Consider the following 139,037-nt stretch of genomic DNA (forward strand, 5'->3'; position numbering starts at 1 on the left):
CACAGTCTTGTCACAAAAGATGCTATGGGTTCCCAGCTACTATCCTATCATAATTTGTCATATATGATGAGGGTAAAGGCTTCTTTTTTTTTTTTTTTTTGTCTGGAGACAACTTATATTTCTCATCACATTTACGAAATACTCATAAACTTGTTATTGCACTATAAATTCTTACGTTGAGATGGAATTACTTTACTGAAGTCAGTTGCCTCCTGCAGCTTAGTAAGAACCTCCACACATCTATAGTCGAAGGGCGATTTCCAGAGTATGTGATCTTCTCCTAGTATTGTATATCTTGCCACTAGTTTTCTTTCCTAATTATGATTATAAATCTTAACTACCAAAAATTGTCAGGATAATTTATTAGTCTCTTGTTCTATTCGACAGGTTTGTGCAAGGTTTTCTACAAACCCAGGTTGGTTCTCACTGCAACCAGTGTGAAAACTAGTATCTTTTTTCGATAATATATTATTGTGTTTGAGTTCTTTCTTTTTCTTTTTATTTCCTTTTCCTTAATGCATTTATTTGTTATTTCTGTGTAAATTACTTACAGTTCCCCAAGGGTGATGTACCAGAGTGGGTTTGCAATGCGATGGAGGTTGCTGGTATCGACATCTCCTCCTGCCTTTAACATCATGACATGATTAGCCAAGTTACGATACATAGCATCCACAAGCAGGTGTAGTTTCTGAGACATTTATCAATTTAGATTATTGTTTAGATTGCAGCATAAGTTTTGAATTAATGTGCTGCTTGACTTGAAAAATAGCATAGCTAGCAATTCAAATTATAGAGGCAATATCTTGGGCATGTAATTCATAGGATAAAGGTTGAAGGGAAACTTTAAACTATAGCATCGAATACACTACAGTAGTTGTATGTGTAAAACAGTGCTGAGGAACTAGAGAATGAGATCGAAGCAAATACTGGAAAGACAGACACCATATTAGCATCATTGAGAGATGCCTTGACAATTGTTTGTATCCTCTACCTGTGCAATTGTTTCCTATGAATCAACAGGAAATCCTAGTAGTTCCTCGTCGATTTCCACACTGTCACACCGAACATCCTGCAAGTTGGGAGCTCCAAGCTTGTGACCAAGTCCAATGGCCCTTCTCTTCTTTGACTTTGACAATGTATCTGATATTCTGGCATCATCACAATAATCTTTCAGACAAGTAATTAATGATTTGTTTACGCTAACAATTAATTGCTACATACGTACCATTATGTTTAAAGATTAGATCACCTAACAAAGCCAAAATTTTTGAGAGAAGCTTATTTGGCATCATGTGGATGGTCTGCGGGATGCTCTATCATCAGCCAAATGGTGTAGCTGCCAATTTGTCCACATTAAATCCCTCTCAGCATTAATTACATGTTAATTAAATTAATTGTTTCTTGACAGAGCTGTCAATTACACTTCTTTTACAGCATTTAATTAATCTACTTTGCTGGGAGCAGCTTTTGATTAATTATTATATAAATTTATTCTTTTTTTTTATTGCTCGTCCCTTTTGCATACTCTTCTATAACAAAATGTGAAATTTGTTACTACATTATTGGCACTTTTAAATTAAGAATACATACTCACTTGTAATTGTCTGCTCGATGACATCCAGAATTACATCTCATGGCTGCCGTGGTTGCAGAGCTAAGCAGTAGCTGCAGCACAACTTATTAATTAATTTCTAAGCATTTAACAAAGGCAAAGAGAAAAGGATTAAGACTGTCCATATCAATATCATGCACCTCGATGAAGCAGTGAATAAAGCCTCCATTGAATGAATGCTTCATGAATCATGCATGCACTTGCTCCTTTCTGCAGACTGCAGTGCTGCTCTTTCAGCGTCAAAGTAGAAACTTGGAATCATAATTTATCACGATGAAGGAATGTGTTCCCAAAAGCAGCAACCAGTTCAACCAAGGAAATTAAAAATCGTTGAATGAGTCGTCTTTAGTAGTACTGGAAACTGAGAAGAAATGGGTCAAAAGATTTATTAAAAATTAATAATATAAGATTATTAACTAACGTGTTTTAACCAGTGTTCTAAACTAGTTAGGTAGAAGACACTTTTATTTGCATTTATATATATATCTTATCATAATCTCCATGATTTTCCTTCTTTGAGTTGATAAATGGGTGGGGTACTAGAGAATAGAGATAGTGCAAAGAGGATCTACCTAGCAAAAACAGTGTTAATGGAGCCCAATTGTTGTTGTTGGCTAGCTTAAAGTGCTTTTTGTAACCTTTGAAGTGCCCTTGTAAATGACATATTAAAGTTAATTGTTATGATCAATCACACAGATTAAAGTTCAACCACAATATATATCCATATACCGCAACTGAAATTCAAACTTTAAATACTTAATTATCCGTTAGAAAACCTAAACCTAACCATTGTTACACAGTTCATCTGACTTGGTCCATACACAAATACAAAATCAATGTAAAATTACATTGGAACTCTTTATCGGCGCAAATAGCTATTGCCTTGGTTCTGCAACTCCCAAGTCTCTTCTTAACCCGTGTCAGTCCAAACTCCCAAAGGTTATCCATAAAGGCACGCAAATATCAGCTCCAACCTCTTATTTGCCTGATCTATGAGCAAGCCTCCTAACACAGAGAGATCATTCTGCATTTATGGGCTCTTAAGGAGAGGATATGGACCAGAAGGAGAAAGAAGAGGGGACATGGAAGAGACCACCCTCCTCTCCTCTTCCTCGGTTCCCTACAAAGCTGCTCTCTCAGCGGTTGGATTTCAACCCAACTCCCTTCGTTAAGAGTGCACCAAACCAAGCCCTTACAGCTAAAGAAACTCTCTTTGCTTCTTGAGAACTACCAAAATCTCTTCGGGACTAAGCTGTGACGGCATGAAGAGGTCATTTAGTTACTCGGATCATTTGATCCCCGCTGGTAAAATTCAATTATGAATAGCTAAAGTGCGATAAGAAATGATGAAAAAATTGAATCTTTTGAGTGTAATTGCTCTCTAACCTTGAATTGCTGGGTGTAGGAGAAGAGAGGAGCGTGTTCCGGTCGTCCATAGACGGGCAGGAGGAGGAAGATAGTATGGAGGAGTTATACGACGGCGGCGGCGTAGAGTGCGGGGCGAAGAAGCGGCGGTTGAGCTCGCAGCAGGTGAGAGACTACTGGAGAACAGCTTTGAGATGGATAACAAGTTGGAACCGGAGCGGAAGGTGAGGCTGGCGCAGGAGCTCGGCCTTCAGCCACGGCAGGTGGCCGTCTGGTTCCAAAATCGCCGGGCGCGGTAGACCATGCATCTGGAGCACGACTATGCCGCCCTCAAGATCAGCCACGACGCTCTCCGCCTCGACTGCGACGCCCTCCTCCGCGACAAGGAGTCCTTGCTTGCCGAGGTAACCCGAAACCCCTAATTTTGCACTCTCCGAATTGTGGGAAATTCTCCAAAGGGGGATTTTGACTCCTTGGTCCAATCGATAAAAAAGCAGATCAAGGAACTGAAGCACAAGTTAGCGAAGGAGGATCCATTGGCATCGGAGGCCGAGAAAAAGGCGACTTTGGCAGCGAAGGAACTTTCTCCTCCGGGGCTGGCGTGCAAGGACTGGTCGTGGGACAGCGACTCGAGCGCTGTCCTCAATGACGCCCTGCTCAACGACAAGGACAGCCCGCGAGGGATATCGTCGTCGGCGTCGGCCACCCACATGGTGTCAACGACAGCCGGCATCATCTCTTCCTTCTCCGGTTCCCCGGAACCGCCTTTGCTGAACCTGGACATGAGCACGACCAGATATGTGGGCGTAGGAGGAGGGATTCACTATTACCAGAATCACGCAATGAAGATGGAAGAGTTCGTCGAGGGAGAGGAGCGCACGGGTTTCTTTGCCGATGAGCAAACGCCATGTCACATGGAATTAATATTTTAAAAAAACGAAAATGGATGTAATAATGGAATTTTGGTGCTGCAACTAATTTGCTTGAAAAGAGTAGAGAATTTTGAAGGTCGAGGGGATAAAAGAGACACGTGTCGCCTTCGAGCTCTCAATATTCATGATTTATTTTTGTGCATGTTACAATTATACATATAGATTATATATTTTATATCTATTAAGAATAATTGACATATGAAGATTTTATATCTATTAAAAAAATAATTTATTCTGTCGGTTGGATCCAACCGCATGCTCCATTCGTTTGCTTTAATTGAGTGTCTGACTTGCTTAATCTACTTAATTAAATCGTCATGATACTTGATCATTTGCTCAATTCAGCTGAATCAATAAGCTCATTCTTAATCTATTCAATTTCACTCATTTGGCCTTTATAGCTCGACTTTATATTTTCATCCGGTCCACTAATTTTTTTTGTTACAATAGCCTTCCTTTTCTTGTAATCGATGTCTTCTTTCAAACCGTCGAACTCTTGATAAATATAGTCAAGCTCTAGATAGGTATTGCCGAGCTACTGATGGATATTATAGAGTCCAATTTAACCAAGACGTGATTTGAGATTCTAACTTTTAGTATTGACCGAGTCAAAAAGAATTAAGTAAAATCTATTTTGATCGAGTCAAGATCGTACCGAATAAGAGATTCACCTCCCTTTCAATTAATAATTCCATAAAAATTGACATTAGAAAATAACAAATAGAACAACTCTTCTTGACAAATAAATAGCTCCCTTTTTTTTCTTTTCCTTTTCTTCTGCTAGAAAACAAAACCTCCCGCACCGACCTTGCTTTCAAACGCGCGTTCGTCAACTCCACGACACATCCACGTGACCAGTTCGTCACGAAAGCCACAAACGTTGACTTTTAAAAAGGAATATTCCGACCCACCGACGATATTTAATTCCACCACCAACCATGGATTAGATTTTTTCTTTCCCTTTTTGGTTCTTACTTACCATTTAGATTTTAAATGACGAAAACCACCGACCTGGAATTCTTATCGTCGGTTACGCGTCGGCAGAAGGCAAAGTCTACCCTCCTCCCCATCAGCGAGCTTCCAAGAAACTTAGTTCAACTGATCGGCTCGCAGATATCTGTATATATATACATACACACGCGCACCTCCCAGATCTTCCCATGCAATCCGAGGAAGAATATAATCCATCTATTTAGATTCCTATAGGTCACAACGACGGTAGCTAATCGATTAGAAACAATGGGAAAGGCGGCGGACGGAGGCCTGTGCAGGCGCCACCCGGAGCACCGGCAGTCGGTCGGAGTCTGCCCCTTTTGCCTCACGGAGAAGCTGCAGCGCCACCTCTCTCATCGCTCGTCCACCGCCATCTCCTCTTGCGCAGTCGCCGGCGATCTTTCTTTCTATTCGTCCGCGTATTCCTCCGAAGATGACTCCGACGACGCGTCTTCCTCTGTTTCATACGAGGACGCCGGGAAGCGGCCGCAGGGATCCGGTGGCCGGCAGCTGATGAAGACTTGGTCGTCGGTCTTCGCGGCCAGAGGCCATCGGAAGGAGCGGGAGAAGAAAGAAGAGAAGGGGAAGAAGGAGAGGTTTTGGTGGAAGCTGTTTAGTGGCTCGATGAGGAGGAAGAAGAAACAGGAGGGCTTCGATGTGCTGCATTCTCAGACCTTCAAGGAGAAGGAGAAGCCTTCTGCAAAGTGGATCTTCCATTAGTTACTTCTCCTACCCAATATATTGTCAATTGTTATTCAATTTATTCTTGCATATGTATATATAGGGAAAGTAATAGTAGCGGAAAGTAATAGTAGCTCTAAGACTGATTGAATTAATTTTTATGAGATAGATTTATTACAGTAGATAAAGGTCGAATCTCGATGAAGCCAAACTAATACCTTTCCTTGTAGTGGTCAATTGTAGATTCTCGATTTACATCCTCATATATGATCGTGAAGTCGATCGTGTGAAATTGCTGGAATAGCGGATTCCACCTTTTGATGCAGGGAAAGTAATAATAATTTTACTGTATTTTTGTTACAAGATTAATTCAATAAAGTTGCATAAAATCTTATTCAAAAACGTCAGCTAGCATAGATTTTGATCATTTTCTTTACCAAAATCTCACAAACTAAGAACCGAAGGACACTTGCATGTGTTAGAGTTTCAAATCATCATAGGTTACCAAAAGGCATCAAGATGATGAATATGTTTTCTGAATCAAAATTTATTTGTGGGGCAACTGATTGAAAATGGCTATCACATTCATTTTGAGGATGACAGTTGCACTATTTTTGATAAATAAGAAAGAGATTTGATGATGATTATGTGAAAATGAAGAAAATAACTTAGTAGAGAATTGAGTTGCTATAGCAGAGCTAGATATTTTCTCCTATGTGAAATGAGAGTTACAATTTAGATATATAAATACTTTCATGACTCCATTACATTCATTAAATCATAAAAATTATTAATATTGATTTTGAAAACAACATAATCATTGAATTGTCATTCTTTTTAAATTCTCAATGATTGCATTAATTTCAATATTATGTTCTTGAGAATTGTCATTTTTTTAAGATTTTCAATGATTGTATTAATTCCAACGTTATGTTATTAAGAATTGTCATTCTCTTTATATTCTCAATTAGTGCATTAATTTCAACACTCCTCCTTAATGCACTTTCTTCATGACTCCAATTTGTTGTTGGAGAAAATAAATTTTTTCTTTGGGAAAAGTCTTTGTCAAAATATTTGCAAATTATTCTTGAGTTTTGCAATACTCCAATAGAATTTCTCCATTCTGAATTGATTCTCTAATAAAATAATACTTGATTGTCATATGTTTTGTATGCTCATGACTGACTGGATTTTTGTTAATAACAATAGTTGACTTGTTATCACAATACAAGATGGTGCTTCTTTGTTTTTCTCCCATGTCACAAAGAATTCTTTAAAGCCATATAGCTTGAGATGTTACTTTTGCAGCAGCAATATATTTTGTTTTAGCAGTGGACTGAGCTACAACTTTTTGTTTCTTTGAAGCCCATGAACATATTCCAAAACCAAGAAAAAAAATATAAACTGAAGTGCTTTTTATATCAGCAAGACAACCAACCTAATCCCTATCAAAATAACCATTTAATCTTGAGTCTTTAACAGTTTTATATAAAATTTCATAGTCAACAGTACCTTGCAAATATCTCAAAACTCTTTTTGCTACTTCATATTGAATCTGACTTGGCTCTTGCATGAATCTGGATAGTAAACTTGCAACAAACATTATATTAGGTCTAATAGCTATTAAATACAAAAGACTTCTAATAAGACTTCTATATTTTGCAACATCAACCTTTTGGGCTTCATCTTCTTTCTTTAACTTCTCATTCACCATTAATGGAGTATCGACAACTTTACATCCCAATAAATTAAACTTCTTGAGAACATCTTTGTATACTTTCTTTGAGAAATGAAAATCTCAATTTTCATTTGAGATACTTCAATTCCCAAAAAATAATACAGTAGCCCTAAATCAGTCATCTTATAAGTGCTCATCATATCCTTTTTGAAATAATGAATCATGTTTTCATCATTGCCTGTGAAGATTAAATCATTAACATATATTGAAATGATAAGAAAAATATCTCCCCTTCTTAAGACATAGAGTATGCTCATTTTGACTTCTTTGAAAACCTCTCATTGTAAAATATTTATCAATCTTAGCATATCAAAGTTCAAGGAGCTTGCTTCAACCCATAGAGAGCTTTTCTCAACTTGTAGACTTTATTTTCTTCCCCTTTCACAAAGAAACCTTGTGGCTGCTCCACATATACTTCCTCTTCTAAGAACACCATTCAAAAAAAAGCTAACTTGACATGAAGTTGATAAATCTTCCATTTCTTTTGTGCAGCAAGAGCAATCAATGTTCGAATAGTCTCCAATCTTGCCACAAGAGCAAATGTTTCATAAAAGTCAATCCTGATTTTTGAGACAATCCTCTAGTCACAAGTCTCACTTTGTATATTTTGATGCTTCCATCTTGATTAACTTTTGTTTTGAAAATCCATTTGACTCCAATTATTTCTCGATCTTTTGGATGATCAACAAGCTGCCATATTTGATTTTTCTCAATCATAGCGATTTCATCATGCATGGCTTTTCTCCAAACTTCATGTTTATTGGTTTCTTCAAAGCATTCTGGTTCAACTTTAGAAATATTGCATGATTCATATATTTTACTTAATTGTTATGTTCGTCTTGGGAGACTTTCTTAAGAAAAAGAACTTGGGCTAGAAGTTAAACTTGATGGAGTTTGGAAAATACCTTCAGAACTTATTGTTTCAAAATTATCTTGAAAAGAAAAATCTACACTTCCACTTGAACTTGCTAGGGTTGATGAAGATAATATAACATCTTGTACCTGTGGTTGTTCAAGCTCTTCTTTCTCCTTCCAATTCCAGGCTGCATTTTCATCAAAAATAACATCTTTGCTCACAATTAGTTATTTAACTTCCACATCATATAATCGATAGTGTTGGAACTGTATCCAATAAATACATATTTCTTACTTTTCTTATTGAACTTAGTTCTTTTTTTAGAAGGAATGTGAGCATAACATATGCAACTGAAAACTTTTAAATGTCTTACCGAGGGTTTGATTCCACTTCAAACTTCAAACAGAGTTTTATACCTAATTGCCTTGGTTGGAATTCTATTGAGAATATACATGACTGAATGTACAACTTCTGCTCAAAGACTCTTTGGCAAGAATTTCTCATTTTGTATGGATGTTGTCATCTCTACAATGGTTCTATCTTCTTTTCAACGATGCCATTTGTTGTGGGTTATATTCGATTGTCTATTGCTTCCAAATTTCTTCATCTTTGTAAAATTTTTCAAATGTTTGAGAGGTATATTCTCCCCCTCTATCATTTTGTATGATTTTAATATATAGCCACTTTGTTTTTCAACAAAGGCCTTAAATCTCTTGAAGATAAAGAAAGGTTTATGACTTTTCTTTTAGAAAATAAACCTAAGCCATTCTTGAAAAATCATTAATAAATAAAAGAAAGTACTTTTCTTTCATAATGCTTGTAACACTTCAGTCTCTCTAAATAATGTCAAGTTCTTATAACTCCTAGTGGTTTTCATATATTTATTTTCTCCATAAAGTTGATTCATTATTCACCCTCATTATTGAGTTAGATATTCTATTATACTCTCTCTAAATCATCAGGATATCTTCTTTAACTCTATTTATCTTATAATGTAGTTATCAGGTCATTAATCCTTACAGTATTGTTTCATAAATTAATATTTTTCTTCTTGAAGTGCCTCAAAACTCTCAGATACTTCCAAAAACTCCTTTGGTCCTCTTTTGATAAGATAGAATCGTGGACATAGCCTTACGACAAGCCTGAAGCACTGAGCCATGATCTTGCGATATAGTTTTACGATAGGCCTAGAGCACTGAGTCTCGAACTCGCGACATAGCCTTATGACATGTCTAGAGCACCGAGCCCCGAGCTCGTGACTTAGCTTTATGACAGGCTTGAAGCACTTAGCCCGAGCTCGTGACATAGCTTATGACAGGCATGGAGCATCGAACCCTGAACTCACGACATAGTCTTACGACAGGCATGGAGCATCGTGCCCCGAGCTCGCGACTTAATCTTACGACATACCTGAAGTATCGAGCCCCGAGCTCGCGACTTAGCCTTACAATAGGCTTAGAACACCAAACCCCGAGATCGCGATATAGCCTTACAATAGTCCTAGAGCATCGAGCCCCAAGCTTGCGACTTAGCCTTACGACAGGTCTGGAGCACCGAGCTCAGAGCTCGTGACATAGTCTTATGACAGGCATAGAGTATCGACCCTCGAGCTTGCGATATAGTCTTACGACAGGCATGAAGCACTAAGCTCGCGACTTAGTCTTAAGACAGGCTTGGAGTATCGAGCTCCGAGCTCGTGACTTATCCTTACGATAGGCCTGGAGCACTGAGCCCCGAGCTCGCGACATAACTTTACGACAGACCTGGAGCATTGAGTCCCGAGCTTGTGGCTTAGCCTTACAACAGGCCTAGAGCACCGAGCCTCGAGTCTCAAGCTTGAGACTTAGCCTTATGATAGGCCTAGAGTATCGAGTCATGAGCTCGTGACTTAGCCTTGTAACAGGTTTGGAGCATCGAAGCCTTATGATAGGCCTAGAGCCTCAAGCTCGTAACTTAGCTTTACAACAGGCCTGGAGTCTCGAACTCGTGACTTAGCCTTACAACAGGCCTGGAGCACTGAGCCCCGAGCTTGCGACATAGCCTTATGATAGGCCTAGAGCCTCAAGCTTGCAACTTAGCCTTACAACAGGCCTGGAGTCTCAAACTCGTAACTTAGCCTTATGACAGGCCTGGAGCACCGAGATCCGAGCTAGCGACATAATATTATGACAAGCCTAGAGCTCGCGACTTAGCCTTGTGACAGGTCTAGAGCTTGGAGCTCGTGACTTAGCCTTATGACAAGCCTGGAGCATTGAGCCCCGAGCTCGCGACTTAGCCTTACGACAAGCATGGAGCACCGAACCCAACGCTCGTAACATAGCCTTACAACAGACATAAAGTACCGAGCTCTGAGCTTGCAACATAGTCATACGACAGACATGGATCATCGAGCCTTGAGCTCGCAACTTAGCCTTACAACAGGCTTGGAGCATCGAGTCCTGAGCTCAAGACATAGCCTTGCGACATACCTGGAACACCGAGTCCCGAGCTTGCGACATAGTCTTACGAGGCCTAGAGCCCCAAGTTTGCGACTTATCTATATGATAGGCTTGAAACACCGAGCACCGACCTCGCGACTTAGCCTTGCAATAAGCCTAGAGCACCAATCCCCGAGCTCGCAACATAGCTTTATGACAAGCCTAGAGCCCAAGCTCGCGACTTAGCCTTGCAACAGGCCTGGAGCACCGAGCCTTGAGCTTGCGATTTATCTTTATGACAGACTAGGAGCCCCGAGCCCTGAGCTTGCAACATAGACTTACAATATGCCTGGAGCACCGAACCCCGAGCTTCCGACTTAGCTTTATGGCATGCTTGGGTACTGAGACCGAGCTCGCGACTTAGCCTTGTGACAAGCCTGGAGCACCAAGCCCCAAGCTCGCGACATAGCCTTACGACAAGCTTGGAGCACCGAGCTCCGAGCTCATGACATATCCTTACGACAAGCACGGAATCCCAAGCTCACGACATAGTCTTATGACAAGCACGGAGCACGGAGCCGTAAGCTCACGACATAGCCTTACATTGAGTCCCGAGCTTGAGATCCTATTATGGCCACTTCATCCATATGTGGCGGAGTGATGACACCTCCTCAAGGTATCAAGATGACAACTCCGCACAGTCAGGGACGGATCCAGAAATTAGAGATAGACTGTGCTGATTTTAGGTATGAAAAAGATGAGTTAAATATCAAAATACAATGAATAAAAAAAGAACCTATTAATTTTTTTATACCAAATTGTAGACTACAAATATATATCTAATTTTTTAAAAATTAAATTAGAGTCTAAAATAGCCCAATCCAATAATCTTCATCAATGAATGGGGTTAGAGAGGCTCAAACTCTCAACCTCAAGATAACCATTGAACTATAAGACCTACTGCTAGCCAACTGCACCACCAACCCCTTTAGAAATATTTATTAATGATAAATTATTATAAGACTCACAGGGCTGGGCTACAGCCCAGGATAGCTCCTACTTAAATCTGTCTCTGCGCACAGTCTAGTCAGTCGGATTACGTCTCTTTTGACTAAACTAATTAGGGATGCTTGTGATGTGATAGAAATATATTACCTTCATGTGTCATACAGGGTAAAGTCATAAAGTCGGTTCATCCTTAAGATTAGGAAACCCTAAGACTGTTTTATCCGGAGACGAAAAATATCTCGAAAGACATAGACAATTGAAACGCATATATCAGAATAGAAGCGCAAATCTCAGAATATTTTCTAAATGGACGTTGATGTTTCAAAGATCAACTCTATAAAAAGTTCCTCATACACATATGAAACTCTAATTTTCTAAGTTTTTAATCTCCTTCCTGTATAAAACTCTAACTTGAGCATCAGAATGACTTGTCGAGCCATTCCTGGTGTTCCGATTGAAACCAGCGGCTGGACAAGTCATCGGACCTTCCCCGTCGTTGGCGTGGAACAGGAAGATGGGTGGAGTGCTGTAAGACCTCCAGGACCTGCAAGCACAAGGAACGTGAGTAGGAAGGCCAGGGGTGCCCTGGTGCGACCACTCCGACGCTCAAGTCAAAGACGGCGGGAGGAAGAAGATGAATAGTAATGAACTTGAGCGTAAAAGAGAAGCAGAAGTTTCAGAAGTTGAGAGAACGAGAGAAGCTACCTGCTGAAAGGAGTGGTCGTTTAAAGGAGAGATGAGCGTGTACCTGTCACGTCATAAAAAAAACTATTAAGAGGATGTCCCATCATGAGTAATGAGGCGTCAGAAACAATCGAGCACAATAGTCAGGAGTCCCATCTCTGGTAGGTAGCCGTCATGTCATTGCCCACATGAGTGTCAGAGAGGGCGGCGATAATAAATGAAGGGCATGGGCTGGTCAGAGGACATGATGGGACATGCCAGGGCACTGTAAGGCGATTCAGCTCGAGTTGAACAAATGACCGACTGGCGGATCGGAGAGAAGGGCGGTCAAATGGTGAGTCGATCTGAGCCAGAAGTCATCTTAGAGTTGGGAGTCAGTTTAAGGACTCGGACTTGGTCTGAAGACTTGGCATGAGGATTCGGATTCGGCCTACTGAGGAGTCTGCTGAGAACTCGAATTCGGCCTACTGAGGATTCGGATTCGGCCTGGGGAGTCAGCTGAGGACTCGGATTCGGCCTGCTGAGGAGTCTGCTGAGGACTCGGATTCGGCCTACTGAGGAGTCTGTTGAGGACTCGGATTCGGCCTACTAAGGAGTCTGATGGGCACTCTCCTGAGCTGATTGATTCCTTCCTAGCCTGGCTGACTCCTTGCCGAGTCGGTAATATCCATAACACCTGGTGTCATCTAACTCTCTTTTTTTAGTACTTTTTAGGTCTATTTATCTCTCCCGACGGTTATCTTTGAAGAACGTGTATGTTAGTCTGTCATTGGTCGATGACTTGATTATTTATAATATTTGACTAAAATATTAAATATTATTATTTTTTAAAATTAGAATTAGATTTTCAATGAGTGCATTAATTCTAGCAACCAAAAGCCATCGATCGCGAGGAGGATGAACATGTTTTCCACGCGCGAACTCGTTCAAAAGCAAATGAAAAAGAGAAAAGAATAGACATAAAAATAGTGATTCTGTTTTGCTCAGTAATAGAAAAATTAAGTTACCTGCGGTAGCTTGTTAATAACAAACAACTAAAGCTTAATCCTACAACAAACTAATGATTTCTTCTTAGAATTAACTGTCAAAATAATTCAGCTATCTGCCTATATATACATGATGCACGACCTAATATAGTAATTTATTATTTCTCTTTCATGCTTTATCTGTTTTTAGTATCAATTTTTGAATAAAGGATATATTAGTGAACTAATTAAGTTTTTATTAATATGGGATCTAGAGAAACATGATCAGATCATATTGAATTGAATTATCATACAGTCTAGTCTTATTTTATATTACAAGAAATTGTTTTTTAAATTTAAATCCGTAATCATAAAGTCAGAGGGTAGCAATTTTAGCGTTGTAATTCTTGAATGCATATAATAAATAGTTACGATAAGCAAAACAGTAGTGTATCAAATTTGAATTTTGTTTTCCTCTTAGGAACTGGAACACGATACCATTTTCATGTCGCAGAAACTTTTATATACAATTCTCAAGTATCTTATCAGACAAGTTTAATTAACATAAAATTTAACTCGACTTAGCTCCTTTACAATTCTAACTTAGTTCTAACCTTGAATCACCTGTTCTTTGTTTCTCTTCCGGAAATTTGAATACTTAACCAGCAACATCACAAAATAAAATTTTCCTGATAAATTTTATCCATCTAAACCTACTTTTCCATCTCCTAATAAAAATTAATAGGAAGAGTAAACACATGGCAATTGGCAATCGTTCGATCACAATCGTTGAAAAGTCTTGACATCTACAAATGGAATTAGTTTGCAATGTCAACATATCGTATATGTTTGTTCACCAACAATTAAACCCAGTCAAACCCTCGATGGTTAGGTGAAATATATTGCATTTGCTTATTAATTTAATTTGTGGTTGGATTTTGGAGTTGGTCAATGATATAGAGGTGAATAAGGGTGGCACGTCCTTGATCCGATCAATATAGACTCTATGTAGTTCGTCCTTGACTCAATCAATATAAATTTCACGTAGTATGGAGTCATGTTAATTTGGAAAGGGTTCGACAGTGTCTATAAGGAGTTCAACAATACTTGAAATAACTTTAGTAAAATTAGAATCTTAAGACAATGAAAGATTTTACTCACTAAATTAACAAGGTTGAATTAGGATGGATCAAAGAAAGAGGGAGGATGTTAGGTTATGAGTTCCAACCATCATTCATAACTTCGTGAAACATTTATAATAACATAATCGTTAAATTTTAATAATAGTTTTCTTTTTTAGAATTTAGATATTGAGATTTCTTTTAATCTGATAAATTTTAAAGGGAGATATTTTTTCTGTAAGTCGCACAATTTATATAAGAATTGACTATTTTCCCATCCACATACAGAGGATTAGCCGTGCAAGATCAAACACGATGTGGGCTCCTTAGATGAAAATTGCCATTAAAAGACACAAATTTAGCATTGCCATCGGTGGGAAGTGTAGACTGTGGCTCCATGGGAACACTGGATCAGCAACCGCACCGCCCTTCCCTGAGCGTGACGGTACGGGTACGCACACCGAACCTACTTCTAATTAAAACGTGGCGCATCAAAGGGTCCATCGCACGTGCTGTGTGCGCGACCGCACCTAACACTGGTTGGTGCATTCTCTTTTTCACTTACCCACTACGCGACTCTGCAGGGCCATCTCGCATCTAGCGCGGGCAATCAGTGGGTTCTATGTCTCCGAGTACGCGAAGGAAGCTAATAAGGCGTGGCCAAAGTGGGGACACTTGTCTTCATACTCAGCGATAATTGACCCACAATTGCTTCAAATAATCGCGGAGGTAAGAAAGTTGGTAAATCGAAATGACTGAGAACAGATTGTTAGGAAAGATTGCAGCCGTCATTAAGCGAGAAGGTAGAATTTTGAGTTTGTGGAGAACGAGTAGAAATATGTTTTGTTGGTGTTTGGGTAATTTTCCAGAAATACCCTCACACTCCTTTCAACTACTCTCTATCTGTCATCAACCATGAGGGCTTCGTCTCCTGTCTATAAATTCAACCCTCGCCGCCTCCTCTCGGAAGGGTTTCCGGCCGCTTGGATCGGAGAACTGTTGGACGAATGGCGCTCGCCAACGGCACCTCCTTCCTCCCTCGCCAGCAGCCACTCCCCGCCTCGGCTGACGCAGTCTTCCGCGCTTCCCTCCCGTCGCTCGTCCGCGCTGCCCCGCGGAAGGTCTCTCCCCGTCCGGTCTCCGCCGTCCACGCAGCGGAACCCGCCAAGAACCAGATCAAGACCAAGGATGCTGTCCTGGAGGCCGAGGACAAGCTCGGGAAATGGTCGGTGGCGAGTTGGAGGACCAAGAAGGCGCTCCAGTTGCCGGATTACCGGGACAAGGTGGAACTTGAGTCGGTTCTGAAGACGATCGACACCTTCCCTCCGCTCGTGTTTGCTGGAGAGGCCCGCCACCTAGAGGAGCGGCTCACGGATGCTGCGCTCGGCCAAGCGTTTCTCCTGATGGGAGGCGATTGCGCGGAGAGTTTCAAGGAGTTCAACCCTAACAACATTAGGGATACCTTCCGGATTCTCCTCCAGATGGGCGCCGTTCTCATGTTCGGCGGCCAGATGCCCGTCATCAAGGTAAGATCGATCGAGGATAAGTCATGGTAATCGATTTTCTTCAGATCTTAACCGATGCAGAGAGTGGATTGTTGATCTTTGTTTTTGTGGTTGTGTTAGGTGGGGAGAATGGCCGGGCAGTTCGCCAAGCCTAGATCGGATCCGTTCGAGGAGAAGAATGGGGTGAAGCTTCCAAGTTACAGAGGGGACAACATCAATGGCGATTCATTCGACGAGAAATCAAGGAATCCAGACCCTCAAAGGATGATCCGAGCCTACTGTCAGTCTGCGGCGACGCTCAACCTTCTCCGGGCGTTTGCCACCGGTGGCTATGCTGCCATGCAACGTGTTACCCAGTGGAACCTCGATTTCACCGAGCACAGCGAGCAGGGTGACAAGTGAGCGTTCATCAAACCCCTTTTGGGATGGCTGCTTTTTTGCTTATCCTGTCTGAAAATTTTTTCTTGCCCCTTATCTGCACGAGCAATTGTTGTCAATTTCTACGTCTCTATTTTATTTACCTCTTTCCCTCTCACTGGCTTGATATTTTGATTGTGAACTTTGTGAACTTTTCTGTTTTGCGAGAATTTATTTATTTATTTATTTTTGTCAGTTTCTTTGTTGCAAAACATGGTTCCCACTGCCATCTTTCTGAACTATTTTCCAATTCCTTTTCTTGGGTAGATGTTTGACGGAAATTACTTAGCTTTATATACATCATTGCAAATTTCACCTTGCGACTCTATATACATCATTGCAAAGTTCACCTTGCGTTTTCAATCATCGTATTGATTCACGATTACTGGACGAAAGATACCCACTATTTGTTGTTTCTTTAAAAAAATTCCTCCCTTTTGTACTGAAAAAGGGTTTGAATAGTCTATTGTTAGTGTACCAACTTTTCATGCAAAGAAAAGTTGATCTGAATTAGTGATTATGTTTGTTGTTTTGCTTCGAACAGGTATCAGGAATTGGCCCACCGGGTGGACGAGGCTTTGGGGTTCATGGCTGCCGCTGGGCTCACCATGGAGCACCCCATCATGACCACAACCGAGTTCTGGACCTCCCACGAGTGCCTTCTCCTTCCCTATGAGCAGGCCCTCACTCGTGAGGACTCCACTTCAGGTCTCTTCTACGACTGCTCCGCCCACTTCCTCTGGGTGGGAGAACGTACCCGACAACTCGATGGTGCGCACGTTGAGTTCCTCCGTGGCGTTGCCAATCCCCTCGGCATCAAGGTGAGCATACTCGATGAGTTTAGATCGTGCAATCCTTTCTGTTTAGTCAATTACATGTCTTTAAATTATCATTTAATTGTAGGTGAGTGACAAAATGGACCCCAAGGAGCTAGTGAAGCTGATTGAGGTCTTGAACCCCCAGAACAAGCCCGGGAGGATCACCATTATAACAAGGATGGGAGCAGATAAAATGAGGGTGAAGCTTCCTCATCTGATCCGGGCTGTCCGAGGAGCTGATCAGATTGTCACTTGGGTCAGTGATCCCATGCACGGGAACACCATCAAGGCCCCTTGTGGACTCAAAACTCGACCTTTTGACTCGATTCTGGTATATTCGCATCGCCCTAATCTATGATTCTTTTCTTCCTTGAATGATTTTAATAGTGTTTACATTTCCAATTCCCTTCTGTTTCCTCATTGGCTGAATTGTTTCTTAGATGTTAAGCATTGGCTAGTCTACTAAGGTGGTTGGTTAGTCTAAGTCTTCATTATATATTGTGACCCACAAGGCATTATCTATTTACTGTTATATCACTTTCAGCAGCCAGCTGATAGATTCCTTCAAGTCACGGGTACACTTCCATGTTCTAAAGTTTGATTTCCCTACTCAGGCCGAGGTCCGGGCATTCTTTGACGTCCATGAGCAAGAAGGAAGCCACCCCGGAGGTGTGCACCTGGAGATGACCGGGCAAAATGTGACAGAGTGCATTGGCGGGTCGCGCACTGTCACATTCGACGACCTGTCTTCGCGCTACCATACCCACTGCGACCCCAGACTGAATGCCTCTCAGTCTCTTGAGCTGGCCTTTATTATTGCTGAGCGACTGCGAAAGAGAAGGATTGCCACCAAATCGTTCAAGCTGCGCCAGCAGTTGGACTCTTTGCCCAACCTGTGACGAGGGACGACAGTGTGTTGGAAGGACTTGAATGTATATTTTTTTCGTTGGAGATGTGGTCTCGTTAGGAGATATGAACTCGTTTATCCTAAACATTTGTGGTACTTATCTAAGCCGAAAGTTAAGCTTGTTCTTGGCATTGAATTAAATAAGAGGATAAAAGATTGATATTTGTTACTTATTGGAAATTTATTCAGGTTCAGGATGATTTCAATGTGTTACATTTGTTTGCAGAGAGAAGTTGAATGATTTGTTATAAGCTTCTATCTGTTGCCTGGACGAATAGGAGAAGATTGCTTGAGTAGGTGGGTCGGAGCACATTATATTTTAACAAAAAAAAAGAAAACGAGTTTGTTCAGCCATCAATGGAAAAAAAAATAAAAAATGTTTTGAAAATTTAACCTACTGGTCAAATTAATTAAACAAAATAATAGGAAAGTTCGGCCCAACTAAATTAATCCATAAATTTCAACTAAATTGGGTCCTAGTAGGTGTGGTAGGAAAAAGTCAGTCAGAAATTGGGTCCTAGTAGGTGCAGTAGGAAAAAGTCAGTCAGCAGCTGAGAAAAGAGGTATATGCAACTTCATCATCGTGATGATCATGAGGTAGCTGTTTCAAAATTTGTATACAAATTTCACAAAATGGACTATCTATAAATCAAGGTATCTGTTCTAGTCAAAGACTATAGATGGATGAGCCATTGATGATAGGACAAAGATCGGTGCGATGATCCCTAATATTCTGACTAAAAAAGAAGATCTAAGATAAGAACTCAAAGTAAGAGTTAGAATGAGGCCAAGATAAATTTTGACGTAGCCACTTTGACACCAAAGTTAGTGAAGGATTTTCAAAGTGAAAAAGTAATAGGAGAATTAGTGGAGATGCTTGTGCGCATATCTACGCCTGCGAAAATGGGCTCCTTTTTATTCCATCTCCTAGGAGGGATGTATGAATCCCATGTTCAGGTTGTGAGGTTGCTATGTATATCCACCTGCTTTATCCTTAACCCCCAGTCATTCTACGTTCTCCGCTTATCACAATACCCACACGTCCCATGATTAAGGAGACGGAATTGGTGATTGCCTACGGAGGTATTCAGAATGGTTAGAGCTAAAGAGGTCAAACGTACCCAAGGTGTAGAGGTCGGGTGTGGCCGAGGTGTAGAGATCAGAGGTGTGGAGATGGTGGGAGCTGAGGATGCAAGCAGTTCTGCCCTTTGCTCTTCGAATAAGGCTGGTAGGTCAACTCGGGCTGAGCTTTCCGAGTGGGCTATACCAAGCCGAAGTTAGTTCGGAGACAAGCCTAATCTTGGTTGAGGGTTGAAGGTTTGACTTCAGCCTAGGTCATAGCTTTTCTTGACTGAGCTTGGGTTCTAGCTCAAACGGGTTTAACTTGCTTGACTTTGATTTACAGTTCAGCACGATTCTTAATTCCATTGGCACAAGATGAGGTCAATAATACCCGCCACATCAATATCCTTCTTGAGAAATTTTTTAGGAAACATCATAATTGCAATTTTGCCTTCACCCTAATCCAGTAACAAAATCGAGCCTCCTAAAATAAGATGAGTCAACTTGGGAGTGGGCTATAGCTTAAACAGGTTAGGTCCTAACCTGCTTCAGGACTTTGAGCTTGGGTTTACAGTTCAGATTTACAGTTCAGCACAACTCTTAATTAATTTCATTGGCACAAGTGGAGGTCAATAATACCCGCCACATCAATATCCTTCTTGAGAAATTTTTTAGGAAACATCATAATTTGCAATTTTGCCAATAACATCACCCTAATCCAGTAACAAAATCGAGCCTCGTAAAATAAGAGTGGTGACTAAGGTACGAAGCATCCTAAAACAACTCAGATATCTTTTTATTTGAGTATAGAAAAGGATATTTTTAGTTATTATATTTGGACAAAACTTATTAAATTTAGAGTCTATTTATTTCACATAAAATTAATATTATATCAAAGGAAATTTTGATGGAGAAAATTAGTATTCTTTTCTTTCCTTCCTAGGAAGATTGCTTCCAATTCTTCCCTTCCTAGATTGCTAGACGCACGTATCCAATTCTACGCTCCATGCATCCACAACTATAAATTGAAGAAATTATTCAATACTTATTTAACTTCCCAAGGGCCTCCAAATAACTTGCACAAGGAATATTGATATCTTTCCTTAGGAGAGATTAACACTATGAAATTTCTTCTTACCTTTCATTAGGATTGTAAATGAACCAATGTCACGAGTAAGTTAATGTTCATGAATAAATAATATTTTTATTTATATTATCAAATTTAATAACCTATCAAATATATTTAAAAATATAAAAAATTGTAAACAATCAAACCAATGAAGAAATACGGATCTTTGGTTACGTAGATCCCGCCGCCGATTTGTCGCGATTGTCTTCAGAAACAAACGAATCGCTAAACCACATAAGTCTTAGTCTAAACTCTAAGCTACAAATAGATCTCTCCCTTATTACTAGATTGCATCAATCAATAATTAGGCCGCGAGTCCACAAATTTGTTTGTTTGTTCGTACTTGTCATCGATTAATATAATTAATACAAACCAAGACATTATTTGCGTGCGTGGGCGAGGCGAGTCCAGCTGCTACGTTCGATGAACAGGGCATTAAAGAACACTAAAGCGCGGCTTTCAGTATAATCAATTGCCAGTACATTGAATCTGGCGAGCTTCACTTTACCATGCCAATTAGCCATTAAACAACACTCTAACCCATTGTTAAAGATAGGAATTAACGCCTATGCTGATGCTAATTAATCACCAATACTGGATACAGATGTCACGTGTGTCACAAGGCAATGCATGCAGCTGTCGTTAGATTCTGCTCACGAGCTGTACGTGACAGAGACCACCACTCAAACCCCCCTTCCCGCTTCTCTGTATTCCGTGCAACCTACTCTACTCTGCTCTCTGTCGACCTGCTCTGCTGACAAAGAGATAAGGCTCTACTTTTACTTTTGCACTTTTCCATTTCTTTCCTTCTTATAATTTGTCGACACCAATGGCTCTTATGGCGAGATTAGCCCCAACCTCTGGTCTACTAATGCCCTCTTCTCACTTTCCTACGCCACCTAAATGCTCTTTTGGGACGGTATAAAACCACCCAAACGTTAACAGAGGCACTCACAGTGTCTTCCCTTCTTATCCTCCATGGCTTGTGCTCTCCTTTTTCGTCTTTTCTTGGCTTCTTTAGTGGTCGAATGCTGCTTCGGCGGCCGATCTCTCGCGGCCTTGGTGGAGGAGCAACCGCTCAAGATGGCCTACCATAAGGGAGCTCTGCTCACCGGGAACGTCTCCGTCCACCTCATCTTCTACGGTAAGTTCACCGCCCCGCAGCGCGCTGTCATCTCGGACTTCGTCGCGTCCCTTTCTGGCCGAAAGGGTTTGCTCGAGCCCTCCGTCGCTTCCTGGTGGGGGACGCTAGCTAAGTACTACGCCACGCCTAAGGCGCCGCTCCCGCGGCTGCTCCTCGGGAAGCAGCTCCTCGACGCCGGGTACTCCCTCGGCCGCTTTCTCACAGACGCCGACCTCGCCGAGTTGGCGGCCCGCGCCACTGCGTGGCGCAGGGGATCTTTGGGCGTCGTGCTCACGGCGTCCGACGTGGCCGTGGAGCGGTTCTGCATGAGTCGGTGCGGCTCCCACGGGCGGACGGCAGCGCCCTCCGGCGGCCGTAGTGGTGGCCGGTCCGCCTACGTCTGGGTCGGCGACTCGGCGAGTCAATGCCCCGGGCAGTGCGCGTGGCCGTTCCACCAGCCTCTGTACGGTCCGCAGGTTCCGCCGCTGGTTCCGCCGAACGGCGACGTCGGGGCGGACGGCGCGGTGATCAACCTGGCGAGCATGCTGGCCGGCGCCGCCACCAACCCGTTCGGCGACGGATTCTTCCAAGGGCCGAGGGTGGCGCCGCTGGAGGTCGCGACGGCGTGTCCCGGAGTCTTCGGCAAGGGGGCGTACCCTGGTTACCCAGGGGAACTCCTAGTGGACGCCGTCAATGGGGCCAGCTACAACGCCCAAGGGGCCCACGGGAGGAGGTTCCTGTTGCCTGCGCTGTTTGACCCAGTGACCTCTGCATGCGCCACGTTGGTCTAGTTGATTGGGTCGCGAACAGACGTGTCCTCTCTATGTATATATGAATATCACGACGGTGATGTGGTTCTGTGATATAAAACCCCCCTTTTTGTAAATACTTAATAAATCAACCTTTGTAAGCAAGCAAAAGAGTCTCTAAATTATTCTATTTGTTTTTAAAAATTGTTATTCATTTTTTTTAATAAATCAACCTTTGTAAGTAAAAAGAAAAGGAAAACAATTTTTAAAAACAAATAGAATAATAAACATCAACTAGTGACTTTAACCAGAAATTGAAGAACAATCTCTAGGCATTTCATCCAATAAATGAAAGAATTATTACAAACTAATAAGCTAGTAATAATAATTGCGTGGTTTCTAACTACCGAACGCCGAAACTACACCAAGGTGGAGCAGGATGACGTGGATGGATCAAAAAGAGCCGGGACCAAGAACTTCCTCCCGCTGGTCCCGTAGGCGTTGTAACTGGCTCCTGTGGCCTGGTCCACCAGTAGGCCCCCTGCGTACCCTGGGTACGCCCCCTTCCCGTAGACTCCTGTGCACGCCGTCGCCGCCTCCAGCGGCGCTTCCTTCGGACCCTGGAAGAATCCGTCGCCGAAGGGGTTGGTGGCGGTTCCGGCGAGCAGAGCGGCTAGATTAATTATCATCCCGTCGATCCCGACGTCTCCGTTTGGCGCCACGAGCGGCGGAGACTGCGGCCCATACTCCGGTTGATGGAACGGCCACGCGCACTGCCCGGGGCACTGCTTCTCCGAGTTCCCAATCCACACGTAGGCGAACCGCCCAGCGAGGCTCCTCCCCGACGCCGCGTGAGTGCCGCACCGGCTCACGCAGAAGCCATCCGCAGCCACATCCTCGGCGGTGAGCACCACATTCACGGCACCACGCGGCGCACCGCGAGCGGCGAGTTTGGCGAGGTCAGCATCGCCGAGGGAGCGGCCGAAGGAGTAACCCTCGTCGAGAATCTGCTCGCCGAGGTAGATCCTGGGCGGGCGGGTGCGGGAGGCGGCGTAGTACCGGGCAAGCCCGTGCCACCAGGTGGCAACTGAGGGCTCGAAGGAGCTCTTGCGGCGGGAATGCGGGGAGAGTGAGGCGACGAAGTCGGAGACGATGGCGCGTTGGGCAGCGGAGAAGCTGCCGTAGAAAATGAGATTGACGGAGATGTTGCCGGTGAGAAGGGCGCCCTTGTGGTAGGTCATGGAGAGCGGCTGCTCCTCCACCAGGGCGGAGAGAGTAGTTCTTCCGCCGCGGCAGAACTGGAAAGCGAAGGAGAGCAGAAACAACAAGAAGACAAAGGTGGAAGAGGCCGCCATTGATGGATAGAGCAAGAAGAGCTTGCTCTGGGAAAGAAATTAAAATTTGAACGGGGAAGCAGAGACAAAAGCTGACTCTGAGAGCCAATAAATAAGCAGGGATGATGAGGGAACGGTCACCCGAAGGACACTAGACTTTCTAAAAGAAGGGCGTTCCCAGCTGGCATTGCTTTCTTTGACGAAACCACCCTCGATGATTTTCGAAATATAGAACTACAAGACCGGCTAGAAGAGGGGTATTTTGGGAATAATAAGTTTTGCTTCTCGAGGCATTTAAACATGGAAAAAGGGAAGGACTAGAACGTTATGGGTATGAGCGATGGGGTTGGGATGCGGCACGTGACAGCTGTCGAGGAGGTGGACCGAGCGTGGCATAGTGCGCCGAATAATCTCGTGAGTCCACTCACAAGAGCGTCGCCGTACTATGCCACGTTGGCGTCAGCTCATTTTGCATGGGAAATGGAGATGATGTCAGTGATGATGTAATAGTTAAAAAAATATAAAAGTATTATACATATCTAAGTGTAAATTTAATTAATTATGTTACGTCAATCTCAATGCGACGCGAAGGTTGAATATTAAATTTAATTTTATGATATTGAAATAGAATAATAGATCGGGTTACTTGGATGATAAAAGGATTACGATAGTGATGACGTATATTCGATGTATTTGTTTTAACGGAGTTAGTGTCGATAAAATTATAAAGTTAATAGTTTACGTAGATTATGTTATTAATGTATAAATATATTAATTATTTATGAATGAGATAGATTGAATTTTGAAGTTTAATATTTTTTTTTATTTTTTTCACATAAGTACAATTCTTATTCTATAATTTTTTTTATTTCAATAAAGTGATATCAAAATTTCGTTGATTATGTAAGAAATGACGAATAGCAAGGTATAGTTCCCTAGGGACTCGTGGTTCGATCCCCAGCTATGACGTATTTGCAGGAATTTTCCTCCAAATGGAACGCAATCAAAGGATGCTGGGCATCTGGATTGATCGCCGTATGCACTTCCCGATTTACCCTGGTGGTCGGTGGGAAACTTCCGTGGGACTGGGCCGACCACCCCAGAGATGTGGCTACTGGGATTATCATTTTTTTTTATGTAAGAGAAATGACGTCCCCGGGGCAACGGTACAACGGTAGAACATCCGGGTTGTAACCTAGGGACCCGCGGTTCGATCCTTATGTAAGAGAAATGACGAATAAGTTTTGGTGCTCAAGATGAGTAACCATGATAATTAGAGTATCACGATGAAGACACTTCTTGAAACTCATGATGTTTGGGAGGTTGTGAAAAAATGCTACAATGAGCCAAACAATGAGTCGATATTATCTTCGATTCAAAAGGACAATTTGAAAGATTTAAAAAAGAGAGATAAAAAGACTCTTTTCCTCGTTTATCAAGCCTTGATGATGATTTTAAAAAAATCTCAAGTGTTACTTCGGCTAAGCAAGCATGAGAAAAGCTTCAAGTTTCATATCAAGGAGAAGAAAAGGTGAAAAAGATACACCTTCAAACATTAAGAAGTCAATTTGATACTCTTCATATCAAAGAAGGCAAGTTGATATCTGATAATTTTTCTAGAGTCTCTATCATTTCCAATCAATTAAAGAGAAATGGTGAAAAATTTAGACGAAGTAACAATCATTGAGAAGATTCCTTGATCGTTAGATTCAAGATTTGATAGTATTACAACTATCATCGAAGAGACCAAGGATTTACATGTCATGATGATAGAGCAACTTCTAGGTTCATTATAAGCCCATGAAAAATAATAATAATAAATGAAGAGATTATTCAACTCCTTAAGACAAGACGACTCTTCAACCATGAAAGCTTGCAATGACAATAGAAGTTAATGTGGGAAGAGGTCGTGAATATGGATGAAGTCGTGCTAGTATGCAAGGATGGGGTTCCAATAACAACAATGAAAGAGAAAAAATTTAACAAGAGGACGTGGAAGAAGATACACAAACTCAAAATATAATAAATCTCAAGTTAAGTGTTACAATTATGACAAATTTAGATATTATGCTAAAGAATGCAGATCGAATAAGAATAAGAAATGTGAAAAAGTAAACTATATAAAAAAAGAAAAGAAGTAGATGACATTGTACAACTAGCATATAAAGATAATTACAAAGGTGAAGATACAATATGGTATCTTGACACAGGTGCAAGCAATCACATGTGTGGAAAAAAAAGCATACTCTTAGAGCTTGATGAAATCAGTTGGTAGCAATACATCCTTTGGAAATGAATCAAAGATTGACGTGAAAAGCAAAAGTAACATTCTTATCCGCTTAAAAAATGGAAAATATTAATTTATTTTGAATATTTTCTTTGCACCAAGTATGAATAGCAATATCTTGAGTTTAGAATAATTTTTTTAAAAAAAAAGTGATATTCATCTAAAAGATAATAGCTTGTCTTGAAAGATGATATTGATCACTTAATTGTTAAGATGCAAATATTAATAAATAAAATATTCTTGCTTAATATTCAAAATGATATTGCTAAATATCTCAAAGCTTGTTATAAAAGACACCAGTTGACACTTCTTCAATTTGGGCATCTCAATTTTGGAGGATTAAAATTGCTCTTAAAGAAGAAGATGGTAAGAAGACTACTTGCATTAGACATCCTAACCAATTATATGAAGCTTGCTTAGTTGGGAAGCATTTCAGGATAAACTTTCCAAATGAGTCAAGTTCAAGAGCCCAAAAGCTATTTTAGCTCATACACATGGATATTTGTGACCTGATAAAGTCAAGTTCACTTGGTAAGAATAACTATTCTCTCTCTTCATAGATGATTTTTCTCGAAAAATTTAAGTGTAATTCCTAAAGCAAAAAATCGGAGGTCTTCAGCGTATTCAAAAAAATTTAAGGCTGTTGTGAAAAAAAAGAGCGATCATGAGATCAAAGTCATGCGATCCGATCGAGGAGGAAAATTTATTTCAAAAGAATTTTAAGAATTATGTAAAGCCAATGGAATATGACGATCTCTAACAATTCCAAGATCCTCTTGACAAAGTGGAGTGACGGAGAGAAAGAATAGAATCATCTTTGACATAGCAAGGAGTATGCTCAAAAGCAAGAGGCTGCCAAAGGAATTTTGTATAGAAGCAGTTGCATGTGTAGTATATTCAGCCAATTATCGATTAATTTTGTGGGGTAAGACAACACAATAAACATGGAGCAGAAGGAAGTCTGAATCTCTCATTTGAAAGTTTTTGGGAGTATAACCCATGTTCATGTGCCTAACAAAGCAAGAAACAAGTTAGATGATAAGAGCAAGAAGTTCATCTGTATTGGCTACGACACAACTCAAAATGGTACAAACTATACAATTCATATACTAGAAAGACAATCATCAGTTATGATTTCATATTTGATGAGGAAGGAGAATGGACTTGACATAGCAAAGAGCATGCTCAAAAGTAAGAGGCTGCCAAAGGAATTTTATATAGAAGCGGTTGCATGTGTAGTATATTCAGCCAATCGATTAAGTGTGTAGGGCAAGATATCACAATAAGCATGGAGCGGAAGGAAGTTTGAATCTCTCATCTGAAAGTTTTTGGGAGTATAATCCATGTTCATGTGCTAATGAAGTAAGAAGTAAGAAGCAAGTTAGATGGACAATATCATGCCATTGTGGAGATATTTTGATTCCATCGGTACTTACAAGTGGTATCAGAGCGAGGCTGCTCTTCACCGGACTAACTGTCGAAAGAGCCATGATTTAGATCTAACCATGTGGGTTGAATCTTAAACAAAGGAAGTGAGTGCGTCCGTGTCTGAATCAAGAGAACCAGACACCAGGCAGGAAGTCCTAGTAGGTCGGGTGGACCGAGGGACAAGAAGTCCTAGTAGGTCAGATGGACCGAGGGGCAGAAAGTTCTAGTTGCGGCTAGGTAAGAAGTCCTAGTTATTAGTACTGATGGAATCAAAATATCTCCACAATGGTATGATATTGTCCACTTTGGGCCTAAACCCTCATGGTTTTGACACCAAACCCATAAACACCCAATAGAAAGAGTCAAGACTATCAAAGCATGATAAAGGACACAGAGTTGACTCAACACTTTTCAAGAGCTTAATTGGAAACTTACAATACTTGACATACACAAACATGATATTCTTTATGTCGTTGAACTTGTTAGCCGCTATATGAAGGCTTCAACCACATCCACTTTAAATTGCTAAGAGAATTTTACATTATATCAAAGGTACGGTAGATTTTGGATTACTTTATTCATCATCAAATAATTTCAAACTTGAATGATATAGCAACAATGATTGGGGTGGAGATATGGATGATAGAAAAAGTACTATAGGATTTGTGTTCTTTATGTGAGATATAACTTTCACTTGGATGTCAAAGAAATAACATATTATCACACTTTCTTGTGAAGCGGAGTACGTGGCTATGACTTCATATATTTATCATACTATTTGGCTCAAAAATTTATTGAAGGAGTTAAGTTTATCACAAGAAGAGGCAACTAAGATTTGAATCGATAACGAGTCTGTAATAACTAACTAGCAAAGAATCTAATCTTTCATGATAAAAATAAACATATCGATACGTGCTATCACTATATCAGAGAGTGTATTATAAGAAAGATTTACAAGTAGAATATACAAAGTTTTAAGATTAAATTACTGATATTTTTACCAAATCATTTAAATGTGAAGACTTTATAAAGATGTGAAGTTTGTTTGGAGTAGTAAAATTAAATTTAAAAGGGGTGTTGAAAATTAAATTTGATTTTGTGATATTAGAATAGAGTAGTGTATTGAGTTAGTGGGTTGATAAGGTGAAGAATTGATAATAATGGTAGTCTATATTTAATGTATTTGTACTAACGAAGTTAGTAGAAATAGAATAATAAAATTAGTGATTTAAGTAGATTATATTATTAACGTATAAATATGTTACTTATTTATTAGTGAGATGGATTGAATTTTAGAGTTCAAATTTTTTTATTTTCCTGTTTCACGTGAGTTCAGTTCTTCCGTGAACTTTTTGTATTCCAACAGAGGGCTAGTTCGAATGGAATACAATTACAAATGATGGGGGTTGCGCCGCCGGCGAATGACGTCGTCACTTACGTTTCGCCGTTGCCTTCTGTTCGCCATATTAAAGCCGCTTGCAGATGTCCCCTCAGCCATATCCATCGACGACAGATCATTGGGCCATGGGTTGGAGAGGCATCCTCGGCTTCGAGTACGGCATCGTGCAGGCGCCCTTGGGCCCCGATATCTCCGGCCCGGAGCTCGTCGCCGCCGTCGCCAACGCTGGCGCCATCGGCCTCCTCCGAGCGCCTGATTGGGTACTAACCTTTCACTTTCTTCTTTCCTCGATCGTTTTAAGTTGGATTATGTTACGGAATCTTCAAATTTTGCCAAAACCACCCTTCAAATTGCTTCCTTTTTAGATGTTTCTTTTCTCGACACATTAAGGAAGTAATTTATCAAAATATTTCTTCGAGGGATGAAGTTAATTTTATATTTGTTAGAAAAGGGCAGTTCCAAGAAATTCACAGTTCTTGCTGTTTTTCTTCGCTAGTTAAATTGATTAAACAGTTTATCTTCAAGTTCCTTTAGCACTTCCAACGAACTTTCTAATCATCTTGACCTCTACATCTCGATTTTTTTTTTTTTTCCAGGAGGCACCTGATTACTTGAGGGATTTGATACAAAAAACTAGAACTTTGACAGACAAACCGTTTGGGATCGGTATGGTTCTAAGTTTTCCACACAAAGAAAACCTGAAGGTTGTGTTGGAAGAAAAAGTTGCAATATTGCAAGTTTACTGGGGAGAGTTCCCAAAAGAACTCGTTTCAGAGGCACATCTTGCAGGAGTCAAGGTCATTCACCAAGTAGGTACTATGATACACTTTAGCTTTCCCAATTCTCCAACACATTAGCGGCTTAATTAAGAACTTATCCTGAACTGCTAAAGCTCAGAAATTGCCTAAATAAACTATTTACTAAAGTTGTTTTCATCTGTTTAATTGTTATTTTCTAACTGCAGCTACAATGATAAATTCCCCTAACGAACTTTAGATGTTAGTAATTACATCAACAGAGATTCTTGAGATTTTCTAAACGATGACTTTAGTCGCCTTCCTTCTTCTAAAAAATTCAATTTCTTGCATAGGTTGGTTCTTTTGAGGAAGCCAAGAAAGCCAAATGTGCTGGAGTTGATGCTATTATTGTTCAAGGTCGTGAAGCTGGGGGGCATGTAATTGGTCAGGTATTATTATACCGGGCTGTATCATTATGATCGGTTAGCTGAATTCTTACATTTAGATATATGATGCACAAATTTTTGTAAATGCTTATGGTGTCTATGTCATGCACATACTGAATATTTCATGTGGTGGTTCTGCAAAGTCTATTATGAAACATACATTATCTGTATTGTGTTTCTGTGGTTATTTGGCTTTTGGAACCTGTCGCATGAGTCTCCTCCAAGATTTCATCATAATTGTATGTATGCCATATTTGCATTGGATGTTTTTACAGCATTGGCTATGACTGTTTCATCAGGCAAGAGTTTACAAAGGATTGATATTTTTCTCTCAAGTTCTTAGTATAACTCAAAAGCATATATTCATCTGTTGGATTTATTGACTATATATTTTTTTGGAATTACTATAATGCAATGTCTGCCTCTTTCTGTTTCTAAATTGTGTTCATGCCTATGATTCATATCCTGTCTTCTAAAAGAAACTGCTAATGCTTCATAGCTTATTTTCAAAATGAAAATGCATATGATTGAAAGCTATGCTCATTGAAGATGAGGGAACTTAGACAAGGGAATCATATTGAAGTTCTTAAAGCTGTCAGATTGAGATGGAACTATTCTTCCGGTATTTTAGATGGTTTCCTTTTGCAGGATGGATTGATCTCACTACTGCCGAGAGTAGTAGACTTGGTGTCAGATTGTGATATTCCTGTCATTGCTGCGGGTGGTATTGTAGATGCTCGTGGTTATGTTGCAGCTTTGATACTTGGTGCTCATGGTGTTTGTCTCGGGACCAGGTCTTCAGTCTACTATTGTTTCCCATTTCAAACTCTTATTCCTTCATTCTCTATGATTCTGATCTTTTAAGTAAATCTGTATACAGGTTTCTTGCAACCCATGAAAGCTTTGCACACCCTTATTACAAACAAAAGCTGCTCGAATACGACGAAACAAACTACACAAATGTATTTGGCCGTTCAAGATGGCCTGGCGCACCGCATCGTGTGCTAAGAACACCTTTCTACAGCGAGTGGAGGCATCTCCCAGATGATGAAAATGAGGAAAATCAACCTGTCATTGGCCACACAGTAATTCATGGCGTGGTGAGCTATTATCGCCAATTCCTGTAGTTGTAGGAAGAATGAAATTTGTATAATTCATTGATTACATTATCCAGTTTTAACGATCCTTTCGTCGACAGCCGAAGGAGGTACACCGATTTGCTGGTGCTGTTCCAAATGCGACGACAACAGGTGATTTGGATTGCATGGTTATGTATGCCGGTGAAGGTGTTGGCATGATCAAGGAAATTCTGCCTGCTGCTGAAGTAATAAAGAAACTAGTGGAGGAAGCACAACAACTCATTCAGCAAAAATTCTCACATGTTTGAACTCAAATGAGTTCATAAAATCCAATGAAATATCAGTAGTTTTCAAAATAATGTAATCATCAGTCTGTAAGTTTCATGATCCTTTTTTCTTGGCTGAAAACAGAATGAATGGAGTAGGAAGAATAGAACTGTTACTTCAAAATGCTCTGATTGCTGCTAGCTAGTTGGATAATGGTTCAGCCAATGCCTTGTGATTCCACTGATTGAAAAGGAAATTAATATGCAACTTGTTTAAAGGAAAAGAAAAAAAAAACAGTGTCAGAGAATGTCAGGGATTTATATAACATAATTCTTTGTTTCTTATAGAAATTAGGCAATTAACTGGCGATTTGTTTATATAGAAGCACGTGCTCCAGAGTTCAGAGCAGGAAATTCCGTGATCTTTGCACTGCCCTCCATAGATCTCTACCCAACATTCTCTCCTCAGTTTTGCTGGCACACAGTCAAAGGTTAAGGTCAAAATCACCTAACAGGAAGTCAACGGCACTTGACTTCTGTGCCTCTTAGGTGACTGTTTGACGTTGACCTCGGTGTCAATTTCAGCAAATGGACCATCAACTCCCCCACTACACTACAATGTTTATGTCTTCTTCACACTCAAATCCTGCACTTTAAACCAGCCACTCCTTGTGTCGAGTGCCTTTAATGATGTTTCACCAAACGAGTCGCAGAGCTGGATTCCACTATTCCTATTATATTTCACTACAATTAAATTATTCGTAATATATATTATAATATGAATTTTATTTCGTGAGATATATTTGGAGTCACATGCATTAGTATACATCCATCTCAATCCATGATGGAGATCCATATCCTCTACATTTATTTATTTATATATTTTAGAAAATAGATTTGATTTGGTTCTCAAAATTTTTGTGTTTTAGTATTAGATTTTAAAAATAAAGATTACAAAATTATTTATTTCTAATTATTAAATTTTATCCTTGAAAGAAAAAGACCTTGCATCAATTTAGGACTAGTTTTGTTTCTATTATTTGGCTAAAGCCAAATAAAAAAAAATAAGCCCAAGTTAGTGCAATTAGCAGTTTAGCACTCTTCTTTACTAATTTTTCATAACAGTATGTGATGAATCTTTTAAATTTACTACACTAATAAAAAATTTAAAATATATTTAAACATAAAAAAAATATTTCACCTTAGTATGTTAAATTAAAAATAAGCTCTTTATTACATTTTAGTACTTTTATTATAGTAATTCTGATTAAATTTCACTTTTGGAAACTTTGGATGATGTTTTAAATTATTAGAAAAGTTTGGATAAATAAGAAAATTATAGGGGGTGTTAAATGATATTATTCTATATTTAATTGAAATTCTTGTTAGAGTTCGAAAGCTATAACTAATAATGACGCTTTCAAACAGCTGTTCAGTGCGACGCGGATCTCATTAGCGAGCGGAGCCCGTGAGCGGGAGAGAGAGGAGGAAGGGGAGGCAAGCAGCAGCGAGTGAGACACAGCAGGTAGGTTGATTTCCTCTGTCCTTTTCTACCCTCTTCCTGCAATTCTGTCTAGAGAGAGACGACGGCGGCGAAAGAAAAGATCTGGATCGAAGAAAAAAATGAGAGGGTCAGGTCCCCGTGAAGGCATAGCTTGTTAGATCTCCATTCTGAGAAAATTAATGTGTTTTTGTTTCCTTCCGTCGTTTGCTCTCCCGTTCCAATACCGCTTTTGTGTGAAGTTTGCTCCTTGAGTTGAGTTTGTTTCATGCCTTAGGTTTTGAGCTGTTGCAATCGGAGTGTCTGAATCGATCGGGCGGAATTAATAGGTAGGAAACTGAAACCAAGATGCTAATTTGCTTACTATACTGAACTTGAACGCGAGATTGGTAATTCCCCTTTTTACCATTTTTTTGCCATAGAATGAGGTAGATGGTCCATTCCATAGCTATTTAATGCGGTTCAAAGGAGTGTGACTGGCCAAACTCTTTTCTTGCTTCTTTCCTATTGTTGTATTCCTGTTTTCACATTCCTAGTTGGTGAAAAAGGAGATTCTTATTTTCCTTTTCTTTTTCTTTTGTTTGATCGAGCATGATTTTTCTCAGATGCAAAGTTTTAACTTGAGTTTTCGCTGAACTCCAGTGAGTATTGGGGAAAAGGTGATGTCGAGACCGCTCTATCGTGGGATTTCTGGTGGCGGAAAAAGCAGCAGCCCCGCAGGGCATGATCCGTTTGACATGAGCTTCCAGGTAAAGGATCTGGGAGAGAATGGATTTAACCATGAATCCCTGAGCACCTCTGGAGCAAATCGAAGCCGGCAAAGCCTCATTTTTACTTTTCTTAAGCTGGGCCTATTTTTCTTAGTAGTACTTTCCCTCTCTGGATCCTTCTATTGGGCCATCTCCATCTCCACCACCCCCCGGAGTAATATCTATCACCACTACCGGCGACTGCAAGAACAAGTTGTTGCTGATCTCACACAGATCGGGGAGCTATCCCTTGGGATCACACGATTGAAAGAACTAGAATTTTGCCCACCTGAGTATGAGAGTTATGTGCCTTGTTATAACAATGTCTCAGAGAACCCAGATTCTGTAGATCCAGTGATACCAATTGAGTACGAGAGAAAATGTTTACACGACACCAACCTGGGTTGTTTAGTTCTATCTCCAAGGAATTATAGAATTCCACTAAGGTGGCCAAGTGGGAGGGACTTGATCTGGAAGGATAATGTCAAGATCACTGGACAAGAGTTCTCCTCTGGCAGCTTGACAAAGAGGTAGACTGTATTTGTAATGTTTTATAGTCATTTAAAGCATTTCATTCAATAACCTGTGCATTGGTAGGATGATGGTGGAGGAAGAACAAATCTCTTTCCGATCTGGCTCCATCATGGTTGATGGTGTAGAAGATTATACCCACCAAATAGCCGAGATGATTGGGTTGCAAGAATCTAATTTCATTGAGGCTGGGGTTAGTATTTGTTTCTACTAAACTATTTGTCTATTTGGTCGTGTCCTCTTTGGTAGCTGTAAGGGAGAAAATTGAACTAAAGGCGATATTGATTAGTGTACATAACTTCATTGCTAATTCTACTTCTCTAAATAGTAACAATTAGACAAGGTTAATTCTTGTCTATGAGTTGCAGTCTGTTCTCTTCTCAGGGCACAAATCATTTTTACATTCCTATCTATGGTATCCAACATCTAGCCAAGTTAATGCATAAGTGTTTCTCTTGATTGCATATAAAGTTATCATTTCTCCTTTTGTAAATCATCATGAATTTGGCTATAAAAGAACTCATTTTTGATTAGTTTGTCTGTGGGTTTATTAGGATAATTGATGAATTATCTCTCTTTAGAGCCATTTGAAACTTGAGTTTTAAACTATAGTAATAAAAGGTCAAGGCAAATTTGAAGTATATCTGGAAGCTACTGTAATTGTGAAGGATAAATTGTGGGCTTCCTGTTATATCTAGATTGTTTGTTACCTTACACAATATATGTTCCACAAGCTCCTTTGTGTACTTCTGCTGATCTGTCAGTTAAATCATGTTTAAGTATAAAGTACTGCTTCCCATCGTGTCTAGTTTGATGGATTTCATAATCTAACTTGTTGGATTTATGTGTGTATTTGCACTTATTTGTGGGCTCTCCAGTAACAAGGTTTCACTAATTTGCAGATAAGAACTGTTTTAGACATTGGATGTGGTTTTGGTAGCTTTGGAGCACATCTCTTCTCCAAACAACTCTTGACTATGTGCATTGCAAATTATGAGGCATCAGGTAGTCAAGTCCAACTCACACTTGAGAGAGGCATTCCTGCATTGATTGGTTCCTTTTCAACACAACAATTGCCGTTCCCTTACCTTTCCTTTGATATGTTGCACTGTGCAAGATGTGAGGTTGAGTGGGATAAAAATGGTAAGTAAATTAGATGGGCTTATTTTTCTTCCTTTCTTGGAATAGACCTTAGCAAATATTTTTTTATTTTCTGGATTGACAAGTCAATTTATATGAAAACAATTAAACAAAGCCCCTGAATTTGGCCAAGGACAAGTATCAACATGACTAATAAGCCATGTTGTCCATAATCCTTGTTGCTATTGCAATGTGCAATTGACCTCATTTGGTTTGTAATGGCATATATCAAATTTATTTTCTTGAAAATTCTGTTTCACAACCCATATGCTAGGTATCTAGATTTAGCTGGGTTACTTTTGATGCTGAGGGCCACTACACCTGCAATTTTATTTTAACTTTAATCATAGATATTATACCTTGGTTGGAAACTCAATTTTGTTGAACCCTGGCTTACTGTTTTACTGGTTGGACGATCAGACCAGTTGGCCATTCAGTTGGCATGTATTTATATTTAGTGAAGTACTTAAAGAAAAATGGCTATATCAATCTTGGTTGACTCTGATAACTTGGGATTTTGGATATTCAATTCATGAACAAATAGGATTGGCTAGGATTCCCAATACTTGGCTTTTTGATCTAGCTATTGTTTTAAGTCATAAGTTGATGCACAAATCACATAGTCTCCCCTTTGTGAGAATAGTTTCCCATGAAATATAATCAAAGTCCATATCAAACTCTCATGTAGCTTTACAGTCTCCAGAGTTTATGAACTGTTTTATATTTGATGTTTCTTGTTCAAGTAATTGGAATACTGCTCTTAATCTCTCAATGTTTGAGGATTTTATTTAAGCATTTTGTTTTGTTTTTTGATACATGGATACAATTGCAGACGGTCTCTTCTTAGTTGAAGTTGATAGACTTTTGAGACCTGGGGGTTATTTTGTCTGGACTTCCCAAATGAATACTCATAGATCCCTGCGTGATAAAGAAAATCAAAAGAAGTGGTCAATAATTCGTGACTTTGCCGAAAATCTTTGCTGGGATATGTTATCACAACAAGATGAAACAATTGTCTGGAAGAAGACTAGCAGAAAGAAATGTTACAGTTCCCGGTATTCCCCTTTCCCCTGATACTTATGATTGAGTAATTTCCTTCACAAGGGAAGTCATTATGTTGAATCTCTTTTGCCTCCCTTTTCTGTACACGGTATGTAATTAAAAAATGTGTCCTATTTACAGAAAGGCTGGACCTGCAGTTTGTGGCAGAAGCCATGATGTTGAATGCCCATATTATCAACAACTTAATCCATGCATTGCAGGGATGAGAAGTCAGCGATGGATTCCCATTGAGTATCGTACTCCTTGGCCTTCTCGAGCAAGATTGAACTCAACTGAACTTGATCTATATGGTAAATATCAGATGTAGCTGATAGATTTTCTTTATTGTACCAACATTATTATTATGTCATCTTCTATATGGAAATGATAAAATAATTTTTACTCAACAGGTTTACATCCAGAGGACTTAGCTGAGGATGCTGCAAATTGGAATTCAGTGATTCATAATTATTGGTCACTTCTGTCACCTCTGATATTCTCAGATCATCCAAAGAGACCTGGCGATGAGGAACCCTCCCCGCCTTTTAACATGCTCAGAAATGTTCTTGACATGAATGCTCATTTTGGAGGTTTTAACACTGCTTTGTTGGATGCTGGGAAATCTGCATGGGTGATGAACGTTGTGCCTACAAATGGCCCGAATTATCTTCCTCTAATTTTCGACAGGGGTTTTATTGGCGTTCAACATGACTGGTATTGCACTCTAAAGACTCGCTTGGTCTATTGCATTCTCAAATTTGTACATATTTGTTTTCATTTACAGAAATTGAGGGAAAATTTTTAGTATCAATTTATGAGAAAAAGGAAGATAAATAATCTTGTTTTGTGGTGGTAGTAACAATAAGTCACTCTACCAAGGGGGTGGGAGTGAGGGAAAGAAAATTGCTAAACTTCAAATTAATTTTATTTATTTGGTATTATAATTAACAAAAGAAAATATTGCAAGAGATTTCAAAAAAGAAGCTGAAGATAGAATTTCGAGACAATTGTGGTGAATTTTGGAAAAGAAAGGAGTGGCTAGTAATTATTTGTCTTACATCCAGATCTAGTTCTTTTTGTACCAGCAGCAACTACTGGATTTGTTAAAGTTAAAACTTCACAATGTATGCTATTTGTTGAAGATATTTTACTAAGTAATGAATTTTTAATTAAAATATATTTTAAATTTGAATTTCGGGATGATATTTAGAAACTGAAGATTTTAAATAGATGATGGTGAGTTTTGGGTTACAAATTACAAAAGGAAATTATACAGCTGGTCTACTTGTGTCCGTCATCAGTTGTTGAACTTCATGTTACATTTCCATTTGAAGGTAGCTTTATAATGGACTAAAGCGGATCGTTTTTGCCATTTTCCCCTTCAATAAGTTATATGGCTTAATCTCAAAAACTCACATCTAACTGCCGTACTCCCTGCAATTTTTTTGGTGTTAATTCTTTATAGTTAGAGTTTTGAACTTTGACATTATAAGATCCCATATTCTTAATGAATTATCATAGTTCTTGTTCCCATTCAGTTCGTTACTGAGAGTTGCCAAATATCCTAGTAAAATAATAGTTAATGTAGCTCTTCTAGTTATTTATCCATCATGAGCTTATCTAAGACTTTTCGGTAGGTGTGAAGCCTTCCCAACATATCCAAGAACTTATGATATGGTGCATGCTGAAGGATTGCTATCACTTGAAGCTCGCCAAATGCATAGGTGTTCCACATTTGATATACTATTAGAGATTGATCGCATTCTACGACCTGAGGTATGTTTTTTCTTTTTCCCTTTTTCTATGAAATTACTTTTCAAACATAGTTATTAATACCAATTTTTGACATTTTATCAGGATATTGAGGTTGTTGATTAATGTACACTAAAAGATAACAAATATTATAGCTTGTATTCCTCAACCTTAACAATCTATCTGCTGTATCTTTCATGGGGCTAAGATATCCAGTTTATTGGTTGTCACGGGGTTGCAAGTCCCTTTATGGGAAACTGAAAGAAATAATATCTTCATAGAGTGACTAGCACTAAGTTATAACTTATAAATATGTGGTAGGAAGTAAATTTGGTAAACTCTGCCGCTTGCTACTTTATGTTTTCTAATCTTTTCAGTTGCTCACTACATGGTCTACATTTGTTTGTCATATTCAAGCATTGCTGTTTGACTATTATAGTGTGTTAGGAAACACGAGCATACTAAAAAAAATTCTCAACAAGAAGATATAAACCACTGTGTTTGCATCTTTGTGATTCCACAGTTCTTCCTAATTGGTTAAGTTTTAGCACATCACACAGGGATGAAGTGAATCAACAAGTTGTTACTTTGTGTCCTTCCTTCTATGTGGACCCTTCAATTGTTACGATTTAGTTCAGCTGATCTTTTCATTGTCAACATGAGGTACCTGTCATTGGTTGCAAATCTCTGCAATTGGGTTATATGCACTTTTTTGAGCACCTCCTTGTGGTATGGTTTAGTTAGGTTTTCCTTTTAGAATACAAGCCATTTGTTAACTTTTGCAAATTTCTATAATATCCAATATTTTTTGAAAAGAAGATTTGAAGCGCTCAACATTTGCTACTGTTGGAAAACAATTATCCATTCATCAATGTGCATCTTTTGTCATTGATTGCATTTCTATAACTGGATTGGATCTCCCATGTTTATTTTGAAGAAAATATGTGAACATTTTAAATTGCTGCTTTAGGAGAACACCTTCTATTCCATAGATCAAGGTACTTTTTTTTTTATTTCAGTGTAAATCACTTATAAGTCAGGAATAATCTCTTGGTGACGCACAAGCAGCTTCTTTAACGATAATTCTATATTCTCATTGCCTATTAAGTACTTGGTTAGCTCATACTATGCATCTTGGTTTGGGCCTTGCGCGAGCTTCTGTAATGATGATTCTCTATTCTCATTGCATATTAAGTGCTTGGTTAGCTTATACTATGCATCTTGGTTTGGAACTTGCTCTGAGCTACTGTAACATTTGGTTGACCTCAATAATCGAACTAAATCCTATATTGATGCTGGAAACATGTAGGGGTGGGTGATAATTCGTGATACAACTCTTCTTGTTGAAACTGCAAGATCATTGACCACGCAACTGAGATGGGATGCTCGCTTGATGGAGCTCGATGGTAGCAGTGATGAGAAGCTCCTCGTCTGTCAGAAGCCCTTCTTCAGGAAACAGCAGTAACTCATACAATTACAGCAGTTCTCCATAGGATAAAATTATTTGTTATTCGTGATGGCGGTGTTCCATAAGTTCTGATGACGAAAAATCAAATCACAAGCAAAAATTACAGCAATCTCAAAGATTTTGAAGAAGATATGCTCCTGTGGAGCCGCAAGGTTTGCACGGGTTATGTAATTACACAATAAATCTACATCTAAGAGCATAGTTTAATGCAAAGCACTGTCAAGCTGCGATGCTTGCAGTTAACTGCATTCCACTCGGCGTTGCTAAATTTATTCTGTTTTCGCCCATTATATACTTGTTTCTATCCACCTGCAAATGCTGTTTCTACTCTTATTATCTCATTTGTAAGACTGGGCATACAAATCATATTCAGCCTGCGAGGTTGCTTCTTGGGAGACAAGGGGAGAAAATTAAGTAATGCAATACTGTTTTGATATCTATTTGGCATTGGAATCTATTACTTGTTTTGCATATTTGTCATTTCTTTGGTCTGAAATTAATGGGTGATCTGGAAGATCTTGAGATGTATAGTAACATAATATTTTCCTATTTAATAGTTAGATAATTTGTGCTTTTATTTACATATGATAATTAAAAGTTATTAGTGATTTCTATAATTCACTTTGTATATAGAAACTATACTAGTCGGACATCTCTGTCTTCTATTTTAATTTTTATAACATAAATAATTCAATGCTACATTAAAGATGGATAAAAAAATTTATTATGTTTTTATTCGATATTAAAATAATTTTGACTATGTTAAAATTACACCAAGGATGTTTTTAGATGAAAAATTAAGATAAAGTATTATTTTAATATTTTTTAATATGAAGATAGTAAAAATAAAAGATCTTTTTTTTTGTCTAAAAATATTATTGATTTGTTAGATAGATTATAATCGATTGATTTTACAAGATTTTAATAAAAGATTTGCTAAGAAAATTTGCATAATTAAAGTAAATTTTAAATTATATATATATATGATTGTAAATTTATGAATGGGTAATGATAAAAATTCGGGATTATTAGAAGAATTTTTTACGGAAGAAGAATAAATTATTTTTTTGATCTTTTCAAAAATAATTTATTTTTATTTATATGGATCATATAGAAAATATATTTGATATTTAAATATTATCCTTATTAATGACTTAATAAATTATTTATTAGTCACAACATAATACCAACTTCAGTTACGAGAGACTCGGTAGTTTTTTTCATGGGTGCCCTCAAGCACTATATAAAGCGCTGCCCGGCCACCCTGCCTTCTATCGACGCTTTAATTTTCTTCGAATCCTCTCCCTCGTTAGGCTTTCCGTCACCTCCGACGATCAGTTCCTCCTTCTATTCGAGCGTTCGCCGATCGATTGCCATGGACAAGAAGATCACCCTATTGAGCTCCGACGGCGTGGCGTTTGAGGTGGGCGTTGCGGTGGCCATTGAGTCGCAGACCATCAAGCACATGATCGAGGACGACTGTGCAGAGGATGGGATCCCCCTCCCCAACGTCACCTCCAGGATCCTCGCCAAGGTCATTGAGTACTGCCAGAAGCACGTCGACGACCCCGCCAAGTCTTCCGACGGCGACGAAGAACTCGAGTCTTGGGATGCCAAATTCGTCAACGTCGACCAGGCCACTCTATTCGATCTCATCTCGGTAAGCTTCGATACTTTTCTGATCCTTCTCCCCTTCGACCAGGCCACTTATCTTTTGTTTTTGTTTTTGGATAATTTTGGAAAAGAATTTAACTCTTTTGATTTGGTTTACTGGCAAAGGTTAAGGTTGTTCAATTTAGTGTTGGGGCAAAACCTTTTCTTGGGTCATTTTGTATGATATTTCAGTCGCGAATGGAATTTCTGATCGTTGTGGAATTATTGAAATTGTATTTCTTATGATTTATTATGTATTCAGGCTGCAAACTACATGGACATTAAGGGGCTGCTAGATTTGTTATGTCAGACAGTAGCTAATATGATTAAGGGGAAGACTACTGAAGAGATTCGCAAGACATTTAACATCAAGAACGACTTCACCCCTGAGGAAGAGGAAGAGGTTCGCAGGGAGAACCACTGGGCCTTCGACTAACTCTTGGGCGACGCATCTGCTCTGTTTATTAACCCTTTTCTCAAGCATTTTGTATTGGATATTGTTTATAGAACTCATTAATCTCAATCTCAAGCATATTTACCATCAATTTCTCATGCGTTTTGTATTATATATTGTTTAAAACTCATATTAATCTCGTGCGTGTTAGTCATTGGATCGAGAGCTTGGATCCAATTGTTCCGTTCAAACAAATTCCATAAGAAATTGTCATTCAATAATATACTCGTCGACTTTCAAAAAAAAAAACAATTCTATCACCCTCCTTTTCATTTTTTATGAAGTTTATTATTATGGAGGACAGATATTCTTTTTAGTACCATGTGTTTTGTATTAGATATTTATTATCAATTTCTCATGAGTTTTAATTTGATCGGTCGGATATTAGTGAAGAAGAGTTAGGTCAAAGCTCACTGGATACTTGATAGTAGAAAAATCTAAGTCGATCATGGTTGATCGAACACTTGATATCAGATGAAAAGTCTAAATAAGTTATGGGGGATCGAACATTTGGCATAAAGAAAAAGTTTAAGTGGATCACGGTTGACCAAACACTTGATAACCAAAAGTTCAACAGAGAGTTGATAAGAGAAATTCAAGTGGATCACAGTTGATTGACCATTTAATGATCAAGAAAGTTCAAGTGGGTCATAAAGGACTGGACATTTGGCACGAAGCGGAAAGTCCAAGTGGATCATGGAAAATTGGACACTTGGCATGAGATGAAAAGTCTAAATGGATCACAATTGACAGGACATTTAGCGATAGAGATGTAATCGAACCGAGCCGAACAGTAAGAATCTCGAGCTCGAACTTGGTTCATTTTCCCTAAGCTCGAGCTCAGCTCGTTTGATTCAAACTTTATTTCTTAAATTTAAGCTCGACTCATAATGAAATTAAATTATTCACGAATGACTCAAGCTCGATTAGAAAATAACTCGTTTAATAGTCAAACAAGCTTAGTTAAGTTCGATTCAAATTAAAATAGCACATTTAAAAGTTAAACAAGTTTAATTTGAGTTTGACTCATTAATATATAATATTTATAATTAATGTTATATATATATATATATATATGATAAACAAATCTCTTAATGAACATATTCACGAACCTCTTAAGGAACACATTCGTAAGCCTCTAAACGAACATATTCGCAAGCTCATAAACCAAATATTGTTAAGCTTGAGCTTGACTCGATAATGTTTTTAAGCTCGAAATCAGGCTCAAACTCGACTCGTTAACTTAATCGAACGAACTCGAATGAATTTTTTTTCGAACCTAGACTCAAATAGCTCGCGAGCAGCTCAACTCATTTACACCTCTATTTAACAACGAGAGAAATCTCAATAGGTCAAAGATGATCAGATATTAGACAACGGAAAGTCCCAACAAGTCAAGGATGATTGATATTAGGCAGAGGAAGTTCTGGTAGGTTGAAATTAACTGAGTACCAAGAAAGACGTGAATTCAACCTTAAAAAGGATGAAATTAGGATTAGCAATGATTGATGTGACATAAAAATATATTATCACACTCTAAATCTGAAATTCTAAATATGAAATTCTAGATTTACTGATTGATAACTTTGATTAATAACCAAAGTAATCACAGATGACCCTCAACCAAACGCACCCTCAACATCAAGAACAACTTCTCCCCTGAGGAGGAAGAGATTCGCAGGGAGAACCAATGGGCCCTCGATTAACTCTTGGGCGACCCATCTACTCTATTTATATATAGAAGTTATTATTTGCTTATAATAAAGATGGAGCACAAAGATTTTTTTTTTACTAGATGGAACACTAAGAGATAATTAAAAACTTTTATATGTTTTAAATTTTAAGAGGATACGCCAGCAAAATGTATAGTTCCAAAGGCAAACTCAGAAATATAAAATTTTGTGAATATAAAGCATGGATGGATTATAAATATAAAGCAGACAAATTTGTAGATCACATTTGGACATATACCAAACCATCTTGATCAGAAATAGCAATCCTCAAACAAATACAACACCACTGCCAAACAAGGGCAATGGACCTAGGCAATTAGATGCTCTTCATCACACTAAGCATATGTCCTAACTGTTCACATCATAACCCATTTTACATTAGAGGCAGGCTCGGTGCTCTATTGCATCACAACACCTTGATTTCTCACACATCAATTGCAACAATCTCATATGACCAAAGATTAGCCACTTCCTAGATATTTAAGGAGTCAGATAAAAATTGGGAAAGAATATCACAAGATACAACATTGCTTATGCTACTAGAGCTTCCTCATCGTCGAGGAGAATATTGTTGTGGAGTCCAGAGGAGAATACTATTTTCCACTTATCATTTGTGATTGAAAAGGAGTCCGCTCTACCTTGAGAAATGTGGAATGCTCCCTGTTTAAAGGATGTTTCCATGGCTCTCCATCTGTTTGCAAATAAGCTCTGTTCCAGTCGCCTCCACGTAGTTCCAACTTGACGGCAGCAGCCTATTATAGAGGTTTGTTGAAGTTTTCATGCCCAATGATTGGGTGCTAAATCTTTTCAAGAAGATAAATTTAACATGTTCCTAAAAATGGCAATTTAATATAATGAATCAACCAATGTGATCCCTTAGCTAACAGAGGTGGCAACCAGACAGTCATGCTAGTTCAACTTGGCACATCCCCCTTAAATTGTGAATTATGATGAATCACACTTCTACCTTTGAGGACATCCAATTTCCTACTTTTTCATGATAAATTCATGATAGGAAGCTCATTTATTTTTGTTTATATCGCTTAGTTTCCTCATCCTTCATAGACCATAATTGCATCAGTAAATTATGCACTCAATGGCTGACCAAGATGGAATTGGTTAACTAATTTGTGGGTTGCCACATGAAGTGAAGAATTTCAGGTAGCAAAGCAATTGTCACATATTCAATTTGGAAAGTGATTGACATCTCAACCCTAATGCCACCGCTTCACTTATTATGACAGCAATATATAAAACATGAAATCCCAATTATTTGGAGTATACCCTGAATGTTTTTCCAATCATTAAATAGTAAACTCTTGACAAATTCTTGTATTTCGTAAACAAGAAGTGACAGTATAAATGTCTCACAGATAACAGATAATAAAACAAGTAGCGATAACTAAGAAATGGAAACCTGATGCAATCAAATCTTCTAATTCAGATTTATTTTTCAAATCTGGTAGGGTTCAGGTTTTATATAAACCTGAACGCAACCTATCAGCCCAGCCTGAATTTACTTTATTTAACTACAAAAACTTTGAGTTTTCATTAAACCATACCATCGTTTTCTTCTTCCAAGACTGACCTAGCCCAACCAGACCTACATATGTAGCTGAGAGCTTGCTGTACTCTGCTCTATATTAATAACTTATAATATGTACCAGTCATTGCTCTCAAATTAAAATGATTTTGATTGTTTATTTCTAGGAAAATACACATCCAGTTGACTTGTATGAAACTAAATATTAGAAGCAGCAAAAGCTTCGTGATCTAGTAACCCTAATACATTTCAGATAAATAACAAAAATAAAATCACAGTTTGAAAGTTAAAGATAGAAAAGATACCTGAGCAATGTGTACAGCAGAGATAATTTCAACCATAACCATGGAAGCATGCCATCCTTGTTTCAATCCGAATATCTCGAGCAGCCCATCATCTGCTCGAGCCTCATAAAACCTTCGCTGAGAATGAAAATAGCAACAAATATCAGTGAAAACTCTATACATGAAAAAACTTCAGTGGCAAATTTCCAGAAATAACATATGATGCTTCATAATAAACAGATAGGATAGAAACTACAACTACATGTGGGTTACTATTCTAAAGAAGCTTCACAGCGTAAAAATGTGAGAAATAAAATGGAGTGTCTTCTTGGAGAAACCAGGATATTATCGTTAATCCACCAAGTTAACTTCACTATTATCCATTCTCTGATCTGAAAAAAATATACATATTGGCACATGCAATAGCACGGATGATAAGCAGATGATGGCAAATAGAAGAGCCAATCTGACCTGATCACAAGTCCAGTAAACTTTACCCAGCAAAAACATAAAAGCTTAGTTACTTAGCAAAACTAAGTTCTAAATTAACAGCAAAGTCAATTAGACAAAAGACTCTCAAACTAAGCCACTCTTAGAAATTGAGATTAACTGCGAAGGTGTCTAGACAGTAAAATTTTCATACAGATGAGTAATATCAACCTGATCAAGATATTTAGGTGTAGGATGCCCCCATGGATGTCTTCCGCTTCCATAACTGTTCAGATTTAGAAGCACAAGGGACCTAACACTGCAGCAAATGGCCCATTGTAGATTTGAGCATGCCCGATATGACAGAAATTGCACTAAATAACAGCATGTTCCATGTTCATTTTCTCAGCAAGAAAACTAATGTAGCAATTAGAAAGGCTATTATGCAATTTCAAAATTTTCATTGCTCCTTTGAAACATTTCCCAAATTCTTTATTTCAGTAGTCTAGAAATCAAGGCTACACCAAAGCATGATAAATCAAGTTCTAAAATTTCCACTGGGTAACTCGAGAAAGTTCTAAAATTTCCACTGGGTAACTCGAGAGATTGGACAGATGGAAAATCCTAGTTAGTGAAAAAGCATCATCTCCCACAGAGGAAGCTTGCTAGAATGAAAATTTTACTATGGTGTGGCACTCCTGTCTGTGGACTAATAAAGAAGCCTTGAGAAGGCTTAGATGAGAAGCTACTATTAACTTGGGTTTAAGCATTTTGGACTAGAAGTTAGGCTTCACAACCTAATAAGTCACTTCTCTTATCTAATCCTAAGGAAGGTGAGGTACTGGAAAGAATTGTCTGTGTAATGGCATACCCGCCATTAATTATGTGCAGATGAGCAAGTTATCATTAATTCAGGCTTAAGTACTTTTGGCTAGTGGTTAGTGGTTGGAACTAAAGTAAAAGTAGAAAGCATAATAACCGATCATGGTAAAAATAGAAAGCATAATAACCCATCATAATGCTCATCTAATGTACAAATACAGAACATATTTCTAATGAAATAAAAAAATATGGATCAAATATGTTATCATGAATAAAACCACAGCAGTTCAACAACATAATAAAATGTAACTCAGTGATCATCAATTATGAATAACTGGAGATATTAAAACATGATCTCCTGAACATTGCCACAGTCAGTTAGATAATAAAAATAACAAATTAAAGTATCTCACCTAGTAGGTATTGGAATCTTCTCCCATTCTTTGCTGTTAAGCTTTTTGATATGAAGGGATAAAATATTTTTAAGCCCCCTGCATTTGAATCAAGATCAACTTACTGAATGCTGATTCTTTTTTTTTTTTTTAATTTCTATGGATTTGACCGACAAGAAGTATATTCAAGTGACAAAAGTCCCATATCCATTGCATCCATTCATAATGCAAATAGATGCCTTAGACGATTGAAAAAACCAGTAGGTTTGATAATTTCCTGGCCTCTAAATAAGTAATTAGCACACTTCTAGCTGCAATAAACTGTTGTCAAGGTGTGTCAACAATAATTTCACAGAAGATGAATCACAAAACCAATAGTTCAATTAACATTAGCAAAGTGGAATTAAGCTCTTAAGTTGCAATAAGAATGATCCTTGCTGAGGTTCTAATCCAGAAATTTAGAAAGAACATGCTTATATAATTTGCAACAATCGAACAGTAATGCAACCATGGAAAGCTGATGACTAGCTTGGTGTATTCAAGTTTAATTAAGATGGATAGTTTACCAACGAACGGGAGACTGAAAGTAGAGGTTCAAGATATCAGAACCTTAAGCTGTGAACTGAAAGTGTAAAAAAAAATGAACAGTTCTGCAGCTCAGCAGGACTTAAGTTTAGATGAAACTAGGTACTATCATGCACAAAGGCACTAGAGTAGTTCATCAATACCCTTTAGATACTAAGAAATTTGTTTCACCCTTCAAATTTTATATTCATGCATTCAATTGTGACTTCTAATGTAACATCTTTCTGACCAAATAAGAGTAGTTCCTAGTTAGAAGATTAATTGTGTTTTGCTCTAGAAAAAAAAAAAAAAGAAATTCAAGAAGTAAACAATTAATAAATATGTGCTATTACTAACCTTAGATTTGGAGTTCTCACACATGGTGTAAAGAACCAACCTTGTGTGCAGCTATATCCGGCATATATCAACTGCAAAACAAATGCTACTTGTTACATTTAAAAATAGTAGAAAAATTATCCATTCTAATAATTAAGAAGATTATTTAATATGTATCATTAAGTATCAAATTATCAATAATACATATGTAAATAATAAATCACATTATTAGTCTAGAATCAAAATATTAATATATATATTATATATATAGTTTACTAAACAACAGTAGATTATATATTTTGTAAACAAATGATGTTATGACTTAGTATCCTATGTTATCGAATAAAGACAGTTCCTGATTGCATCAAAGTTAAGTTTTACATAAAGGAAAGAGAATTTTAGGCTTTCTGAGAGGTTGCTAACTTCTATCTTGAGGAACAATAACCTATATTGAACAACAATGAGCATAAGATATGCGATGGATAGGGCTCAAATCTAGCAAGTGACGATAAGGTCAAACTAATGATATGCGAGCTCATGGTAAATCTCCAATTGTGGTTAGCCAAAACACTGATCCTCAATAAAGACTCCATCCCCTCCTTCAACTCCTTCTTGTGATTGGTAGATGAAACCTGAAGAGAATTTTGAAGTCTCAGTCAATATGACTGAAAGTGTGTCCGAAAGGGCCACACTATGGCATTTCCTTATGCCAACACAATATTCATATGGATTGGTGAAAGGAACTATATGTTTTGGTTGTGCCAGTCAATACTTATTATTAACACTTGAAACCATGGCTAAAATATAATACTAATATGGCAGTAAAACATCATTTTCCTGGCAACCTTTTAATAAGAAAATTATAAACAATAAAGTAATTGTTATTACTTGCAGGTTAAAAGTTTCCAATCTTTAACATGATTTTAAAAAATAAGAAGAAGATTCTGACAATAATTGGAATATGGAATAGAATTCATTCTCTAATTAACTTTTTAATCATTAGTTCCCATTTCAAATGGACAGTATAAATTTACTAACAATGACAATTATTTTATCCTCTGACTGACGTGCAGTGTGATAAAGATAGCAACATGAACCTACTTTATTTGAAATTGGGCCTTGCGCAAGGTATGGCTTTGTGTCACGTAAATGGTGGAAGCCATAGGCAACTTGGGCATCCATTCCTGCAACACAAGATATTGAAAAGAATAATGATTTGCAAGTACTAAATCAATGAAATACATGGCCACATAAAATGTTATGTGGCCATATAACATCTAGTGTAAACTGAAGCAATATCACCATATAACAAGGCCCTCATACAACAATACAAGGTCCTTACCAGCTGAGCTAGACGTAGAAGAGAGAAAAAAACATTCTAAGAAGTTTAGAAGAATAGGCAAAAAAAAAAGAAGATACAACAGACAAATTGTTGATATGAACCATATAAAGCACGGTTATGACATAATAGTCATCCTACATACAGGCAACTGAGGCAAGAGATAAATTTATAAAAGTAAACCTTTCATTAACATTTTTTGGCTACATATTATTCTGCCAGAAATTTCAATATTTAATGAAGGAAACATATCATCCAAATGGTAAGATTATTTGCTGTAAGGGCCTTGCAACTATATGGAGTAGAATAAAGATGATACCTGAAAGTTAAATTCACATCCAAAATAGTATTGGCTCAAAAAAGAAATGAAAATTTTATGAATTTAAGGAATAGCACATAGCATACCAATGCTCAAGTAGTTGTAGAAGACTCCTTCAAAGCAAGAAACTTTTTCAGGTAATTCTCTTTGTACATCAACATCCTATAGAAACAGTAAGTTTTCCAAAATATCACCATACATCTTAAATGATAGCAAATCTACATTTGAGCAATTAGCTTAACTAAGAACATATAGAACAAATGAGAAATCATACTTGAACAGGTATATACTAGACTTTACTCTTTAACAGCAATTAGTATGTCACAATATATGTTTTCATGTCAATAAAAGAAGTATTAATATATTCTAACCTTGAAACTTGCATATGCAAACTATATCATAAACATCTTTTCTAGAAAATGCAATGGAGCCAAGTACTAATCAGAAACCTTTGGAGGAGCAAAGCAACCATAACTGAATTGTAGATAGAATGAGATCATGTTTAACATTGTACCTGATTAAGATCATACTCTACCAAAGGCTTAAGACAATAAGGCAATTGGATCCCCTGTGTTTCTTGCATTATGATCGTAACATGCCAACTGCATGATAAGGGAAAAAATTATTCATAAGATAATTATCTCAAGATCAATTATCTGTGAGAAGTTTTCCACGTTACTATACTGCTGGTGGAGCTTCCCCATTGAAATAAAAAGCAGAGTATTACAACTTAGTGGATTAGAAAGGAAACAAGATGCTAAAAAATTGCATAAGGCTAAGCAAACTCATGGTTCCAACAAGTGCTGAGATCAAATGTAGGAGAATCTCTAGTACATTCCTAATGTAGCATACTCAATTGGTTCCATAGGATGGAAGGGTTTTAATTAATATATACAGGAAAGAAAGTCATGCACAATGCGTGAACCAACAAGATTTAGAGATGATATATAAATGTGGATAACAATGCATATGCATAAGCATCATTGTTATAGATATCATTGTGTCACACTTGATACAAGTGAGATGTGTTATTCTAAGGCAAGATTGACACATGGAACAAAGTTGTGAAGGAAGTGCTACGTGGGATATTCACGTTGCAATCGACCATCAAAGGCAAGGGAGACTTGAGGCTCAGCAAACGTGAAAGCTTGGCAAGTGAAAAGAGGAATTAGGAAACAAGTATGAAAAGATAGCAGAAATGACAATGCCAAAATGGATATAAAAATAAAAATACAATTGTCCAAGAAATTGTCTGAGAAATTAGGCGTAGTTCCAACAGATATAAAATAAGTCAAAATGGATTGAGATGGTAAAGATAGATAAGTCGAACAAATTAGAATTAAAAGTATAAGGGGTTAAGACAAGAAGTGGTAGATAATATAATAAAAATTGATTTAATTGATCTAGATATAATCAACGAAGTCTAGCATAAGTTAAATGAATGGATATAAAAACTATATAACTAAAACAAAATATTTAGAAATACATGACTTGATGTTGGATGATATCAAATCAATTAATCATGAAAAATCTAATCACCATCAAGCCATCTCAATCTACTATTTGGGTTGACTATGTGAACTTTATCCTCCATTGAACTCTATGTAAAGTTATTTCACTAGTAATATTCAGATCCTCTAACACTACATACAATTACAATAATTGTTCTCTTTGGAAGTTTGGATATCACTTGAAGAAGACATGACATTGAAATCAAAAGGCAAGTGCCTAGCAAATAGAACAAGCTATACTTTTGTATAATTTTATGCAACAAAAAATTTCCCTTTATGGCACACAAGAAGAAAGTTTCTTTCAATTAGAATTAAGGATCTGTTTACTTGGATGGACAGTCAAGAGGGAGGCAAAAACAATTACAAAATTAAACACCATTATATACGGAGCTCCATCATTATATACACCATTTGTGTCGCATTCCCTCCCCTCATATCTTCCATCCAAGTAAACAAACCCTAAAGGTATTAGGAGTAGAGGGAAATGATAAAAATTAAATATGATAAAATTGATCTATTAGCAAATTCTTGCATAGAGTTCAATGGAGGGAAAAGAACCATGTAACCAACTCTAAACAGATGGAACTACATGGCTTGATGATGATGATGGCATTAAATCAACTGATCACCAAAAACTAATTACCACCAAGTCATGTTAATCCCACTGTAACTGTTTAGTGCTAACTCCATGGATCTTACCCTCCATCAAACTTAATGTAAGACTATTTCAATTGTATTATTCAGATTTTTTATACTAATTCTAATTGCATTAACTGGAGTTCTTTTTGGATAGGATTTGAAGAAGACATACCAAAAGCAGAAGGTCAGTTCCTAGCTAACAGAACAAATCGTACTCTTATATGGTTAATGCAACCACAGATTCTGTTTAAGGAATAAGAGAAGAAAGAGTTGCATTTGTGCAGACCTTGAAATGAAGCTTTTTTTTCTCCATATCCAGCTCAGGAATGGCCACTATTCAATGTAAGCAATCACAGTGATGAATCCATCACACATGATATGTGGAAACCCACAAATATTGGCAACCTTAGTGTAGGCACTGGACCCTGTATCTCGTACAAACACTCACTTGGTGGGCCAATTTTGTAAATGTTCGATGCAATTGATACTTGAAATGTGTAGGAAATCTATGGAGTTTGTGGGGTTAGGCCACAGGTATATGGTGTGAGGAATCATCATTATCATCAAGTCATGTATGTTCCAACTCCTAACTATTTAAGGTTGTTCACATAAGGCTCTATGTAAGACAATATCACTAGTTGTATTGAAAAATTGAGTGAACAGCCATCACTCACTCAAGATATATATATATATATATATATATATATATATATATATATATATATATATAGTCATATTCAAAATAGTTACAACATTATCTATTACATTGACTAATATTTATTTTTTATGTCCGCCCACCTTCTACATCTTCCACTTCAATAAATTTAACCATTCTAACTAAAGAACTTATCATTTGAACATGCCTAAACCATCACAACCATTAATTAAATATGGATTGAAGAATGGAATGAGATGACAATAAGCATTCCATAATGAAAATTCTGTATGTGGAAAAATGAAATTAGAAACTTTGCACTACCAATCTTGTGATAGAAATAGAGAAAATGCTCACCTATCAAGGCTTTGAACAGGATTAGAAACTGCCTTAAAAAGAGATTGTTTCACTGCTGACCTCCATGCAAAAGGAAAAGAACCACCCTGCAATGATGTACCACATGTAAACTGATGCTATCAATTAAAATGGAACAACCAAAGGTAGAGATGTACAAGTTTTTACCCATCCAAAACTCCGAGAAAGATCATTCCCTGTTCCAAGCGGTATAATACCAGTTGGAGGAACAGGCTCTCTTTTCTGCAAAAAAAGTTCACCAAGACTCCCCAGAATCCAACCTACTGTGCCATCACCTCCTGCAACCTGCAAAATAAAATAATCAACCAAAATCATTTTGTCATTATCAGGAAAGAACAAATTAAACAAATCTTGTAAAATTGCACCAAACCATGAATGGGTCAAATGCAAAGGTAATATTTGACAGATATCTACTACATTAACAAATTCAAACATGCAATGGTCAAGTATGCAACCATAAAAAAACTTACCTAAGCATATAAAAAAGTAATCAGCAGGATAACTATATAAAAAAATATATACCATAATTCTTAGCTTCACACGGATGGCCTTTGCACAATCATCACCCAGAGATGCCAAATTCTCTAAGCAAGTTAAACCATAACGAACAAAGTGAGTAGGTGGCGTCGTTGAAAGATCAAAGACCTGGGTTAACATTCAAGAAATAGTAAGTGACAGGATTTCATGCTCAGAGATATGTTTCTGAACCAAAAGATATTTAGAAAACCAAAACTCATATTAGAGGTGATAGGTGATAGGATGTTCCTTTGATGATTTTGAAAATAAGGGAGCTATTTATTTTTGCCTACTAAAAAAATTTGAACTCAGATTTTTTACAACACCAGTAAGCACTTTACCAACTGAGCTAACTGGCATCTTGATGTGAGAATAAACAAGTAGTCATTTCCCCCCTGAATTTAGCTTTTTACAGCCGATGTTTTCCTCCAGAAACGAAATTGCGATCGCTCACACCAGAAAATCAGCTTAGCTTCACCCAAAACAAGGAGAAGAAGTAGACGCAATTTATAAGTCAGAAATAAAAGAATCAAAACCTTCCAAGTAATGCTTAAGGTCGATTGAGAGATGAAAAGGAACGCACTAGGACTTGCTATCAGACTTACGGGATTTAAGGTTTTCACTCGGCAACTGAAGAAGAGTATAAAGAAAGTTAAGGTACTCCCTACAAGCTACTACTGATCTTTCGCCAAGGAACCCCAATCAAATATCATAAATGCGGCAGCGAGCGCATGAAAGAAAGAGGGGAAAAGTTCACTTAAACCTGTTCGTCGCTGATGAGATCCTGCAACCGGATCAAAAGCTCGGGCCCATGGCGCCCACCACTGCGGGAATTCACGAACACCACAAGCGGCGCCTCCGGCATCTCGTCCGCCTCCGTGCCGTTGCGTTTCTCGGCCGCGACACTGACCCCCGCGCCTGCATCCTGGGCTCGGATGGACGCAGCGACGGCCGACCTAAGATACACCGGCATCACGATCCGCCGCCTCAGCTCTTCCTTCTGGACCCTCGTCCCGAAGATCCCGCACGCCCGGATCGAGTCCCACAACGACGACCGCGCCTTCACGTTCGCTCCCCCCGCCGCCTCCACTGCTGCCTTCGAGTTCGACATCTCTCTTTCTCCCTCTTGTCGGTGGGCTTCACCGGAGAAGTCGAATTAGCAAAACGAGGAACCAAATTTTGTTCTTCGTTCAAAAGGAAGACTTAGACTAGACTGGACATCTGACCGCGGTTAATTCTTTACTCTTTTTTTTATTGATTTTTCATTGGAAAAAGAAAATCATTTCGCAAGATTTATTTTTTAAAAAATACCTTCTAAATTTATACAACCGTCAAAATATATTCTAATATTTTAAATTCTTATTATTTTATTCTGAGTGTCATATTCAAAATAGATATCTGCGTTATATCTATTATATTATTGCTTTGCTTGGTAAATTAAAACTGTAAATGATAAAAGCTTTTGAAAATTCTTATTATTTTCAAATTCGCCGTCTCACTAATGACAATTCACGCCGAGGCGACAAAGCGGTTGGTGGGCCCGCACGCGGGTGGACGACGCGAGGAAGAAATTACAAATATTGCCATCCGCGCTATTAACTGGCCGCAGGCAGTGGGTGGATGGGCCCCTCTTGTTCACCCTTCGAAATTACCGCCGCAGCGATTCGAGTTAACAGGTGGTGGCCCGCATATCGTTTCTAGAAGTGTCCAGTCGGACGACCAAACATGGAAGCATGTGAATCAGGTGCGACCGCGTGATTCGAGTCGGTTTTTTTTTCTCAATTTATTTAAATACTTAAAATTCATATTATATCTCAAAAATAGTCGACGCCTCGTGACTCGCGATCGTCGGAAAACGACGCCAGTTAGGTTTCCATTTTTATAAACCGTTATTGGTCGTTCACATGGCGAAGGCGGGGAGAGAAATCCCTAGCCCACGCAATTTTATTGCTTTCCGCCTCGCTTCTCCGCCTTCCTCAGTCACCGCTGCTCCGCTTGCTCGCCTCCTCCAAGCCTTACCAATCGTACGCGATCAGGGCTCGCAGGTTCTAGGAGCCTGGATCGACGCCGCTAGCGCAGAGGTTTGAATAGGAATTGCCATGGAAGGCGGGATGGAGGCTCAAGCCACTCCCTTTTTGAGGTAAGCTTGAGCTATTTCCTTTTCACGCTAGGATTGTGACTAAACAACCGCAATTACGTCGGTTTGCGGAGTGGAATTGGGATCTGGAATTTTTGATCCTGACAGAAAGTGAATAGGAGCTGGATTACATACATGATTGAAAACGAACAATTTATGTATTGGTGATTGAATTAAATCCAATCCAACCTGAATGAGTTAAATATGCAGCGTTTCTAAAATTTCCATCTTGCACCTTATAGATTGTAAACATTGTTTTGTCTCTTGATTGTTATATTGGTAGAGTCCTAAACAATACTGAATCAAGAAACTTAAATTGATTGGATCGTTGTGGTTGGGTGGGTAGAAAGCGATTGCTTTGATGAGCTGGATGGCTTTGTAGAAATGTGCCTTCTTCAATTAGTGGTCGTATATATTCTTTTTAGCAACAATAGTGATGGTAAAATGTAACATTGTAAATCATTATTATTTCTTCTCTGACTTGCTATTTGCTTTGCAGTTTGTTTTCCGCCGTTTCTTATGGTATAGCATCAATGGCTATGGTATTCATTAACAAGGCAGTTTTAATGCAGTATGGCTACTCTATGACTCTCCTTGCCTTGCAGGTATGCTTTGTCTTAAGTTTGTATATTGCACTGATTGGGTGTTACTTCTTGCTTACTCTGTTCGTATACTATACCATATTAGCAATTGGTCACAGCTCTTCTCATACACTTCGGCAAAGTCATGGGACACACAAAAGCCAAAGTGAACATGACAACAGCTAAGAAACTCCTTCCAGTGTCAGTGTTCTACAATGCAAATGTGGCGTTTGCACTGGCAAGCTTGAAGGGCATCAATATTCCAATGTATATTGCTATGAAGAGGCTCACCCCTCTTGCAGTTCTGGTGGTTGGATTTTTCAGAGGAAAGGGAAGGCCTTCAACTCAGGTAAAAAATCAATATGCTAAAAAAAAAGTTCAACCTTTAGCATCATGGAATGGATTTTAGTTTCTTTGATTCTCTTATGTTTGATTTGTGTAACTTTTGGCTCTAATGCAATGCCCTTGTGTTTCAAATTCATTTTACCACGATCAATTAGCAATCTCTCTCCAAGGGGTTGGTCTCATTAATGCAGATTGGTGGAAGAAAACCAGTGGCTTGAAGTATATGTTGCTTGTTCATTCAGGATTTTATTTTGACTTGTTCTCTTCCTAACTTCCATTTAAGAATGTTTAAATTGCTCTTTCTGTGAATTTTCTTATACATCTTATTTGTTTTACAGTTTCCTCAATACAGGATGAGAAGAAATTGCCTTTTGTTCCCAAAATTTTGGTAATGTAAGAGAGTATTCAGAATAATCTGGAGGATACATTTTACATAATTAATATAGTTTTCTGATTTAAGATCTTCCATGAAAGCAGGAATCTGTTTGTACAAGAGACTTGAGATAAATGTGCAATAATAATATTAATGAGTTCCTTCTTGGATTTTGCTTATTTCAAAGGAATTGGTTTTGTAATAGCTGACTATGGTGTAACTAATGTTTCATTCCAAATATGAGTCTATCTGGCAAATTGTCGCTCAATAATTACCTGAATTCATCCTTATGATGTTTAAATAACATTTCAGGTATCTCTTTCAGTCATCCTTACTGCTATAGGAGTCATCATTGCAGCATTAGGAGACTTCTCCTTTGATATCTATGGATACACCATGGCACTCACTTCTGTTTTCTTCCAGGTAAACCTGTTTGCATGTTTTACTTTGCTAAATGTTGGAAAGTTCATTAAAAGAGTAAAACTGTGAGTTGGTCATGATTGTAGACTATGTATCTGGTGCTGGTGGAGAAATCTGGTGCAGAGGAGGGGCTTACTTCAATTGAAATAATGTTCTATAATGCATTGATATCTCTACCATTTCTGCTTTTTCTTATCATAGCAACAGGAGAATTTCCGCACTCTATTTCCATTCTACATGAAAAGGTCAGAAATAATCTCAGTGCCATGATTTGAAATTATGTTTAGCTTGAGGTATTTTTTGTAAATAAAAAATAAACATCCAAATTTTTACTATATCATGGAAAGCATTGTTATTCACAAATCACAATGGTTTAAATCTCAGTACTATTGCAAAATCATTTATTTTACTGACTATCTATAAGTTGTTTCTTTTCTATTATTCCCTTCTAGAACAATTATATCTTATGTAGAAGAACATGGAAGGAATAGTTTGTCTTCATTGTGTATAGTTCAATTGAATTGAGACCATTTGTTTCTTAGTTGTTCATCGGCTTTCTTGGTCTGTTCTTGGTGAAGGATTTTTGTCAGACCTGTAGATTACAATGCTACAACCCTTTAGGATAATATTTCAAACTATAAGAGATACAACTACCTACAATTTTTTGTAATTATTTCATTATCAAGAACAATGTTTTATATAAAATGTTTTCTTCATATCTTAACTTGTGCAAAGATCTTCTTCTTCTTTTTTCCTTTTAGTAATTTTGGAGTTGGACTATGCTAAGGATGTTGGCAAGAAAATTAATAGGCAATCTGGTGGCAACTTTCTAGAAAGATTTTAAGTCCCCATTAATTCCATGTGCCACAGAAGGCTCTGATTTTTTCCTTCAACTTTTCGTATCATCTCTTTCTATATCTTTCATGCTTATAATGATTAAGTTAATGATAGGTTCGACTTCAGTTCTGTAAATAATCTTCTTTTTATCTATGTATTAGCAGTTTCATTTAAGTAATTTGATGTTATCTTAACGTGGCAGGCACATTCTTTTACCTTCCTTGTAATTCTTATTCTGTCATTGATAATGGGCATCGTCCTGAACTTCACGATGTTCTGGTGTACTATTGTGAACTCTGCTCTGACGACCACAATCGTAGGAGTTCTCAAGGGTGTTGGATCATCGGTGCGTATCGACCGACTTATCCCGAATTCTACTCAGAAAGAATTATTATTCACTTAGTTCAGTTTGTTGAAAGAACTTTTGCATGTTTGCTTCCAGACGCTTGGGTTCATCTTGTTGGGTGGCGTCCAACTACATGCTTTAAATGTGACTGGGTTGGCGATCAACACAGCTGGTGGCCTGTGGTATTCATATGTCAAGTATCAGCAAAAGAAGAGAATTCCTCGCAAGGTGCTATCCGAAGAAGAGCTAGTAAAGAACAAAGTCTGAATTAGAAGCATATATTCTTTTATGAAGAATTAGCAAACGATAATTGGCATCGCGATCATGATTTCTAGAATAGTTTCATTTATTGCTTCTTTTATGAAGAACATTTCGCCCATAAACAAGTTTCCAACAGAAGAATCTAATACAATCTGTATGTGCAATTGTAGAAATCAGGCCACCTCCATCTCTTCAATCTCTTTGCCTTCCAGAATTCTGATCCCAAGATTCTGTCTTTGTCGAGGAGTCCGGCTTCTCAATGGCCTCGCCGACTTTCCTCGACTCAAATGCCTGCCAAAGCAGATTCTTCCCCTTCTGTCTCTTGTACCGTCGCCAAGCTGCCTGAATGAAGCAAGCAGCCCATGTTCTCCAGTGATGTGAATAGAACCGCAGAGCGTCCTGCAGCCTTTTGCTATGCAGCACACGAAACTGTTTCGCCACAAGCTTGAGGTCTTCTGCATGCAGCGCGAAGGCCTCTACTTCGACGAGTGCCCTCACGCTTCTGGTGGAGGCAGGGAAGTTGCCTGTGGACTTGGGAAGGAGAGCCCATTCCACCAGCTCCTCGCCACAGAAATCGCCTGGTCTCAGGGTTATGGAGTTGAAGAAGTCTGTTCGACCTCCATCCGTAGTGGAGCTTTCCAAACTCCCACGAATGATGAAAAGCATCTCCGTTACAGGATCACCCTCGTGAACAATGTACGTCCCTTTGGTGCACAAAGAAGAATCAAGACGCTTGCATATGGCATCAAGAAGCTGATCATCCATCTGCGAGAAGAGTGGCACCTGGAGGGAGATACGTAAGTGCTGTTCAAACTGATTGAAAGATCAAGATAGCACAGGAAGTTTACCCGCCTAATAAGATCCCAACATAGATGACGGTGAATGTCGCGATGAAGGTGCGTAGGCAAAACACTCAGTATAGATTTTTCATCCACTCCCTGAGTTGCCATCCAATCGTATTGAATGAAGTCCCTGACTTTTTCACACAAAACATGAGGAAGTTGACGATGTCTCATCCAGTTTTCAGCGTCTCTTCGCTTTAGCCTCCACTCTTCAACCCTTAAATTGGTAGATTGCAGGTACGTCTGAAACACAAGAAAGGAACAAAATAAGACACCTCAGAACTCTATGAATTTACATCTTTATTGTCACTAATGCACTAATTGCCATTGGTTATCTTGATTCTAGTTGCAAAGGTTCACTTTGTGTGTGTTTGAATAAGCCTGACTATATCATCTTTAGACTTTAATGCAAACAATGAAACTAGGACTATGTTTAAATAGTAATACCTGTATGTTACCGATAAGATGCGCGAACAACACGAGACCGACCATGATGGTAAGTATAGAAAACAATGTCTCTCCGACGAACATACTTGTATCCAAATTCTGGCCATAGGAGCTGGAGGTAAAGAATGAAAGAAAAAAATCAATCACAATTTGCACACTGACAAAAGCTGAGAAGAAAAATTATAAATTTACTTCCAGATCAAGCGCAAAGCTGTTCATCGGCCTAAGACCTAAAGACAATATACAACGTTGCCCAAAACAAGCAGTTGGATAGTTACTGACTTATGCGTTTTTAGTTATATATCCTAAAGTGGCAATTCTAGGACCAAACAGAAACTTCTCTCAAAGAATTCAAGCCTACAGAAAATATCATAAAGCTTAGATACTTCTTCCCTTCTTTGTGTTTCAAGTTAAGAATCAAGAACAATGCAAAAGAGAGGAAAATTCTAATCCACCAAAATATATTCTTACCAAAGATACACAAACATGCAAACATTGTTTGTTTTCATGTGGAACATATAGAACATACCTTAGGTTTTGGAATCCCCACCAAAGGCAATAAAAGTATTTCTTGCTGAAATGTGTGACAAAAATGTCATTTGTCAATGCGATTTGAAATATTCCATAGTTGAAAATACCACCATTAGGAGCACAATTTTTGAAAACATTTGTGACAGTAGACCATCTTAGACGATCTGGTTGACTAAAGTGATCGCAATAGAAAAACTCAGGCTGACACAATGGTCCATTCATGCCATCTTCTAGTTTGCATTGTGATCTCCAGCATGTGATCACGCGATCAAGGGAAAGAAGATACCAAGCAGCTCCTATAACCTGCAATGGAATTGAATCCCATTGTGAATTTATTGTCCCCCAGAAAAGAATGACAGTTATAGAAGTAGAGCATTATCCTAAGTTCAAGTTTCTCAAGATAATTCATAACAAATAAAGAAAGATGGTGAAGTTACTTACATGACTGGCAATCAAGCAAAGCAAAAGATTGTAAGCAGCTCCCACCCAAGCAATCTTTGCAACTACCTCACTTGTTAAAATGATTTGATGACTTAAAGAAAACACAAGATATAGTCTTGCTATATACTGTACTAGAACAATAACGGCAAATACATTGTGCTTATTTTCAGCACTTAAGCTCTTGATTGCTGGTACGATAAACCAGCTAAAAATCTGCACAAAAAAAAAAAAGATGTCAACCGGCTCTCTAAAGAAAAATATAGACTCAAAGCTATAGAAATATTTCAAAGAGATCATACTTCCAAAGAAGAGCAATAACAAGGTAAAAATTCTCTTTTCTCAAGTTATAATGCTAATAGATCAGTTGAAATTCTCATACATTGAATATTAGTAACTGCTCAAGAGTTTCCATTCAGTATATATACTATGGACCAGTTATTTGTTGATCATTCACTTCACATTTTGCTATCAAATTGCATGCACTTCCATCTTCCCTTGGAAAATATTCAATTGAAGGAAAAGTTTCTGTAAGAACTTCGGAATTGATAAGCCAACTCTATGCATGTCCAGTGAATATGCTCAATGATATCCCTGATGTTTCCTTCTTAGGTATATGATTAATATCAGTTCGGGACTAAGGGATAGTTCTTGTGATTTAACAGAGTCAATACTGAAAGGAAAGGGATTCACCTGAGGTATTGGAAGGGCGACTGCAACATCTAGAGCAAAGTCTGATTTCAAATACCTTTTTGCTATCTTCTTGCCATCCATCACAAGTTCACCCCGACCGAAAACTCTTGAACTTGGAGCAACATATGCAGTCCTATACTTTACTGCTATGTTCAGCGTGTAGAATAGGTCAGCAAGAGTTCGCAAGAAGGTAATGGAAACTACCAAATCCTTGTTTATCTTAATGCACATGGTATTGTTGTTCTCAAGCACACGTAAATATAAGTGCAGAGGATCTATAAACAGCACAATCAGGCATGAGGTAAGGAAAACACAATTCCATATTGATACGATGTCACTTTGCGGATTCAGTATCCACTTCCTCCAAGGATCAAGATCCTCAGCAAAAACTTCAGAACCCAGAGGGCTGAAAGCATCAATTCTATTGGTTATCAGTGCAGGTTTTGAGACAAGGTCCATGGATCTGGTTGCTTTCTCCTTCCTATGGGGATAGAACCTAAAAAAAGCAACAGAGTGAGAGAAGCGTAACCCCAGCAATGTGCAAATTACAAGAAGTAAGAAAGGAAATTGAACAAAAAGAACCTCCTTTTTAGGCTTGGCTGCTGTAACATCTCGAGTAACCAAACCTTCTCAAAAAAATAAAACTACCTCTAATACCAGTTATTACGGTTTCGAACTCACCTAAGGCCTCCTTCCTTCACAGACTCCATCTCGTCGTCCGCTCTTCTCGGCTCAGGCTAGGCTTTATCCCTGATCCGGCGACGGCGGTGGCTCAAGTGAAGTACAGATGCAACTCCCAACGACGCTCCTACCTATACGTAACTCCAAAAGCAATCAAGCGAAAAAAGAATAGAACCGAAAGTGATTCTTTTTAATCTGGAAAAGAAAAAGGTGGCACTTTTCTCATGCGGGCATCGGATTCCCCAAAATAAACGTGGAAAATGCTGGAGTAGAAGATTATTCCATCGAAGGCGGATGCGAGCAAGAGAGAAGAACATCCTTCTTCCTCCCCTCGACTGCTGGCGCAGAAGAACTACCAGCCACGGAAAGCGGAGACGGCACCAAAGAAGCCCAGCAGCCATTAGCGACTGATGACAGGGGACCTCAGCGGGAACATATGAGGCTTCAAAGCCGAACCGGCCCGGCCCGCGCCGTAATTTCAGTAGTTCTCTAATTAGTCGAATAAAACAAAATCCTTTTTTCCTTAAGAAATCCTTAATCTCAATCTATTTCCCTTATTAATGCTCGATGCACTTCATAATTCCTTCAGTGTAGAGGCTTCTATTGCTGTTCATGGGCCCTTATTAATGCTAAGATGCACTTCATAATTCCTTCAGTGTAGAGGTATTTTTTAAAATTTTCTTCTAAATGGGGATCGCAATCAAAGGATGCTGAACGTCTGAGTTGATCGCTGTGTGTATTTTCTGATTTATTTTGGTGGCCGATAAAAAATTTTTGTGGGATCGAACCGATCGCACCAGTGATAATAAATGAGGTTAACTTGAGATTTATCATTTTTTTTCTATTGTTGTTTATGTGTGATTGACAGCATGACTGTCTCAACCTAAAACTACAGTGTATATTGGTAGGTACGTAGGCCCTTAAGGTGTTTGACAAAATGCAAACGGAGACTGGAAGTAGAATAATAGTTATCAGCATTGCCCATCAATGTATTAATTAATTAGTAGATTTATGGCTGTCTTTACTGTTGACTGAGAAAGAAGAGATGCAATGCACATGGCATGACTTATTAAACTGTGGTGATGAATAATTATTGCCGATCCTTCTCAGAAAAGGACACTGCAATATATAGTTCAATGGAATATACACGAACTTGGCACAACACTGATGAATAAGCTCGAGTTTATGCCTATCTTGCTTCGGAGGTTGACCTGAGTTATTCACTAGAGATTAATTGTCTAGTAAATCTTCTTTGAGTTTTTGTCCCATCTCATAAATTCAATAGGCGACTCCAAAAGGGTGTGTGCTTTTTTACTATCAGATATATTTTAATTCATCAATGAATGATTCTCTGGGATATGATTTCATACGTAAAATATATACAGAAATATATAGCTGCGATTGTGCTGGAAGATCTAATTAGGCATGCAATCCATGAGGTCGTAGCTAGCCGCAGCAACAGTGACGATGGAGATGGCAGCAGCGACAAGCTAGCGTTGAATCCAGCACATCCTCTCTCTCTCTCTCTCTCCTTTGCCTTATCATCCGCATTCAATGGATTTGACAAAAGGTCGTGATCAGGAAAGACGCATCATGCATATATATCACCAACTACGTTAGCTTCTACAGATCTATATTTCGCAAATATGATTCCACTCTATCCTCATGAATCATTGCATATACGAGAGCAAGATTAGACTGAAAAGAGATACATGTGGAACATGCATGCATGCATGGGATTTAATGCAGCCCACGAGTGACGGGAGATGTTCACATGCACTTTGTCTGGCTCCTTCAGTCCTCATCGAGTAAGACGACATAATTATACAAACAGTCGCTGCAAATCCTTCATTTAAGTAGCACCACCCTTAAGGAGCCTACAATGTCGACCAAGCTCTGCCACATCTCAATCGCTGCTGTGTCATCTAATTTCTTCGTACAACCAAAAAGAAACAACCACTGTTCACTGTTTCTCGATTTGATATGCCTTCAGGAAGCCAATAATATAGCTCCAGCTTCAAGTGTGCCTATTTATAGTCCCTGTGAAATTCTACTTCTTCCAGTTTGCATTCATTGCTGATCTGCATGGCTAGGTCAGTGGCGATGAAGAGGAGGGGGATTAGCAGATCATCAGGAATGGCGAAGAAGCCACTCCAGCGTTCGGTGCTAAGGAAGCTGAGGAGGCTTAAGAAGCTTGTCCCAGGATGCTGCTGCAGGAACACTGCGATTGGGTTTGGAGGAATTGCTGAGGACGACTGCACAGTACATTACCTTCCTGGAGTTGAAAGTGATTCTTCTTAAGAGGACGATAGATCTTCATGAGGGGGTTTAATAAATCTAATTAGCACTGATTAATAATCTTTAGTTGTTATCAAGAATCATGCTTTAGGATTGTTAATTTGCATGCTGAATGTGCTAATATAATTGTTCGAGTGTTTCTACTGTAAGTTTTTCTTTGCAGCAATGTCTCTGTGATATATATCTTGTACTCGTTTATGTTTGCATGAATAAATATTGCATCTCTAGTTCAACCCTCCACTTTTTGGTTATATATAAAATGTTGTTAATTTTCTAGATCATGATAAGGATTAGTCTTAATTAGCAGAGTAGACCAGTTTATAGTTTGGAGTTGGTGCAAGCTCTTGGGAACATGCCTGAGACTGCTACTCAAACACTTGATCTTGAAACATTGTTCGTCATTTTGTACAAATATTGAGAAAAATTAGTACTTGGAGTTGATGACACTGTTACTTGGACAAATAACCATTAAATGATTATATTTGTAGAGGTTTCACAGTTTAATATTATAATGAACCACATTTTTATCTATATAACAGTGGTAAGTGCCTAAAATCACAATACATAAAATTTGATTAGATCTTCATATATATTCTTTCGATCTCCTTCACTTCTCTCTCCTTTTTGTATATATTACATCCGATCGATTGAGCTCAGTCGTAGACCTAACTCATGGGATATAGATATCATAAAGATCTTCTTCATGCTAATCTATTTTCATTAAAAAGGAAAAACTAATACAAAATCATGCACCTTTATAAAATAATATGGAGAGAGCTGTACATGTTTAACGCCATTGAATTGAATCTGAACAACCATTGCGCATGCCATGCCATGCCATATTACTTCAAACTGCATGCATCAAACGTTGAATTGAGTGATAAAGCTAGAGGAACAGTCTTATCACCCATGTCTCCCGGATCTTGCCAACTCATTTTTTTAAATTAATTTCCGTCATTTTTTTTAAAAAAAGGGATAATTAATTTTTATTAAAATTATTCACCTCCAATGGTTTACAATCTCAATGTAAATGCATGTGAGTATTTACTCTTCTAATTATCCTGAGTGCATAATTATGGTCGATCAAGTCGTAGGGACTTATTTCGGAATCAACTAATGAGTCTAGTTAAATCTCAATGAGTCAAGTTTACACTAAAAGCATTTCAATCATCTCAAGCCTCACTGTTTAAGAAGAAAGAGATTCACAGTGGAAAATGAAGGAAAGAAAGAAAGAAGGGGAAAATGCAGTGGAGAAATGCTCACTCCACCACCGGTGGGTCCATTACTTATTCACAAACTATTTTTTTCCAAAAAAAGGAAATTGAAAATAAAACTATAAAACAATGTGCATCCATATGAGGCATGAATTAACACATTTAAAATAGCGAAAATAATGATTAAAAAATGGTTTAAACCCTACACGCTTTTGCTGTTGCGCCGGTAACCGTAGTAAGAAAGGTGCCATTTCACGAACTTTTTGAGGCCGGTGTCCAGGTTGGTGATGGGCTTGTAGCCGAGCTCGGCTCGAGCCGAGCTGATGTTGGCGTGGGTGAACGGCACATCGCCGTTCCCCGGCATCTCCACCACGTGCTTCTTCGCCTTCACCTTCAGATGGCGCTCCAGGATCCTCACCAGAGCCGGCACGGTCACAGGACATGTGTTTCCCAAGTTGTAGCTAGATCCGGTACTGCGCTGGCCGCCGCTTCTTTCCGCCGCTCCCGGCACTCGCCTCCGCCGTGTCCAGCGCTGCAACGCACCCTCGGTCCGTATACGGTGAAGAATCGGAGACCAGTGATGGAGAGGCCGTAGATGTGGTTGTATACGTGGGTGATCTCCTCGCCGGCCTTCTTGGTGGCGGCGTAGAGGGAGGCCGGTCGGTCGGTACGGTGCGACTCGGAGAAGGGAACCTTGTCGTTGAGGCCGTAGACGGAGGAGGAGGACGCCCAGACGACGGAGGGCTGTGGATCAGCCGGCTTGCAGGCTTACAGGAGGGCGACGAGCCCGGCGACGTTGCTGTGCACGTACGACGCCGGATTCTCGATGGCGTAGCGGACGCCGGCCTGAGCTGCGAGGTGCATCACGTGGGTGAAGGGGACGGTGTCGAACAGCTTGGCCAGGAGGCGAGCATCGTTTGACATCGCCCTCCACGACGAAGATCGCCTGGGAATCAAGCAGCGCCTTGCGGGCCTTCTTTAGGGAGGGATCGTAGTAGGCGTTGAAGTTATCAAGCCCGACGACGCCATGCCCGCGGCGGCGGAGGGCTAGCGAGACGTGCGAGCCGACGAACCCAGCGGCGCCGGTAACGAGAACTGTGATCCCGTCGGGGCGGGTCACGGATGCGGAAGAGCGGATCTGGCGCTCCCAATGGAGGCCTCCCCAAGTGGCGGTGAAGTATCGGGAGGATGTGGCAACGAAGCTCCGGAAGCTGAGGTAGGAGACGGTGAGGGCGACGAGGAGGAGCGCCCACAGGAAGAGCGTGCTCGTGGAGGCGAAGCAGCGGTGAAGCTGCCGGTTGAGCGCGTGCGTCCGCTCGATCTTCACCTTTCCCGGCGTCGAGGGGAACAGATCGTCGTCGATAGTCCTCACCCTCATCTCCCCAGCGATCGATCCAGGTATTCTTTCTTTCACAATTCGATCTCTGGAACAGCGAGATCGATCCAGGAACAGTAACTTTCACAATTCGATCTCAAGAACAGATTAAAGCAGGACACTAGAGAAGAACCTGATTGATATTTTTTAATCTGCACCTGCTGAAGGGAACAGGGTCGGTGGTGGAATGCCTAAATAGGGAAACCACGAGATCGATAAGCCGAGAACGGATAATTTAAGCAACGGGTTTAAAATTACCACAGAATGCACCCGCTGATCTCGTCGCGTGGAGCCAGTCCGAGACAGGGTGGTTCCCATCAACTTCGAAATCGCACGGCTGAAAAGAGGGCGAGGAAAAGAGAGCGAGGGCCGGACTGTAAGCTCGGAATCATATAAATTCGGAAAAAAATCGCGCATTGTTCGACGCCTTCCGTAATCGAAGCATCTCCCGTCGTCGTCGTCCTTTTTTCCATCGTGCGATTTCTGCATCAAAATCCCAGCGTTTCTTGTTCTTGTACCATCGTCTTCGACTTCAGGCGAATTCTGCATCGGAAGTGGTCCGCAGCGGCGAGATTTAGGAGGTCGCTCTTTCTAACACTACGCCTCGCGAAGTCCCCAGCACGATCTCAGGGGTACTCGCTGACCTGATTTGATGATCTCGGAGTCTTTAATTGAAGGTTTCAAAAACAATGTTTTTGGAATTCACGAGGAGTTTGCGATTCGTCTTCGTCTCGGATTGTTGAAATCCATGGGTTAGTTAAAGACTAGAGTTTATTAGATTTTTACTCTGGATACGCATTGTGGATGCAAGAAAGTAGCTTTTTGTTTGTTTGTTTCTATTCGATTTTTCAAATTCTCTCCGTGCTCTTCTCATAGTTGGATTTCCTACGGTTCTGCAGGTGAACTCTCGTTTTCCCCAGATCTTATTTTGTTTCTGTTACTTCTTTTTCCCACTCATCTCTCTCGTCGATTTGTTTTACTCCTACTGTGGAGCGAACCTAATCGAAAGCGATCGACCAAAACAACTTTTTTTCTGCGTATCTAATAAAAAAATGGCTAGCTTACAAATGAATCTCCATCTTGGTCATGTTGTTCTTCGCTTATTCCCATGTCTTCCGCTACTCGTCTTTCAGTATTCCACCAGATACCCTGCTGTACCCTCCTTCCACCACAACACTCTCATCCTTTACAGTGAACTTCAGTTTCCTGATTTTTTTTTTTTTTTTTTTTGCTTTGATCTGCTTTATTCCTAATGGAAAAAAAAATGGCGCGGGGATTTACCTGAGAGCTCCATTGTATGAGTCTCCCGTCTTAATTCTTTCCTATTATCGTTCGTGATTTTCCTGTCTAATTCCGTATTTCGTGATCTAAAACCCCTCAATTTCCTCAGAAAAGAATCTTCTTGGCTGGTGCTTTTGGTTTGCTTAACTTATTGTTATGGTCGTAAGAAGTGGGTCGCGGTTAGTCAAAGTCCGAGAACAGTCGGGTCGCGGTTAGTCAAAGTCCGAGAACAGTCTATCGGATCTAACCCAGAGCGGCACAGAGCCCGGATCGGACCTAATCCTCTGGCACCTCGGCCCTGAGTCGAGTCTTGCGGGCCGCATCAAAGGAGTCGGGAAGGACCTGACGGGAGTACTCTATAGCGGCGTCGATACCGGATCAAGTCTCACCCTATCGAACACTCGGTACCAAATCCCCGAGCCGAATCCTTCAAGTCGATGCGGGAACCAAGCCGGGTTCGCAAGGAAATAGGTCTCTCCCCGTCAATTCGGCCTTACATCGCCTCCGAGCTGAACTGGATCCTCAGAGCAGCTTTCTTGCTCGAGCCGACTCGACCCATTCAGACGTAAGGCACGCCGGCTTCCCCGTTCTGCCCTCGCCCAATGCAGGCTTTTCTTTCTTTCTTAAAGACCACTCCCCCATCGTACGGCTGTGAATGTCTCTCCTGCTACTCCTGCAACTCATCATGGTAATACTCTGACAGGTGTACGTGACACAACCCCCCATTATACAAGTCAACGATGTGACATATGTGTTGACTATACCATGCCTTCTGACATATTCATAACGGTGATGGAACTTCAATCACATCCGTGATGTGACATAACGCCTTCAACTTATATAAAAGGTTGGTTCTGTACTGAAGGGACGTATGCAATTACACAAATCTTCTCTTCTCGCTCTCGTTCTCTTCCTCCTTCTATACGAACTGACTTAAGCATCGGAGTGGTCACGCCATGGCAACCCCTGGCCTTTCTTCTCACGGTGTTTGTGAGCGCAGGTTCCAGAAGCTTCGCGTCTCCCTCCCCGCGTAAGCTAGCTCAAGTGAGGTGCTGAGAAGGAGCAGCGCATCCAGAAGCGGATCTCAACAGGAACACTTATGATTCCACCTAGCTGTTGCGGGGGCCTTTATGGTAGATTTGTGGTTTATGGTAGTGTTGTACTCGACAATGTAGTTTCATGTGAGGACGGCACTTAATGGATACATCATGTGTACTATGAGATCTTCATCTGCAACACGGCCAAGTAGTACTCAGTGTCTCAGTCAATAGTCAATCCAGGTGCGTGGCACCGCTCATCACCAAGTGCTCCGTTATCGGTCGTCCCAGATTTGCATCGCCCTTCCTTGCCAATTAAGGTTTTGTCAGCATCATAATCTGCATCTAGGGGAATGTTGAGTCCTTTAAGGACAAGACCATCTTCTCCAATGTCATTGTCAACCAATGTTACTAGCAGAGTGGGTGGTGCATCCTGTGTCTTTAAGTGCAGTGGTGACATGCAAAGAAGAAAGTTGACTGCCAGTGGGATAGAAGATGCTCATCAGCTAAAGTTGATGTACAATGCAAGTCTCCAGTGGCGCTTTGTCAATGCCGAAACAAATCAGACTTTGTCAATTCAAAAATGAGGACAAAGGTCGGATTTTGATTACTCATATTATAATCATATAAACTCTTTATTCTCTGTAATTTCACGTAATAGATAAGCCTAGTAGATTCTATATATTCATCTTTTATTACACTCCATTAGTTTCTTTTTTTTTAATGAATTTTGTTAGTCTCTTTTCACCTTGTTTTAAAATGAATTATGATCATGATTGATTGCAATAATTTTGTATCTGACATTTATATGTAATTTTCATCTCTGTTACGCTGTCTAATGTTTAGCTAATCGTTCTCTGTGCATAAAATCTTTGGCATACAATGTCTAAACGTCAATCTTTTACCATAACTTATGTTCTTTGTGCTACAGGTTGTCTTGCTCTGTAGTATTTTGGTGATTAGCTTGCATTGACTACTATTTTTCAGAGATGATGCAAAAACAAACTTACATTGACATGTTTTACTTGATAACCTTTGCTCTTGTAGCTTTTCATTATAAACAAAATATTAGGGGATGGGAAAACAGTTTGATTACTTGAAACTTCTGTTGCTCGCATTGAGTTTTGTCTTTGTTTTCCAATATTTCATCCCCATCACCATATGTCTATATATCTGTACTGAAAAACCCATTATTACAATCTGGGTATGCAAACTATGTTAACATGGTTATTTTGTTTTTGATCATCTCATACAGAAACTTCTTCAGAACATCTGGAATAGTATTTCAATGTTGCATAATATAATTCTGTCATCATGAAAAGGATTGATGTGCATCACTTAAGGGGGGAGATGAGGTTGGGTTCTATTTTGAAAGAACAGGTAAGAAATGGTTCATTCAGTTCTTTTTTGTTCATAAATTCCTCATATTATATACTCCAAAGATATTATCCTGATCCGATACAATTTTTAATCTTTAAGAATTTGGCTAAGTGTTGTTCTAAGAGTGAAATCATTTCATGAATCACTGCAATTTCAACTAAACCAAAGATCATAAGCTTTTTGAGACAATGTAATTAAAGAATATTATTAATGTTATTCTTTCCATAGAGTTTGATGAAGAGATGTTTCCTTGTAGCCAATCCCAAATAGCTCAACTAACACCGATTGACAATAATGAAATTACAATTTGATTATCATTTTTATATTAGATATTACATATATTATCTAATTTGTGTATTTTCTTTCCTAGTTTTAGATTTAGTGTGATTTTCTCTATTCTTAGCTCAGGTCGCTATCAAATTTATTTTATGCTTCCAACACATTGTTACAATATTTCGGCCTTTAAAACATATCTTTTTCATATCAATAATATTTTTGCACTTCTCTGCACCACCACCACCAACTTTTTTTGTTTGTAAGACATTTGTCTTTTAATTCTCCAAGAATTGACCTTGGCACATAATTAATTTTTATTTGTCATCAAAATTCATATGACATCAAAATTATCTATTTAATTCTGTACTGCTTACAATATTTTTTAATATTACTTTATGTTTAATGTAAGATTGGAGATACTTTATCAATATTTTTCTCAATATTTTCCTATGTCGTAATCATTAATTTTCTGATACAAATTACATTTTGTTACTCCAATTAACTTCTGAACAAATCTTATTTTGGAAAATGTTCTAGATTGCATATCGTGAACGATGGGTGGCACTAGAAAAGAACACTCTAGCTCTTCGTTTGGGACAATTGAAGCTTTAAATGCAAGCGCTCTATGCCTCCCCATTACAGGAGGAGCAAAGGTGTTATGTGCTGAATTAATTTTCGTTTCATCATTATAGTATGAAGGATCCTAATACTGCTTTGAACAAGGATTTGGTCTTGTAATGTTTGGGGTGTATATATATTTGCTCTAGTTAACCAAATATTTTAAAATTTTCTTGTCTCTATTCTGTAGGCAGATATAACTGATATGAAGAATGTGGTTAGATCAGCAGTTGATATATTGCAAGCTATGGGCTCCTGTATCTGTCGTTTATTGTCTCAGGTAAAATTTATCACTACTTACTACTAAAAATTTGTATTTAACCTATAGGTTTGCTATTGAGGAACTTAAAGTTAATGGTATGCCTTTTCTCTGAGTTAATTAACTTTCTATTGTTCTGAGTTATTTGGCACATAATTGTTTTGAAATCCAATATGCTCCTCTATTGTGTTGCAGTTGTTTGTATGATGCACCTTTCATCAATGAAATTGGTTGTCGACATGGCCCATGGGCATCTTTAGGAAAGGATCAAATTTAGATAGGAGTATAAATGGAGTATTGATATTATCTGCTGCAAAGTTGTATGCCTTGAGAGACCACATTCTCTTGGAACAATTTGTAAATTTCACAAGATAAATCATTTGTCTAAAGTTTTAACAATAAGGAGAATGAAAATTGTTTTTTGCAAACTTCAGATGATAAAACTGATAGCAAGGTTACATTTTTATAGATCTTCTATGTTGAGTTTGATATGACATGATGATGAACACAAATTTCTGTTGCAAACATTGTAAGTAGCAGAAGACACTGCACAGTGAATTTGACAATTGACTTCTGTTCCGGCCAAATGCCATAGAGGGTCAAGTCACCAGTCAACGGACTATCTGACGCTGGCGATCTCACAGTCGAATCAGACTGAAGGCACCTTAGATGTTTTCCCTGCCGAAGGAGTTCCTAAAACACACTACACAAGGGAGGTTAGAATGGCGCCCCGGGGGATCCCGGTGAGCCACTCCGACACTCAAGTTAGGGTTCCGGACGAGGGAGGTGAAAAGTAGTCAGGATAGAAGTGAGAGGGAGTTCTTTTGATACTGACCTCTTGCATGGCCATGAGTTACTCCTTTTATAACCAACTTTTGGACTCCATACGGGAAGGTGGCTGTTGTATGCTTCGGGTACACACGCTGTCACCAGAAGAACCTTCCCTTTGTCCCCTCTATTCTAAGCTATATACATAGGGGGAACTCGTAGGGGAAGCTGAGCCTGATTTCCCATATCTACTTTATGGTAATGCGTGCAAACCACGAGGTTAGAGGAGGAAGCCACGTATAGGGACGGAGAGCGCCATTAATGCGATGGGAGGCGCCATTAATGCGGCGGAGCGACGAGGACTGGTGCCGAAAGCGATTGCGCTGGGCGACATACTGGCTCCTTCCCCTTCCGGCGATGGCGACGGTGGTTGGTGTCAGAAGATCAGGGTTAGGGTTAGGGCCTACCCGAATAGAGATGGAGTGGCTGGGTTCATAGGTGAACGTGACAAAGACAGGACGAAACTCTCTGAAGGAGAGGCCCCTAGACGTTGACGCTGAGCACTGAGGAGTTAGATGAACCCTCTCCCTTGCCGAGACGGGGATCTCTCTTACCGAGACGAGAGGCCTTGCCGAGCTAGGGACCTCTCCTGCCGAGACGAGAGGGTTTGCCGCGACGGGGACCTCTCCTGTCGAGACGAGAGGGTTTGCCGAGATGGGGACCTTTCCTGCCGAGACGAGATCAGGGTTTGCCGCGATGGGGACCTCTCCTGCCGAGACGAGAGGGTTTGCCGAGATGGGGACCTCTCCTACCGAGACGAGAGAGTTTGCCGCGATGGGAACCTCTCCTGCCGAGACGAGAGGGTTTGCCGCGACGGGGGCCCCTCCTGCCGAGACAAGAGGGTTTGCCGCCGTGGGGACCTCTCCTGCCGAGACGAGAGGGTTTGCCGCCGTGGCTTAGATCTTGACCTGGCGAAGCCGCCAGGGGAGACCACGCATGCCATCTTCCTTGACTTCCCGCATCAACTTCTTTATTTGGAATTTATGTTTACTAGGTTGAAGGTACAAGGTCTCTTGTTTCTGAGATTAAAGCTGTTGCAGAAAATGAAAAATTTGATGAATGCATGGAGTTATTAGCTTTTGCTGCAGCTGAACAGGTTCGTGATGATACACTGTGGCTTTACACAATCAAACTATATGCTCCTACTGAGCTTCTTACTTGATTTGGTGCATCTTTATTGTTGATTTATAACTGCATTTCAATCATTACAACAAGTTGTATAGAAACAAATCTTCTACCACAAACATAAGCACTGAATCATGAGGAAAAAATATCTCCTGGTTTTTAACCATAAACAAGAGTTGAAATTACGAAGTTCAAAAAATGGTAACTAAATGATGCAGAGCTGTGTCCCAGGCACCTGTTTGCCTGCAAAGATGGCCGGCGCTTTTGGGCATCAAAGAGTCGCAAGAGTAAAATAATCCTGATTTTTGCCTTATCATTATAAGCTTTAGCACGGTCATCTTATCGTCATCAAGCTGAATTTATCGCATCTTTGTGAGACTTTCCCTGAAATTACGACCTGCAAAAAACTCTCGAATAAACTCAGGAATTGTCCAACTTGTTTCCACTAAATCTATTACATCGTTGCCTATGAAGCTTCATAACAGACATCAGCTTTCCATGTCAATTGCAAATCCACAACCCAAAGTTGGAGTTATTAGTTTTGCTTTCAAAATAAACTTAACTGTAGGTTGCTAATTTCCTCAATGTATGTCCATATTGAGATGGAACTGAACATATTGCAAAAAGTTATTCCAATTACACTATTGAACTGAACATGGAGGCTCTATTGAACTGAACACATCGTATGGCACTAATCTACCATGATTTTCCACTGTTTTAATTTATGAAACAGATGCAGCAGTCCAGTATGAGGATACATTTGATGCAGCTTAGCCAAGATGCACGCAAGCTAAATTAGGGTGCCATATAATGAGTTACCAGATGATCATATCGCATGCTTATCTTATGCAGTAATCTACCTTTTTTAGTTTTTTATATTCAAACAAAACATTATCTTTTAACTCAGCCTTTGCTACTCCTTTTGCATCCCCAGAGAACAAAGTTAACTTGTTTTTTCCAGTAGCGCAGTATTCAAAATAGCCGACAGAAGCAGAAAACATCGAAAAGGACACATGCAACTTTAAAGCTTATGGTGATAGTAAAAATGCAGAACTGCCATTGGTAAAAAGGAACAGTCCTCAGATTTACTCACTAACAGCATACTCATCATTGATATATCACCCAAATTATTTAGGTTTGATCTTTGCTAGTCTTTATTTGATGTAGATCTCAGTGACCAGTTCAATTAACTTGTATTTTTTTCTGTTCAATGGAGGTCAAGAACTCAAGATCAATGCAGTATGAATATTCTGGTCGATCTGGTCTGGTAACTACTGAGAATATTTTGCAAATACAAGTAAAGTAAATTTTGAAACACAGTTTGGTGACAGACTAGAAGGATTGAGAAATAGTTGAGAAGGTTTCCATGAAGTAGATGCTACTTATGGATGGCAATTCCCTTTGGATCCTATAGAGTATTCAATACCCAATCCAAATGAAGAAGGGTATAGAGGAGTTTTTTTTAATCCGATTAAATAATTAAATATGAAGATTTTAGATTCGGATATAGAGACGGATCTAATAGAATCCTATATATATATAAGAAAAAATATATATAATTGTGGGTGGTAATAGGATATCTGATTATAGATATGGGGATGAAGATGAAAGTTGAATACTTGATGAAGATTGAGATTATGATGAATATTGGAGATAGAGAATATGAAATTAGATTCAAATTCAACTCATTGTCATCCCGAAATGCTGCTTCATAGAGAAATTCTTGATCAGACTTTTCAATATGAATACTACATTGAATATAAAACTTATGATCATTAGAACTTTGATTTTTCAATGGAGAGGTAGCTCTGTCATTAGTGTCCTTTACTAATCTGCCCTTTGAATCTTTGTAAAACATTTGCAGCCAAAATTTTATGAAGATGACTATTTTATTCGAATGCAATTTAAATTTCTTTTTTTTCAATGATCCATGCTGAATATTTGATAATAATATTTAAACTAATTGAACAAACAATTATATATCAACATCACTAATTCGTGGTTATCATGATGACTTTGATCTATGAAGAAGATAGATAAAACTTTTTAATTATTTTATTTTATTTTATTCAATTGCTCCTCCTCGCCGTCCGTTCCGTCTTCCATGGCTCCTCCATCTGCTTTAACCATTGAATGATGGACGCGTGGCAAATATGAGATTATTGCAGTCAAAAAAAGTTGGCCCTAAAATAAAAAAAAAGGATTATATAAAAATCCTTTAAAAAAAATATCTCCCTTTCTTCGTCTCTGATAAATCCTCGCGTGCCTGCCGTGCCGTCCCTTTTCCATTCTTCTTTGCTTTTTTCCTCCGCCATTTTCCCTTCCTCAACTGCTCCAATCCACCGTCGGCGGCGATCCAACGCGCCCTCGTGAGTATGTGCCAATCGCATCCCGTCTCTTTCTTGCATCGTCTCTTCGTGGAATCGATCCTTTGCTTCGTCGCTGCGGTTTCCGGTTCCCCTCTTCGTTTGTTCTCTTTGTACTGTTGACCTTTTTGATCGTTTAGAAAATTTCCCTCCTGTTTATCCGTTCCTTATGCATCTACTTTAGCCATACGAACAAGACTTGGTTTGAGTTCTTTTTGGACCCAGCATACTTCGATGCTGACGATCGTAGTGGTGTATCTGTTGGTGAAAAATTTATGCCGAAGTAATGGTTGTTTGGCTTTCAGACATGCTTCAGTGATGATTGCCTAACTGTCCTTGTGGGGTTTTTAGTTATAATTTGTGTTTTTTTTAAGAGTTGACTCAGTGATTATCGCTGTTTTGAGTTGTCTAAAATAACCGAGTGACCAGGAATCCTGTATTCTCTTTTTGAAGGATATTATTGATGATATGCCGAATGTACGCTTGTGCTCTTTTGTTGTATTATCGAAATTTAAGGAGGAGTTGCATTATGCCCTCATTATAAAGTCAAACTGGCCAATGTGGATCATCAGCCAGTAGTTATCCATCAAGAAAGCATTCAATTTTATGGACTAGTTGCCTTCCATAGTTCTTCAAGAGAGGGATGTAGAGCCATCAAGTTTATACAAATCTTGCCAATCTAAACAAAGTATGTGAGAGAACTGAAAGCCCAAGACTCATCAGCATGATAACTTCTCATGCTTAGGGACAGTGTGTGATCCTGCAGTATGCTTTTAATGCATGACCCATGGTAGGAAAAGGAATGCAAATTCAGTTGCTTGCTATATGTGACGTAATCATGCAATTAAATGTGTGAACACTATTACTTTTTTTCTTCTTTTAAAATATAAGCTTGATATCACGTTGATACAAGTTTTGTGTGATTGGCAACATTTAAGCCCTTTTATTCTAGTTAATTTTCTGAGATAATAATCTAGATACATTAATTTGTAACTAAATTGATTACTAAAGAGGTTAACACTGTAATGTCAAATGATTCTTACAGAACAACAGTATACTGGGATGATACTTACCATTCCCCTGGATTCATGAAGATGCAGTAGTCGTTATTGATGCTAAGATTGAATAAATAGTTGATGAATCAAATCATTTGGAAGCATGGGTTGATGGATTAAAAATTTACTTTTCTTTCCAGCAAACAATAAAGATCTGGAGTTACTTTTTGATAATCTATCACTCCTACAGATGTATCACACATTATACAAGGAATTTTGTTTTATCTTTTATTAGTTGTTGGCTCAAGCTAACTGTATTTTTTTTTTTTTTTGCTGATTTCTTTCTTGTTCTCTTGACAGTAGCAAGTTATATAGGGAGAATTCAGGGGAATAACAGGTAATGGTACATATATGGCTTGATTACTTTTGTTGTCCTTTATACTGGTACATTTTGGCAAACTTTTAATGGCCATACCTGTGGCTCAGAATGGGAATCTACCTAAGCAGTCCAAAAACTGAGAAATTTTCTGAGGATGGTGGGAATGCCAGACTTAGGTTTGGTTTGTCATCTATGCAAGGTTGGCGTGCAAATATGGAAGATGCGGTAAATGCTAAAACTTTGTAATGTTAAATTGAAAATGGAAACATAAAAAAACAAACAAAAACATCACATAAGTTTGATTGCACCATCATCATCTGTTTAATCCAGATGCTATCTTGAATTAAATTTCTATAGAATTCTGTTTCATTTTGCTTGTATACTAATGTGAAGATTTTTTATCAAGTGTTCTAGTAATTCCTTAATTGAACCATGTATGTACCTGTATGAACTTCTGAGTGAAAGGGTAGGTATCTTAACAAATTTAAGAAATTTGTCCACTACCAGCTCAGGTTTGTGGCTTATTCACTATATGATGAATCTTGTTCTTGTAATAAAGAACTAACGGAATGGACTTTATCGCATCAATTGTATATTTGGTTTATGACTTTATGCTGATACCAGTTTTGATTACTATCCATGTATTATTGACTTATCCAAAGATTTTCTAGTTTATTCACAGTAATTTGGTTTATTAATTAAGAAATCTATGTATAACCGTGTACCAATTATTTATCTTACAATGCAATTTCCAGCATGCTGCTGTGCCAGATCTTGATGATTGCACATCATTCTTTGGTGTTTATGATGGTCATGGAGGTAATGCTTTCAATTTAATCTGTTTCCTAGAGGCTAGAAGTTAATTTATCTTATGCAAAGTACTTTTTTTTATTAATAGGACATATCACCTCTGTACATCTAATGATTTGGCTTTTTCTACCTTTTATGATAAGTAGATTCATTAGCATCCTAAGAAACTAGATGGATAATGTGAGGACCTGGATGTACTGAATAAATAGCTTTAGTACATAAACCTCTAGGTTTATTTTCTCTCATTTGTGTCACCAGGCTTTCCTACATCTGATTAATTGGAGTGTATAATAAGTTCCTACTCCTTCATACTCGTGTAGTAATTTTGATCATTTATGCATCAACTATTACCTAAATCTCTGCATGTTCTTTCTTTCGTAGCCCTCTGCTAAACATCTTCTACTTGATTGATCAAACACGTTTTACCCAACACATTTTACGCCACACGTTTTATCTGTTTAGTTCACATGTTTAATATGGGTGAATGGCCTCTTAAATTATGCAATGGATGGAATGAAATGGGTTATTCCTCGGAATGGATTATTCCATCTCAAATTGTCCAAACATCCGTGGGATCATGGATGGAATGGCTCCTTTCCTGGCAATTCGATTCTATTAGTTAGGATTAACTAGTTAACTATTATCTTGTTATGATGTTACAATTTTTACACATATTTTGACTACCTTTCTTGTAAAGAAATGTTTACTATGGCTATTATCACTCTTAAAATAAACAAATGCTTATTCAGCCGTATTATAAGATCATAAGATGCAGTGAAATTCATAATAGTACTACCTTTTTTCCCACATCCATCACATCCACATTTAACTGTCTTGTATGCTCTCAATATGTGTCTATTTAAATGTCTTACGAGAGTAAGTTTTCATAAGTTTTCTCTAGATTCTTCCAATTTACTTAAATTTTTTAGTTTCTGAAAATCAATTTTATTACAGTAATTTTGTCCCAGTTTTCTTTCACTTGAATAACTTTATCCTTGTGTCCTCAGATTTCTAAATCTTTGTTATAGCAAGTATGAGATCTGCATGAAATTCTGTGATCGTTCATTCTTTACATAATAGCAAGTTGTAGTCAAATTGCTATTAAATCCTTCTATGCATGAGTTAGATGAAACTTGTTTCTCTTTGGGAAACACCTCCAATACACTGTTATTTTAGTTCTGCGTATTTATATTTTCTCACTCGTTTAATTTAGGGACTTCTGTGTACTAGAATTGTAAAGCTTGATTTGATTATAATAACCACTCTTCTATGACACTTTTTTCCTTACTATATCTGTCAGATGCATTTATATCACATCTGTGAACCAGTTGTGAAGTTATATCTTTTCAGGAAAAGTGGTTGCTAAATTCTGTGCAAAATATCTGCATTCTCAAGTTCTCAAGTTTGATATTCTTCTTGGTGATCTAACTGCCGCATTACGAAGAGCATATTTTAGGTATCATTCTATATCTATCTTAACTATTTCCTATTCTCTCTTGAGCTCAGACATTCATATTTATTATATTGGGGTGTGCCATAAAAGACAACTGGTAGATCATTGCATATTATACTTTATTTAATATAGAATGGACGAGATGATGCGAGGCCAGAGAGGGTGGCGAGAGTTGGCTGTTCTGGGAGACAAAATGGACAGATTCACTGGCTACATCGAGGGCTTAATATGGTCCCCAAGGGGAAGTCATTCTCACGAACACACAGATGAATGGGCATTCGAGGAGGTACCATATGCATTTAATGATGTTCTGAGTATGCTTAGATCTTGTTTAGCTATATCTAATATGTTATAATGTACCATTTTGTTCAACTTAATTGTTTTTTTTTGTTGCTTTTTTAAGGATGGATAATTTTTTGAGTGCGACTGTCTATTGCATTGTCCTTAGGGTGCGTTTGGTTCAAGGTTATTATGTATGACCTTAATTATGTGATTACCAAGTAATCACATAACCAGGTTATGGGGAATAAAACATAACCTGATGTTGTTTAATTCAATCTTAGATAATGAAATAAAAACTTGTTTGTTTAGAGGTTTTAGTGTATAATTTAGTGTAAGGAATTATATCAATGATGATATATATATATATATATATATATATAAACTTGATAATATTTAAAATTGTTTTATTATTTTAGAATTTGTTGGGATAATTTTATTGGGCTTGAAACTAGATCTATTTAGTTTATCTCAATTATAGTTAGGAGTTGATTATTCAATTAACTAAAGTTTTAACTAAAAATCTAAGTTAAAAATCTAATTTTAAAAAAAATGATCGTCCTTGTCCTCACGCCCGTGACCCACCGCCCGCCCACCGCCGCTTGCCTCCCTCCGAATGTCCACCGCCACCACCGCCTCCCATCGAGTTCTCGCCGAATGCCCGTCGAGCCTTCCGACGCCACTGTCGTCCCTGTCAAACGCCCGCTCATAGTCGTCCCCGTCGAGTCTTCTAGTGTCGGCTACCACCTCCAACCCCCGCCAAGCCTTCCAGCACCATTGTCACTCCGCCTTTCGACGTTGCCTGCCACCTCCGGCCCTCGACAAATCTTCCACACGAAGGAATAGTAGCGACCGACGCGGATAACCCCGAAATCGAAAAAAATCTCAAAAATCAGAGGTAATTTGATTCCAGGCTTCATTCCTAGGCAAAAAAGTGACGTGGCGGGCATCGATGATATCTTAGGAATCGTTGATAACCTGAACCAAATAAAGTTATTAACAGATAGATAACTAAGGTTATCAATGATAACCTCCAACCAAACGCCCCCTTAGTGTTAGTCAATAAATGTGACATTCAATCAGTCACAACTATGAGATTTGTCATGATATGCGTCAAGGTATTTTTTCTGCATTTGGAGTATTTTAGGGAAATCAAACTTCCATGCTACTGTTTTTTTTTCTTCCATTCTTGAGAGTGTGCCAGAGATATTGGAGCCATCTCAGCAATTAAATCTGCAGGAGAATTACAGTTCTTTTAGGATGCTACAGAGAAGGAGATGTGGAATTAAGCTATTTTCCTAATGTGTCATGCATTAGAATCTTCAAAACAGAGGCTGCATTACAAACTGGCATTTGTATGTCTTCTCAGATGTAGGTTGACCAAAATATCAGATGAGAATTTTTTCTATAATACAATTATTCTATTAATACATGCATGTTTTTTTATTTAAGTTTTAGTTCCATTGGAACTGAAATTATTCAACTAATTAATTACTTATTTCAGTCACTAAGGTAGTTGGTATATCTTGTTCCACCTCTCACACTAAAGATCAGTTGTGAGAGACTTGTGTTTCTCCGTTAGAAAGTTCAGACATACTAAATACGGGCAGTGTTGTCCATTTTATGGAGCATGATTTCTTTAAATAAACTAAGGCTCTTCACTTGTTGATAGGCTTGTCTTTTGGTGTTATGAATTATAGTATCCCTCTAATTCTTCTCCCTCTCCTTTGCTCATGCCCATGACCATGCAAAATAGACATGATCTTATGAGTATTTGTTTTTCCATTCAGAAGCTTAAAAACCATGTAATCCTTTCACAGGGACCACATTCTGATTTTTCTGGGCCGGCATCTGGATGCACAGCATGTGTGGCAGTTATCAGAAACAATCAACTTTTTGTTGCAAATGCTGGTGATTCTCGCTGTGTGCTATCAAGGAAGGGTCAGGTTTGTCCCCAAGGAATCCTATTAGTGAATTGTATACTTGGATGAAAGATATTATGTTTGTTTGTTCTCTTTCTTCTTTGATAGGCTGTCAGCTTGTCAACAGATCACAAACCAGATCTTGACGAGGAGAGAGAAAGAATCCTAAAAGCAGGAGGGTTTATTCATGCTGGGCGAGTAAATGGAAGCTTAAACCTCTCAAGAGCAATTGGTACTTCCAGTGTTATTAATTTAATTTTTATCGCCTAATGAAGTGTTGCACTTTTGAGAGACAACTTTATGGCAGGTGATGTGGAATTCAAGCAAAATAAATTTTTACCTGCTGAAAAGCAAATTCTGACTTGCAATCCAGACATCAATATTGTGAGTGTTTGACAGATCTGCTTTAGTATTGATGGATTTAAGCCCATTTTAAATATTTTACTCAATGATGGTGATTACATAGACCATGAGTGTACCAAAGTGCATGCACTAGATGAGTAAATGGAGGACTGTAGACCAGTGAATGTTTGCAAGGCCATTTTGAATATCAACTGCAGTTTTTTTGCACAATTGTTTGTTAAAGTTGCACTTATCTCAAAAATTTGAGATGTCAGGGATCAAGAACCTCCCTTCACGTGTGGGTGAGCAAAGTAGACTTGACTGACCCAAATCCTAACCAACCTTTGGATATGTATCACTTAACAAGCATGAGACTTTTGTTCTTATAGAATGTTAAAGTTGGGCGACTAACTCTTTAGCCCAAAAGCTCGAGTTGCTAAGAAGCCTAATCTATATATTTAACATATGTATTATTTGATGTTATAATTTCAGGTGGAGCTTTCTGATGATGATGAGTTCATTATTATAGCATGTGATGGAGTCTGGTAAGCCTCATCAGCAATTCTAGTTTCAAGATGACTCGTAATAACATCATTATTCATCCTGAGGAAATTTATACATAATGCAAATTGTATATACTAAATGCGGATTTTTCATGCTGTTTGAATGAGTTTTTATAGACATTGACTTACATAAATACTTGGATGGCATTTAAACCCAGAAACATCACAATGGAAGCTTATTATTCTGGATTAGTCTTCACAATGATGTTATGTAGACAACAATCTACCTAAAATATAAAACTTTAACAGCCAGTCACTCTCATGTTGCTTGTTTAAAATGTGCACCAAATTACTCTGACAATATTCTAAATTGTAATTCATGCTGGACTTTCATGATACTGAATGTTTTTAAGTAGATTATAGGACTTCTTTTGCCTATAATTGCACGATTTCACGTGGATTGGTATGTATATGCTCAGATTAGGTGACGCATTTCATTTGCACTGAAGCATACTGCATATATTTGGTCTTTCATGTTCGATTGGATATGAAGAAATCTTCATTCTCTTGTATATAATTCATCAGTATCACCAAATTTGTGTTGGGTCATACTAGCTGTGCCATTCCACCTGTGTACTTTTCTCAAGAGCCACTGTTCTGAGCTGCTGTAGCAATAATTCAAAAACACTTTATTCCACAAAATATATAAAGACTTTTTAGATGGTAGAGTATATCAACCTGATTTAGTGAGGAACTGACTTTTTTCTCCGTGATGTTCTTTTCTCTTGTCATACCAGGGATTGCATGTCAAATCAACAGTTAGTGGATTTCATCCATGAGCATCTTAGAACTGTGAGTTTCATTCTTCATTTTCTCTCATAATTTTTCATGAAGTCTTGTTACATGGTTTCTTTAGCATGTGCGTGTGGGGTTTTACTGGCTAAAGAAAAGTACTCTTTCAATGCAATGCAGTCAACAGAAATCATTCGATTGTAAATAGGCAAACCACGGAATAGTGTCGTGTAGTTTGTATTTAACTGAAATAGCTGGTTTCTTCTTATCAATGAAAGATTGAAAGCATAGTTAATTTATCTTCCCACTTGTGGTGATGCTTCTCTCGCTGACTGCGGAATAGTGTCGTGTAGTTTGTATTTAACTGAAATAGCTGGTTTCTTCTAATCAATGAAAGATTGAAAGCATAGTTAATTTATCTTCCCACATGTGGTGATGCTTCTCTCGCCGACTGCAGGAGAGCTGCCTGTCTGCAGTTTGTGAACAAGTATTGGACAGGTGCTTGGCTCCAACCACGCTCACTGGTGAGGGATGCGATAACATGACCATGATCCTGGTGCAACTGAAGAAGTCCATTGAAACGAATGCTTCTCTCACTTAACGACCATTCTAAGGGCACTAGCTTTTCTCGATGTTGTATCATTCTGTAGATTTCAAGTGCGTTGTACATGAAATATGTGATGACCTCTTCAAGATCATGTAGTCTTCAAGATTGTGCAAGTACAAGTCTAGTTGAGGCCGCATAATTCCTCCGACAGTTGAAGCGGCCTCATAATTATCCAGGGAGCATTAATTGCTATGTAAGATGCACTGTTTATGCACCTTCAGGAGAAAGAAGCAAATAGATGCAATGCCCTGGAAAGTGTGATCATTTAATCAACATATACTACATTGTGTCGTTTAGTTCTGTTTGATTTTTTAACCTTATTTACTATACAAATCAGACGGAGTAAATTGTTCTTACAAGTCATGGTGATGAATGATGAGTAATTTATTATATATGCAATTAAATTTACAGTAAATTATATATCTACAGAGTGAATTCAGGTTGGTTCAGGTTATAATCAGTATTTTGAAAATTCTGTACAGGATGACAGAAGAGGAATGTCTACCTGATTAATCAGGATTGAAGCTTCTTAATTTTGTCACTCTCCATTCAGCATCTTGCCTACCTTCTCAGGAATGGGTTGTCACTCTCTCTCATTGTTTTTTTTTCAAAAATTTATCTTCTTGCATCGAAATTAAGGTTACTTACCAATTTACCATGTAAGTAGGCATGCATCTAGCAATGATCTAGCTATCTCTGAAGGACACTTGATGACAAAAAAACCAAAACAATGTAGGGACCAACAGTGGGGCAAGGTGCAACATGCATTATGGGCTCATCTTCTCATATACCTCCTTTGCTGAGCCTAAGAGTATTAATGAAGTCTCGACTCATGGAGCCATACCTGTTCAGTTTGCATGCGGAGCCTTTTTTTAAGGTTCTTCATCATCATCCCCCCAAATAGAGAGAGCATGATCCAAGTTATCCAATCAATGAGTCAGGGACCATCAGCACTGAGGTGGCTCGTGGATGCATGCCATGCCATTGCCAAACCAAGAGCTTCACCTGTTTATTATTTAATTAAAAAGATTATTACTATCCATTAACCACTGACATGTAACATGCGTGAAACAAAGCTTGCCTGCATCATTTGGAACAACAGTGATTAACTATTCCTAGGCTATACTGATAACTTTGCGTACGTGCTGTTGAGAATCTCCACAGTGATCCTAAGGCGTCAGGATTGAGGAGGTAAGGACAGTTCATTTGATCTTATAATAGGTAGATGCCAATAAGTACGGCAATTATTGTCATTTTAAAATTAATTTATCGAGATTTGTTACTGTTCCATCGGCTGCTGTCTGTTGATCATCGTACAAGCTCATGGACTAATTAACTGATAACACCATTATTCATGCATGCATGTCTCAGTACAAATAATTAGTACTTTATTATCTTCTCTAGACTTGAACATGAGAATGCTTTTGTGTTTAAGCTTTTTTAAAAACACCATATTATATCTCTCTCCCTTCGTGGAGACCATCTCGATATTTATTTATTTATATTTATGCTCAGGTGGTGGTTTAAGATAACACATGAACTAAGTTTTGCCATTTTGAGATTTTTTGCCGAATCAATGATTTACTAGTATTAAAACTTGACCCAACTCGCGGGTGAACAAGCAGATATTGCTTTCTATGATAAAACACTTAGAAAAATAAATCAGAGGAGCATAATTCGAATCTGATGACTATTTTGAAGATACATGCTTTGAACTTATTTGATATATTATCTATCTTCAAAATTAATCGGACAAAATCTAAACATATGAATTATAGGTATTGCTTTCTAAGTTCTCGATAAAGTTATGAAAATATACATTCAAAAAGGATTTTCTTGAAACTTATTTTTGAGACATCATGGAAGTAGAAAAAAAATGCATAAAAGCTAGCAATGAGAAGGCAACAAGTGCCAAAGAACACGGTCCCACAAGCGAATTTTATCCCACAAAAAAGTTAAAACAAGTATGCATGCCTTTTGTTAGATGCATCAATTCTTATCAACTTGGACTTAAATATACTCTCAAGAATATATGGTTAAATATAAATTTGTGCTATTATATATTCTCCTATTTCAAACTAGCTACTTATTTTGCTCCACAACCACCCTGATTTCTTTTATGTTTACATTATATTTTTTAGTTCTTTTGTCAAATTGGTTCGAATAAATAAATTTCGAGTGACAATTTTTATTGTTTTGTATTTCTTTCCTACTGACTCCTCCGGTGTGAACAGGGCTATGCGTCTGATTCTGGCATTAAATTCTTTTGCCTAAAGAAGTGCACCTTGCACTTGTGGTCCATGATTGGCTCATACCATAAATGTAAAGTAAATACATTATACCGCCTCCCTAGAAATCCATCAGATCTCCCCCAATCTATCTCTCATCCGACGTGTCCTTCGCGCGCCGAATCATTGCCCCTGGAGTAAGATTCTGGGGAGGATCTAACGGGACGACAGCAATGAGTAAGGCCGCCGATCAAGGCGGCGGAGGATCATCATGCCCACAGACACCTCGCTGCTTTCGGCGGATACCACTCAGGGCATCCTTCCAATCAGTGCACGACAACGAACGCTACGACCCGATCTATCCGCTGTATTTTTTTTTATTATGGTATCTTTTAAAATAAAAAGAAAAAGAAGTGCGTAGCTGGATCTCTCTGGTTTTTCAAATTTATTGTTTCGTGATTTTTTTTACCTACATCAATTAATGAGATAAATAGTTTTATATATGGTCAACATGACTACGTAGATTTATAAAATTTATGTTATAAAACATTTAAGCATCTAATAGTTGAACATTTGAAAAAAAATGTTCTTGTGTTTTTTTTTCTAAAATCATTTTCATCTAAAATGCCTTTCAGTTTACAGTGTTTAATATATATAAGATTTTCAAGAAGTCACAGTATATTTTTATTTTCTTTCATGAAAAATAGTGAATGTTCAATTATTAAAACATTTTGATCAAGAATATGATTCTTATTTGCTAAATTTTAAAATCAAAACTGAATAATTAGGCAAAGCAATATACTAAATTTTTTGGGCTCACTTGAGTTACGTTGTTTAAGTTGATATATAGAACATCAAGTAAAACAAATCATTTGAAAAAATAAAACAAATTCTAATGTTTGTGTTAAAAAAATGTAGTCTGAATAAAAGGCTAAGAATACTAAAAACTAGTTTTTGATATTGGAATTGGTAGAAAAGAAAATATAGAAAAGGATTTTCAAATAGTCTATTACATCGAGTATTCAATTGTTTATTTTTGAAAAGAAAAATCATTTCTAATTAAAATTGAAAATGCCCTTTCTCAATATATCCTTTTCAGCTGAAAAGATGAACACAATAATTGTTATGTATCTTCTTTACTCTACGACCGTTATAAATATTTTACTGTGATGAATTTTATTTTAAATGAACAATTTTGGGCTCACATGTTCGACTCTAACTAATACAAAACTTTTGTAATACCAACAAAACAAACGCTTTTACGAAATTTAATGATGTTTTATATTCTAGATATCGACTGTTCTATCTAAACTCATTTAACATCTATATGATCCGATTAAACCGATTGAAGAGTCAAAAATATCCGAAAAATATTCACTTCTTTTCGTTGCCATGCTTGATCATGATCGTTATCTTAATTCTTTTAGCTCATTGATGACGCGAGGCGGCACGTGCAACTCGCATGGGAAAGGCTGGACATGGATAGACTGGATCCATTGAAACCCTAGAAGGGCTCCGGATTATATAAACACCAGCAAGGACAAGAAGAAGAAGGCAGATCGAAGCCAAGCAAGGAGAGGAGTAGTCTTTTCCTCCTCCTCCTCGTCTTGCTTCCAATACCAACATAATCTAGGGTTCCTTTTCCTTATAAGCTCCTTCTTCTCTTCTTCCTCAGATTTGTTCATTGGGATTATGGTAAGAAGCTGACAGAAGAGAGTGAGCACACAGCGGCAACTGCATCATGGTGGATGCTTTATCTGTTGCGTGCTCATGCCTCTTTCTGTCAGCTCTCTCTCTCTCCCTCTCTATTTCTTTCTCTTTCTTTACATTTGTTAACCGTGAATGGACACGCGTAGGGACTCCATGTCTCTTTTTAGTTTTTGGTAACACGTCTATTTGTGAGTTTATCCCGCATTTGTCACGGACAGAAGAGAAGGGAAGGGAAGAGGCGTCTCATCATGGCTCGGATGCCCATGGCGAGCAATTAAAGGGTGCTTTCCGAGGTGTGTGTTCGTCTCCTAGGTCACGCATGGTGGCTGTTGTGTTGGTGTGGATCCATTGAATCGAGATGGTGCGTGACTTTTAATGAGATGGATATATTTCTTTTGGGGGAAAGGATTTATGTTTAACGGAAATCACTGTTTGACTGTTTGATTCTCTTTCTTCTCTCTTTTCTATCATCTTTTCCTTCCTCTCTTATCTCTTCTTCTTCATACAGATTCATTTTCCACAAGTGGGTGCTGCTTCAGAGGTGGATCTTTAACTTCTTCAGACATTAAGATGTGAGATTCACGTTCCATCTCTGGCTAGAAAAACCTCAGCTTCTCTCTGGTATGATCTTGTCTTTCTTGAGGTTCTCTTTTCTTATCAGTGTTCAGTTTTTTATTAATTTCACCAATTTGGTGCTTGTTCCACATGAGATGTTGAGCTTATTTGAGGGTTCATTAGCGTTGAGCAAGGATTTCTCAGCTTTGATTTCTCAAATCACACAGTCATCGATCTATCTATTTTTAAGATTAGCACAAGAGTTGCTTAACCTGCAGATGCTTTAGTTACTTGTAAAAAGGTTTTTATATTTTTTTTTTTTGTTGTTATTATTACGTTTACTCTCGTTGCATGAAATATTGAATCTCATAAATGTACGCGAATAGAGGATTTTTTTTTTTATGGTTTCTGCTAGAAGAGTGAAAGCAATCATTTAAGATACCAAAACCCTTATGAAGATATTTTAAAGGCATACATAGAAGTAGAGGAATCCACAGCTCCTTATGAAGATACTAGGGTACGGATAACTTGTATATGAACAAAGTAAATCAAGTTAAATATTATGGTTTATAAATTTTATGTTTGTAAAGAATGTTTTGATCACTGTTAAAACTTGCATGCAAACTATTCAGGTATGATCAACTTGTGGATGGTGTCAAAAAGTTTATGATCAATAGGTTTATGTAATTTTATAAATTAAAATTGCTGAATTCCTCATCCATATATGATTTTTTTTTGACATTTGAAAATTTCTGAGAAAAAAGTTATAGCTTATGTTTGATGAATGAATAATCTGAAGTTTTATTAATGTAGGCATTCTCATCAAGTTGATGAACTAAAAGGTTCAGAAACCTTAGATTACAATCTTTTGCTGTATTATACCATCATTTTTCTACTGCTCTCATAGTTGTTGCTATTTGAGAAAGATTATTTGGATCTTGATTAATTTAAATTTTTATCATTGTTTTTTGTTTCCTTGGGGATCAAAGTTGGTCCTTCATTATTTGAATTTATTTATACTGTTTTTGGGTAAAAGAGAGAGATTTTTTAGTAGGCCAAATAAGATTGAGGTCTGGCTTTGCTAAGTCAATGTGTTTCTTTTGATGAAAGAATAGGCACACAATTTAAGACTTCTAATTGGGAAATATATTTTGATACATTATAAAACAATTTGACTATTTTTATTACACATAGGAAAAATAACAAAAGCCTCTTTCCTTCAGTTTCAATTACTTAAGAAGACTTATGGAAATCTTCAAGTGTTAAGGAACTCTTGCCTGAACATGAATTTGACATTTGGAATTGAAATTTCCACCCTTTAATTAACTTCAATATGCCAATTAGAGTTGATCTCTTACGATATGAGGAAATGATAAGGATAGTTGTCTTTTTTGTTCTTTTTTAGTTTCACATTGCTATGTGAATTCCTCAAAGGCATTTTGAATTAGATTGAACTCTTTTTGAACTTGTAAAGGTTTTAACATTTAATCTAATCACGCCTGTATACTGTCGAAGCACAGAAAGTACATGAGATGATAACAAACAAAGTTATATGGATTTACAATTTAATACTTCAAAGAAAGTTATATGGATTTACTCAGTTGGTACTTGAAGAACTTTCATAATGATTTCATAAATACTAATGCATTTCGATTTCTTTTAATTTGAACTCAATCATTTGGCTAAGTTTTCTTGAGAATCTCAAATCATATCTGAACAGCTAGTGGGTAATCTAATTAGTCATATGATCATAGAAGACAGCTGCTTATTATTTTATGAGACTCATTTTCGTTGTAGATGTGCTTTGAGATCAATCATGGATATACTGATTGTTTGCTACTGTATATGCTTATCATTGTACTTAACAATCTGCTTTATTTAAACTTTCCGGTGCTAAATTTATCGTCTGAGATATACTAGCTCATTTGTTGGAACATCTGAAGATTTTAACTTGTGTGAGACATTGAGCATTAATATATCAGTTATCAAAAGAAAAGATCAGATGCATTTGGATAGCTTTGTATTTCAACTTGAAGCTAAAACTATACCTATTCATCTTCTCTTAATTTGTTTGACTTAAGTAGGCCAATATGAGTCTTTTTTTGGTTTCATAAAATGTTTTATATATCTAAGTGTACAAATGTTTGTTGAACAGCATATGAAGCTTGATTGCTGAAAACACGTTTCTAGGTTTTGCTGGAACACGTTTAGTTTTTGCTGTATAGTTGTCTTCTTCTTCTTCTTCTTCTTCTTCTTCGTCTATGTCTTTTTGGATGCAGACTCTTTCTCAATCGAAGTGGCGTGCATTTGGTTAAGAAATTAAATCGTGGAAGGGAAATGGAGATTTAATGTTGATTTAAACAAAATAGGGCATGCCATTTTTTCAGGACTGATAATCATGCAGCATAAGAAACGAAAAACCATGGTGCCTTCTTGTCTTGAGTGTTAGAAGTCTGGAGTTTACTCTATTTTTGGATTTCCCTTTATTTTATTTTTTGAACATCTTTGAAGGCTTTCAAATTCTCGGAAAGAAATATAAGTCAACCGCAAAGTCATTTGTTCTAACCGATCGAGCTTTTTTGCCAATTAGGGAAATGAACGACTTGCAGGCGCGTTCAGGGCCCTCGTCTTGTTGATTGATTCTCCAGAAATTGAAAGTATTTTTCCCCTGAAAATAGAGAAACTACGTCATTAAACCATGTAAAGTACACGAGAGAGAGAGAGAGAGAGAGAGAGAGAGAGAGAGAGAGAGAGGCAGAGAGCTGGTAGATATTGTTGCTGTACAAATCTGTTCCGGTTTGATAATTGCGAAATCTAAAGATAATTGTGAGTTCCGCCGCCAAGATTTGATTTGGTGGATCGCCGATCGATCAAGCGGCGGCGTTTTCAGATCCGGCAGACCACTCGATGTCCTTGAGCGCCGGCCGGAGCTGGTCGCAGCAGAAGTTGAGGTACTCGAGTGTGTCGCCGCCGGCCTTCGTCACCTCTACCAGCCGCAACGATGGTGCCACCGTGAGGATCTTGGCGGCCACTGCCAGCTTCCCCTTCCGCCCGATCTCTTTCTTCTCCATACGCACTCCTGCCGCGCCGCTCCGCGTCACCAGGAACCTCCCTCCCGCCACATCCTCCAGCTTCGCCACCACCCCCTCGGCGGTCTCCCCCGTCGCGAACCGCATTCCCTCGCTTCTCCGCCCTCGGCCCTGCTCGAACAGGGGCGACAGGTCGAACCCTTCTGACAGCGAGATGAGGTGGAACGCGTTGAGCGTTTTCTCTTCCTCCGCCGCCACCGGCTCGTCATTCGTATTTTCCCCCTTCGACGACGACTCCACCACCGGAGCACGGAGGATGCGCGTCTTCTTGAACCAGGGCGTCTCCGCCAGCCTCGCCACCGTGAGCCGCGTGCTGGGGTTGGGGTCGAGCAGCTTGGTGACGACTCGGCGCGTCTCCGCCGAGAACCACGGCGGGCACCGGAAGTCGGCGCGGTGGATCTTTTGGTACATAGTGATGAGGTTGTCGTCCTGGAAGGGGAGATACCCCGCGAGCATTACGAACAGGATGATGCCGCAGGACCAGAGGTCGGCCTTGGCGCCGTCGTATCCCCTTTTCATGATGACCTCCGGAGCCACGTACGCCGGCGTGCCGCACGCGGTGTGGAGGAGCCCATCGTCAGCGCCGGCGAAGGCGCTGAGCCCGAAGTCGGCGACTTTGAGGTCGCCGGCCTCGTCCAGGAGGAGATTCTCCAGCTTGAGGTCGCGGTGGTAGACGCCGCGGCTGTGGCAAAAGTCGACGGCGGAGATGAGCTGCGCGAAGTAGCGGCGCGCAGAGTCATCATGGAGACGGCCGTGGCGGGCGATGCGAGCGAAGAGCTCGCCGCCGCGGACGAGCTCCATGGCGAAGAAGATGCGGCTGCGGGTGGCCATCACCTCGTGTAGCTCGACGATGTTCGGGTGCCGTACCGCCCGCATGACGGCGATCTCGCGCTTCAGTTGCTCTTCCATGCCGGCGCGGAGCACCTTGTCCTTGGCCACCACCTTCACGGCCACCCCCTTGCCGCTGCGCACGTCTCGCGCCAGATAGACCTTGCCGAAGGTGCCGTAGCCCAGCACGTGCCCGAGCTCGTAGCGGCCGCGAAGGGGGCGTTTCTCCTCCGGCGACGCCGTCTCCGGAGGTAGCTCCTCCATTTAATTTCTCTCGAAATTAATTAATTAATTAATTTCAAGGAAAGGAATCAAAGTGACTAGGAAAAGTAGAAGATTAAGATGAGCGGCTACCCGCCTTCGACTTGCTTCCGGTGGCAGCTCCGGCCATCGTGCTGCTTGCGGTGCCCGGCGAGATCAAGGCTACTTCTCCTCGTTGTCATCGTGACGACGGCGCTGCGACATTCCCAGTTCGGTGTCACTTACTTTTTCTCTGCCCAACAAAACTTATAAATTTACAGATGTCTGTCGAGAGAAAGAAACAATCCTCATGCACTTCACATCATCTGTCCATTCAACAACTGAATAATTGAACACTTATTTGCAATTATTGCCATAATTTAATGCAATTATTCTTCCTCGACAAATCATCCGCCACAATTTATATAAATGTCACCTGAACTCAATTAAACATTGAAAATAAAAAACCATCAGCAATCAATCTGTTCCTTTTGTCATATCCTATATATGCTGTCGTTTAATTATTGGGTGTAGAGGAAGGAGTTTCAGTACCTATAGCAACTGCTATTGTTTTAGAAATAATTTATAGTACCTTTTCTATTCACATGATCGATTGGAACTGGAAGATTATCGTTCAGGATCATGAAAATATTCAGGACAAAGAGAAAGCTAGCAGACCATGAACAAATATGTGATGATCATGAACGTGACTCACCATCTCAATTATTGAAGGAAGAATGTGCACTTGTATTACAAGCTTCTGCCACACCATGCAAAATGACAAACTCAAATAGCTACACCACCAACCTGTCACCCTACGTAACAGGTGCCTGTTAACCAATTAAACCCTAACGTGTATATATATATAGTAGAGTTGAAATTGACATGTAGTGAAATCATTGTAAGTTCAAAAAATTGTTCATTAAAAATTTGATGTAATGTGTCGACAGTGGGTGTATATATATTAACAGTTGAAGATCCATGGGATCTCTTTCATTCCTGTAAGTAGAATTTATCTTGATTATATTCCTCCAAATGATTAAATTGACTATAATTATGCAAAACATTGTGAGTTCAAGAGACAAATAGAGCGCAAAATATATAATTGAAGTTTTGATAGTGTTTTTTTATTGATTGATTGCTTAATTTTACCCTTTCTATACTAAACCATTGTTCTTTTGGCTGCATATTATTTGTTAACTTATGTTTATTTGGGCAGTACTGTTTTCTCGATAGCAGACAAGATTTTCTTTTGACTTATTAGTGCTAATCTAATTATTTATGTAGATGCTATCCAATCAAATCCACTGATCAAAGATTAGATTGGAATATATTAATTATCTAGACATGATAATTAATATATATAAAGAACAATCTCTAGAATTTATTTACAACTAAAATTTATTAAATAACATTTTGATGTACTATAATAAAAAAACAATAATATTGGTTATTGGTTATTTGTCCTTGATAAGTTTTCCTTCTACCCAATATGCTTAATTCTCGAGGCAAATCACCTACATCGCTTTTTTGCTAAACAAAAAAAATGTAGTTTAAATGTAATGAAGCAAGTAAAGAAATCACGCCTTAGAATAAAATGAAAAAAAAAGAGGAAAAAAATTAATAATTTACTCAACTTTCAAACTTTAATCATGATGTCCAAAACATGATTTGTCTTCTCAATCACACCATACCAAACAAAGGAATAAAGTTAGGATAGAAAGACATTTATTAATAAGAAATAAAATTGCCTTTTGCTTATTGGAAAAGGCAAAGTTAGGATAGAAAGATATTTATTAAAAATATACTTTTATATATATTCCCATGCTTAATATGATATTAAATAAACATTTAATATTTTCTGAGATCAATTGGGAGAATTTCTGGCTAACATTTAATTAATATTTAAAAGTGAAGTCATATGAGGGTCTAAGATGGAGATTACGTGAAATCTAAGGTGGGCTGTGAAAGGACAATAATACCCCTCGACAAGCTAGATCATGACAGGTGTCAGGTCGATGCTGATGACGTGTCGATCGCTGAGTGGCTGATAAGTGTTTTTTTTTTTTGTGTGCAAGTAAATTTACCCACACTGATAGAAGCATTGAGCTCAAGATTCTTGTTACCCAAAAAAAGAAAGAAAAATCTAGTCTGTAGTATTCAGAAATGGTTCCTCACAACTCTGTTAATCAAACTAGAAGATCGGTGATTAATGTACAACGTAGCATTTATGTCACTCTTCACCGCCGTCGGCGTTGGTGGCGCCCTGCCAGGCCCACACGATGTCCTTCAGCGCCGGGCGGAGCTCCTCCTCGCAGAGCTCGGTGAACTCGGAGGATTCGCCTGAGTCCTTGGAGAGCTCCACCACCGCCACCCTGGCCGCCACCTCGAAGACCTCCGCGGTCACTTCCAGCGGCTGCCTCCACCCCTCGCCGCCCTTCCTCTCCATCTTGACCACGTACGGCTTCGGTCTTCGGACGTCGAACCCCAGCCCCCGCCCCGCCCTCTCCAGCTGCTCCACGATGGCGGCGGCCGGCGAGCTCGAAGTGAACACCGTCCCTGCGGGGCGCCGATTGTCGAACAAGCTCGAGAGGTCGAAGCCCGACGACAATGAGGAGATGAGCTCGAACGCGTTGTAGAACTTCGGGCTCGCGGGCTTTTGCTCGTCCTCGTCCACCGGCGGGGGAAGCGGCGGCGGAGGGGTAGGGAGGGGAGGAAGATTTTGGCTGCAAGCTCCCTTTTTGAACCAAGGGTGCTCCATGATGGCAGGGATGGAGATGCGATTCTCCGGATTGGCGACGAGGAGGCTGGAGATGAGGCGGCAGGCGTCCCTGGAGAACCACGGCGGCGTTTGATACTCCGCCTTTAGCACTTTGCAGTACATCCGCATCATGTTCTCCTCGCGAAAAGGCAGGAAGCCGGCGAGGAGCACGTAGAGGATGACGCCGCAGGACCAGAGGTCGGCCTTGGCCCCGTCGTAGCCCCGGCGGCGGAGAACCTCCGGCGCGACGTACGTCGGGGTGCCGCACTGCGTGTGGAGAAGTCCGTCCTGGCGGCGCTGCTCCGGAAGCGCGGAGAGGCCGAAATCGGACACCTTGATGTTGCCTTCGTGGTCGAGGAGGAGGTTCTCCGGCTTGAGGTCACGATGGGAGACGCCGCGGCGGTGGCAGAAGTCGACGGCGGAGATGATCTGGCGGAAGTAGCGGCGAGCCTGGTCCTCCGGCAGGGCCCCCCGGGCGACGCGAGCGAAGAGCTCGCCGCCGCGGACGTACTCCATCACGAAGAAGATGCGAGATCTGGTGGCCATCACCTCGCGGAGCTCCACCACGTGGTGATGGCGGACGAGGCGCATCACCGAGATCTCCCGCTCGATCTGCTCCACCATTCCGGCTTGCCGGCGGATCCGGTCCTTGTGGATGACCTTGATGGCGACGCTCTCCGCCGTGCGAAGGTCACGGCCGAGATACACCTTGGCAAAGGTGCCCTTTCCCAGGACTCGCCCCATCTCATACTTGCCCAATACCAGATTCCTCGTCTCCGCTTCCTTTCCCATTCCTTGCTCTGCTTCTGCCTAATTAAAGGGCAAAACTACCAACAGCCATGGACGAAAAGATAGAAACTTTGACACACCTTCTGAATCAACAACTTTGTGCCAGAATCTCGAGCAGAGGAGGGAAATTTAACCATCCTCTGTTGTCTTCTTCAACGTCAGGATCTGAATACGGTGAACTCGACGTCTCCATCTTAAACGAAGATAAGATTTTGACACTTTCCCCTTCTTCCTGCAATTGATTGGTCACTTAATACTTTGAAACCGTAGAGAAATCTGCTCTTTCCTACTCTCACCTCGATCGCTCTGTTTGCCGACAGATGAAAAGGTGGGCTTTTTAATATTGTGTCGAGGAGAAATACTCGGCTTAGAAATTAAGCTTATAAACAAGGACAAACGGATTGGCGGCGGAACGGTGGGCGGCCGGAGGAAGAGATCCAACAGCGGATTCGAAGGGGGAACGAACCTGGTTTTTGAGAGGAAGCGGGGACCCGGTAAACGCGAAAGAAGCCGGAGCGGAGCTCCTGCGAAATTTAAGACCGACGTCGCGTATGAGGAGATGAGCCAACCGGAAGCTGCCACGTAAATCCTTAGTAGTTGGTGGGACCCTGGGGCATGGTGGCGGCATGGGCGGTAAGGATGCCTAACCGTCGGGTTGGATAAACCTTGTGCTGGTTTGTCCGGTCGGGCACTTTAAAAATAATGCAAAGATTCCCACTAGGGAGTCAATTTAATTCGAAATTTATTCTTTAAAATATTCATTAAATCGATTCGGTCTCCATTTTTAAATTCGATTGAATCGTAATCAATTATATCTGAATCGGAATTAATCGAAAATTTAATTATTTTAATTTTGATCGATTTTATTGATATTTTTTTAATTTATTTGATTTTATATGAAAATTCAATCGATTAAATCTAAAAATATTAATGGATTCGATTATTAGGCCATTGAGTGGAGAATCCTCGGCCATTTACTGGGCCCAATTTAGCACTATCTGTCCCATAACGGATTGGATTGCACGGCGCTTTGTTAGATGCGGAAGCAAACCAGCATGGGCTGCCATATCCAAGCACGTGCCATCACGTGGACGCGTGATAGCCGCAGGATTCAGTCTCGATCTCTTTAACACAAAATCAGTTGGGTCAGTTCTAACACAAATCTTGGAGATGAATTGATTGTCGATCGAGTCAAGTCAACCAAGGTGGTGCCAAATTAACAAGTTGTGGGTGGACAGAAGGTCAACGGGATAGTCACGAGGTTCCGACGGAGATGGATTGATTTGGTCCAAGTCCATAATTAACATCGTGCCAAACAACTGACTTTCATTGCGCTAGCAGGGTCGAGTCAGAATTAATCAAGGTAATGAAACGAATTAACCCCAAATCCATAAACAAACGTGATAAGTTATGGATGACAGTCTTAAATGATGTTCCCAAAATCGTCAAGTCATGCAGACTTTTCAAATAAAACAGCGTACGTCAACGTGACAATTCGAATTGGACCCCATTACGTGTCAATTTAGCATATGCATGCTCTTAATTCGATTTTCCTTGATGCAAGAATGGTATGAGATTTTTTTTGGATGATAGTAATGTGGGTCGTTGACTTGGATCAACATTGACTGTGTTTCTTTGTGTGTGTATATATATATATATATTATATGCCTTGCCTTTGTTCTACCAATTCATTTAATTCATTCATATTTCCTTTTCATGTAAATTTGATGGAAACTTCCTGTCATTTATCTATTTTTATTTTCCTAATTTTTAATCTCGTGTCTCTGCCTGATTCGTCAGCCATTTATTAGCATATTAAAAAAAGACTGATACAAGACTTGAGCCCTGCCAGAATTACATAAAGGATTTATATACGGACGTTGATAATTAATTTATACAAGTTGGTGCATAAATCAATTATTGCATACTGCACGTGAAAACGCAGAGAAACCAGATTGGCATTTGAATGAAAATAATAATAATAATAAATAAATAAATAATCATAAAAAAAAAGCTGCATGCAACTTCTAATATTGTATATATTGATTAGAGGATGACAGATTTATTATAATAGAATAATAGATTAATTTTTGATAGATATATATTATATATTTATATAAAATCTTCTATTTTTAATCATTTGATGGTCGATTATAAATTGATCTCGTAATTTATTTCTTTTCACATAACTTGAGGATAGACTATTAGAGATGACGACGTCTGAGTAAGCGTAATCACTTTTGCTATAATACATATTATCTCAATTATGTTGGATTTAGTAATCACTCCAATATCTTACACATGTTACCATAGCTAGAACGAGCCAGTTACAGACAATCAATATGCAATTGCAATAAGTTTTCAATGATTTGTCCTTCCGTTGCATTCCTTCGCAGCGGCAAAAAAATCAAAAGTACATCTTTTTTTTTTAATCAAGAAGCGTGCCATTTTAATTTTTTTATCAAAAAAAATGATGCCCCTCACCATCAACAAATTTCCAACTGCTCTTCAATGTACAATTAATCCAACTGCTCTTCAATGCACTATTCCCATTATTATCTCCCGCATATATCTTCCATTTAAATCTTGAATCGAGGATACATTACAACAGCTTCAAAATTGTAATTGCTACACATGTTGTAATAATTATAATTTCATAGCTGTTATAAAGTAAATGTTAAGTAAATGAGTTGAATCTATAGTTACAAAATTATAATTACTACAACAATTATAGTCGAAATTGTTACTGCTACAACCAAAGACGGAGCCAAACAGTTTGCTACCTGGGCTTTAGCCCGGGGGCCCAACGAATTTACTATTTAAATTTATTATAAAAAAAATTAAAAAATATAAAAGAGAAAAGAAGATAGCTCGGGGAGCTTGGGATTAGCCTGAAGGCTATCCATTTCCTGGCTCCGCCATTGGCTACAACAGTTATAGTCTATTACAAAATTGTAATTGTTACATATGTAGTAGCTACGATTTCATAGCTGATATAATGTGAATGTTAATCAAGTTGACTGAATTTGAATTATAACAGTAAATTGTAACTGCTACAACAGTTGTAGCCACTACGATTTCATATCTGCTACAAAGTGAATGGTAGATGAACAAAGTTGAATCAATATTATAGCAGTCATAAAATTATAACTACTAGAACGTGAATATTTTTGAACATGTTAAATATGTATTGTAATAGTTATAAAACGGTAACTATTACAACATATATATAATTATAATTTTATAACGGCTAAAACGTGCCCGATCTATTTAAAATTTATACAAAAGATAATAATAAAAACAATATATTAAAGGGTAATTAGATAATTATACAGTGTAAAAAAGGAAAGCGTTCTTTTGATTTTTTTCCCCCAACGTGTAATTTAGGCTATACTACGTCACAGTGACCGATAACGTCGACGTAAGCTTGCTTGCATCATGCGCCACGCGAGAATCACGTTCCTGGACTTCAAATGATGCCACGTCGTTACCAGCCTGTCAACTGATATGGATGGATGAGGACATCATTAACGAATGCAATTGTGCCTTGACTTGAAGTTTCAGCCGTATAGCCATTGACCTCATGCCTCTCTTCCAATCTATTTTGCCCGTGCCTTCTTTTTTTTCTTCTGATAAATCTCCGTTTCATATGAGATTGAGTTCAAAATAAATTACAGAGCAAATTAATAAGATGAAATTTGTCCTGCAGATGATTCTTTTAATCTCATCCCTAATCCTAACAGCAAAAAAAAAAAACTACTGAAGTCAATCAAGTCTTTGTAAAAGAATAATTCGGAAACTCGGTCAAATTTCAGGACTTTACTTCGTTTCCAACCAACCAATACATTTCAGCTTACCTCACTCCATTGACTTCATCGATCATTTGGTGACATAAAGGATGGATGACGTTAGCTCTTGCGTGTGTCATATTAGTTCATATAGATCATCCCTGCCCTGTTTACTTCTGCAAATGTTCCAATCTGATTTTTTCAAGTCTTCTTGGTTTCCTCATCCATTCAACGGGAATACTTTCCTTTCCTCCCTCCCTCTTTAAATTGATCGACTTCATTCAGTATTGCTAATTGCTGCTCAAGAATCTAATGGATTTCGATACAGCCAGTCAGTTGCCGCTCGGGCTCCGACTCTCCCTCGAGAGCAATGAATCTCCGGTGAGTTCAACTAGTTATGCTTTCTGACAGCTTGCTTGTATTGTACTGATTGAAATAGGTTTGCAGAGAGAACCGCAAGTTGAAGAAAGCTTCTCCAGAAGAGATGCCATGGAAGTAAAGCTGCATGAGATCAGCGAAGAGAACAGGAGGCTCGCTGAGATGGTGACTACCTTGCTCTTGAATCATAGTGGAGGATCCTTCGACTTCTCGAACAAGACCAATCCTAGAGAAAATGAACAAGCCGTCTTGTGGAAAGGGAAGACAATCGAGACATTCAATGAGCTTAGTGGACAGTTCGAGAGTAATCCATCAGATGAAAATCCATGCAAAAGATTGAGAGTGGACACCATGGCCAAGAGGATCTGTGTTCGGAGCAACCCTACTGATTCAAGCATGGTGAGTTCGATTTACCTACAATAGTAAATTTCATGTTCAGATATTTGGTAGCATAATTCAAACAAAGCTTATCAGTTTATGCTTCGCTACATACTGTTAATTCATCAGGTGGTAAAGGATGGATACCAATGGAGGAAATATGGACAGAAGGTGACCAGAGACAATCCATTCCCCAGAGCTTACTACAGATGCTCCTTTGCTCCTTCATGTCCTGTTAAGAAGAGGGTATATTTAATTCACAGATGAAACATTAAAAAGTTCATATATCTGAACAATTACCTTAATTTTTTTTTTTTTGGTGATGTTGATTCATGATCAGGTGCAACGAAGTGCAGAAGACAGATCAATCTTGGTGGCGACATACGAAGGCGAACACAATCACCAACTCCCTTCAAGGGATGATGAACTCTGCAGTAGTCCAAGTACCCAACCATCTCCCATTGGATCCAAATCTTCTGCTGCCCAAACGATTGATCTTAACACAAGTCAACAAGACATTGTAGCTGATAAGATTGATTTGATTTTGAGAGAAATGTTTGAATTGCCAAACCTGCAGAGGTTGCTAGCTGAGCAGACTGCCGCATCATTGGCAAAAGATCCAGACTTCACTGCCGCTATCGCCCTCGCCGTATCTGAGAAAATGTTTCGACAGCCACCAACTTAAACAGTAATAGGAATCTGGATGAACATACTTGTCGTCCAGATGCAGGTGTATCATGTTCTTGTATGCTAATAGTTCTCCATATGCCAAAACATCAATCGTTTGATGTCAAACTGCTTTGATAAAATTTTTGATGTTTTGCCTATTTTATTTGACATTGGAAGCAATTGCTGAGCTATTTGAATCTTCCATTGATGGTCCCTGTAAAGCCATATGTTGTACTAGCACCTGCAAAATAAATGATAGTGCAATTCATACAACGTCTGTTAATCGGTTTTACAAAGATAAGACTAGAGCATTTTCAAATATCCTGTCATATGAACAAACTATAAAACCAGAGGATTATTATATTCTTCACCATCCCAAGTATTACTATTGATCCTTCTAACTCTTTTTTAACTCTACTCATCGAATCATTGTTCTTATTTTTCATTCTGCACCACGAGAAAGCAAGCTTTATTCTGTCGGATTCTTTCAAAAAATATATATTAATGCAAATCTTGATCTAATCAGTAGAGATAAAAGGATTACTGACAATACGAAAGAAATCATCTGTTTCAGAAGGATCCTTCTAAGTGACTGATGGAGAACTTTTTTTGCTCTAATTTTCAGGATTTAATTGGTTTTAATATGTGAAACTGAAACTGGCTGAGGTGTTCAACATGATACACAATGTTTGCTATAGATTCCCATCTTGGCAGTCACTGATTAAGACGTTCCAACACAACTTCACACATTCATATACGTTGCCAATTTCAATGGTGTAACTCCATTTTTCCTAACATGTTTTGGAAGATATATGCTAGCTAACCCAGAGTAACATGTTTTCTTTTAACTGCAGATTTTGCAGAACACCAAATGCAGTTTGACATGATAAAACAGATTAAATCAAGAATGGATGGATTTAGTAGACTAGACTCCTTGAATAAAGAAAACAAAAGCATTTTACCTGAATTCTGAGAGAGAGAGAGTACAAAGTTCCATTCAACTTAAAAAGCAAAAACATGTGGAGCTTAAGAAAAGGGCGGAAAAACACGAAAGCGTGAATCACATGTGTACTTTTCGCCAAACAAGATGCAATCTTTGAGTAATAGGGGAGATTTTTTTACAGATTTCTACACGGCAATAGTAGCACATGCATCACATTTCGAACTGTGTACAGAAAACTCCTATCGAGAAGAACGGAAGTCGGTGGCTCACCGTCTACCTCGGAGTCGGTCAGGTTCGAGAAACCCTACCGCCGTCAGTCCGTCCGTCCGCCCGTCCGCTCTCCACTATCTTTCGTTGACCGGGCCGGACCGGACCGGGCCGATCGACCCGAGTCAAAAGTTGTTAATTGCGTCGTTGAGTCGAGCCGTCCAGCGTGTGTAAATAAGGCAGTAATGGAGTTTGGACCGCAATAGCCACAAATTTTAGGACTCCACCACCGCCACAGCCAGCCACAAGCTCCAGCCCGCTCCCAAGCCGCACAGCTCCGGCGCTCTATCGTGGTCCGCTTCGATCCCTTGGCCACCGCCTCCGCTTCGGGCGAGTTTCCTTCCCGCTCTGCGCCCGGAGGATGGCGTGCGTAGTCTCCGCCCCTGTCTTTCGCCTCGAGGTAAATCGCTACCGATTTGTTCTTTGTACTTGGATTGATCTTTACGGCCTTCGGCTTCTTCTGAATGTTACTTAGGCGGTGAAGTCTCGTGGAGCAGCGCGCAGAGCGAGGTCGGGGTCATGTCTAGGTAGGCTTCTCAAGCTCTGCTATGATGCGTCGGATCTGTTTTCCGCATTCGATTTTCTTTGTTTTCATTCGGGGATTAGTGTTCTCGGGAAATTTTAGGGTTTTAGACAATTTTTTAAAAAAAAATTGAAATGCCCATGTTCCATTCCATGATTGGTTAGCAGGTAGTTAAAATATTTCGGGATGATACATGCTGTTGATGTGGAGTTGAACGTCGCCACAACCTGAACTGCTAAAAATATCCGAGTCACAATCACGTGATACATTCTCAACCAATGTTAAATAAAAAAAAAGGAGAAAACTTCTTATATGAGTCGAGTTCTCCTATTTATACAGGACCCTCACGTAGTCATGCTTGGGAAAGCAAATTGTACTAGTCGAGGGTTTGTCAAAATCTGTAGACCTATCGGGAGTGAGAATAAAATTCCCCTATCAATTTCCACTTTACCAGAAACTGCTTTGTTTCCTGTTATTTGGTATCTTATAATTTTTTCCAAAATAAAAACACTGACATGATTCAAACAAACGTCACTTTTTCTCTGATATCATGTCGAATTGTGTGCTCGATCATCAATTGTCCCAAAAGTTTGAGTTGTTACAAAGTGACAATTTAGTATTTTATCCTTTTATAAATAGTGAGAGGTGTAGACCTTTGTGGATTTATCTCATTGAATCACTAGCAAGTGTATCCTGATCTTGCCAAATACTCAAACAAGGACTTATAGTTGTGAATATCACAACTTGCTGTTGTTGTATTCTCCATGAACTTAGGTAGTTTTAACTTCTCTGTATTTGCTACTATTTGTCTTCTTGTTAATTATCGTGTTATTAGCTCATTTAATTTTGAGAATTATGGCAAAGCTTCTGATGGGTCAATTGAAATGCCTCCATTAACAGTGTTCTGTTATCATGGGAAAAAAAGGATCAGTAGGCAGTTATGGCAAATAGCTCTGTAAAATTTCTTGATTTTTCAGTACCTCATTCAGGTTTAGACAGCTTAGCGGTGAGAAGGAACTTCTCGTGTCAACATTCTTTCTCCCAAAAGGTGTCCTACAGGGTTCAGGCAGCAGCTGTGACAGCTTCACCTACGTTTCTAGATAATGCAGAAGAAAGAAAATTGTTGGCTGAAAAGTATGGATTTATGCAAATTGGGAAACCACTTCCAGATAATATTACTATGAAGGACGTCATGGATACATTGCCTAAGAAGGTACTAATTCCCTCAATTTTTTGTAGTCTTCTTTTAAAGTTAAACTGTCTAATTTTTGGACATTTAAATGAAGCTATTTGAAATTGATGACATGAAAGCCTGGAGGTCAGTTTTAATATCTGTGACTTCATACGCATTGGGAATTTTTATGATTGCAAAGGCTCCATGGTATTTGCTTCCTCTGGCATGGGCATGGACTGGCACAGCAGTTACGGGGGTTGGTTTCTTCACCTGCTTGGCATGCTTGTCTTTCATTCATTATATATGATGCTGCACTTGATTCCTACCTATGCAATAATGCTCACTTTGTTTTTTTTTTGGTATGTGGTATTTTTGTTTTTACCTTGCTAACACTTCTATTTTAAAGTTCTTTGTGATAGGTCATGACTGTGCCCACAAAGCATTCTCAAGGAACAAATTGGTTGAAGATATTGTTGGAACTCTAGCCTTTTTGCCTCTAATATACCCTTACGAGCCATGGCGGTTTAAGCATGATAGACATCATGCTAAGACAAACATGTTAGTTTCCTTTTACACTTTTCATTTTAGTTTTCTTATATTTGCTTTTTTAATCTTAGATTCCTTGGAGACAGGGAGTATCTTCAAGAATTATATTCTAGCACATTATCCATACACAATCTAATAATAGAAACTTGAACTCAAGATTTCTTGTATTAAGAAAGATACTATCCCAAGTCCCAACTAGTATTTACCATAGTGCTTACCGTAACAGTATAATTGAATAAGGCAAATATACATGTTCTCAACTAAGACACTCAAAGAGAAGTTGATTATCTTTCCTTTTCCTTTCAGATTCTGTGGTTGACTTCTTTTGTCAAGTAACTACTACGTGTATGGTTTAATGTGTGGACAAATGGAAAATTTTGTTCTTTTCCTAGATTTTCTGAATTATTTTCCCAAATGTCAGGTTATCAGAAGATACTGCTTGGCACCCTGTAATGAGAGATGAGTTCGAGTCCGCCCCTCTCCTGAGAAAGGCGATAATATATGGTTATGGACCTTTCAAGACTTGGATGTCAATTGCTCATTGGTACGTATCAGCTGCTACTTTGTGTTCTGACTTAGCTTATATAATATTTAATAGCAAGTAAATATCATAGTATTTTGATGTTAATCTTTCCTAAATTATCAAGTTTCCTAATAGGTTGATTTGGCATTTCGATTTGAAAAAGTTCCGGCCTGCAGAAATTGGAAGGGTGAAGATTAGCTTGGCGTGTGTTTTTGCATTTATGGCAATTGGGTGGCCACTGATTATTTACAAGACGGGAATCACAGGATGGATCAAGTTTTGGCTCATGCCATGGTTGGGATATCACTTTTGGGTACTTTTTTTTTTTCACTTTAGTTTCATTATTCTTGATGTTTTCCCCCTCATTTTCAAACCATGATTTTGTCTCCACTAAGGTTCATACATTAAAATTAGAATTACTGTGAACAACCTTGGATATCCGTCTTTAACTTCTTTGAAATTTTCTAGATGAGTACCTTCACAATGGTCCATCATACTGCACCTCACATACCTTTCAAAACATCAGACGAATGGAATGCCGCTCAGGCACAACTCAATGGAACAGTTCATTGCAATTATCCGCATTGGTATGTTAACTCTTCGCCTACCTTTTGCTTAGGTTTTTTGTTTCAACTCAGAATGCGTTTCATCTTTACTTTTTGGTACTTCCCAAAGGAAGAATAGATTTAGAAGTTTAAATGTTTTACACTTGGACAATATGTGTTCAAAGAATCTATAATTGTCCTTTATAACCTCTAGAAGTACAATACTTGCATGGAAACAAATTGAAATTGCTAGTTAATTGTTAATCTGTTGTAAAGTTATGCCAAAAAAACAAACAAACAAATTGTATCTCTCCTGTTCTGTTAACATAATGACCATCAATTGATCAAAATTTACTATCCTTTTTTTGCGGAAGGATTAAGGGAGTTAACCTTTTTCTTTTGCAGGATCGAGATCTTATGCCACGATATCAATGTTCATATTCCCCACCATATTTCTTCGAGGATTCCGAGTTACAATCTTCGGGATGCTCATAAGGTGCTCCAAGAGAACTGGGGAGAGGTGCGCGACAATTTTTCATCCCACTTAATGAGTTACTCATTGATGAGTTCACAAGCATCATCAGAATTGGATGCCATAAACTGCTTAGCATTTCCATTAACATTATTATCCTGTGGACATTTGAATTTGACAGTATCTCAACGAGGCCAACTGGAACTGGCGCCTGATGAAGACGATACTGACTTTGTGTCATGTGTATGACCACGAGCGATACTACGTCCCGTTTGATGAAATTGCTCCTGATGAATCCTACCCCATCCGATTTCTGAAGGAAACCATGCCTGATTATGCATGATAGAGGTGCTACTCACAACTTTCTTTTTTTTTCCGCCATTTTTTTATCAACCAAATGAGACGATTCGAGTCCAAGACAAATTTTTGGTCCTCAGATTTGTCACTTTTCTACTGAAGAGATTCTGAAATTTTGACTTACTACAAGGACAACAGCGTAGCCTTCTTATCCAGAATTTGCCTACATACCAGATTCGTTATTGTCGTGGGTTGCTTCTGTATTTTCAAAAGCTATTTAAGAAAAAAAATATTAGTTTATGCGTTCATTGTTAGTCTTAGAGGTTTATTTCCTTTCCTTTCCTTTCTTTTTATAAAAAAGGGGGCAATAATGATACTTTTTGGGATCGCGCACATTTAAAAAGGTCTGCGCTGCGCCGCCTTAAAGTGTTTCTAAATGAAGCAACAGGCATGACTAAGCAACAGGGGCAAAGTTGAGAATAAAATACAAGCAAGTAAAGCGAAAGCATATCATCTATAGTTATATATTAACACCCGATGCGGACCATAGCCTCGCATACCTTACCGTTTACCTCAGTCACCTAATTATCCACTAAAAACTTAAAATCCCTCTCACTAGTCCTAATCATTTGAGAAGTCGTCATCTACTCCAATCATTAGATAACAAATAATTTCTAATACTAATTATTAAGGATGGCATAAGTTTTTCTAACCACATTTAATATTATATCTAAGGTAATTCAATTGCCCCCAAAGCGGAATGTAGATGGTGAACATATGATATTATTGATATAATGATCAAGATCAATTCTAAGAGGTGATGACCGAGGATCGATTCTGTCATGCATCTAATATCTATGTATCTGAATGAATTTTCTTTCGTATCCATAAAACCAGACTTAAAAGAACCATTGAGGTAGCAGACATAAGTAACTCAATCAGCACTGGTATAGCTCATTAAGTAATTAGGCTTTCACTTCTCAGTACCCCACTAACTAGCCACTTTATCCTTTTTCTGCTGGTGCTTCCAATACTTTATTAGATGCTCCATCATTCCCCGCCTCGCTCTGTGCCCTTCTCCAACCCTACCACCACGCACTCGCACTCGTAATGGAATCGAGTAGCCTTCCAACTACGGTCGTGTAATACGACAAAGCGTGGAACGTGAAAGCATGCTATAGAAAAATCCAACAAAGAAGATAAAGTGGATCGCTCGAAAAGATCATACATTAAAAAAGAGGAGGAAAAGCGGATGAACAGCAAAAGGTTGCCCAAAAAAAAAAACCGAGTTCCGATTCCAGGCGCAAAACTCGAGGAGGAGCAACGACGACGTACATCACTGTCTCGAGGTGTCAGCGCCGGTGGCGGTGGTGGACTGCACGGTGAGAGCGGACATGCTGGGGGAGGAGGGGGCGTCGATGACGTGCGGCTGCGGCGGCGGCAGAGGCAGAGGGGGGCGGCGGTTGAGCTGGGCGGCAGCGGAGGAGGGGTGACAGGAGAGGACGGAAGCGAGGGAGATGGGCATCAGGCAAAGGCCCTTCCCCTGCAGGTACTGCATGGCCGATCCCATGTCCTCCCCCATCAGCTTCGCCACCTGCCGCTCCGCCGCCGTCAGGCCGTCGTTGCCCACTGCTGCCGCAGCATCGACGGATCCTGGCCGTTCTGCTCCTCTCTGCCATGTAAAAAATGTGTTTTTTTGGCAGATTTTTGATTGAATCATCGTCTTAATTACCAATCTAATCGATTAAATTCGATCCAATAAATATATCTATATCCAAGTACGCAACAATGGTTGATACGTGTGCGTACGTACCTCTGGAGACGCATCGCCGACTAGTGGTGCCACCGAGGTTGCTCCGCCTAATCTGCTCATGCTCAAGATCTGTACTGCATCATATGGAGATGATTAGTAAACAATATGATCGACTGCTCTTTGATCAAAGCTTAACTACACTCAAATATAAGATATAATAAAGCAGAGAGACTATCTATATCCATGTTAACGTGGTCCCCGGAATGAAACGTTAGAACTAGTGAAGAGAAGCCATTAATGAAGACTTGGAGCTGTTCTTAGAGATATGTTATCCGCATCAGGAAAACGTGGATAGGCCGGATTTGGTGCATTGTATGCGTGAAGAAGACCAAGAAAATAATTTATTAAAGATGATGAGATGAGGAAAGAAAGAAATTTTACCTTCACCTGGAGCTGCAGGAATTTAACGTAGTCAATGATCTCATCCAGCATCGATGCCTTGTCCGTCTGCAGCACCAACAGTCACAATTCAATTAGAATGTGCAATGCTTTGGTAAGTTGTTGCTAACACTGCAATATTGCAGGCAGCATGAACACTGTCCACTTCCAAGTGAGGCAACATCGTGTCTCTAGTAGAGAGTTCGAGGAAAAAAAATGAAGGCCGGGTGAGGAAGAAGAAGACCTTGTTTGCGCTGGGCAGCAACTCCTGCAAGGCTTTCATTCTCTCTGCGATCCTCTCCCTCCGTAGCTGAATCACAAAAACAAACAAGAGCGGTTAAAGACAAAAGTTTGGTAGGAGAGCCGGAGAAGTAAGCGAGCAAGAAAAATCCAAAATTTCGGATAGGGAATATAGAAGAGAGAGCAGAAGCATTTGATCTTAAACCAATTAAGATTCAGAGAAGAAATATTAAAAAGAAAGAAAGAAAGAAAAGGATCTTTCTGCTTCTTTGGCAGATGGCCTACTCTTTCTGCGATGCTATGTGGATCGGTAGCTTGTCCTCGCCTAGCCCTGACCCTTGGTCTTGGAGGTGCCTGCGAACCTCCGCCTGTGTGTGCCGAAGAGACCGGCGCCGTTGCAGCAGAGGGCTGTCCCGCCCCGGTGGTGGTCGCCGCTGACGATAATCCTCCGTAGCTCTGTGACATTCATTGGTATAAGCATGTACTAATTTCTCTGTTATTCTTTACATGTATTGGTTTGTACGATTAGAAGAAATAGAAGAGACCTGAGCACTGTGATGCTGGAAATGGTGGTGTTGGTTTGGCGTTTGAGCTGGGCGCTGGAATGATCCAAGGAAGCTACCGTTGTACAATACTTCTGCGTCCTTCAGATCATTACAAACCTCACCTTTAGCAGAAACGGAGATTTGCTTTCCCTCGTCAAGAGGAAATTAGAAAAACAATTGCGTACCAAAGGATTGGGGGTTTTGAAGCGCGCATCGACCTCTGGCGATCTGTCGACCAGACTCGAATCACCTGCCCCTCCGTTGCCGAGGGAGAGCGGAAGCGGGACAAAGAGCCCCGTGTCGCCCCCGGCCTCCGGCATTCGCCCTAACGACTGGAATAGCATCCGCTGCAGCATCGACTTCCCCATCGGAGAGCTATCTTCGGAGTCAGAAGCCTGTTGCTGTCGGATACGCGAAGCAAGAAGTGATGACGACTCATCGTAGGGCGGCGCATACCGGATGCCTTCATACGCCGCCTGCTCCTCCGGCGGCCTAACGGCCCTATCGAGCGACCTCCCGAGCCCCTGCGACCAGGTAGCTCCGAAGCCGGATACCATCTGATCGAAGAACTCGTCGCTTCCTCCGCCATTCTGGAGCTCATGGGGGCCGATGTGGGCGGCGAGGCCAGAGGGCACCATTCCGCCGAGGGACGTCGCTACTCCTTGCATCTCCTTGCTGCTGGGCTGCATATCTTCACCTCAGCTACCAAAAACCTAAAGTTTAGGATCAGGGTTTCGCTGGAGGAGGAGAAAGCTCGAGGTGGAAGACGGCCATGATGGTGTTGCAGTGGGGAGTATTTATAAAACCGCAGTTTAAGTTAAGCAAATTAACAAGCGATTAGGAGATTAATAAACAATGGATTATTTCCCGGAAAAACGGGGGTCAGCATGCGATCGCAGTCGCATGCTATTTCTTATGGCACTGCCATCGGATTCCATTCCATTCCAGGCTTCTGCAGCTTGTCCCATCAAAGCAATTACGGTACAGAATGAAATAAAAGTGAAATTGAAATTTATTGTTTCTGGCACTCAAATATAATTGCAAAATCTAAGTGCTCCTAGCAGTTAATTCAAAAAAACTAAGGGAATAACTATTAAATATGCTCAAAAAGTCATATTTAAAAAGGAAAATCCATTCTGACTAAACCCCATGTCTTTCTCACACCTACTTTAAGGCCAAGCTAAGGATAATAAAGTAACTAGAGAGGAAGAAGTCACCATGAACTCAATCATGTAATATGTTTGTCGAACACTTTATTGCTGCTCAATGGAAGAAGCATAGCCATTAATCCATTGCCGTGGGTCAGAAACTGCACTTAGGAAATTGAATAGCAAGGATCACATAGTTAAAAAGTCAGCATTAAAAAACTAAGCAATTAAAGATTAGACAAGGACTGACAAATGTTATTTTGGTCGTAGAGAAACAAGAGAATTGCTGCTATAATACTTTGTCCCATGAATGTTACACCTGAAAACCTAACATGCTGGCGACATGTAGAAACACAAGTGACTACGCAAAATGACCACCATGGGCAACTACAAGTCTACAACGCCATGGTTAAGGCATTAAGTCTTTACAGTGGCCAAGTCAGAAGTTGTAGGTAGGTAATTTTAACTATACAAATAGACTACGTAGAACTTAGCTACCTTAAAATTTCCAGAAATTGGTTTGTTTTTCCATCCATATAGTGGGAAACTACAATAGAGTCGCAGATTGCAAGCTTTGCACCCACAATTCTCCAGTCGGGATATCAGCGCCCACATTGGGTTATACCCAAATGGTAAAATACAGTGATGCCGGGCCTGATGAAATTATGGTATTAGTAAGAGTTGTTGATAGACACTCAGGTCCGTCTTTTTCTCTTCCTTCTCTTCTTACTGGGAGCATCGCTCACTGAGGTCTCATGCGTTGTATTCAACTGCACCTTTCCTGGTTCCTCAGATCCTCTAAGCTTGACTCTCCCCTTTCCAGAAGCAATATTCGCCTTTGTTTCAGTGCCTGATTCTGGAGTGATGTCATCCTTTATTTTCAACACTGAGTTTGAATTGTCACTGTTTAGTTTGCCTTTCAGGGAATCCCTTCTGACCTTCCTACCAACAGACTTACGAGTGCCATCAATAGATTTCCTGCCAGATTTGTAATAGTTATCCTTCACCTCAGTTCCAGCTATATCTGTAGATTGATCAACCTTCAAACTGCCATCCATGGGCCGCATAAGTTCCTTCTTAAGCTTATTGCCAGGCTCAGTGCTGCCATCTTTCGATTTACTTGCAGCTCTCTCTGTTATTTTAATCGAAGAGCTGGTGGTATCATGAAGGTTTGAAGAGGCAGCTTTAGAAGGTCTACCTTTGCGGCGATGACCAGATCCAGACGCTGTGTTACTGGTGTCAAAGAAAAACTATTACACTCCAATAAGTTGGGTAACAAACAAGGATTCAAGTATAGTTCTTATCAACCTTTTTGTAGTTGGCTCTTTATCAGTTTCCTTTGAGATGGATGTTGACGTTAATTTCGTTCGTTTCCTTCTTGGCCTAATTCAATTGAAAATAACAAACAGCAAACAGCAAAAAAATTTACATAAAATACCACAATAAAACAACCTTTATCCAAAAGTCACTGTACTCTACTATCTGAAACACCAAAATCATGTTAGAATTTTGCAAGGTGATGTCCTAACTTTTTACAATTTCAATTAATCTAGGGGACTAGCTTCAGACATGCAATCTCTGAAAGGTCTTGTTGCTCAAAATATAAATTAATCCTTATTGTAAAAAATATTCCAAGTTGAGGAATATAGATGTAGATAATTGAAAAATATCAGGTTAAGCAGCAGAAATATTTGTTTCTGAATAAAAAAATATTACAATTTCATAATGGTATAGAAACAACTACAGATGTAAATGAGAAACCAAAATAGTAGTGAACTGCAATCTGAAAATTTCATGGGGTTCTACATACATGTAAGATCCTAAAAGTAAGTATAGAGCCATATTAAAACCCTTAGGGCAGAGCATTGTTGTTTAGTAATTTTTCAACAAGTTTCAAATCATAACTACCATAAGGCTGAGTAATATCCACAATTCTTCTATTTACAATGCAGTTTTCACTCCAATCATTCCAACTTGAAATTAACCAAACTGGTTGGGAAAATAAGAAGTCATTTTTATGATTATTTATAAAGCCAAAATAAACCAAATGTTTTGGTGTGAGCTGTGCAGTGACAATTGTTCTTTGCACTAATTAGGATGTGAAATTGAAATATAATATTATGCTATTTCAAAAATTGTTGACGTTTTGATTCAGCCTGAACAAGGAAATTCAAGTTGAAAGTTTAGAAAAAGATTTTGTTTGCATTTGAAAGCTGAAGCAAAGTTCGGAAACCATCAGAAATACATAAAGGATAACAAATCTGATTTAGCATAATTCCCTGAGCAAATATTAATAATTAATGCGAATAATTAATTATTCATCACAACAAACCTGCAGAAAATAAATTGTGGAAATGTAAGGCTTACACTGGAAATACATAAAAGCAGAATAAAATTCAGAACAGTTTTTAGTTACGTGAAATGTTAACAGAACATACTCTTCTGAAGAAGCTTCATGATTTTTGGAGTCTTCTATTTGTTCCTGCAGGCCAAATCAGTGAAAATTAGTACAAAAGCAACATGCACATATAAAAAGAGATTTGGAATAATTCACAGACCGTATCATGTTCGCTGCCATCCTTAACCAATTTCCAACGTTCTTTACTCAACAATAGTATTTCTACCTCGCCATCAATATAGGTAATCTGAACAGCATTAAAATGTTGTACAAAAAAATCAAAGTCACATGTTATACTAGATTGCAGAAGCAACAAAAGCTACATGCAGAAGCTGACATTATTTATACCTTGTGCTTTCTCGAAACATTGTCATAAGAATCAACAACACCATCATAAAACCTGAGAGAAGAAAATCATTAATGCAAAATAGCAATTGGCAACTAAATAACATAATAGATACGTAATATCAATAAACCTTGGAAAAGGACAAGCTAGGATATCATGACACCACTGATATAAATTACTAAATATCAATGGCAGTAAGAGAAACATAGTAATGCAAACTCCACTTTAGTCAAGCCACTTAATTCATGTCCATCTATTAGATGTAGATAGAAAACAGTTAACAGAGTAAGAAAACAATGGACAAAACCAAAGGGTTTAACAACCATAGTTGTGGGTTTGGAAGTTGATATGTAGAGAAATGAGATATGCATATGATTGCTATTTTTGCTGATTGAGGAGAGCATTCCTAGATGTATGAGAAAATATCCAAAAGACGTGATGCAGATGGAAACCAAATAAATGGTTTAGTTATGGATAATGATGGGAGATTATAAAATCTAACAAAAGAAGACAAATAAAAGAATCATGTCAAAGTAATACATTTAACTATAAATAAAGTTATAGGAGGCATACAACAAAATGAAACAACAAAATTATAGTGCGCACAGCACATGCAGTACATCCATACTATTCTGTTGACAAGGAATCTTTCCTTCTGTAAACCCAACCAGGAAGTGATTTTTCAGAATTTGCAACAAACAGCCATTTGGCTTCAAGTGAAAATGTTTCTAACAGTGAAATCACATAGGCCAACAGAAAACCAGAGTAGATTTCATACATAAACAAAATTATACTCACTTCTTATCCATTGGCCACCATACCCTAATTTTGGAACCAACAAGGTCCTCGCCCACTTCTTTCTTGCGAGTTCGTATTCCAAAAATCTAAATGAATAGAAGTGCTCACAAATCAAACCTCATATTTATGAACTATAAGAGGGTAAATGAACAAGGGCAATACACAGTAGAAGACAAAAAAGAAGGAAAATAAATGTCTAAACTATATAATAATTATAGTCTAAAGAAAATAAATGTGATTCCAAATTATCCTAATCTACAAGAAAATAATTACAGAATAAAATCTCAATTTTAGTCAATATGGACTTCTCAAATGTTTTAATTTGAGTTAAGCCAATATTATGCTACTTAGATGACTATCTGAATAGATAATGACCATTGTGTATAAAGGATAAAGGGTAAAAAAAACTTAGAACCATCATGTGTAACAACTTATATTAAACTGAAATAAATCAATAGTACTATGAGTGGACATTTTAGAAAGCATGGAGGTATATGGAATACTGGTAAATTGCAAGTGTGTGTACAATTTACCAAATATAGATGTTGAACAGGAACATAAAAAACACTATACATGAAGCAACAGAATTGTAAAGTCACAGAATGAAAGCAACCCTTGGCATAATCCTTAGGCTCTAACAAACATACTTGTCACTCTGAACTCTCATAAAAAACACTGTACATTAAGAAACAGTATTGCAAAATCACTGAATAAAAGCAAGTGATCCTTTAGTTAACAAACCCAAGGCTTTAACAAGCACACTTGTCAGTCTGAACTATCTATACCCAACTAAACTTGTACAAATTCAGATGTTATAAGTTGCAATATAACCACAATTATACAAGTGCTAACTAAAGAAAATTTCAAAGTTAAACAAGCAGACATTTAAGGAAAAATCAAGAAATAGAAACCCTGGATGGGCTACAATATGCATTATCCAGCCAGAAGGGAAAGGCCTAGATAACAATTGAGTAACATGTCAGGTTCACATCTTTTTTACATTGAACGTGAGAACAAACATTTTCTCATCAAAAATACTCTGACCCTTTATGATAATTGTCGAATGACATGATACTTGAGTCCATGATAACAGATGTCTAGAAAACACAATAGTAGATATCTTGAAGCACAATAGTAAACAGGAGTGAAACTATTCTGAAACATCTCATTTAGCTGGCTGACCAACACTATGGGACGACAATGAATCATCTTCCTCACATTGACACAGTGTGGAAGATCTTACAAATATATTTAAAAAAGAAAGAGAATAACATATGGAAAAAAAGATAAGTTGGTTAATGTTATACCAGTTCGTAAAACAATGATGCATACAGCTCTCGAATAATTATTACTGAGACGAACATAAGAAATCCTACAATAGTCCAAGTTATTGGTTGAAGACAACACCTTTACAACTGGTTCCATGGTTGTATCATCTTGAGCCTTGAGATTATCATGCTGCTTAATTTTGGATTTCCGTAGTTTTTGTAATGTATCTTCATCATTAGTCTTGCTCGTTGATCCCTTTCTTCCTCTTCTTCTTTGAGATTTCTCCACCAGATCTTTTGCAACAGTTGCTCGTTTGATATTAGCATGATCATCATCATCTAATTCTTTCAACTCAGTATCTTTCAGAGAGAGACTTTTGTCAACCACCTTAGATACTTCCTCTTGCAAAGCAGACACAGATTGTTTTGATGCAGATAAATTTGAACCAAATCGGCCTCGTTTTCGTTGGGTTGCACTAGGAATTTTCATTTGGGCTCCGAATGAATCTGTAATCCGCAGCAACATCAGCTGCACAAGCAGAGGCAGGTCATGTATATTTTTATGGTTCTATGATCTTTAGTATGAGATACATAAAAAAAATCAGCACCATCTCAAAGAAAAAAAAGGCAGAGCTGCAGCATACTTACCATTAGTTTTGCGGGATTCAAGATCCAAAACAGCATCTAGCTTTACATCTTTTGGTCCCACCTTGCCTGAAACATCTTTGTCAGCTGCAGCAGCTGTTTTGGATTGATCAGCCAGAATAGAAGATTCAGGCTTGTGCTCTGGATAAGAGGATCTGAGTGTTGATTCACTAATATTATTACTCTTTACTGAGTTAAGCGATTTCTCAGGAGCAGTACCTTCTTCAGGACAAAGTACTGTTACTTCCACCTTTGCAGATTCCTGAAATAGAAGGAATCAACATCCATTCATGCACCTGAAGAAACCTATCAGAAACAGCCATTTCAGACAGTTGTCATCTGCCTGAAAGACTAATGAGTGGGTAATCAAATGATGAAAAACAAAAACAAATAATGAATTATCTAACAAATCTATCAAAGAGAGATAGGCATTAAAATTAGTAAAAATAGATAACAGCCTTTTGGCAAATATGTGTGACCCAAGGTGCATGTTGAGAAAAACAAACACACTCATTTATAATAATAGATACAAAAAACTAAAAAAACACAAAAATGTGATGACATGAAGTCAGTGAGAAAGAATGAGTGAAAATATAAATTAATAGACAATGATCATAAAATTCTGTTTAATCTCATCCATTTTTGGCCAGAGACAGATCTTTTACCTTCATTTGAATCCCTAGGCAAAGATATATCATTAGTATTATTCTGATCCTTTAACTAATTTATAACAGCATTAATACAGATTCTCCTATATCCCTTGCACCTACAATTGTAATTGATTTAACTTGTCCAACTATACACTTGTTTGTCTTTGAACATATTTGCATCAACTTATTTCTCTCTTTTTATCTTCTATTACAACAACACATAATTACTTCGGGATTGTAGTAATTTTAATTACTTTTCAAGTAACCCCACATATTCATCTATGTATTATCATCTTTGCTATATTAAATTTTTACACAGGTATGTTCGTACCTGTCCAACACTCTAGTCAATAAAGTAGAAAGGTTATATGCTTACCTTCAAAACCTACAGAATTTTCCTTCAAAATGTTGTCCTATCAGTTGTAGAATTTTCGTTCTAGTCTAGAAACTTATGCTGATCACACAAAAATTCAAAAGTTCCCCTCCACTTCAACCACTTAGTCCTTTACCATATGCATTCCTTAAACTCTCTGGTCCAATAACCGCCTAGAGACTCTTGTATAATCCTTTTTACTAAGTCCGCAATAATCATTCACAATCCTTCTTCCGATACCCCTGATCCTCAAAAATATCTTTAGAGAGAAATTATCATACTACAACTTCAAAACAAACAAAAGTATAACCCCTTTTTCAACAATTTGAGACTCAAAGATAGTTATTTATACCTTTTGGCCAACAATTTGAGACCCAAAGAGCACCTTCAGACAGATGTTCATTGTAAACAATAAGTGCAAAATGCTAAAAATACAGAACCATGAACAACTACATCAAGATGACGAAAAATAATTTTTAGCATAAATTATTGAACTAAAATTTCACAACCAAAAGTGTCTAAGAACTGTCAGGGCAAGAAGGATGCAAGCAAGATATAAGCTACTTATGGAATCCAGAGAGAAGCACTGACAAGATGTGAAAAATTCATTGAGAACAAAATCATAAGAGAGACCAATTCATTATGAGAGATCAATTTATTGTTACATCCAAATAGTTGCGAAAATTTTATCATAAAGCTAAATGACTCTAAAATAGATCTTAACTATGTATTAACAAAATTATCCATTACAATAGTTAATTTTAATTGCAAGCAGTAAGGTAGCTTTTCATATATGCTGTCCATATACAATAAGCTGCAATTAATAAAATTTCCAAAGATTAAATGTACTTGCAACAGAATGATATTACATTTTGTCTATTTAGTGAGTTCAGGGTAATGAGGATAAGATACTAAAAAAATATCTTTCTATTACATATATGATGTCCTCACAAACACATACATAAAAAAGAATCGAGAAATTGCTATAAGCTTTAACTTCAGTACCTTGCTAGCAACATACTACTTTAGTGAGACAGCAGACCTGCACCACGATCAACCTAGTTGTATAAGACTTACTAACCCATGGCTCTCTCTCTCTCTCTCAAGAAATGCCAAAAGCAACTCATCTCTTTTGCATGAGAACTAATCTTCCTGCTTGTTATGGAATTGAATCATCCACAAACTTGGGATGAGTTTACTCTCTTCAGTTAGCACTAATAGGGTGTACCTACATTGCATTACGGAGGCAACCAGTCAGGTAATTGATTTCACAATTCCATTGAATTTGTGGGCTCACTCGTGATATCACAACTCATCAAAATTGAAGTGATCATTAAGAAAATGAGAACTCCATCTCTTATCTCCATATTGGAGAGGATTGTCAGCTATAGTTTATTCTCTATATTGTCAAAGCACCCCAGCTGCTAGATGAAATCTAAGTCCGAGAAGTATTTGTAAGAGGGAGTCAATAGTGATGTTATTGTGAGCAAATTGCTCAAGTTTAATCGAGAAAGATCTCTCCAAAAGGCAAGACACAAGGACAGTTTAGGCACCTCCTTCCTAGGGTCTTTACAAGTACAAATAAGAAATAAGGCAAACAGGGAAGAAATATTATTCACTTTACAAAACATATGCCAGTCAAATCAAGAAGAGAATGACCATTTTCCATGTCAGGGAATGAATCTCTTTTATTTTAGAAAAAAAAATGAATTTCCTATCTCTTAATAAACAAATATCTAAAACAAAAATCTCCAAGATTAATTGTTACTTATAGAAAATAGCATCAATATTAAGTTGACTACATCACATGCACACATCCATAATCCGAAATTAATGAGCAATAAAAACGTATACGCACCATAATTTCACCTGATGTATTCCTGTCATTTTGCTTTATTCCACCATAACTTTCTTGGCATATGGAGTCTACAAGTTTACCATAATCATTAGAAAATGAGCCGACAGATTGTGATAATTCCAAAAAATATGGTTTTAATTTCCCAGCACAATTTCTGATAACTTTTTCCCCTAGCTTGCGTACAGCAGGCAAAATATTCTGAGGACAAACAAAAAGTTAGATCAGATAATAATTTCATTAAATGAGACAATAAATGTTGAAAGGCAGACATTTACTTTATCATAATTTTTAACAGTATCCAGCAGACATGATATTAACTCTGAGGAAATATCTTCACTTTCCTCAATAACCAGTGTCATAATCATCTCCATTGAAGATAAGACCACCTCAGAATGGTTTGGCCTGAAAAATCAAACAAAAATTAGCTTACAAGTGTTCTAATAAGTTATAAAATCAGCTGAATCAACAAGTAAGCGATGCTAACCACCTACTGGCAAGAAAAAAATTAAAGTGGATGCTTCAGATGCGGAAAGATGAATCAGATCATCAACGTAACCCTGTACTTGTAATTTGCAGAGTACATTAACAGCATCAGTTTGACTACATTACCAAAACTTTGAAATCTGTCCAAACAAAGCTTTTGATCTTGATTTTTGGTGAATCCCTAATACCTGCATAGAGGCACTTTGATGCAGGAGGATTTGTTGGATCTTTTTTATTATTTTAAGCAATTTTTGAGTTTTTGGTAATTAAGATATTTTTGATAATTTCTATCATTTTGTATTTTAGGATTTTGAGTCCGTTGAAGGTTTTTAGGATTTAGAATATGTTAAGATTTTTTTTTCTGTTAAGATTTTTTCTTTCTTTTGCATCTAATGGATTTGGTCTATTTAAATAATTATTTGGGATGATGTCAAAGTTTATGTTTTGTGGATTAATAATATTTTCGACATTGCCATTTATTTTCCTATTTCTTGATATTCTTCCGAGTCAATAAGTTTTAGAAGATTGTTTCCGATCAACAGAATCAATGCTATCCGCAGGATAATCGCTATCCCGACCTGCGCCAGTTGGTATCAGTGCCTATCAAATCCGATGAATGGTCATCATGGTCGTGATCGTGACAGACAGGTTCCCACTGAGGAAGTCTCACACCATGATTATAGTACCCAAGACGAGATTTTTGATCTACAAAGAAAAGTTGCAAAATTAACTCAACGTCTGACGACGCGGGATCTTAAAAGTCATGAGTTCCTTTATTCTAATTCTGATTCCACTTTTCAAAACCCCTTTCATAATCGCAGAAACCGTGGTCGAGGGGAACGATACGAAGATATCAAGTTTCTAGTTGATTTTCTCAAATTGTTTGGTACGTTACAAGCAGAGGAATTTATGATTGGATTAACGAAGTAGAGAGAATTTTTTATTAGATGAAGTACCTGATCGGATGAAAGTAAAATTGATTGCCGTCAAACTCAGAAGTCAAACATCCACATGGTGGGGATAGTTGCGGCACTCACGAAAAAAACAAGGCAATACCAAGATCATTGATTGGGAAAAGATGAAGAAGCAAATGAAGAGTCACTTTCTTTCTTTCGGCTACACTCAAACTTTGTTTCAATGACGTCAGGCGTCCAGGCAAGGTGCAAGATCAGTCGATGATTACACGGAGGAATTTTACCAGTTGATTGAGGAAGACAATACCAAGGTGATTAGCAAGTCAATGTATGACAATGACGAAGCTGACAATGATAGTTGTATAACTGAAACTAATGAAAACACAACAGTAAATGATATTGATGCCATTGAATCTGAATTTGCTATTTCAAAGGAATCAGAAGAATCTAGCTCTTCTTTGGCTGGTTCGATTGAAGTCGAAAGGTTATTGGATAATGAAAGAAAAAGGTGCCAATGGAGAATCTGGGGTTTTAGAAGAGAGTCAAGTGCCCCTTGAAGAACATAAAGCATCAACTTTAGTTGTTGAAAAGGTGACGACCAGTTTAGGTAGACCACAAGCATGTTACATAGTTAAAATCCTAAGAATCATGACAATCAACTTTCAGCAAGCATACAGACTGCACTGTCAGAAGTACATGAGAAAACACAGAAGGGATTCTATCAAAGTTTCTATGAAGTGATAGAAGAGGATGATAGAAGACTCCAAATTTGAAAGAGATTACCAAGGAAACTCCTTCAAGTCCACCGACCAAAGAACAAGAGAAGCAATGATAAACTATAGTAGCAGAAATTCGATCAGTGCAGAATACAAAGAAATATGGCTCACCAGCAAGCATAACAAAGCAGCTGTCTCAGAATTAACTTTCAGCAATATTGTTCTTTTGGAAGAAACAAAAACATTCAGAATTTTATCGATGTATCAATGGCGCTAGTGCTTGTACTGGGTAACAGCGGGAAACTTCATTACATAGTAAAATTTGGTAATGAGTTTATCACACACAGTGGCCCTATATTGTACAGAGAACACTAGCTGAACAATATGAAGATTCATACCAGTCACTATCTATTCTTGTCCAACTTGCAAATCAATGAAATATCAGAAGGTGTTCAGAAGTCGAATAGAGTCCTTGAAACATGTTCCGACAGCTCACACTTTGACAAGGATTTGATCAAAATCGAAAGGGAGCTTTTGAAAGGAGCCATAGATCTGGAGGAGTCACTGAAAATGCTTGTCACTCTACAAGAAACTTCAGATTTCATGGTTGGCTCACAAGGGAGGCAAATTAGATTGTTAAAGGACAAGGGAGAAGATGAATCCTCCAGAAACAAAGCACATCGGAAGAATACACACTCCAAAAGTAGGATTTCTTTTGATGGGTCCGTCGATCATTTCTTCAAAGCAAACATGAATCAAGGGCAGAGAGAGCCATCTTTTAACAGTAAAAGCATCATGAATATGCCACACAAGCAGATCAATTTGACCTTTGGCAGTCATTAGTAAAAGGTGACATGGATGGTTATCATCGAATCTCATCCATACATAAGCTTGGGTCTGTTGGTGAAGATTGCATTCTTAATAGGGCATCATCTTCGCAATCACGACAAGCTACTGATGAACCAGAGATTGTTGGATTTAATCGACCATGCAGACTTCCTGTAAGATTATATGTTAGGAATGTTGATCAAGATCTTGAATATTTAGAAGATGTGCAGCCCTTGATAATTGGGGCAGTGTTTCCTATTTAAATAGAGCAGTTGAGATTCACAAGGAAGGAAGCAATTGCATGACACTGAAGCATGCATTGAGAAATATACTTCGAGATATCTTTGGTGAAGAAGCACCTACTAATGCAAATGAACTTGACAGAACCGAGGAAGCTGATTTTGCCTACAGAGATTCAGAAATCACTTGTACGAAAAATGATTTAGTAGAAGAATCAAGCTTTGGAAGACAAGGACCAAATAAAGCTACTCTAGCATGCATCTGCCACAACAAACGATTGCCAAGTTGATGTCAGATGATCTTCCTGTTGGACTACCACCTTCTAAACTCAAGGGCGAGTTTTTTGCAAGAGGATTCGTTGGATCTTTTTTATTATTTTTAATAATTTTTAAATTTTTTGGTAATTAGGATATTTTTGGTAATTTCTATCTTTTGTATTTTAGGATTTTGAATCCGTTTAGGGTTTTTAGAATTTAGAATCTGTTAAGATTTTTTTCTTTTCTGTTAGGATTTTTCTTTCTTTTGCATCTTAAGGTTTTAGGTCTATTTAAACAAATGTTTGGGATGATGTGTTTTGTGGATTAATAATATTTTTTTGTTGTTGTCATTTATTTTCCTATTTCCTAGTATTCTTCCAAGTCAATATGTTTTAGAAGATTCTTTTCAACATTCGCAGTCGATCAACGGAATCAATACTGCCCATAGGATAATCGATATCACGTCCGGTGTCACACTTCTACTATAAATCACTCTTGTGTAGCAGCATACTATGACAGTAGAAAATGAGCTTGTTTGGAATATAATTTGGATCCCTTGAATCTTATGAATCCTTAGTAATAAAGTCTAATAGTAACTACGGCCGATCTTCAATTCCTAAGATTGCCTCAGGCAAGGATCTACTCTATCATCTTTCCAAGTTCACATTCAAGTTGTATTGACCAAAGTAACAGACTAAACTTGATATAGGATTTAACAAACCATTATATCTACAACCCAAAACATCAAACACCTTAGAGAACGAACATGCTTTTGTCTTCTTAATCATCCTTGATCCGTTTCTGATCTTTATCAAATTGAATCAAAATACAGGAAATGTTGCCAAGATTTTTATTCCAAGATTAACCAATGAGTACATACTTCTGAATAAATAATTTTTTCTAAGTTTATCACGTCCTCCAACCAATAAAGCATCCAGATTTGTTTATATTTAGAATCCAATGTAGTCCCAGATTCTACCATCAGATTAACTTCTCCATTCATAAGGCATGAAGTCTATGATTGAGTTCCCAGTAAATTCTTATTGGTTAAAATGTAGTGTATCAAAACAGGGAAATATAAAAAAAAAATTAATCATCAAACTTACTTATTACCTTATCGTCTTTAGAAAATGGGAAAACATTTCTAGAATCAAAGCATCACATTCAAGATCCAACATCAGAACACATGACCTAACTTTTGCAACAGTTTCCAGCATTGAAACTCTCTTGGGAAATGAGCGACTTGACATATCATCCAAATTTTCAAATGCTCGGACAATCAACTGAAATATTTCCTGAAAAATTCGAGTTTGAAAATGTCACTAAAACTGAAACTAAAAGACACAACGATTATCTAAAGGATATCTACATAAATACAGGTTTACTAACCTTCATTAGATCATCATCATACGGAGCTTCAGGTGCTGTTATTCTTGTGATTTCACTAAAGCATGCTGCGACAGCCACTTTAACATCTACATCTGAATGTCTCAACAGCTCCTTAGCCACCAATGATCTAATCAAGGGGTTAAGTACATTTGACATTGATTGTGCTGGGGATTGCTCCACTTTTGATAACAGGCCCTCAGTTTGCTAGGAAATGACAGATGAAAGTGAAACAATGCAACTAGCAATGAATTTTTCACTTAAAAAACGCACAAGCAAACAAAATCAATCATAGACTGATTTCAATGGATCACCTGGAAATCAAGGAGCTGATAGGAAATCATTTCAGGTCAAAAATAGAGTTTCCTAGCATAGCAACCAAAAATAACTAATTGGGGTCTATCTAAATAGATATCAAGTGGGTTAAGCATAAAACTTTAAAAATCAACTTATCCCTATCCACATTTACCAAGTGGATTGTGATTGGCATTGGCAAATCTGATTTTATCTGAAAAAAGCCTATTGAATCAGCCAAAAGAACCATCAGAAGATATGTAAAACTACCTAAAATTGGATGGATTTAGCAAGAAATCAGCAAGATTTAGGTGTTTCATCAAATCTCACTCAGTTCAACTCCGAAAAAAGGAAAAGAAAGAGAGGGGAAGAGAGAGAGAGATAAGCTGCACTTGTCAAAAGCTACATGATTGGTGAAGGGTACTCTATTGGCCATGACAGATGCAGTGTAATTTGGATGGTGCAGAGGTGGAATCTTGGTGTGAGATTTGGAACAGAGGCATACACGAGGTGAAGTTTAACTGCCATTAATACTGGCAGCATCGGCGTGCACTTTGTGAAAGTTCAACAATACAAGGTCAGTAGAAAAGCATTTCTTGGCCATTAACAACTAGCAAGAATCACATTAGTAGTATGAGATTAACTGGACAACAAATCAGAATGCCATAGTAAATAGAACTATGAAATGAGCTACATCAAACCATATAACATCCGAGAAAATGGACATTTTACTATGATAATACTGAAACCACATTGAGCAAGTAGAATAAACAGTGCTTTGATACAACTGATGAATGTGTAGCCAACATTGTCAAAAACCCTATAGCGCAAAACTACCAACAATATCAATAAACTCTAACCGACCTGATCATTCACATAACCTTCTGGGATCTATGCTCAAATAACTCTTATAATAAAAAATTATTTTCAGGGGAGAACAATCTAAACTCACGCAGTAGACAATACAATTTTAAGTAATTCAACGTAAAACAAACCATGATTCAAACATGTATACAAATAAAATGTCCTTCCTTTAGCAACTAGCAGGGAAAGTGGCAGTAAATATTGCTGAGGCTTACATCCAGAATGGAAAGAAGTTCATCAACAGCAGATGGAGGAGACAAAAGCCTGCTTCCAACCTCCCGGAGCTGATCCTCCAGCTCATTCTCCTTGGTTGCCATTGCTCAGAGCTTCAGATCCGGGATTCGTCGATCTCCCACAATATCTAAGAAGTCAATACCTTAGGAGCACCAGATTAAATAAAGGAAACAAGGAAATAGATCGTAGCGTCAGGCTCCTCGCCAAAAAGACCACGAAGAGGATATACGTTTCGAATCATACCTTTGCACAATAATCTACCGTCTTCTTTGTTCGTCGGCGATTCAGCGCCCCGGCAAATCTAGGGTTTTGGAGGCCGGGGAGGTGTACAGGCTCGAAAGGTACGAGGGGGAGAGAGAGAGACAGAGAGAGGAGAAAGAAAGAGTCTGGTTTACTCGGAAGATGAATGCCAGACCTGGCGGTACCCGTCCGGTGTATGCAATCGGATTTACTGAGAGAGGTTCACGTCCGCCTCTGGGTTTCAAATCGACGCGTTCCGCTCGCTGACGTGCAGTTCACGTGACACTACTATTGATGAGGTGGCGGTTCCCTTTCATTTTAGACATTTACTGAATAAAATCCTATTTTATTAGCGTTTTTCTTTTTCCAATTTAAAAAAAAGCAACATCTCATATTATAATTTTTTAATCAAAACTATTATAATATAAAATAATATTAGTTTCAAAGTGTCCTGGACTACGGTGCACCAGTTAAATCCTTAAATAGATAATTAGACCTTTTGAATTTGAATTTAAATTTAAGTTTAAAGTATAGGAGATTTTTCCTCTAACCCGATTTACTTTGATTATCGGTGTGAAATTTTCGTAAAATCAGATCGATCATCTTCAAAATTAATGTATTATACTTGGATTTCTTTTGTGGATATCTCTCTTGACGATAAGTCATCAATGTTAACTAGTTTAGGAACTTTCTTGATGTAGCTCAAGGTTTCCTCTCTTTACACTTACGCGGGTCAATGTCTTCTTAGGGTTCTACTTGCTCGAGTTTTCTCTGACCATGACTAACACCTAATGATGACAATCACCTCATAATTAAATTTGATTCGACTTTACTTAGCCCGACTTGAAGGGAGGACGTGTAATGGTATCTGAGTTATTTCCTGAGCATCCGGTCACACTTCTCGATTGATCAGTTTCATTTTGCGAGCGTTCTCGACTCGTCAATATCCTTCCCTAAGCACTTAACCCTTATCTAATAACATCCCATTCAAACTTGAAAAGGTCATTCGGGATATGCGCTCCCAAGCACTCAATGTTCATCTAGCAACATCCCATTTGGATTCAAGAAGATCGCTTGAGATTTGCGCTCCCAAGGACTCAATGTTCGTCCAACAACATCTCATTCAAACTCAGAAAGGTCGCTGGGAATTTGCACTACCAAGCACTTAATATTCATCCAACAACATTTCATTCGGACTCAAGAAGGTCACTCGGGATCTACGCTCCTGAGAACTTAGTATTATTCGTCCCAATAACATCTCTTTCGGACTCAAAAAAATCGTTTGGGACCTGTGCTCCTGAGCACTCAGGGTTCATCTAACAACAACCCATTCGAATTCGAGAGCCCACCTAGAATTAGTCAATCCGGCACTCGACCTCAACTTTGACGATTTGACACCCTAACAAAATGACTAGTGCATATGGTGGACACAAACCATCCTATGTGAAGATTCTTTCGACGGACAACTCATGGACACGTGTCATCCTATGTTTCAACGACTATTATCCCTTGGTGCCCTAGTCGTCGATGAACAGCTCATGGAGAGTTAGACCATGTTAGGCTATGATTTAACGATTGCCTTCCATTTTGTTTAGTTGACGAACACAACATCATATCCTTCCATTCCATTTATGGAATGGAAGGATATGATCTAAAAGACATATCCTTTCATTAATATTTTTGAGGTATAAATGAAATATTATGTTCTAAGAGATGTATGTGTTTTTTAATATTTAAATAAAAGATTATGATAAAAAAGATATGTCTCATTCCAATACTATGAAATATCATTCTACATAAATAATCAAATATCATATTCATAATAAAAATCTTCTCTCAAAAATATTTACTTTCAAAATATTATTTATATATTATTATATACTACAATAACAATATACAATTATTGAATTTAGTAAATCTAAGGCACTCAAAATTATTTTCAAACGTGTACTTTGAAAATAATATTTTTAAGAAATTTATTATATCCTAAAGGAATATTTATTCAGTCCAAGTATATCACCATTGTTGGAGTAAATAGTTTGTCAAGAAAAATAAGTATATGTGTTTTAGATTTGTTCTTTAATTTATTTAAAAATTTATAGAGTTTCTCTACAGTGAAAATTTTATTGTAAAATTAAAATTAAAGAAGTAAAATCCTATAATAATCGATCACCATCACTTTTATTTATCGGAAACACAAACTTCTACACGTCAGTTACGCTTAAATAAGAAAGCAGACTCAATTTTGCAGTCCACTCGTTACTCGAAAACTTGAGATCGAGGATGATTCTTTTTTTTTAAATTCAGAGACATAATTGAATTGGTTATAATAGAATAAAATTATAGAAGAGGATAAGATTCGAAGTTGAAATAATATTCTCCTTCGTCGTAATTATATAAGATCGATGTGCGAGGAGGCTATGGCTATTGCGGCGGAGGATGAACGGCATATCATCGCGCCGGCGTTGTTCGTCTCGCGTGAAGTGAAACCAATTACTCTGCTGCCTCCGGTCAACGAGTAGAACCGGAACCGAGACCGTCACAAGAACAGAATTTTGAATGAATCGAAGTCTTGGTCGGTTTAACGAGTAGAGCCGGACCAAGACCGGTTCACTTACCCGAATCATATTACTGATTCGAGCTGCTCCTTCCTTCCGCATTCTGTGGCTTTCACTGAGCTTGAAGCCCACTCGACCGACGGAACCGTTCAGTGAAGGAAACACAAAAGGACGAGATGTCGAGCGCAGGTCGGCCGTCGGGGGCGTGCCTCAAATGCTTGCTGGTGACCTTCGCAGTCGCCTCGGCGCTGTGCGTCTCTGGCCCCGCCCTCTACTGGCGCTTCAAGAAAGGCTTTGCCACCGCCCGATCTCTCTCTTCCTCTTCCACCCTTCCCGGATGCGCCCCTTGCGTCTGCGATTGCCCGCCCCCTCTCTCTCTCGATGCCGTCGCACCTGGTGATCTCTTTTCTTTTTCTTTTTTAAATTCCTCCCTTGGTTTCCAATACTGATCTGGGTATTGTGGTTGATCCGATCCATTTTTTTCGTAGTTAGAAGGATGGATCTGGTCAAAATTGGAAATTTTGATACTTAGGATCTTTCAGTGGCTGGGAGATGTGTTTCATCCAAATTTTCTCGGTTTCAGATTTGGCAATCTTGCTAATGCATTGTCTATGCAAGTTGTAGGTGTATGACATTCTATCTCATCTATAATTGGATTTTTGCTCCATTGGAGTTTTCGGGACTGTCTAATTTCGTGATACAGTATGCGAATTACTAGGATAGGCAAAAAGCGTATATCGTTGAAGGGTAATTAGGACTAGATCCTATAAATAACAAACCAAGAACATGTATTAAGGTGGCATCGGGAATTTATTATCATCATTTTATCATCTTGTTTTCTAGGGAATGCTATGTGTTTATTTCTTAAACTAACCTAGTCTTTGACATTGCATTGTCACCGCACAAATTTACCATTTTCTAATGCACCTATGAACGTTTCATATATGCTTATGGTACACATATATTTTTAAGAGTGTGTCCCGTTGCCCTTTGATCGGTATCGTTCCTTTATAGTAAAAAAAATTATGACTCAAGATAGAAAATTTGAGATTGAATATGATTTTGCCTTGTCCATGAAGATGTAATAGTTCTTCTTATAGGAGAGATAAGCTCTATTAAGTTAAATTTTTGCCCCCTCTCTCTGACCATGTTTGAAGAATTCTTCCCAACCTCCCTAACCTGTACTGCTAGACAGAAGAGGCCCTGGAGTGACATTCAATCTCATTTAACCCAGAATAATTGGTCAAATCCATTTTCATAACATTCTTAACTTAATATCCCTCAAATATGTTGATTATTGTTCATCTGAAAAGTCTTCCATCCAAGTAGCAATTCAACATGATTCATGATTTCATTTAGTTGCCATAAACTTAAGCCAATCCCAAGAGTCTCCATACTTGCAATAAAGTTAGCCACTTTTAACCTTCTACTTATTGTTCTGCTGAGAAATTTCATTTCTCATTGACCATATAACAGTCCAACAATTGATTCCATAAACAGCAAATAAAATCTGTTGAAATTAAGTACTTCAATTTGGTAAGGCTCAACCTTTCTGCTCCACTATGACCAGCTATTTTCCCCTGTGATCATTTGTACAAATATGCCTCAATTGGCCTCCATAGGCTACCATCTCTCGAGCATTTCAGTTAGTTTTGGAGGTTTTCACTGTAAGATAAAATACATGGAAATGGAACTTCTATCTGGTGTAAAAAATCAATGTGAATAACTGATCTAGTGAGTTGATCCAAATCCAAGCCTAGCAATTTATTATATATCCTTCATCCTCTTCCAGAAAAATTCCTCTTAGTAATCTATCCTAGTTATTGAAGAGAATTAGTTGCCTTTAAAGTGCCATGAAAGCCTAGATTGCCAGCATTCATTAATCGCCCAACACTTGACCTCCTTAGGACTTCCATCATTCGAATCTTTCTTTCTCATGAAAACCCAACCAAATCCCACTTGAAGTTAAACCCTTCTTGATAAGGATTGTATTAAAAATAATTCCATCACTCTTCAATCGATCACTGGAGCATGTTGTTTCTCTCTGTTTCTCAATCCACTGACTGGTATTTTTAGTTTGGAGATATTTGAAGTTGCTAAATCATGTATGACGTCTTACAATCTAGAATTGTACCCTGCATGCAAGTGTTTGTTGTTTCATGCCAACTGTATGAAGCTTTATACAAGTTCTATTCTTGGTCAATGTATGAAATTGTTTATTTGAAGTTTATAAAGGATTCTACTGCATTGTATTTCTTCGTACTAATGTAATTTTCCTTTTTTACCTTTCTCAGGATTGTTGAACCTCTCTGTGACAGGTAAAGAAGCATTTGTAGTTTATTGACATTGAAGCTATATTATGGTGCCAAGTTTTCCAACTATATTTTGTAGTGAATTTAGGCATGGTGGCTTATTTCTCCTTTCATTTCTTTTAACTTTCATTGTATTCCTTCAAATATCTATAAAGCCTAGGCATGTGTGATAAAAAGCATCTGGTGAAAGACTAATTATTTTCTAACTCCTTTTTATGGAACCATGCAATCATTGGATAAATCATGCCTTTGTTCACCCGTCTTTATTGTTCTGATCAACAAATTTCCAGATAGGTTACTATGAGCTTGAAAGATGTTGCACATGCATGCCAGAATAATTGAGATAGAATTCGACCAACAATAGTGAGAACCACCATCATCATCTCTGAGGCTCGCCAATCTTGTCAAACAGCTTGCTGTTGTAGGACTGGAATGTTCCAAGAAATATTTCTGATTGGGTCTTTTATCCAAAAGCTAGTATCTTCTCTGAAGGTTCATATCTGACTACTGATGTTTCTTATCTTTCCAAAATTAGCACAGATGTGTCAATGACCTATAATATATAAGTATAAACTGTCTGACATTACCAACCTAGTCAATGACCTATTATGAACTGAACCAGTAAGTTTCTTGCTCAAGTAACCTCAAGCAACCAGTTTGAGTCATTCCTATTCATCTATTATATTCTAGTGGAGCATAATCAACTCTCTTCATTCTTCAGTGTGTGAACAGTATGCAAATTGATGCTAACAACTGCCATTTGTATAAATTAGAGTCAGCTAACATGCATTTCTCTTGAATATGATTACGGCAGTTGTTAATCACACCGTCATGGACATTGTTTGCCCTATGGGAATTTAGTTTATATTAGTTGATCAAACTGAACTCATATTTGATTAATGTTTTTATTTCAAAATGTCAAATTAATAAGAGTTATGAATTGGTTGACAACGGACAAAGAAGATGAACATATGAATCTATTTATAGTTAGATCACATAAGTATTGGAATCATTAGATAAAGATTCATAATTAGTGAATGTAGCTTCCTTACTAGGAATAAAAAAGGCAATCCTGTGTGTTTATTTGATTGAAATAAATTACTGAGGCTTCTGCAAGCACTCAAAATTCTTCCCAGGGTGGAGAAACTGAATGATAAATGCAGTGTTGTATTTCTGAAGTAAACAAAAGCTGGTTTTAGACAATATACTTGCATGTTTCATTTATTTACTATCACTTGTCATTTTCATTGACTATTGGCACGGTTATCCACACATCTTGTGGTTCTTGATCATGTTTACATGCGAATGTTGACGGTTATCTAACACAACCCTCTGAATTGAAGATTGTGGTAAAAATGATCCTGAGCTCAGCAAGGAGATGGAGAAGCAGTTTGTGGATCTCCTCACAGAGGAAGTGAAGCTACAAGAGGCTGTTGCTGAGGAACATGCTCATCACATGAATGCAACCCTCATCGACGCCAAGAAATCAGCGTCTCAGTACCAGAAAGAGGCTGAGAAATGCATTGCTGCAACTGAGATATGTGAGGAGGCTAGAGAACGAGCTGAGGCATCCCTGAGGAAGGAGAAGAAGATAACAGCACTTTGGGAGCGACGAGCTCGTCAACTAGGGTGGCAAGCTGCATGAGCCAGGGTTCAGTAACTGCTCCAACAGCAACTGCATAAAGGGACTATTTAGAATCAAAATATCAACATTTGCAAAATGTAGAGTTCAATCAGATTCAGTTAACTAACATGAAGAACTTGCTATTTGCTGTGTATTTGATTAGTTAGTAGTTGGATTTGGACGTGTGTTATATGTACAAGGAACAGTGATAAATCTCATAATCGTCATTAAGGTGTATGCCCCAACTAAGGTTGCGGCGATACCGGTCGTCTGCCATCCGCTGCCGGAAGAGAGGTTACGGCGCCGGCCGAGGAAGGGATTTGATCTCTTTGGCAATCTTCTGTCTGCGGCAGGAATTGAGGGCAAAATAAATAGAGTTTTCAAACGGATCACTTACGACGGAGCGAGTTAATTCATTAAAAATCTATTATATGGTGAGGTGTTATGGACCGATCCATTAATTTAGCAGATTGGAAAATTTTCAATCCAATCTAACCCAAGATGGATTGCAGATTAGACGGATCAATTCACGGATTTGTCAAAAAATAAAAAATTTTAAATTTGAATTACAGTTTAAATTTATAAGTTGAAAATTTTAAATTTGAATTGTAATTTAGATAGATCAATCTCACTAATTTATTAAATTTTTTACTTTAATTTTAAAATTTAAAATAAATAAATAAATTTTTTCAATCTACTAATCAATTCAAGTCTATCGTCAATCCACACGGATCGCGAGTCTAGGCAGACCAATTCATCTAAATCAATTTTAAAATGAATTGATAAGATTTCAATTTAATCCATCTAAATTACTTAAAGGATGGATCAATTTGATGATTCAATTTAAATTGACGGCTATAATTATAGGTAGGAATTGATTCGAACTGCTTCAAATGAGCTATGAGCGTTTCTTCACCAGAAGCAGTAACTGATTCCGCTCCAAAAGGACCCCGTCGCATGAAAGCAGCAATTGAACCAAATCTTCATTTGGTTTTATCGCCTTTTGGACCAAGTAACCGGTCGAGTCGATCCCTTGTTGAAACTACTGAGATCCCTTCCCGACCTAGTTAGCCGGTCGAATTCTAGCGGTTTATTTTCCTCGGCCTCGAAATAAACCGGGCGTAGACGTTAGAGGTTGGCGGAGTTTCCAACTCCATCGGTTCGCCCATCGATTTCAACTCTCCGTGAAAGAAGTTCTTGTCCCGGAAACTCGAAGCAACCTTCGTTCTCGCTTACCCTCGCCGCTTCGCATATCTCGATCTCCGCGTCGATCTTGTGGTCGGTCTCTGGTGAGCGATCATGGAGGCGTCCTCGTGGGACGCCCTTAGGAAACAGGTGCCCTAACTTTTTCAGATCCCTTGTAAAATCTTATCTGCTCGAGGTTTTGGTTTTGATCTGATTACGAACATCTGAATTGCTGTTTTTTTTACTTCGCTCCTTTTTATTCTGCCAACTTGGTCTTGAACTGACCATGAATCCGCAAAATTTTGATTGCTCTGGATTTGGATTCCGTTGGTAGGACATGTGGGCGTCTTATTCGTTGAATTTGATTGGGCATCAAGGCACCCAGTGCCTAAGATCTATTGTTTATTATTTTAGTTTGCCTAAAGGCCGTTTTCCACCAATTTTGTTAAAAGAGTTTTCTTGATTACATCGCTTTGAAGTTGAAAGCATGGAAGCTTGCTTCAGATCCTCGAAATGTTAAGGCGACTTAAATTCTTAGTTGCTACTATCTCACCGGATCATGGAATAAATATATTGACACCATATAATATGTAAGAATAAGCATTTAGTACCTATGATAACTCGGATCAGCTGTTACCGCAAAAATACAAATAATGTATAAGGTCTTTTAACTCCTATCGTTCATGTTAATAAGTTTTTTATACATTTCACTTTTCTTAATATGATTTCCTGTAATCCATATTTGAATAAGATGCTTTGGGGAAAAGCTTGTATTGAAGTTCATTTTGGACAAGTATAGAAATTATTTTAGAAAAAAGTAAAAAAGACCACTGGCGACTAGAACAGATGAAGCGTGATGGGTATGTGGAGGCTAATTCACAACCATAACTAGTACTTTAATTTATTTTTTATATTTTAGTGATGAATGTTTGACTTATTAATTAATAAAATAGTCAAAATGTGATCCGGTAGTGATATGGTCTTTGAATTTGGTCCCACTGCATTGGGCAATATAATGAATTATGCCATCATATGCAAAAAAGAAGAAGAAGAAGAAGAAGAAGAAGAAAAATGGAAAAATGATAACAAAACTATGTACCAAGGAAAAAAAAAACAATTGGTGTGTATGTCAAACCATTGTCTATTGATGCTTTATTTGATGTATATGTCGATCTTGTATTTTCAGACAATTGACTCTGTTTGATGGATATGTATATCTTGTATTGTCATTAGTAGATGCTCAATATAAGATGTAGATGGTAACCAAAGAAATTTTATTTGATGATTTATTCTTTGCATAGATGCTCAATGCAAGGATAAAATTTATGTAGCAAATGCCATTAGTTAGGTTTACAATGGCTTTCTATAGTTGTGACTCTAATTGTTTCATGCACGTTGAGGCAAAATTATCTAACTTTACTCACTCACTTATGGCCAAATATAGTGCCTAAAGAAACACAAAAGTTTCAAAAAGAAAAAAAGAATGAAATTTGCGAAACATGACATTCATGATCCGTTCAGCAAGAAATTGCTTTCTTTTCCTTGGGAAGCATTGATATTGTGCACTTTCTTCATTTAAAACTTTAAGAAGTTACTTATGATAAAACATGTCAGCAGATTTGTACAAGATAGCTTTGTTTCCAGACCATACATTTCAACAATTTCTAGAGGATTTTTCTTTTCTCCTTTTTTGTTTACCTATAGAGCTGCGAACTAAATGTTCGTGAACAAGCTTTGTATTCTTCATGGTAAGAGCTTGCTTATGTCCATACAACATGTACAAATTAAATAAATGAACTTGAACAACTCATTCAAATAAATTAACAAGCAGAAATTCATGTGTTTAACTTGTTAATATTCGTGAACAAAGATTGTGAACTATTATGAACAATGTTCACTAACAAAGCATATTCATCATCAAACTATAAAAATATAAATAAATAATTCTCAAAACGAACAAATAAACTTGGAATATCTAGCTTGTTGACCAATCAAACAAGTTTAAAAATGTAAAAATTTTAAATAATCAAATAATCTTAAATTAAGAGAGTAATAACATCTAAATGAACCAAGCTTTGCTCATGCTTGAACCAAGCTCAAGCTCAAAAAAAGAAACCAAGCTTGGCTTGGTCGTTTTGGTTTGGATCAAATACCTTACCATGCAATCTTGAACAACACAAAACTTGACTTGTGTCTGGGTTCATGATAACCTACATGACCACTATTGAACTCATTGGTATTGAGCCACTGTCAAACTTGATAAGAATGTACCATACTTAGGTAGAACATTTTTTCGGTTGAACAAGCCCTTCCCTAAATTTAGTCGCAATGTATGGATACTTGCAAGATAGTTTCTATGTTGGATAGTTCATTAACTGTCATCTAAAAGAATCACTAGTTCAATTTTGTTCAAGTACATTATCAAGCAACCCAAGGGTACTCAATTCTCCATGATTCAAGATGGGTAATCTGTATCAAATGTCACTATTATTTTCTATTTCTTGCCTTGCTTAACTATACATAGGATCATTATTACTCTTTAACATTATAGGTATATATTTTCATTTACTGTCTTTCTAATTATGAATTGTCTTAGTTCTTGTTTCATCTGGAAGACAACATGAATAATAAAAAATTACATCAAGAATACTATCAAGAAAATGAACAGCAGTAGTGAGATGATGCATAGAAATTTTATTTTCTCTAGTGATACTGTATTTTATTTGGTGGAGATAACCTACCTCAATATGTCGCTACAAGTCAATGTCAGCATGCAAGGTTAGCTTGTGGATTAATTTCGGTTTGGGGCTTGCTTGGCAATCATGATAGACAATTTATGGTTATTTCTTAGGACAATCTTTTATGATGGGTATAAAGACATGTCCAACCATTATGCATTTTTCTCCTTAATCAGTAGATACATTTCTTTCTCCTTGTTGATAGGCAAGGAAGCTTGAAGCTCAGTTGGATGAGCAGATGACCTCATATCGTAGACTGGTTTCATCAAAAGCTGATGGTTCGGTAGCTGATTTGGAATCTGGAATTGAACATTTACTGAAGCAACTCCAGCAAGTCAATTTGCAAATGCAGACTTGGGTATCTTCCGGAGGCTCTCAGATCATTTCCCATACATTGACGCGACATAAGGAAATACTACAAGATCTTACTCAGGTGCAAATATATTACTAATATTTTTTTTTTAGTTTGTCAAAGGTTCTGCAAAATTTTTAAAAATAAGATTATGGTACACAAAAATTGTAGAAGTTAACCTGACATTTAATGTGGGATCTTTCAGGAATTTTATAGGCTTCGTTCTGGCCTTAGAGTAAAGCAAGAACGATCATCACTTCTAGAATTTAGAGATTATGATAGAGCAAAAGCAGACATGGAAGATGGTGCTGATTCTACTGAACACGCTTTACTTAAAGAACAAACAGCTCTAAGTAGAAGTTCAGGGCAGGTGCCGTTTCTGTATCCTCACTCCCTCTCAACTTCTATGTATCCCCTTTTAATCTTATTTTACTCTATCTTTTGGATTCCATTTTAATTTCTATCTATATTTTACTTTTTACTTTTTTAGTCATATAAGTGCGTAATTAGAACTTTCATGAGCCTGCTCTGGATGTATTTCACTGGATGCGACCAAAATTACTAAAAGTTTGGTGTCAAATAACATGAATAAATTGTTTATTCAGGTCATGTTTGTAAATACCTAACCAAGTATCTAGAGTATGTGTGCTCAATTTGAACCCACTTTGTCCAATGTTGTTTACCCCGCATCATTATATATTGTTTTTTTTGTCAATGCAAGTAACAATGTCTTAGTTTTGCATCATAACTTGATCCGCTCCACCTCATACAAAAGGTGGGGCGAAGATGAGAAGTTAAATCTCTTCTCCACAACATTGTCATCCTCATTGGCATTAAAGGAACTGTAGGCTGTTGGGTATGCATATACAAAGAAAGTTATTTCTATGAATGTCAAGGTCAATCATTGTGAAGGATTGCAGAGTGCATCACAGCACAATAATTGAAAAATTACTAACAATTCCCAGATTTTCTTAAGGAAATCTGAGGTTTTGTAGTCGCATTTAATGCTGCTCATTCACATATGAACCAAGGATTCCAAATACGACTGGTAGATTGCCCATTTTTTATGGCAGGCACGTGCTACGTCAATGATTTAATGTCGTATCATGAGGCCATGCAAAGAATTGCCTCGTATCTCATTAGCTTTGAAACTATCTTTTTTATGAAGTGATTAATCCTCTTATTCATTTAACTTTTAATTGCACTCCACCATGTTGGTCTTACTGCAGATGGATAATGTAATATCACAAGCCCAAGCTACTCTAGGAACACTTGTTCTTCAGCGTTCCACATTCGGTGGCATCACCACAAAGATCAGCAATGTCAGCAGCAGACTTCCTACGGTATGCTAATACTATATTGGATGGACACACTCTTTGTTTTTTATCAATACAATGCATAGCATCATACAATCTGCCTTTGCCTTTCTCTGCAGGTAAATCACATTTTGTCTTCAATTAGAAGGAAAAAGTCTATTGACACCATAATTTCTCTCTCGTGGCTTCTGTTTGTACATTTCTCATGTTGATTTACTGGTTGTCTAAGTGAAATTAGTCTTCAAGAAATGAAGCCTGCTAGAAGATCATCTTTATGTACTTTATAAAGTTTTTCATTTATACGATCAGAACAATTCCACGGAGAACACTCAACAGGTTATTTTGTATGTAACATGCAGTCACATTCGAATCGTGTGTATTCAGTAACTTGCTATTTTATGTGAGTTTGAATACTGAAAATCTGAAAGATCCAATTCAGTGTTTTAAGTAGTATTTTTAAAACCGGATTTATAGGTAAAATTGACGGCCAGTTCCAGCTGTTTCTAGTTGAATTGGCTTGAGAAGTCACAAAGATCAGCTACTCTTATGCAAAAGATGAAATCTATCATCCCAAGGGCTCCACAAGGTCGATCCTACGATCATCTATGAGGAAGTAAATCGAAAAATTATAGTTGGTCACGATGAGGGAGGGTATTATTTCGATTTCGTCGAGATTCAAATTCTTATCTTCTTCTGCAAGTCTACTCCATCATAATCAACTCAGCTATGTCCTAGAAGCATAAAGATCAGCTACTCAAATCATGTATAATGGCTTAAAATCAGCTACTCAAATCATGTATAATGGGTTAAAATGGAGAAAATTCTTCTCCTAAATAATCACTACAAAACATTACCATTTTCATCTCCGTGTTTGTGAGCTCGCTGTTGCCCTAAATACTTACCATCACAAAGTTCTCTTGAAACTCTCTTGCATTCTTTGCTCTCTTACTGTCGACATAATACTAGGATTAATCATGACTTCTTTGATGAACGATTAGAATAGCAATACTACAACTTCAATCAACTATGACTAATAGCAACTGAATATTGCAAATCTTGAATTCTCGACAACCTGTGGTTATTGATGTGCCAATTCTTGACGACCTAAGATTGTGGGAATTAGCATTTGGATACCTAAATATGTGGTAAATGCCAAAGTAGAACCTTCAAATAAAAGTTCCAAATGATAAACAAATGGAAGAGCTCCTTATGGTGCTACATATGAATAACTTTACAAAAGAGGCACATAATTATGATCCGTTTTAAGACTTGCTTTAGACAAGCCACAAACAAACTCGTTGTTCATGAATTATGATTGAGAGGCTATTGACCAGTGAACTAAATATAATAGCTATTTACTGCATGTTTGATAAAAACAATCATACACAGACAAACACAATTTGGATGGAGATAGTATCCAGAAAATGTCATGCAACAACATCAATTGAAAGCCCAAAG

The 139,037-nt window shown here is 38.3% G+C and overlaps 19 protein-coding genes and 3 pseudogenes across 29 annotated transcripts in view; 14 read left to right on the forward strand and 8 right to left on the reverse strand.

Moving 5' to 3' along the window:
* LOC141811464 (uncharacterized) overlaps positions 1-952 on the forward strand; it is a 9,253-nt gene extending 8,301 nt beyond the window's left edge. The window contains exons 13-16 of the mRNA XM_074699495.1: positions 1-72; positions 219-265; positions 388-415; positions 554-952. The exon at positions 1-72 is cut by the window's left edge and continues 30 nt beyond it. Coding sequence (XP_074555596.1) covers positions 1-72; positions 219-265; positions 388-415; positions 554-631 — 225 coding nt within the window. The 3' untranslated portion in view covers positions 632-952. The remainder of the gene's footprint in view (positions 73-218; positions 266-387; positions 416-553) is intronic.
* A 1,911-nt stretch (positions 953-2,863) lies between these two features.
* On the forward strand, positions 2,864-4,004 carry LOC141811757 (homeobox-leucine zipper protein HOX20-like; annotated as a pseudogene).
* Positions 4,005-5,082: 1,078 nt separating this feature from the next.
* Positions 5,083-5,679, forward strand: LOC141811997 (uncharacterized). The gene has a single exon (XM_074700082.1). It carries the CDS (start codon positions 5,149-5,151, stop codon positions 5,620-5,622), a length of 474 nt encoding a protein of 157 aa, XP_074556183.1. The 5' UTR covers positions 5,083-5,148; the 3' UTR covers positions 5,623-5,679.
* Positions 5,680-15,343: 9,664 nt separating this feature from the next.
* Positions 15,344-18,219, forward strand: LOC141848664 (phospho-2-dehydro-3-deoxyheptonate aldolase 2, chloroplastic-like). Its single transcript, XM_074736712.1, has 5 exons — positions 15,344-15,898; positions 15,998-16,275; positions 16,839-17,115; positions 17,198-17,443; positions 17,727-18,219. The coding sequence occupies exons 1-5, from the start codon at positions 15,380-15,382 to the stop codon at positions 18,009-18,011; spliced, it is 1,605 nt and encodes a 534-aa protein (XP_074592813.1). The 5' UTR covers positions 15,344-15,379; the 3' UTR covers positions 18,012-18,219.
* A 2,850-nt stretch (positions 18,220-21,069) lies between these two features.
* Positions 21,070-22,241, forward strand: LOC141848594 (protein PHOSPHATE-INDUCED 1 homolog). The gene has a single exon (XM_074736643.1). The coding sequence runs from the start codon at positions 21,189-21,191 to the stop codon at positions 22,122-22,124; it is 936 nt and encodes a 311-aa protein (XP_074592744.1). The 5' UTR covers positions 21,070-21,188; the 3' UTR covers positions 22,125-22,241.
* A 155-nt stretch (positions 22,242-22,396) lies between these two features.
* Positions 22,397-23,483, reverse strand: LOC141848656 (protein PHOSPHATE-INDUCED 1 homolog). Its single transcript, XM_074736704.1, has one exon. The coding sequence runs from the start codon at positions 23,435-23,437 to the stop codon at positions 22,502-22,504; it is 936 nt and encodes a 311-aa protein (XP_074592805.1). The 5' UTR covers positions 23,438-23,483; the 3' UTR covers positions 22,397-22,501.
* Positions 23,484-28,613: 5,130 nt separating this feature from the next.
* Positions 28,614-31,284, forward strand: LOC141811754 (uncharacterized). Its single transcript, XM_074699806.1, has 6 exons — positions 28,614-28,790; positions 29,127-29,339; positions 29,621-29,716; positions 30,362-30,507; positions 30,594-30,813; positions 30,912-31,284. The coding sequence occupies exons 1-6, from the start codon at positions 28,614-28,616 to the stop codon at positions 31,098-31,100; spliced, it is 1,041 nt and encodes a 346-aa protein (XP_074555907.1). The 3' UTR covers positions 31,101-31,284.
* A 1,197-nt stretch (positions 31,285-32,481) lies between these two features.
* Positions 32,482-39,680, forward strand: LOC141848735 (putative pectin methyltransferase QUA2). Of its 5 annotated transcripts, XM_074736788.1 has the most exons (10): positions 32,498-32,583; positions 32,837-32,888; positions 33,202-33,838; positions 33,906-34,032; positions 34,742-34,982; positions 35,812-36,034; positions 36,162-36,331; positions 36,431-36,734; positions 37,658-37,796; positions 39,082-39,680. In XM_074736788.1, the coding sequence occupies exons 3-10, from the start codon at positions 33,222-33,224 to the stop codon at positions 39,235-39,237; spliced, it is 1,977 nt and encodes a 658-aa protein (XP_074592889.1). In that variant the 5' UTR covers positions 32,498-32,583; positions 32,837-32,888; positions 33,202-33,221; the 3' UTR covers positions 39,238-39,680. The 5 variants fall into 5 exon arrangements, with proteins under 5 accessions (XP_074592884.1, XP_074592889.1, XP_074592888.1 ...); XM_074736783.1 differs by lacking the exon at positions 32,837-32,888 and having other exon boundaries at positions 32,482-32,583; XM_074736787.1 differs by lacking the exon at positions 32,837-32,888 and having other exon boundaries at positions 33,165-33,838.
* A 935-nt stretch (positions 39,681-40,615) lies between these two features.
* On the forward strand, positions 40,616-41,329 carry LOC141811403 (SKP1-like protein 1B). The gene is made up of 2 exons (XM_074699455.1): positions 40,616-40,900; positions 41,156-41,329. The coding sequence occupies exons 1-2, from the start codon at positions 40,616-40,618 to the stop codon at positions 41,327-41,329; spliced, it is 459 nt and encodes a 152-aa protein (XP_074555556.1).
* Positions 41,330-43,313: 1,984 nt separating this feature from the next.
* LOC141848654 (diacylglycerol kinase 3-like) lies at positions 43,314-54,005 on the reverse strand. The gene is made up of 12 exons (XM_074736703.1): positions 53,568-54,005; positions 52,811-52,933; positions 52,436-52,573; positions 52,271-52,356; positions 49,623-49,710; positions 49,195-49,270; positions 48,552-48,634; positions 47,472-47,542; positions 46,572-46,649; positions 45,568-45,655; positions 44,929-45,045; positions 43,314-43,832 (listed from the first exon to the last, which is right to left on the reverse strand). The coding sequence occupies exons 1-12, from the start codon at positions 53,913-53,915 to the stop codon at positions 43,674-43,676; spliced, it is 1,455 nt and encodes a 484-aa protein (XP_074592804.1). The 5' UTR covers positions 53,916-54,005; the 3' UTR covers positions 43,314-43,673.
* Positions 54,006-54,726: 721 nt separating this feature from the next.
* Positions 54,727-58,125, forward strand: LOC141848707 (UDP-galactose/UDP-glucose transporter 7-like). The gene is made up of 7 exons (XM_074736752.1): positions 54,727-54,944; positions 55,441-55,546; positions 55,629-55,871; positions 56,553-56,663; positions 56,747-56,905; positions 57,700-57,843; positions 57,940-58,125. The coding sequence occupies exons 1-7, from the start codon at positions 54,904-54,906 to the stop codon at positions 58,108-58,110; spliced, it is 975 nt and encodes a 324-aa protein (XP_074592853.1). The 5' UTR covers positions 54,727-54,903; the 3' UTR covers positions 58,111-58,125.
* Positions 58,126-58,291: 166 nt separating this feature from the next.
* On the reverse strand, positions 58,292-62,108 carry LOC141848706 (cyclic nucleotide-gated ion channel 17-like). Its single transcript, XM_074736751.1, has 7 exons — positions 61,737-62,108; positions 61,056-61,551; positions 60,366-60,578; positions 59,923-60,227; positions 59,394-59,505; positions 58,953-59,189; positions 58,292-58,887 (listed from the first exon to the last, which is right to left on the reverse strand). The coding sequence occupies exons 1-7, from the start codon at positions 61,763-61,765 to the stop codon at positions 58,297-58,299; spliced, it is 1,983 nt and encodes a 660-aa protein (XP_074592852.1). The 5' UTR covers positions 61,766-62,108; the 3' UTR covers positions 58,292-58,296.
* Positions 62,109-65,399: 3,291 nt separating this feature from the next.
* Positions 65,400-66,784, reverse strand: LOC141848674 (UDP-glucuronate 4-epimerase 1-like; annotated as a pseudogene).
* Positions 66,785-75,701: 8,917 nt separating this feature from the next.
* On the forward strand, positions 75,702-84,175 carry LOC141811840 (putative protein phosphatase 2C 11). Of its 4 annotated transcripts, none has more exons than XM_074699903.1 (12): positions 75,702-75,800; positions 77,149-77,185; positions 77,275-77,392; positions 77,923-77,986; positions 79,328-79,433; positions 79,563-79,716; positions 81,530-81,655; positions 81,740-81,863; positions 81,939-82,015; positions 82,466-82,518; positions 83,274-83,328; positions 83,726-84,175. In XM_074699903.1, the coding sequence occupies exons 3-12, from the start codon at positions 77,276-77,278 to the stop codon at positions 83,867-83,869; spliced, it is 1,020 nt and encodes a 339-aa protein (XP_074556004.1). In that variant the 5' UTR covers positions 75,702-75,800; positions 77,149-77,185; position 77,275; the 3' UTR covers positions 83,870-84,175. The 4 variants fall into 4 exon arrangements, with proteins under 4 accessions (XP_074556004.1, XP_074556005.1, XP_074556002.1 ...); XM_074699904.1 differs by having other exon boundaries at positions 75,717-75,800; positions 77,152-77,185; XM_074699901.1 differs by having other exon boundaries at positions 75,736-75,881.
* Positions 84,176-91,019: 6,844 nt separating this feature from the next.
* LOC141811839 (CBL-interacting protein kinase 6-like) lies at positions 91,020-92,569 on the reverse strand. Its single transcript, XM_074699900.1, has one exon. It carries the CDS (start codon positions 92,547-92,549, stop codon positions 91,239-91,241), a length of 1,311 nt encoding a protein of 436 aa, XP_074556001.1. The 5' UTR covers positions 92,550-92,569; the 3' UTR covers positions 91,020-91,238.
* A 2,091-nt stretch (positions 92,570-94,660) lies between these two features.
* On the reverse strand, positions 94,661-96,587 carry LOC141848502 (CBL-interacting protein kinase 16-like). The gene has a single exon (XM_074736537.1). It carries the CDS (start codon positions 96,076-96,078, stop codon positions 94,759-94,761), a length of 1,320 nt encoding a protein of 439 aa, XP_074592638.1. The 5' UTR covers positions 96,079-96,587; the 3' UTR covers positions 94,661-94,758.
* Positions 96,588-100,065: 3,478 nt separating this feature from the next.
* LOC141811927 (putative WRKY transcription factor 40) lies at positions 100,066-101,527 on the forward strand. Its single transcript, XM_074700010.1, has 4 exons — positions 100,066-100,244; positions 100,311-100,640; positions 100,749-100,865; positions 100,960-101,527. Exons 1-4 carry the CDS (start codon positions 100,176-100,178, stop codon positions 101,302-101,304), a joined length of 861 nt encoding a protein of 286 aa, XP_074556111.1. The 5' UTR covers positions 100,066-100,175; the 3' UTR covers positions 101,305-101,527.
* A 1,191-nt stretch (positions 101,528-102,718) lies between these two features.
* LOC141811926 (omega-6 fatty acid desaturase, chloroplastic) lies at positions 102,719-106,884 on the forward strand. 4 transcript variants are annotated; one of them, XM_074700006.1, is made up of 11 exons: positions 102,719-102,898; positions 102,974-103,025; positions 104,011-104,234; positions 104,308-104,451; positions 104,602-104,753; positions 105,163-105,285; positions 105,400-105,577; positions 105,733-105,851; positions 106,215-106,329; positions 106,463-106,629; positions 106,719-106,884. In XM_074700006.1, exons 1-10 carry the CDS (start codon positions 102,860-102,862, stop codon positions 106,622-106,624), a joined length of 1,308 nt encoding a protein of 435 aa, XP_074556107.1. In that variant the 5' UTR covers positions 102,719-102,859; the 3' UTR covers positions 106,625-106,629; positions 106,719-106,884. The 4 variants fall into 4 exon arrangements, with proteins under 4 accessions (XP_074556107.1, XP_074556109.1, XP_074556108.1 ...); XM_074700008.1 differs by having other exon boundaries at positions 106,769-106,884; XM_074700007.1 differs by having other exon boundaries at positions 106,777-106,884.
* A 970-nt stretch (positions 106,885-107,854) lies between these two features.
* LOC141811663 (bHLH transcription factor RHL1-like) lies at positions 107,855-110,373 on the reverse strand. The gene is made up of 7 exons (XM_074699691.1): positions 109,740-110,373; positions 109,555-109,653; positions 109,295-109,465; positions 109,014-109,079; positions 108,773-108,838; positions 108,392-108,460; positions 107,855-108,250 (listed from the first exon to the last, which is right to left on the reverse strand). The coding sequence occupies exons 1-7, from the start codon at positions 110,241-110,243 to the stop codon at positions 107,915-107,917; spliced, it is 1,311 nt and encodes a 436-aa protein (XP_074555792.1). The 5' UTR covers positions 110,244-110,373; the 3' UTR covers positions 107,855-107,914.
* A 700-nt stretch (positions 110,374-111,073) lies between these two features.
* LOC141848720 (sister chromatid cohesion protein PDS5 homolog C-like) lies at positions 111,074-125,628 on the reverse strand (annotated as a pseudogene).
* A 2,539-nt stretch (positions 125,629-128,167) lies between these two features.
* On the forward strand, positions 128,168-132,206 carry LOC141848238 (uncharacterized). Its single transcript, XM_074736297.1, has 3 exons — positions 128,168-128,448; positions 130,347-130,370; positions 131,708-132,206. The coding sequence occupies exons 1-3, from the start codon at positions 128,229-128,231 to the stop codon at positions 132,007-132,009; spliced, it is 546 nt and encodes a 181-aa protein (XP_074592398.1). The 5' UTR covers positions 128,168-128,228; the 3' UTR covers positions 132,010-132,206.
* A 935-nt stretch (positions 132,207-133,141) lies between these two features.
* On the forward strand, positions 133,142-138,013 carry LOC141811655 (Golgi SNAP receptor complex member 1-1-like). The gene is made up of 5 exons (XM_074699681.1): positions 133,142-133,323; positions 136,117-136,344; positions 136,469-136,633; positions 137,493-137,606; positions 137,699-138,013. The coding sequence occupies exons 1-5, from the start codon at positions 133,288-133,290 to the stop codon at positions 137,789-137,791; spliced, it is 636 nt and encodes a 211-aa protein (XP_074555782.1). The 5' UTR covers positions 133,142-133,287; the 3' UTR covers positions 137,792-138,013.
* The last annotated feature ends 1,024 nt before the right edge of the window (positions 138,014-139,037 follow it).

The sequence above is a fragment of the Curcuma longa genome, chromosome 17, assembly GCF_044706935.1.
Source record: "Curcuma longa cultivar G26 ecotype Majalengka, Jawa Barat chromosome 17, ITB_CL_G26_1.1, whole genome shotgun sequence".
Classification (NCBI taxonomy): domain Eukaryota; kingdom Viridiplantae; phylum Streptophyta; class Magnoliopsida; order Zingiberales; family Zingiberaceae; genus Curcuma; species Curcuma longa.

Excerpts from the sequence above, each read along its gene's own strand:
- LOC141811997 (XM_074700082.1), top strand. The coding sequence starts at position 5,149 with ATGGGAAAGGCGGCGGACGGAGGCCTGTGCAGGCGCCACCCGGAGCAC.
- LOC141848664 (XM_074736712.1), top strand. The coding sequence starts at position 15,380 with ATGGCGCTCGCCAACGGCACCTCCTTCCTCCCTCGCCAGCAGCCACTC. Across the intron at positions 15,899-15,997 it reads GCCAGATGCCCGTCATCAAG|GTGGGGAGAATGGCCGGGCA; the intron begins GTAAGATCGATC and ends TGGTTGTGTTAG. Across the intron at positions 17,116-17,197 it reads CCAATCCCCTCGGCATCAAG|GTGAGTGACAAAATGGACCC; the intron begins GTGAGCATACTC and ends ATTTAATTGTAG.
- LOC141848594 (XM_074736643.1), top strand. The coding sequence starts at position 21,189 with ATGGCTTGTGCTCTCCTTTTTCGTCTTTTCTTGGCTTCTTTAGTGGTC.
- LOC141848656 (XM_074736704.1), bottom strand. The coding sequence starts at position 23,437 with ATGGCGGCCTCTTCCACCTTTGTCTTCTTGTTGTTTCTGCTCTCCTTC.
- LOC141811754 (XM_074699806.1), top strand. The coding sequence starts at position 28,614 with ATGTCCCCTCAGCCATATCCATCGACGACAGATCATTGGGCCATGGGT. Across the intron at positions 29,340-29,620 it reads GAGTCAAGGTCATTCACCAA|GTTGGTTCTTTTGAGGAAGC; the intron begins GTAGGTACTATG and ends TTTCTTGCATAG. Across the intron at positions 30,814-30,911 it reads ACACAGTAATTCATGGCGTG|CCGAAGGAGGTACACCGATT; the intron begins GTGAGCTATTAT and ends TTTCGTCGACAG.
- LOC141848735 (XM_074736783.1), top strand. The coding sequence starts at position 33,222 with ATGTCGAGACCGCTCTATCGTGGGATTTCTGGTGGCGGAAAAAGCAGC. Across the intron at positions 34,033-34,741 it reads CTAATTTCATTGAGGCTGGG|ATAAGAACTGTTTTAGACAT; the intron begins GTTAGTATTTGT and ends ACTAATTTGCAG. Across the intron at positions 36,735-37,657 it reads ATTGGCGTTCAACATGACTG|GTGTGAAGCCTTCCCAACAT; the intron begins GTATTGCACTCT and ends ACTTTTCGGTAG.
- LOC141811403 (XM_074699455.1), top strand. The coding sequence starts at position 40,616 with ATGGACAAGAAGATCACCCTATTGAGCTCCGACGGCGTGGCGTTTGAG. Across the intron at positions 40,901-41,155 it reads CTCTATTCGATCTCATCTCG|GCTGCAAACTACATGGACAT; the intron begins GTAAGCTTCGAT and ends TTATGTATTCAG.
- LOC141848654 (XM_074736703.1), bottom strand. The coding sequence starts at position 53,915 with ATGTCGAACTCGAAGGCAGCAGTGGAGGCGGCGGGGGGAGCGAACGTG. Across the intron at positions 45,656-46,571 it reads AAGATTCCAATACCTACTAG|TGTTAGGTCCCTTGTGCTTC; the intron begins GTGAGATACTTT and ends CATTTGCTGCAG. Across the intron at positions 45,046-45,567 it reads CACCTAAATATCTTGATCAG|CGAAGGTTTTATGAGGCTCG; the intron begins GTTGATATTACT and ends TTTCATTCTCAG.
- LOC141848707 (XM_074736752.1), top strand. The coding sequence starts at position 54,904 with ATGGAAGGCGGGATGGAGGCTCAAGCCACTCCCTTTTTGAG. Across the intron at positions 56,664-56,746 it reads TCACTTCTGTTTTCTTCCAG|ACTATGTATCTGGTGCTGGT; the intron begins GTAAACCTGTTT and ends TCATGATTGTAG. Across the intron at positions 56,906-57,699 it reads TTTCCATTCTACATGAAAAG|GCACATTCTTTTACCTTCCT; the intron begins GTCAGAAATAAT and ends TTAACGTGGCAG.
- LOC141848706 (XM_074736751.1), bottom strand. The coding sequence starts at position 61,765 with ATGGAGTCTGTGAAGGAAGGAGGCCTTAG. Across the intron at positions 59,190-59,393 it reads ATCTTATCGGTAACATACAG|ACGTACCTGCAATCTACCAA; the intron begins GTATTACTATTT and ends CTTGTGTTTCAG. Across the intron at positions 58,888-58,952 it reads GTTGGGATCTTATTAGGCGG|GTGCCACTCTTCTCGCAGAT; the intron begins GTAAACTTCCTG and ends ATCTCCCTCCAG.
- LOC141811840 (XM_074699901.1), top strand. The coding sequence starts at position 75,803 with ATGTGCCAATCGCATCCCGTCTCTTTCTTGCATCGTCTCTTCGTGGAA. Across the intron at positions 79,717-81,529 it reads ATGAATGGGCATTCGAGGAG|GGACCACATTCTGATTTTTC; the intron begins GTACCATATGCA and ends ATCCTTTCACAG. Across the intron at positions 81,864-81,938 it reads AAACCTCTCAAGAGCAATTG|GTGATGTGGAATTCAAGCAA; the intron begins GTACTTCCAGTG and ends ACTTTATGGCAG.
- LOC141811839 (XM_074699900.1), bottom strand. The coding sequence starts at position 92,549 with ATGGAGGAGCTACCTCCGGAGACGGCGTCGCCGGAGGAGAAACGCCCC.
- LOC141848502 (XM_074736537.1), bottom strand. The coding sequence starts at position 96,078 with ATGGGAAAGGAAGCGGAGACGAGGAATCTGGTATTGGGCAAGTATGAG.
- LOC141811927 (XM_074700010.1), top strand. The coding sequence starts at position 100,176 with ATGGATTTCGATACAGCCAGTCAGTTGCCGCTCGGGCTCCGACTCTCC. Across the intron at positions 100,245-100,310 it reads TCGAGAGCAATGAATCTCCG|AGAGAACCGCAAGTTGAAGA; the intron begins GTGAGTTCAACT and ends ATAGGTTTGCAG. Across the intron at positions 100,641-100,748 it reads ACCCTACTGATTCAAGCATG|GTGGTAAAGGATGGATACCA; the intron begins GTGAGTTCGATT and ends TTAATTCATCAG.
- LOC141811926 (XM_074700005.1), top strand. The coding sequence starts at position 102,860 with ATGGCGTGCGTAGTCTCCGCCCCTGTCTTTCGCCTCGAG. Across the intron at positions 102,899-102,973 it reads CCCCTGTCTTTCGCCTCGAG|GCGGTGAAGTCTCGTGGAGC; the intron begins GTAAATCGCTAC and ends AATGTTACTTAG. Across the intron at positions 103,026-104,010 it reads GAGGTCGGGGTCATGTCTAG|GTTTAGACAGCTTAGCGGTG; the intron begins GTAGGCTTCTCA and ends TACCTCATTCAG.
- LOC141811663 (XM_074699691.1), bottom strand. The coding sequence starts at position 110,243 with ATGCAGCCCAGCAGCAAGGAGATGCAAGGAGTAGCGACGTCCCTCGGC. Across the intron at positions 109,080-109,294 it reads CACATAGCATCGCAGAAAGA|CTACGGAGGGAGAGGATCGC; the intron begins GTAGGCCATCTG and ends TTTGTGATTCAG. Across the intron at positions 108,251-108,391 it reads TCGGCGATGCGTCTCCAGAG|AGAGGAGCAGAACGGCCAGG; the intron begins GTACGTACGCAC and ends TTTACATGGCAG.
- LOC141848238 (XM_074736297.1), top strand. The coding sequence starts at position 128,229 with ATGTCGAGCGCAGGTCGGCCGTCGGGGGCGTGCCTCAAATGCTTGCTG. Across the intron at positions 128,449-130,346 it reads TCTCGATGCCGTCGCACCTG|GATTGTTGAACCTCTCTGTG; the intron begins GTGATCTCTTTT and ends TACCTTTCTCAG. Across the intron at positions 130,371-131,707 it reads GTTGAACCTCTCTGTGACAG|ATTGTGGTAAAAATGATCCT; the intron begins GTAAAGAAGCAT and ends TCTGAATTGAAG.
- LOC141811655 (XM_074699681.1), top strand. The coding sequence starts at position 133,288 with ATGGAGGCGTCCTCGTGGGACGCCCTTAGGAAACAG. Across the intron at positions 136,345-136,468 it reads TACTACAAGATCTTACTCAG|GAATTTTATAGGCTTCGTTC; the intron begins GTGCAAATATAT and ends GGGATCTTTCAG. Across the intron at positions 137,607-137,698 it reads TCAGCAGCAGACTTCCTACG|GTAAATCACATTTTGTCTTC; the intron begins GTATGCTAATAC and ends CTTTCTCTGCAG.